This window comes from Lacerta agilis, chromosome 1 (genome assembly GCF_009819535.1).
Source record: "Lacerta agilis isolate rLacAgi1 chromosome 1, rLacAgi1.pri, whole genome shotgun sequence".
Lineage (NCBI taxonomy): Eukaryota > Metazoa > Chordata > Lepidosauria > Squamata > Lacertidae > Lacerta > Lacerta agilis.
In genome coordinates this window covers 116,147,675-116,273,401 of record NC_046312.1, presented here as the reverse complement: position 1 = coordinate 116,273,401, position 125,727 = coordinate 116,147,675, and the positions used below count along the sequence as shown (strand labels likewise).

Genomic DNA, 125,727 nt, shown 5'->3' with positions numbered 1-125,727 from the left:
TTTAACTACACGGACCTTTGTCGGCAAGGTGATGTCTTTGCTTTTTAAGATGCTGTCCAGGTTTCTCATTGCTTTCCTCGCAAGAAGCAGGCGTCTTTTAATTTCGTGGCTGCTGTCACCATCTGCAGTGATCATGGAGCCCAAGAAAGTAAAATCCTTCACTGCCTCCATTTCTTCCCCTTCTATTTGCCAGGAGGTGATGGGACCAGTGGCCATGATCTTAGTTTTTTGATGTTGGGGCATAGTTTGCTCTAATGTATGCACTTTGTATACATTACTTGGCTGGAGAACTATGTTGCAAAATTCAGAGAACAGGGGAATTTTGAAGGACGGGTGTATTTTGGTTCACATGTTTCAGAAAGTGTGAACAAGGCATGTTTGCCTTTAAATGAAAACTGAACTGAATCTCTCCCCCATTGATACCTGGGGGGCAAGTCCCACTGAACTCAATAGTCTATGATGATGATGATGATGATGATGATGATGATGTCACTCCATCTTGCTCCCGGGGCAACTCAAAGTGGCTTTCAACCAAACAACATGACTTCTGAGAAGACATTTATAAGATAGCACTGTGAATTATTTTTTAGAAACCAATCTGGACATCTTAATTGGGACGTGAAAATGTGGATTGTGTGGATCTATGCAAGGTTTGGCCAAATGCTTCAGCATTTGCGTGGCTGCATCAGTGGCGTTGCATGAGCAGAAGATTGCAGAACATCTGGAGAACCACAGGTTTCTCACCCCTCTTCTAATGTCTCTTGACCCTGGACAGCTCTTAAGGAAGTGCCGACTGCTGTGTATGTTAAAGTTCAGATTTGTTTGATTCCACAGGGAAAGGTTAGGCAGAAACTGTTGGACTCCAGCATCTGGAAGCCACGAACCACGTTGGCTACCCTTGTATTAGACTAACATGTCCTTATAATTTATCCTCAGCAACTGGGGGGAAAGCAACATGAAAACGCCAGCCTGCATCTTGAACAGGAATCGACACAACCTCTCAGCGGATTATCCCTGGTCAGTATCCCACAGAAATCTCATCGGCTCATTTTCCACAGATGTTGCACCTGTTTGACAGTCTTCCTGTGGAGACCTGACCTTCTGGTCCTTGGTTTCCATGATGCTAATGCCAGTCGCTCTGCTGAGCTCAGCTGTTATGCATTATCACCCACAGTGTGGGATGTTTGCTAGTTTTATAATATCAGAGATGTGAATATTGCCTCTCCAGAGCAGGAGATGGACAAGTAACCCTATGGACTGTAACCTCATTTGCTCAAAGCCACCATGACTTCAGGCTGCCCAGGTTCAATTCCCGACATTGCCAGGTAAGGCTAAGAGAGAACCTTTTATCAAACCCTGAAGAGCAGCTGCGAGGCAATGTAGAAAATAGATAGAATTGGCACAAGGCAACTTTCTATGTTCCATGTGAGTTGCCGGGAGTTGGACTAGATGACCCTTGGGGTTTCTTCAGACTCTACAATTGTGTGTAGGATCTACACACAAACATATAAAAAACGCTTTTAAAAAAAGTTTTGAAAAATACATTGAATTTGGCATAGCTCACTATCGCCATCTAGTGTCACATTTGTATATTGAGCTTTGCAACACATTGAAAACGTTCTGTATAGCTGACTCCTAAGTCAGGCCAGAGAGTTTCAGATGCTGATCTTAATGCTCAGGTAAGCTCCTCAGGGCACCGCTGGGAAAACATGGGCTAATATCAGCCATTAACCCCTCATTCAAGAAGCTGCGTGAAAGATACAGAAGCTGTGAAACAGCCTGCTGGATATGAAAGGCAGATGAACTGCTGCAAATGTAGGAGGTGATATATGGAAAATAACACATTTTGTTTAAATGGTATAGTGCAACTGGGGTTCCACCGTTAATTATATGTCAATCACTGCTTTCTCTCCCTCTTTCTTTTTTTAAAGAAAGGCTGTGAACACCATTTATTTCCTTTCAGTTCCATCAGCCAATTTGCTGGAAATAGATGATGACAGAACATTCCTTGGCCTGGTGAATAATTGCACTCCGGCTGTAAAATAGGGTTTACTTTCAAAGCTTTTTTTTGCTAAGAATCGACTGTCTCAAGCTCGCACTTGGTGACATGAGCGATGATGACACATTCTTCTAAAGCTGTTGGGTGACGGAAACGCTCTATTTCTGTAACATGCAATACAAAAGCATGGTGGGCTGTAAAAAAAGAAAAGAAAAAGTCCCATTCCCGCCCGCCCCCTGCCGCCCCCCATTACTGGCGGTGTCTTAAGAACGTTCTTCTGCCTAGCTTTTTGCTTGACGTACCGGTATATGAAAACATATGGGGCTTCCTTTGGTTTAGGGTGCCTTTGGGGACCAAGTAAATAAAAGGAGCTCAGGCGGGTAAAAAGTGCTTGCTTCCTAGCAATTAGCTCATGGGATTTGAAAAGAAAAGTCTGCAGCAAATCTCTAGCCAGGCACAATCCACCATGAGCGCATTTTGGGCCTGCAACTCGTCTTGGTCAGTGTCGTCGTCCAATTATTCCCCATCATTCTTGGTCTCATTGCTGTCAAATTCTGCTCTGCCTATTTTCCTGCCCAGCTGAAAGTTGGGGGCTGCAAGTTGTTAGGAGATCCTTAGTCCTGCCACAGAACTACAATGCCCAGGGTTCCCTGTGAAGAGCAATTGATTGTTAAACCACTCTGGGAATGGTAGTTCCACAAGGAGAATAGAGGTCTCCGAGCAACTTTCAGCACCCTTAACAAACTACACTTCCCAGAATTCTTTGAGAAGAGCCAAGTCTGCTTGTATTGTGATTATTAGCATGGTTTTAATAGATTTTTAGATATGTATATAGTTCTAATTGGGACGCGGGTGGCGCTGTGGTCTAAACCACAGAGCCTAGGGCTTGCTGAACAGAAGGTCAACAGTTCAAATCCCCGCAACGGAGTGAGCTCCCATTGCTCTATCCCAGCTCCTGCCAACCTAGCATTTCGAAAGCACGTCAAAGTGCAAGTAGATAAATAGGTACCACTCCAGTGGGAAGGTAAACAGGGTTTCCAAGTGCCATCTGGTTCCCATCACGGTGTTCTGTTGCGCCAGAAGCGGCTTAGTCATGCTGACCACATGACCTGGAAAAACTGTCTGCGGACAAACGCCGGCTCCCTCGGCCTGTAAAGCGAGATGACCGCCCAGGGGCATACCCAGGATCAAAACTGGGGGGGGGGGCAAGCCATGGTCGTTCAGGTTCAAAAACAAAAACAGCTTCAAAAAACAGAAAAACTTTTTCCCCCCAAACAGAAAGCCCCAAATGGCTGAAAAACTCAGTTTCCCAGGATCCTCAGTCCTCGCAAAGGAACTACTCGCCATGCAAGGGAACTCAGTTTGCCAAGCTCCCTTGCAACGATGAATCCCGGCAACGATGAATTCGCCCCCTGACACTGCCCAAGTCTCAGCCTGCATCCCCATTTGACCCTGCAGGGTGCAGGCTAGGATCCGGTCTCTGATAGGCACACTAGCTCTTTGTCGGCATGAGGGAGGGGGAAACAGCCGGTGCAGCACACACACACACACACACACACACACACACGGTGGCCAACTGCCTCGGCAAGAGCAGAAGAGCTCAATTGTTACTGAGATTTTGGGAGGGGGAGAAAGACCAGTCTTGAGCTTTTTCCCCCCCTTTTAGGCTACCGATAACCATTTAATTTTTTTTTGCTGGGGGGGCAGCTGCCCCCCTGCCCCCCCCCAGGTACGCCCATGTGAGCAACGCAACCCCAGAGTGTTTCAACTGGACTTATGGTAACTGTCAGGGGTCCTTTACCTTTTTAAAAAATATTACAGCAGCAAGTCCACTTCCCCCACCCTCCAAATTGTTGAGCTTCAGGACAAAGTGCCGCCTTTTGGGAATTCCCCTCGGACGTCAATTATGCCTTGGAAATCCTGGTACAGTAATGTCTGGGGAAATCGGATAGATAGCAGTGCTAACTGTGTATCGAAAGGTGACTGTTTGGGTGCTTAAACACTAGAGGTCAGCATTGTACAGCAGACCAATTCTTTTTCTGCGTTGCTTTAACCTTGACCGAAACCAAACCATACTTTCAAGCCCCTTCTCTGATCGCTTTATTCCTGGTTTCATGATATGAAAAATCCAAGTCTTATAAGGTGCATATTATTATTATTTTACCTTATTTTCGTTTTTTCATCTGAATTTGGTCGCATCCAGTTTTTGTTTTTTTTAAAAAAAAAAAAAACCTCTGATTTGTAGCTGGTTTTAACTATTGGATTTGAGATGCTGTCGTCTGATCGTTTTCTTCTATATTATTATGAGCGTCTTCCTTTTTTAAAAAAAGAAAGAAATGTGGCATAAAATAACTGTTCAGATTCCCCATTCCATTGTTTTGCAGAGCTGGTAGTTCTGTGGAGAAAAGCAGGGCTTGACCATCAGAGAACCTGTCAACAGTCTTAAGAGCACTGGGTCTCTTTCATTAGTGAGTGAGTGTCTGGATGCAGTTGGAGGATGGATGGCGGCTAATGGATTGATGTTGAATCTTGACAAGACAGGAGTACTGCTTTTGGGGGACAGGGGGAGGTCTGGTGTGGGGGACTCCCTGGTCTTGAATGGGGGTAACTGTGCCCCTGAAGAACCAGTTGTGCAGCCTGGGAGTCATTTTAGACTCACAGTTGTCCATGGAGATGCATGTCAATTCTGTGTCCAGCGCAGCTGTCTACCAGCTCCATCTGGTACGCAGGCTGAGACCCTACCTGCCTGCGGACTGTCTCGCCAGAGTGGTGCATGCTCTGGTTATCTCCCGCTTGGACTACTGTAATGCGCCCTGCGTGGGGCTACCTTTGAAGGAGGATCGGAAACTGCAATTAATCCAGAATGCGGCAGCTAGACTGGTGACTGGGAGTGGCCACTGAGACCACATAATACCGGTCCTGAGAGATCTGCATTGGCTCACAGCACAATTCAAAGTGTTGGTGCTGACCTTTAAAGCCCTAAACGGCCTCAGCCCTGTATACCTGAAGGAGCGTCTCCACCCCCATTGTTCAGTATGGACACTGAGATCCAGTGCCGAGGGCCTTCTGGTGGTTCCCTCACTGCGAGAAGTGAGGTTACAAGGAACCAGGCAGAGGGCCTTCTCGGTGGTGGCGCCCGCCCTGTGGAATGCCTTCCCATCAGATGTCAAGGCAATAAGCAGGTAACTTACAAAAGACATCTGAAGGCAGTCCTGTTTAGGGAAGTTTTTAATATTTAATGCTGTATTATGTTTTTAATATTTGGTTTGGAGCCGCCCAGAGTGGCTTGGGAAACCCAGCCAGATGGATGGGGTATAAATAATAAATTATAATAATAATAATAATATCATTATTATATCTTGGAATCTGCCGGTTTTTGCTGGCCTCTGTGTAGCATTAAGCACCTCTGAGTTCCAGAACGTTGGGATCACCACCACTAGGTTTCTAGAACCGAAGGACAATGAAATGACAGGGAGGGGAACAGGGGAGCAGTCAGGCAGAATGAAAGCAGCACTGAAGCTGTGCCCCTGCGGCAACTAGTTGCAGAAAGCTGGAGGTTGCCAAGAGATTTGCACGGATTGGATCACTCCGGCGTTCTCAAATGCCTCCTTGGCCAAGAATTCTGCACATTTCCAAAGAGGTGCTTCAGGGCTGCAACTGAACCATGGGGGATGCTCCCATGGAAAGGTCTTTTTCGTGCGTGCTAAAAATAGGTGCAATATGGTATGGGGATTCCCTGCACGGCTGAGACATCTTCTGCGTGAGGTAAATCTGCAGGCAGGCTGAGAACCACCCTGGGCTTGCCAAGGGCTTATGTGCATTTGTTACACTAGCAGACCGATCCTATGCGTGTTTACGGGGGGGGGGATCCCAAATAGGTATACTAGGAAATAAATCCCGCTAGTTTCCATGACGGTGACTTATACAGCCTAAAAGACCAAGGCATATCTGAGGATGGTCACATCTTTCTCTGCTGCTGAGTTCCTTGTAAATTTTCAACCACTTCGGCAAAGCAATGTGTCTTGAGTTTTTAGGGATTTGAGGGATTAAATTTTCTCTTTAGGAAGAGAGAGGTCAGTTAGGCTAAGAATACTCAATCAATTTTATTGTATATAGCCAAGGGCCTTTACAATAGACAGCAGAAACTTTAAAACCCTACAACGTAACCTGTAGCAGATAACATAAAAAGAATTTTACAACAAATTGGAATGCATTCACATACTGTAGCTGGAATGGAGCTTCTTGGCTGCCACGCAAATTTGTCTACCTCGTGTATAGTATATAGATGTTTATCTGCTAGGAGCTGAACTCTCACTTCCACTGCAGATCGACCTGGAAGCCAATGAAGAATTGTCAATATAGATTTTCCTCTGGGCAATGCATACCGGGGGGGAATCAGCAGATAGTTTGTGATGTCCTCCACCTGATTGCATCCATATATACATTTGCGATCCATATGGGCAGCACCGGATTTACGTATAAGCTGCACAAGCTATAGCTTAGGGCCCCACTCTCTTGGGAGCCCCCCCAAAAAATTAAAGGGGGAAAAAAACCTGGATGTACATTTCCAAAATATAAGATAAAAAACAAATAAAATAAAACCTGCATACAGTTTGTTGTTGTTCAGTCGTTCAGTTGTGTCCGACTCTTCATGACCCCATGGACCAGAGCACGCCAGGCACGCCTATCCTCCACTGCCTCCCACAGTTTGGCCAAACTCATGCTAGTCGCTTTGAGAACACTGTCCAACCATCTCATCCTCTGTCGTCCCCTTCTCCTTGTGCCCTCCGTCTTTCCCAACATCAGGGTCTTTTCTAGGGAGTCTTCTCTTCTCATGAGGTGGCCAAAGTACTGGAGCCTCAACTTCAGGACCTGTCCTTCCAGCATACAGCTAGAGCTTAATAATTATTTCACTATTAACATACTTCTTCTTAATTGTATTTCACTATTAATATACTTCTTCTTAATTGTATTTCAGTTCAACAATTACAATTACTTTGATAAAATACATATTTTGTTATGTGCAAATGGCTTTAGATACCTATTATGTCCATAATTTACCATGTAACAGGGCTGTCCAATAGGTCAATCGTGATCTACCGGTCGATCGCGGGATGCCCCGTTCAATCCTGGTCAATCGTGGGATCCTCCCCTCCAAAAAAAGCTTTTCAACACAAAAAACAGCGACAATTTGTTGTTGACAAAGGACAGCTGGACATATAAAGGGTCCCATTACCTTCAGTAGCTTAGGGCAGGCATAGGCAAACTCGGCCCTCCAGATATTTTGAGACTACAATTCCCATCATCCCTGACCACTGGTCCTGTTAGCTAGGGATCATGGGAGCTGTAGTCCCAAAACATCTGGAGGGCCGAGTTTGCCTATGCCTGGCTTAGGGCCTCGTCAAACTTAAATCCGGCCCTGCATAGGGGGCATTCTCCAGTATCTCCCCTCTAAATATGCTGAGGGCATCTGTTGAAGTCTTAGTTCTAGAAAGGCTCTGCATTTTTGTGGGAAGGTCAGAGTCTCAAGGTCGCAGGGCTTTGAGTGACTGGTCTCAATAACTCAAGAGTACTAAGAGTGGCCACCTCATGAGAAGAGAAGACTCCCTAGAAAAGACCCTGATGTTGGGGAAGATGGAGGGCACAAGGAGAAGGGGACGTCAGAGGATGAGATGGTTGGACAGTGTTCTCGAAGCGACTGGCATAAGTTTGGCCAAACTGTTGGAGGCAGTGGAGGATAGGCGTGCCTGGCGTGCTCTGGTCCATGGGGTCACGAAGAGTCGGACACGACTGAACGACTGAACAACAACTAAGAGTAGCTTTATCCAGCAATTGGATAAAAGCAAGTGCTGCTTAATGATGATGATGATGATGATGATACGTTTATTCCATCACAGCACGCACAAACATAATCATTCAAGCACATGCCCAATCTAGACCCTCATGATGACTTTGTCTTCACATCACGCCTGTGAGAGAGGTTAGGCTGAGTGCCTCAAAATCACTCCGTGATTTCATGGCATGTATACGCAGCACCGTAGGGCAAATGGTAGCTTAAAGACTTCCTGGCAACCATAGTTTGTTAAGGGAGCTGGGAATTGTAGTTCTGACTGTGAGAGGCAAATTGCAGCTCCTGTGATTCTTGGTGGAGGGGATCCATGTGCTGTAAATGTGTGATGTGGCTGGGGAAACAGTGTAAAGGAATGAGTAACCTGCCCAGCCCAGTACAGACTTCCAGCACCTGCTTTTACTTTTGAGGCAGGGTGGGGAATCACAGGTATAATTCAACCAGAGGCCTCTCCACATCGTATTCTGAACCCCAGCAGTAATCCAACACTCTAACCGCTACACCACACTGCCTCTCCTCTGTTGCACCTCCATGCCCCACTTGAACCAGAGTAATGTAGTGGTTTAGACTGAGCATCAGGCAAGAGCCAGGGAGTCTCCAGGTTCCAATTCTCCCGTGAAGTTTGCTGGATGACCTTGGGTTATGCACAATCGCTGTGCCTAAGTAGCCTACCTCGTGGGGTTGTTGTGAGGATTGGCCTGTTGCCTTGAGCTCCTCCGAAGAAAGGCAGGATGCAATGGAGAAAGGTAGGCTGTAAGGGGATTTGTGACAGCTTTCCACTTTCGTTGCGCTCAAGCTGGCTTTGAGAGCCTGTGTGATCTAACAGTTAAGAGTGTCGGGAGGTGTCCTGAAGGTCATCTAGCCCAACCCCGTTTCCACACAAGGTTTCCCATTCAATCTGAAACCACACCGGACCCTGCTTAGCTTTGCAAACGTTCCAGCAGCTTTATTGCTGCACCACTCCCGTTTTCTATGCCTCTTAGGTGGAGAGATCTCGCTGTCCCGCCCCTCACTTCAGTTCCTGGGTGCGCTCGGGCAAGTTTCAGGACGATCGGCTAAAAAGGTGGAAGAAGAAGCAGCAGCAGCCCTGCGCTTGTACCGAGAGTGCGTCTCCGGGAAGAGAAAACGAGCGGCGCTTGGCTTGCCAAGAAAGTAACCCAATCCTCCCGGCGGGCGGGGTCTGGGACTGATGTAACAGGAAACGGGGATGTTTCCTTTGCGCTGCGGATCGCTTACAACCGGACCACGCTCGCCAGTCCCTCCTCAGACCCAGCCGCCTCCTCCGGAGGGCAGAGCGCAGCAGAGCCGCCTCCTTTCGCCCCATCTCCCAACTTGGATTGTACCTGCCTCAACTGATCGACTCCTTTGTTGTGCGCTTCGACTCCGCTTCGCATTTGCCTTTTTTTGGGTGTCTGTGTGTGTCTGTGTGGAAGGGGGCAGCTGCCTCCGAAACGAAGAAACCCCCGAGAGTTGGACGCCCATCCGATCGCCTTGCCTACGGTGCCGCTGGGAGGAAGAGCTTTGGGTGAGCATCGATCCGAATACAGATCTCTCTTTACCCACAGGCGCGCGAGGCAATCGCTCTCTCTGGCGAAGTTGGGGGCTCCCCGCGCGCGTTTGGTTTGCACAAGCCGTGGAGAGGAACTTTATTTGGAGGGAGGGAGGGAGGGGAAGAACCCCTTTGTTCGAAAGCGCGCATCCGTGTAGGGATGAGAGAGGTGGGACCACACGCAACTCGGGCTTCGCTGGCTGCGCGTAAAGAGACAGACCCCAAGTTGGCTGCAGCAGGCGACACCCGGTTTCGCCTTGGGGAAATGCAGGAAATCCTCCGGGCGCCTTCGGAGTTTTCAGAATCCCTCTGGAGCAAAGCCCGGCGTGGAAAGCAGGCGGCTTTGGGCAAAGCAGGGGCGAACGGAAGAAGAGGACGAGGGCGATGCCGGCGATGCAGCCGCGCTTGCCTCGGTGCCGTTTCGGTGGCTGAATCGGCGCGACGGTTTGCGCGCATTGCGAGCTCCTCCGCTTGTCGGAAAGGGTGGCGTGGAGAGAGAGGAGCGTGCGAAAAGGCATCCCCGGTAGCCCTTTGCTGTTCGTGTCAGATCAGGCTCTGGGCTGTAAACCTGCGCGTCCTTACTTGGGACTAAGCCTCGTTGCTCTCAATGGGACTTCCTTCAAGTAAACGGGGGAAAGCTTGTTCTGGAAGTCCCACAGAGATGAGTGGGGCTCTTTCCTACATAAGGAGACACATTTCAGGCCATGCGCTATGGCACTTCTTCCCGAGTAAGCTTAGCATCATTATTAGCATTCAGGGAAGTTTTTAGTATGTGATGTTGTATTGCGCTTTTATTGCTTTTTGTTGGGAGCTGCCCAGAGTGGCTGGGGCAGCACAGTCAGGTGGGCCTCATATTTATAAATTGTTGTTGTTTGTACACCACCCTTCACCTGCAGATAAAGTTCAATACCTGGTAGTAATCACATTTGCATCCAGATGTTGCCATTTCTGATTCTATGTACCTGTATGAATAGCCTAGGTCCCAAATTCAGCGGGCGTTGCTATTTCCAGGAAATATGCTTTAAGATCCATAGCCTTGGTTGCTGCTACCAGTCCTTTAGGTGCCAATGTGCCTAGAATTTCTGCCCAGGGCTGCAATTCTGTGCACACTTACCTGGGAGCAAACCGGATTCAATTCGGTCACTCTTCTAAGTAGGCATACATTGTTTGGATCGGACTGCATGATTGCAATCCCAAGCATTTGGCAACCCCACACAGAGTGAGAGGACTTCTGACTAAGCCTGGTTAGGACTGGGGTATTAGCGGGTCATGTGTTTACCACAAACGCTGTCGCTTTTTCTCCTTCAGCTTAAAAACCATTGGAGCCTTGAAAATGTGGAAGTGTGTGGACTTGTAGGGTTACATTTTCTCCACATCCTCCTGTGGTTTGACTTCTCTTGATTTGGATGTAGCAGAAGAGGCAGCAGCCCATGAATATAGGGAAGTTTTTCATGTTTTGGTGTTTTATTGTGTTTTTACTATTCTGCTGGGAACTGCCCAGAGTGGGGGGCAACCCAGTCAGATAGTCAGCCTATTAATTATTATTATTATTATTATTATTATTATTATTATTATTTCTGTGAGGTCCAGCTTTGGTGCTTGATTTTCTGTGTGTAAGGAAGAGAGAGTTTAAGGAGGACTGGTTCCTGTCAGAGAGTCAGTGTGGTGTAGTGGTTAAGAGCAGTGGATTCGTAATCTGGTGAACCGGGTTCGATTCCCCGCTCCTCCACATGCAGCTGCTGGGTGACCCTAGGCTAGTCACACTTCTCTGAAGTCTCTCAGCCCCACTCACCTCACAGAGTGTTTGTTGTGGGGGAGGAAGGGAAAGGAGAATGTTAGCCGCTTTGAGACTCCTTCGGGTAGTGATAAAGCGGGATATCAAATCCAAACTCTTCTTCTTCTTCTTCTTCTTCTTCTTCTTCTTCTTCTTCTGGATGTGTTGTAGATAGCAAAAATCCTACTGAGGTGTATAGAGGGAAAGAAATGCCTACGGGTTGCCCAGAGAGGTTGGCAGCCCTGCATTTAAACTCTATGGAGAATCTGTGAGTGCAGAATGGATGTGCCGTCCAAGCCTCCACTGTCATTTTGGCCTTTTGAAATGAACCCTTCCTAGCACTGGAGAGCAGGACTCCACATACCTGGAAGGTCAAGTGGTTGTTGAGGAAACCCCCGACAGAAATATCTGGGGCACAGAGAGTGCTGAAACACTTCAGATAGACTTGTTTGGGTTTTTTCTTTTGCCGGAGATTGGAAAGTGCGAGTAAACCCCCTTCGTACAAGAGTGGCTGCTAAAGGATTGGAGTTGTTTTTTCCCTTCTGGAGTTAAGCGTTACACCTGGTTTTATCATCTTTTTAAGTACTGCTGTTGTTCGTTCAGAACTCAAATGGCACGGGGTTAACTTTCATCCATGAACCCTATGAGGTAATTCAGGCTGGTACCTTGTCTCCGTTTCCCCAGGAGGAGAAATCCCTATAGCTCAGAAGTGCATGAATTGCTTCACATGTCTCTCGTTTCTTGACTGCGCCTACAAAGGTCTGTCCATTGCAATGGTTAGAAATTGTGTCATTTGTTGTGTCCCTTGCTGCTTGTAACCCATCATGGAAACATTTCCTTTTGTCTGCTGGATACCAGTTGTCTGCTTGTATTACTACTTTTGACCTTTTTAAAAAAAAGAAAGAAAAGGAACGAGATGCTTTGCAAATGGTCAAATAAAATCCTACTCTTTGTTGCCATGATCCAGATAAGTGCTGACCGGTGTATTTCTGCCACTTCATTCAGAGGGTGGACTAGGGGATTTGGGACCTGTCCTCAAAAACCTTCACAGATCTAAAACATCAGACCAGAATATCTTTCTTTGGATTATAAAGAAACTGGCCATTTAGTAGTGCTTAGCCGTGATGCAACACTAGAGTTCAGGACAAGGGTGGCGCTGTGGTCTAAACCACTGAGCCTCTTGGGCTTGCCGATCAGAAGGTTGTTGGTTCGAATCCCCGTGACGGAGTGAGCTGCCGTTGCTCTGTCCCAGCTCCTGGCAACCTAGCAGTTCAAAAGCACGCCAGTGCAAGTAGATAAACAAGTACTGCTGTGGTGGGAAGGTAAATGTGTGCTCTGTCTTCCATCACGCTGTCCTGTTGCGCCAGAAGTGGTTTAGCCATGCTGGCCACATGACCCGGAAAGCTGTCCGTGGACAAATGCCAGCTCCCTTGGCGTGAAAGCAGGATGAGCGCCGTAACCCCATAGCCTCCTTTGACTGGACTTAACTGTCTAGGGATCCTTTGCCTTTACCTTTTACCTTTGCTAGAGTTCACATTGCCATCTTAGAGGATGGTGAAGTTGTGTGTGTGTTTTCTTTTCGGTGTGTTCCTCAGCTCTTCCTCCAACCCCTTCCCTCAGGTGTTCAAATCAACATGGCTTCATTAGTGTCATATCTGTGTCTGTTTGAGTACAGGGGGTATTGATGGGCAGGGATGCTCACACCTTTGCTAGGAACGGCCAAACGACTCTCGTCGGTGTGAATAGTTTCTTATCACAGTAGTATAGGATGCAACTGTATTTTGGATGATGCTGAGCTGTGTGAACACAGGTTCAAAACCCAGCACTGGAAACGCAGTGAGTGCACTGTAAAGGGGAGTGTGAATTTATTTAATTTTTATTTAATTTATATCCCACCCGTCTGGCTGGGTTTCCCCAGCCATTCTGGGCATCTTACAACATACAGGTGAAACGCGAAAAATTAGAATATTGTGGAAAAGTCCATTTATGTAAGCAATTGTTTTCATTGGCTACTGGAGTTTAATATATGAGATAGACTCATGAAATGCAAAGCGAGATATGTCAAGCCTTTGTTTGTTATAATTGTGATGATTATGGTGTACAGCTGATGAAAACCCCAAAGTTGAAATTGTTAATTTGGGGTTCTCATCAGCTATACGCTATAATCATCACAATTATTACAAATAAAGGCTTGACATATCTCGCTTTGCGTGTCACGAGTCTATCTCATATATTAGTTTCACCTTTTAAGTTGAATTACTGAAAGAAATGAACCTTTCCACAATATTCTAATTATTCGAGTTTCACCTGTATATAAAAGCACAACAAAACATCAAACATTAAAAAAACAAGATATCCTATACAAGCAACAAACAAACCAATAAATCAATAGAAACCAACAACGGTAACGAACATGTTTACAGTTTGTTCAAATTAAAATAACCGCCAACCCCAACTAAACATTTAGCTAACACCAACCCGACAAAAATGAAACAGAGGAACCAAAATTGGAACCGGTCAAAACATTTTGAAACAGCTTAGCCTGTTGCCCCAACCCAAGAGTTGTTCCAGCAATGTCTCAGTGGCTTCCCAGGAGCCTCTTTTAGCTGCTCTAGGTGAGTCTGGGCCCCGTCCCCTAGGACAGGTGAAAATGGGCCTTGAAGCAGGGAGCAGTCTTCCTTCCAGCACTCATGGCGACAGCCGTGAACACAGCAGCGGTTAACCTCTCCCCCACCCCGCTCCACTCCAAGGCCACAATCCCGTGGAAACGTGGTGGTGAGGGCTACATAACGGTGGGGCTAGAAGCAAAGATGGTCATGGCCCGTGTTTTCCCTCTCTCTTTCTGCCACCTGCTTCCCCACTACTCTCCCTCCCTCCCTCCCTCCCTCCCTCCCTCCCTCTTTCTCTTCCTCCCTGCCCAGAGAACTGCCAGGAAAGGACAGATTGCTGTTGCCAGAGGTCTCAACTGATTGCTCCCAGAGGGATTTCCATCCATCCTCCTCCTTGCTACACCCATTTTGGTTTTGTGTGTGTGTGTTTTGCTTCCCTGTGCTCCTTCTCTTCCTTCCAGCTCTTCCCCAACTGCATGAAATCCATCGGAGTCCCACAGGATCCTCACCACTGATCAGGCCAATATGATTCTCCCCGTGTCGCAAAAGGTTGCATTTAAAGCACCACTTGGGGAGTGGGGGGGGGGAGAGAACCATGGGAGCTGTAGTTTGTTAAGGGTGCTGGGAACTGTAGCTGTGTGCAGTTTCCAGGGGCCACAACCTCGCTGTTTTCTCACCTCCTGTCACTCTCTGTAGCATTTTGAGGCAGGGAAATTCCAACCACGGCACCACAATGCAACAGATTTTGCACCGTGGAAGAGCAGGAGAGAGAATAAGACACAGGGCTCCTATTTTCAGTGGCCACCCGGCATCTGCAGCATCATTTGATTTTGGCCCAAGGTGCTTAGAGAAAGCAACTCCATCCGCAAAACCAAATCCTATCACAAACAGTGAATAAACTATCCAGATTAGAGCTAAATCAAACACGTTTTGTTACTCCCTGTGTGCGCTTTGAATGTATGGCGTTTAGGCAGCCTGTAAAATCCAAATCTAACACCATAAATTTGTCAAACAAGTTTGTTTGCGGACTGAAATTCACAGTAGTTTCCGTGTCTAAGGCTTAAATCACCCTTTGCTTTGAACATCCTCTTAAATGTGAATAGGAAACTGCATTAAGAAAAAATCTACATTCAATTCCCCCCCCCCACACACACACATTTGGTCTGGGATTAACCACTTTAGGAATGTAAGAAGACCTCTTCTGGATCAAACCAAAGATCCATCTATAGGACAGCATCCTTTTTCCCCATAGTGGCCAATCAGATGCCTATGGAAAGCCCACAGGCAGGGCATGAAAGTAATTCACACATGGCACAGAAAAGGCTGAAAGGGGCTTCTGAGCCTATATATATATATATATATATATATATATATATATATATATTTGCAGTTGAATCCCCGAAGGAAAGAAAGTATAAACTGAAAGCAACGGCTGGTTCAAATGCAAGTGTTTTTGCTTGCTGAGATATAAACGTTTTACTTTAGTTTGCTTAAAATGGTATATATAAGAAGCTGGGTTCTGCCGTTGTTTACGGATATGTTGCTTGTTACACTCTCAGTACTTACGTGGTATAGGCAGTTGTAATCCTGCAGCTAGGAAAATGAAAGAGAGTACCACCGGCATTCGATTCAAGCGGTTGGCTCACCCACTTCGAGGAGGATGTGCAAGAGGACATTTTGTAGCTCTTCAGTGGTTAGTTATTAGTCCCACAATATACTTATGTTTCAATGGTGGCGATGCTGGCTAATTTTGGTTGCTTTAGAAGTCAGTAAAACAATTGTTTGAAACCTCGGCCTGATCTTTCATAAATCAAAATTTAGAGCGAATCTTCTGGCGTGTTTGGTTTTATGTTTAATAGAATCTGAGGATGCGGGCAAGTGGAAAGTTACGGGGATAACTTCAACAGCGCCACACCCGAGTTGCCAAATCTACTGGGACCAATAATCCAGAAATTAGATGGTACCCCAGCAGAATCACACCTTGCCCAAATTTTGCAAGATAAGGATACTCATATGGCCTTGCAAGTGGCAAGGCACCTGGTTGCTGTTCTCTCCCAAAAGCGACGCAAAGGATTACTGCATAACTAGTAAAGGTGTATTATGTTATCCCATTTTATTGTAAATACACATTTATTCTTATCTATTTTATTTTTAATATCATTTGGGATGACTGTGGTATGCAGTATGTTATATCGGCTGATGTACCTACCTTGCATAAGTTTGTTACCTATGTGTTTTATTTGTATGGGCCTATGGCTGTAAATAAACATCTATCTACCCGAGTTGCCAAAGCTGAGGTGGTTTTTTTAAATGGTGCGTGCACAGTTCAGCAAAGCCACTTTTTTTTTTTTTTTAACAAACAAGATTCATTAGGTGAAGCAGTTTTCACTTTTTCGTAATCTTCGACAGGCCATTGATCTCTCTGCATCTCCCTCTAAGTGGCAGGTCTGTACTTAAACTCTTTTTGAAGATCTGCAGATGTGTTGAACAGAAGCTCACCGAAATATTTCAGTCATTTTCAGTGAAGCCAGCTGAACCATCACCATTCACTCCTCCACAGGTTTGTGGAGGTGTGGTGAGTGATAGAGGCTGGCCAGCTCATCCTGGGATGGCAAAATTGGCCATATGCTAGGGTTAAAAAAAAAAAATTAAGCATCCTTTAACCTCTAGCTGTATTGTTCAAATATTCCATGTTGCTCAGGAAAGGGGAGCAGGAATGTCGACTTCTTTCCCACATCCAGACCCCACCAACAAGCCATTGCATCACAAGCGCTTTTATTCTCACTGAGTGGAAGTCTTTTTGGGGGCAGGGGGGGCAGTCCTAGAAGCCAACACACCCTAGAATTCCCAATGCAGTTTTATTAAACGGTGTTTTAAAAAGTTTCGCCGCCGCTTCAGGTCAGGATTATAGTTTCAAGGCGACGTATACTTGTACCTTGGAGTCACAATTTTGCAAACATAAGCTCCTTCCTTCTATTCACCTCCTGCCCATGTTTGTTGTTTCTGATTGAATCGTGCAGAAATAAGTTCACGTTTACAGGCCTCGGGAAGATTAGCTTGAATGGATGCGGATACTGTTGCTTGTACGAAGGGGGATTCTTAGGGGATATTTGTGCCAGGCTGCAAATCTGTTGGCCCTTTCCTTAACTTAATTTTTTAAATTAAAAAAATTAAGGGTGACTAGGTGTGCTACATGTTGGCGTACCCAAAAGGAGACCCCAGACACTTGCTGTTTTAATTTACTCAGAGGACCTTTTCAAATGTACAAGTACATATGCACAATTTCTGCACACAGAGACGAAATTCTTTGAAATATTTCATACAGTAGCACAGTGAGTGCTGATGTACAAATTGCAACTTGAGCAGGGTATAGGACCCAGGACACACATAAAAAAAGTTAAAAGGTAAAGGACCCCTGGACGGTTAAATCCAGTCAAAGGCGACTATGGGGTTGCAGCGCTCATCTCGCTTTCAGGCCAAGGGAGCCGGCGTTTGTCCACAGACAGCTTTCCGGGTCATGTGGCCAGCATGACTAAACCGCTTCTGGCGCAACGGGACACCGTGACGGAAGTCAGAGTGCACGGAAACGCCGTTTACCTTCCCACCGCAGTGGTACCTATTTATCTTCTTGCACTGGTGTGCTTTCGAACTGCTAGGTAGGCAGGAGCTGGGACAGAGCAACAGGCCCTCACCCTGTAGTGCAGATTTGAACTGCCAAACTTCTGATCGGCAAGCCCAAAAGGTTCAGTGGTTTAGTCCACAGCGCCACCCGCATCCCTTTACCAGTACACACATACAATGTTGTGGATCTGGGAAATTCTTTAAGCACTTCATAGCTCAGCTCAAGTCCTGACATGCAGAGGTTGTTTCCCCATTTGACACCCAGAGCTCCCCCCCCCCCGACAACCAGAGTTACCCCCCTAAAAGTCAGCCTCAGTGTGCATCTAGATATAAATTAGCAGGAGCAGGTGCAAGCTTGTGTCGTGAGCCTGTGACCCAAGTCTTTCAAGTACCTATCCTCTTTCCTTTTGCTTCTATGGCTTTTGCACAGATTTACCAAAAGGACCCTGGCGTTCGAAAGCTTCTGCCTGGTTTCTTGCACTTCTATAGAGCAAACCTGCAATGTGACTTAAGTCAATTTATGTTTTTAATTACGGCTTTGAAACTGCGTCCGTGCCAATGGAGGAGGAGAAGACGAGGCTTGCCGTTTGGCACGCCTTGTGTTTCGAAAAGTTTGAAGAAACCCAGGCAGCGCTTCTGTCCCGAGAGTTTGAAAGCAGCTTGTTCAAAGCTCCTCACTGAGTTCACAGCAGATGTGGCATTTAAAAGTAAGGACTTCCTGCTTTGCAGCTCGGCCTCTTTACATAAGGTGCAATTCCCTTATATATACATATATATATATTTAATTTTTAACCTGGTAACCACAACATTCGCCGAGCTTTATTATTTTGCAGTCAGCCACATATGTGTACATTACATAAACTTTCTGGAAGGAAGCCCAGATCCAGCCCACTCTGTATCTTATCTCTGTGTAGGCAACAACACAGCGTTGTGGCATGGCAAACAGAAGTGGCTTTCCTCTGTTGTTGTGGGTGGGTGGGGGGAACCGGACCTCAGACCTGGAAGCCAAATACTCCAGCACTCTCAGTCTGGTCCTCGGGAACTCTCTTTGCACTCCTGACTGGACCTGCTTCACCTTCTCCTTGAGTGATTTACCCGGACAGAACTCCTTCAACCAGGGGTCAGCAAACTTTTTCAGCAGGGGGCCAGTCCACTGTCCCTCAGACCTTGTGGGGGGCCGGACTATATTTTGGAGGGGGAAAAATGACTGAATTCCTATGCCTCACAAACAACCCAGAGATGCATTCTAAATAAAAGGACGCATTCTACTCATGTAAAAACACGCTGATTCCCAGACCGTCCGTGGCCGGATTGGGAAGGCGATTGGGCCGGATCCGGCCGCCGGGCCTTAGTTTGTCCACCCATGCCTTTAACTCTGCTAATGACACTTTTTGGGGGGTGTGAGGGGTGTGAAAAGCAGTGTAAAAACAAAGGATGCATCCATTGTGGGTGGCTCTTGTGAGCCAAGTAAAAACTCTTCCCGGGAAAACACACAGAAGTAGCAATCAGGAACAGCTCCGGCTTCTATCTCTGAGGGTTTTCCAAAGAAAACTGGCAATTTTACCATTTCAATTGCATGGGGAGTTAATTTTGTTTCCTGGTGTTCATACCAAGTGCAAAATGTCTTCATGAGATGTTGTCCCTCACCTCAACAGCAATTCCTTACCACCCTCACTTAAATATACCGAGCAATATAGGCGTTTTGGATCAAGGGGAAGCAACTTTTCCCCAGGGTATTAATTTATTATGTGCGTGATAAAGACTACAAACCTTGAAGCCCAGATTCAGATTATTAAAGTTTCAGGGCAAAGAAAGAGGCCCAAATCGTTGTGCTGCGTAATCCACTCGGAAAACATAATTTTGATTACTTTAAATTCAAGTGGCAGGGCTTGCTGAATGTTAAATCCAAGGGTTTTGAGCAAAGGAAAGTACAATCACATAGCTGTTAAAAACACTTAATAATAATTCCACCATTGAGCACAGTTTTAAAAATTCAAACCATCAGTTTCTGCCTACATATGTAGGCACTGGATTTGTGACCATTATGCTCATTTGCCTTCAGTAGCAGTAAAGCTCTGCTGGATGTGATATTAATTGCCTCTGGTCTATTTTTTGGGAATCCTGCAATGAGTTTTAAGTTTTTACTCTGTTAACTATACTTTGGAGTTCTGTTTTGTATCAATATTGTGTAGAATTTCATGACAGTGTCTACATATGTAGTGTGTCTGTTGACTGCAGCAAATATGGTCCTGAAACATTTTCTTTGACGCCATTCAGCTGGAGTTAGGGTTGCCATACGTCCGGAATTTCCTGGACATATTCGGAATATTGAAGCCGCAAGCAGTGTCCGGATAGAACTCAGCGGAATATCTGGGAAAATTCGGACATACGAAAGCCTATGTCGGTAGTGTTGTTTCCCTCAGAAACAGCTCAAAAATGTCCAATCTCCTTGCGACTTTGCCAGAAAGAAAGCTCAACAACTTTTCTGTCTGGGTTTTCATTTTTTGACATATGGCAACCCTAGCGGGAGTACTTCTTTGAAGTAAATACCATATATACTTGAGTATAAGCCTAGTTTTTCAGCACACTTTTTGTGCTTTAAAAGCTGCCCTCGGCTTATACTCAAGTCAACCATTCCTTAAGAAGTGTACAAGAACAGCGGTTCTTTACTCTCCCCAGGCAGCTTGTTCCATTCCTGAACTGCTCACATAAATGCAAACTTTACACCCCAGAAGGCAGAAAGCCTATCAGTTAAGGAAGTATTAAAACCCCACAGGTGCTCACTTTCCCTGGCTCCTGCTTAAACAGGACAGGATCCCAGCCTTCTCTGTATAACACAAGGGAACATTGCACTGTGAATTAAACCCACAGAGCCCTAGAAGAATGGCGGTTCGAAACCCTGCGACGGGGTGAGCTCCACAGCAGCAAAGGAGGAAGAGGAAGGAGCAGCCCAAAGGGCTGCTTTGGGCTGCTCGTTCCTCCTCTACCACAGTGGCAAAGGTGAACCGGCTTATACTTGAGTCAATAAGCTTTCCCACATTTTTGTAGGGAAATTAGGTGCCTCGGCTTATATTTGGGTCGACTTATACTCGAGTATATACGGTAGGTTGTTTATTGGCAGCGTGGGAAAAGAAGTTAAGTAGTTATGCAAATAGTAAATAGAGCAGCTTGTTACATAATTAGTAACACCAGAAAAAAGAACGTTCATTTCCTCTCTGTCTAAAACAAAGTCTTTGGTTTAAACCAGCTGTGTTTCTTGTCTGCCTGAAGGTTAGTGACAGTATGACAGTTTCTTGTTTACTAAACACAGAGTGTTGAATAGGTTTTAATAATAGCACTAAGTAAAGTGGTCCAGTTCCAAATTACTGTGCTTTTTTTATCTTGTCAAAAAAAGCCCAGCAACTTGTCATATGGCAACTCTACATTTAAAGCAGGGATGCGGGTGGCTCTGTGGTCTAAACCACAGAGCCTAGGCTTGCCGATCAGAAGGTTGGCGGTTCGAATCCCCGTGACGGGGTGAGCTCCATTGTTCAGTCCCAGCTCCTGCCCACCTAGCAGTTCGAAAGCACGTCAAGTGCAAGTAGATAAATGAGTACTGCTCTGGCAGGAAGGTAAACAGTGTTTCCGTGCGCTGCTCTGGTTTGCCAGAAGCGGCTTAGTCATGCTGGCCACATGACCCGGAAGCTGTCTGCGGACAAAAGCCAGCTCCCTCGGCCTATAGAGTGAGATGAGCGCCACAACCCCAGAGTCGTCTGCGACTGGACCTAATGGTCAGGGGTACCTTTACCTTTACCTTTACATTTAAAGCACTATTGTAGGGATTAAAACTGCCATGGTTCCCCAACTGTCATTTGTTAAGGGTGCTGGGAGTTGTTAGGAGACCCCTGTTGCCCTCACAGAACTACAATTCCCAGAGTTCCCTGGGAAGAGGGGTTGATTGTTAAGCCATTGTTGGGAATGAAGCAGGCCCAACAAGGGCTAGGATGCAAATGGATGTGCTAGGTTCTTTGAGGATAAAATTGCTCACCGCCACAACAGCTCAGATGCCATGGCTATAAAAGGTCCAATGTGCCAGGATGTAATGCGATTTTATGGGATCAACGACAGCTTTCCAGGTCTGAGGAAACAGGCAAAGTGCTTGGAGTGGCTCAGTCAGCCACACGTATTGTTCCTTGTGTACCGCTTTGAGGTGGGTTGGGCGGAGGGGGGGGGGATACAGTCAAGTGGACACCATAATGATCAACTGACTTCTCATGCTTGTTTTGAGTACAGGATTACGAGTAATATAGAAAACATGCTTTGTTTCAATTAATTTGCACAAGGCTGTAAGTCCCGTTGAGTTCCGCGGGAATGAAGTGCAACTAAGTTAGCTTGGATCCAGCAAACGAACAATAACTTTTTAAAAAGAAGGCATTCTCCCGAGTGCAGTAGATCAGTTCTTGATATGCAGGGGAAATAGCCCTGAGCAAACAGCCTTTATCATGGACACCGAGTTCCTCCAAATGGAAATGTACTTATGACCAGCGTTCAAAACTCCCGTTGTTCTAGGCGCATTTTGCGACAGGGAATTTCATTGCATATCGAGGTCCCAAGACACCCCCCAGATAAATTCACACTTCACACAGCAATTTAAGTTTAAGGTTTTTGGCATAATTTTGGCCACAACTTTATTTAAATACAACCAATGTGAGTGGTTGCTTAGGCATTGGTTCCGAATATCTGTCCCCCTCCTGGGGACAGACTGACATCCGCCCGGTTAGCGGAAGTCAGTAAAGGGAAAACACTTTGGGGAGAGAATGGGGGTCAGGGGTCCTGGGCCCTCGCCTCTCCCCAAATGCTCCCAGGGGCTCTTGTGTAGCCCTAGGCCCTTGCCAGGGGTACGGACAAAAGCATGGCGAGCCCCTGGATTCCTTTAACGGAATACCCTTGCTGCAACAGCATTCTGAGGGGCAGACACAGCCGATTCCTTACCCCTCCACCAACCAATTTTAACCAATGCCTAACCACAACCTTACAAGTTGTGACAATTTGCTATGCAGTAGGCAAAAACCAAATGGCACCAGCCAATCAGCAAATGGACAAAATTCCTATCAGGCCCCTGCTCCAAAGCAGGCGACCCCATGACAGGCATAGCAAGGTCAAACGCAAAAGGCCCTGAAAACAGGGAGGATGGGCGGGTGGGAGATCTGATGCGCACAGGCAATTTAAATCCTATGGCTGTCAATCAACAATTCGCAACATCAACATCTCCCCAACAACAAGAGGAGCCCAATTTAATATTGGTCCTTGTGAGTTGTGTTATCTTATTTGCGGCTTGTACGGTGCCGTTGTTTTATTTGATTCTCGTTTGTTTGTTCTGTTTTGTATTGTAAGATGGGCGCAAATGCCGAATAAACATCTATCTATAAAAAAAAGAGGAGCCTAATCACATCCATGGCCATCCAAGCTAACCTACCCAGCAACAGGGAGTTGTCTTGTTAACCCTTCTGCAACATGTGCTCTCCATGAAGGAGAACCCAACTTTATTGCAAGCAGCTTCTGAGCTCTGGGCGCAGCACTGCACCTAAGATTTCAGATTAAAACTTCAGAGTGGAAGGAAAGGAGGACCTTTTCCTGCCTCCCCACTTCCGGCTACTCTCTGAAGACTGCAGAAGAGACCCTCTTAAGAATACCAGGGGGTGGGCATGGGGAAGGACTAGACCATGTGAAAAAGGAACCTACTATTTGTTCTTCAGTTCATTCATTTTCAGCTTTCTATTCTTGTTATAAAAAAGCACGCCCTAGACATTCCGTTGTGGCACCCATAACTTCGGTTTAAGGTGCCATATAGCTCCTAGCTTTCATATCTCAGCTTCTAACACTGATTATGGCTACCCTATGGTCTGTCTCACTAGGCAAAATGATATTGCCGCAGAATATTCCCACGGTAAGAGGAGTGCATGTGTTCTGAGATGCTAAATCCACAAAGAAGTGTACAGAGTCAAGAAGGAAGCCAGAACATTTTCCATGTCTGACAGCAATAACATAGGGAACTTTATTGGTTTGTCAACAAAAAGGTCATGCGTTTATGAAAAAAGGTTGCGGCGGGTGTGTGTTTTTATGAAAGGGCGTGGGTCTTTCTTTGTAGAAATATGTCTTGAAATTATCTTTGGGGCTTAGCGGGGAACTGATTTGCTGTATTGCTCCTGTTGGGAAGCTGGATGTTTTGTTGAGACAAATTATTTGTTTGTACGTACTGTGAATTGTTGGTCTTGGCTAGTTGATTCATTCATTCCAAATATTAATAAGTCAATATTATTTATAAGTACATTTCCCTCACAAAACAATCTACCAAAAAAAGGAGAGCTATGAAATAGAAGATACAGTAGAAACAACAACAGACAGTCACAGTATCTGTACCTCAGATAAAATACAAAACCGTGTATATCTCTGGATAGAAATGTATTAATTATGGAACTAAACTGACAATATCATTATACAAAAAGTATACATAGTTATTTCCTCAGAGGCAAAGCCTATATATGCTTTAAAACATCAAAGTGCTGATTCAAAGTGCAATATACAAAGTACAATATACAAAGTGCGATATAATGTTAAGGATGGTTATGCAAAAGTCTATAAGACGTATGGGTCTATCTTCCCAATGTTGGAGAAGGTTATACAAAATCATTCACCAGCAGTTTCGTCAAGGTCTGGACTTTATCATCAAATCAGAACTAGGATATTTAACATAGCTAAGCTATTCAAAGTGACTCAGACTCCCATCATTCCCTGTTTCTTGAGGACACTCATCTGAAGTTATCTAAAATCACAAAGCCTGTTAGCATAGGTTATTCTTGGAAAACTACTGTGCGAACCACTATCAAAACTTGGCTTAATACTGTAATGGGAAAGCCTTAGTCATTCATGCAGCCCCTAGAATTGGCTGCATATTCCATTGAACTGCAGTGAAATGCATTTCCAAGGATACATGCAGGGCCAGATTTAGGTTTGATGAGGCCCTAAGCTACTGAAGGTAATGGGGCCCTTTTTATGTCCAGCTGTCCTTTGTCAACAACAAATTGTCATTGTTTTTTGTGTTGAATATATGCTATATGGAAATTTATGGACCTAATAGGTATCTAAACTACTGTATTTGCATATGTCACCATGCAACCAGTCCATGCAGAATCTTGAAATGAACAAACCAGTGATATTTTAGGGAGCAGGCTAGCAGGCGGGGCCCATTACTTACATCATAGGAGCCCACACAACACAAAACACTGTTGCTGTATGTAGGTTTTATTTTATTTGTTTTTTTATCTTATATTTTGGAAATGTACATCCAGTTTTTCCCCCCTTTAATTTTTTGGGGGGGAGCAAGAGAGTGTGGCCCTAAGCTATAGCTTGTTTAGCTTATATGTAAATCCGGCACTGGATACATGCATACTATCTGGCTTTAAGAGCAGTTCGTGCTCATTCTCTTCCATGGAATGAAATGTGCCAAGAACTAACAAAAAACTTCTACAATGTACCATTACAATCAAAACAAAATAAAAAATAAAAATAAAATCCTTCCAGTAGCACCTTAGAGACCAACTAAGTTTGTTCTTGGTATGAGCTTTCGTGTGCACGCACACTTATCTGAAGAACCCAGAAGAAATGTGCATGCACACGAAAGCTCATACCAAGAACAAACTTAGTTGGTCTCTAAGGTGCTACTGGAAGGATTTTTTTATTTTTTATTTTGTTTTGACTATGGTAGACCAACATGGCTACCTACCTGTAACATTACAATCAAGTTGTTACATTGCATACAACCATTGCTAGAACCACGGCTAAGCTATCCCTCAACCTCTTCCTATGAATCTAAGGTATTATTAGAATTTCTAACCACTTTGTCACTGAGCTAGAGAGAAACAATAAATATAATTAATCACATGCGTGTGCAACTTCAGACTACATAAAGCATCTCTGTTTCCTTTCTTTCCTCTCTAGATCCATCCTGTTCCTTTCTTATTTTGTTCTACAGTATTTCCTCTCCAGCGATGGTGTTGAGTGAGATGTTTTGGCAAGCCAAAAAAACTGGCCATGTTTTTCCAAAATCTGTATCACTACTGGTTTCGGGTATATGGCATTAAGCACTGCTTCAAACTTATTTTAATGTGTGCCTGTAATATTAGACTTTTCAGGCACACTTTTCCACATTCATAATACCCCCAAGACTACTAAATACCAGTAGATGCTGGATAAATATCCTCCCTGGAAGGTTGCTCTTTGTGTAATGACAAAGAAGGAGCTCTGTGTATATATTACAAAAAAGCCTAGTTCATACATATAGATCAAACCAAGATATACACAAACTTCTGTCTTCTCTTCTCTTCTCCCATGTCACAATGACCTTAGGAATTATTTGGTTAACCATAGTTTCTCATTAGAACCAAACCATGAAACCATACCCTCCAACATTTCTCCAATGAAAATAGGGACACCCCATTCCATAATAATAATTTTACTATTTATACCCCACACATCTTACTGGGGTTCCCCAGTCACTCTGGGCAGCTTCCAACATATATAAAAACACAATAAAACATTACACATTTAAAAAAAAACCTCCCTATACAGGATTGCCTTCAGGCGGCTCGGGGGGTCAGATAACTCCATACCCTCCAACATTTCTCCAATGAAAATAAGGACATCCTAAGGAAAAGTGGGACATTCCAGGATCAAATCAGGGATGTCCTTGGAAAATAGGGACAGTTGAAGGGTCTGTGAATCTGTGGTATTATCTGGTTATGAGTCAGGATCTTCAACCATGGCTTCAAATTTATTTGATATCTTTGTGCGATCCAAACTTGGTAATGATAATTTCCCATTTTGGAAGCAACAGAAAGCAATGGTTAGCTGAAATGGGTTGATTTCATTGTGCTGAGAAGGGACGAGGGAAATGGCTGCGTCCAGAAGACACAAAGCTCATTCAGGTCTTGGTTCCTTAAGCCAAGATTTGTACACCCGAACTGGACTGATACTGAGTACAATCCTATCAAAATTACTCAGTAAAGATTAAAGGTGGTTGGATGAACAGACCGTATAATCTACTTTCCATTTGTTGCAACTTCTTCGGGTTTGCGAAATCCCATGGTACGTTTTAGGAATCACACGTTTTTCAAATGTTCAGATTATCCGCAAACCTGTAATGGTTGATTAATTACCACATTGATGTCTTTCTTAAGCTATACCTCCTGCAAACAACTATAAGAAAGAATACAAAGGTGATATGAACAGGGTTTTTTTTAATGGTACCTGAATTACAGAAGGGGGTAGCCTCTCTACCTTTCATGACATCACCCTAAGCTAGTATTTTGTGTGTTGTGAGTTTGCTAAGATTGAGAGGAGCTGGGGTGGTGCCCCTATATTTGATTCCTTAATTCAAGCACTGTTGTTTTTTTAAAGATTTGTAAGATTAGGGTGGACATAAGCCCTATTTTACGGAGGGCCGTCTTCTATTTAAAGGGCTGTCCGGTTTAAACTGGCCAACCTATTCAGTCTTCTCCCATACAGAGAGACATGTTGAACTTCCATTTCAGTTATAGTTATTGTATCCAAGTGATCTCTTTGTCTTCTTTTTCAGAGATGTGCTTCCTTTTTCCCTTTCCCTTTTGGGAAATGTGTTAAGTGGCCGTGTTACATAGGGCAATTTATCATTTCTCACAATTATATCCTTCTCTTCCCCCCCCCCCCCGAGGAGCTCCGGGTAGCACACATGGGGATTGCCCCATATTTTCTCACAAACCTTGAAAAGTGGTTTAAGACTGAGAGAGAGAGAACAATTGACCAAAGATCACCCGGTGAACTTCACACCTGAGTTGACATTCAAACCCAGATTCCCCTGGTCCAATCACTGTTATTAGCTCTTTAATTAGCTCTTTAATTAAACCGTTTCTGAAATAGGTTGTAGATGTGTGACCTTTTTTTCTTCTTCTTTTAACAGCAGGAAGAATAATGATAGGTAGGTTGCAGAAATTAAAACATTATGAAAGTCATCCTATTGGATCAAGGAAGGAACTGAGTAAAGAATATAAAGGATTTCTCTGAATAAAGATAGCTGTAATTTAAAAGAGGACCTGCAGTGAGGTTTTCAGTCTGGTTTCCCGTGACTGTGCAGTGTGCATGTTAGACACACAAGCAAACAAACTAAACATTGGTTCAGGTCATCAGTCTTGCACCCCTGTATTTTTTAAGTGAATTGTCTGCCATATATAATCATATATCCATCTGTTAAAGTTTTTTAAGTTGCAAAACTACTCCAGGTATTTGAGGCCAGAGACAAGTGGATTTATGATGCCATGGGCACCTGTCAAGCAGTGTTAATCGTGCAAAGTACTGCATGATAGTTGTGGGGTTGTTTGTCTTACATCTCAAGCGAGGAGAGAAAAAGGCACATTTTGAACATGCCAGAGATGTTTTGAAACTGACTCCAACCCTCTACAAACGAAACATCCCTGTCTTTTAAGATCCTGTCTTCTTTCTCTCCCTCTGAGGCCTGGACACAACTGGAGAAGCAATATTGAATGTGGTTTGCTGCTCGTTCCCTGTGGACCGTTTGACAGATTGGATTGGCTTTGATGCTCAAGTACAAGGTTGAGTTTTAGCATGGCATGTATCATCGGGTAAAATCTCCCTGTCATTCTCCCATGGATGCTTGTTATAAATGCTTGCCCTTTCCCAAGAAGATAAATGATTAATTTCCAGCTGTCGCCTCTCCTTTAGTCATATACAAACTCTGTTGATCTATGGAGGGGGGTGCGCAAGATACATCTCTATACTGATGCGTTCTTTCAGTCATTGCGTAAAGGTGAAACTCGCCCTGCACCTGCAGAGCTGCACTTGGCCTGTTTTACTTAGAGGCGGAAAGATAAGGCCAGGAATCTGCTGACACACTGAGCTTCTCCCGGAGTCACATTACAGCACGTTGACAGAAACGGATGTAGCGAGATGGACTCAGTTATATGAGGAGTAAAATACCTGTATAGCACATTCTCTACCTTTGGCAGGCAACTGGTGTGCATGCCTGTGGCAGGGGACCTAGCTCTGGGAATAGCTGGTGCTTCTAAACCGATTCTGGAATTTCAGAAGCTGTAAGAAGACCCTGGTTTTAGGCCCCGTTAGCAGTTACGTCCTTGGCTGAAGAAACAAGTTATTACCAACCACCACAAGCAAAGGATGCTGCACAGCAAGATGGGAAAATGTGAAAAAACCACCTTCTTGGTGGATTGGCTTTTCTTTCATAATTTTGCTTCCTCAGGACATATTATCCAAATTAACAGAATCAGTTCTGGCCACTGAAAGACCAAACTGATGCAGATATGGCTATTCTCTTCATTTGCTTAAAAAAGCTCTGTAGGGGAATACACACATCTGTGGGTGTGAGCCTGCCTGCCTGAGAATAGCAGCTAAGTTGGGGCGCCGTGGGTGAACCCCATAGTGGCTCATTGCTGCAGTCATATAGTCCAGTGTGGGGCAAGCAGTCTGCAGCCGATGTCAAAGAGCAGACCAAGGAATAAAATAAAAGATATCTGAGGTTGCCTGAGGATGGGCTGTTTCTTGTGAGTACATCCTGATTAATTTGCAGGGAGATTGGGTAAATAACAATCATTTATTCTTTGTGGGGGGGACACATTTGATGTTAAACCAAAGCTAGTGTCACAGTACATGCTCCAGTACATTTCCCGATCACTTTCCTTCCTGCAAGAAGTCCAGTCCTTCGAAGTAATGGGTTTGCTGAGTTCCTCATCAGCTATAATTGTGCGGCCTGAATTTGCTGGTATGCAGTTGGATCACTCCAAGAAATAGTGGTGCTTTTGAATTATGGTGCTGGAGGAGACTCTTGAGAGTCCCATGGACTGCAAGAAAATCAAACCTATCCATTTTTAAGGAAATCAGCCCTGAGTGCTCACTGGAAGGACAGATCCTGAAGCCGAGGCTCCAGTACTTGGATCACCTCATGAGAAGAGAAGACTCCCTGGAAAAGACCCTGAAGTTGGGAAAGATGGAGGGCACAAGGAGAAGGAGACGACAGAGGACGAGATGGTTGGACAGTGTTCTCAAAGCTACCAACATGAGTCTGACCAAACTGCGGGAGGCAGTGGAAGACAGGAGTGCCTGGCGTGCTCTGGTCCATGGGGTCACGAAGAGTCGGACACGACTAAACGACTAAACAACAACAACAAGAAGAAATAGTGACAGTCTGGATATGGCCTGAGGGACAAGAGCCTAACTCTTGACAGTTGCAGTTACAGGTGGGTAGCCGTGTTGGTCTGCCATAGTCGAAACAAAATAGAAAATTCTTTCCAGTAGCACCTTAGAGACCAACTGAGAGAACAAACTCAGTTGGTCTCTAAGGTGCTACTGGAAAGAATTTTCTATTTTGTCTTGGCAGTTGACTCCTGACGGGATGCCAAGGAACAGGCCAATGTGACCTAGGGAATGTTTGTAGTACTCTTCACCCAACCAGATGAATGGGCTGGAAGCTTGCTAGGACTTAAGAAATCCTTGAGGTAACAAGGGCGACCAGAATGGTCCTACCGCTATCCAGGCTACAAACAACCTTGTTTTCCTTTTCCTCTATTCCTGTTTGTTCAGGAACTAGCATTCAGGGGGCAGTTTGCCGGAGGCGAAGGTGGACAGGAGCAAGCGAATCTTTAAATTCAGTCACGGGAATCAATCTTTGAAAAGCCCGTCTCCTGCTGGGCTCCTCCTGAGTCAGCTGCACTTAGCAGCACATGCAAGTACTCTGAAAGCTTCCTTTCTAAAAGGAAAAGGAGCCTAATGACTTCTAAGGACGTGATGGGCAAATGCAGTTATAGAAATCGAACACCTGGAGCTCCTGTGCTTAGTAAATTTCTCTTGGACAGCTTGTCAGGTATTAATTTATATAGTACAGCTGACAGCTCACTCAGACTGTCAAGGACTCCCACATGCTAACATTCAAATATTAAAAGTCAATCTTTTCTTCTTCTTCTTTTAAAAAAATGCACAGATCGGCTTAAGTTTGGTATTATATATATATATAATTTTTTATTAAATATTTATTTTCCATCCTTAAGATATCAGTGACTTGCCTTCTTCTCTTTCCGTGGTTCATTTTACATATCATAAATCCCTGCCTATTTTACAAAAACTATACCAATCCGTATTCCATTATTGCATCCATCAAAACTTACTTACTGTCGAATTTATCTTAATGCTTCCAGCATTTTTCAGATGTGCACAGTTATTTCCCATATATTCAATAAAAGTTTTCCAATCTTCTTTAAACACATGTCCCTCCTGTTCTCTTATTCTGTATGTTAAGTCTGCAAGTTGTGCATATTGTGTCAACTTAAGTTGCCATTCTTCTTTGGTTGGGACCTCTCTCGTTTTCCATTTTTGGGCTAACAAAACAAGGGCCGCAGTAGTACCATACATAAATAAATAAACATTTTTGACACCTGGGAATTTCAGTCTGAATTATCCCCAACCGAAAGGATTCTGGGGTTTTTTGGGAAAGTACTTTTTAAACTCCCCCCCCCAATTCATTATGGATAATTTCCTAATATTCTTTTTACCCTTTTACAAGTCCACCACATATAAAAGAACATTCCCTACGCCAGTGTGGTGTAGTGGTTAAGAGCGGTAGTCTCGTTATCTGGTGAACCGGGTTCGCGTCTCCGCTCCTCCACATGCAGCTGCTGGGTGACCTTGGGCTGGTCACACTTCTTTGAAGTCTCTCAGCCCCACTCACCTCACAGAGTGTTTGTTGTGAGGGAGGAAGGGAAAGGAGAATGTTAGCCGCTTTGAGACTCCTTCGGGTAGTGATAAAGCGGGATATCAAATCCAAACTCTTCTTCTTCTTCCACTGTACTGGGCCAGGAAAGCCCATCATGGGAGATGTGGGTAGAAAGGGAGGTGATAAACCACAATCCTAAAATTGCTTTGTTTTACAGGGAGCGTTTTCAGATACAGGCAGGATTTTCTGGGATAATGTTGCATTATCAGTCCTGGAATCAGAGCCAACGCTGAGGGTACATGAAACAGCAGGACCTCATGTCTGCAAAGGCACTAGCAAAACTTCGCAGGTAAAGGGATCACAACAAGGAAGGGAAGCCCTGGTCTTGCGAGTCCAAGGGTTGCACAGCTGACTAGGTCATGGTATCATAGAATTGTAGAGTTGGAAGGGACGGCAAGGGTCATCTAGCCCAAGAATCTTTCTCCTAATGTGGGGCTCGAACCCATGGACCTGAGATTAAGAGTCTCATGCTCTAGCGATTGAGGTGACATTGGGCTTCAGTTCCCAGTGGTGCTGCTGAATTATGTGGCCCAGGTGACATTGGCCGCAGTTTGAGTCTTATTTGGGGAGAAGGAGAAGCAAGACACAGAGACACACACACACACACACACACACACACAGAGACAGACACACACAAACTTACACACACACACACACACAGAGAGAGAGGGGGGGGGCTATCCTTGTCCTGACAGTGGTTGCTGCAATGCGCAGGCCTTCTTTCCTGCTTGTCATTTTTGAGCATTTTTGCCAGTATCTTAAAAAATAAATAATTCTGAACTCCCTGAACCTGTGAGGATTTAGCTGTTCCGTTCCCTTTCTTGGGTCAATGTCTGCAAAGGCACGGCTCCCTGACTAGGCGACCATTTGGAAGGTTCCTGATGTCTGCTAGTTTTGTGTGGGTGTGTTCGGAGCAGGACTCATGTCATGGTTTTCTATTGGGTGGAGATGAAACTGGAATTAAAGCTGCCCGCATCCCCCGTCTGCTGATAACCAGAGAACTGGGGGGGGATGCAAGTTTCGAGTTGCTTATATATATCAAATGTTCCCTTTCCTGTGTACTTCCTACTCTCGGGCCGCAAATGGAAACGGAAGTACTAAAATGCCTTGGGTGGGGAAGGCAAATGCCCCCTCTGTGCTGAGCTATTTATAGCTTGATGATGATTATAACATATAAAGTATCTACGGTCTTACCAGAAAACCCGTTTTAATGAGATTCCCATCCTGGATTTCTGGCCAAAGAAATCTGGACTAGCTTCTTAAACAACATGGCCTCTACTTATATCTGAATGGGATCAGACCATTGAATTACTCTGAATTGCTACCTGCTCCCTTCCCTCCACTCCCAACCTTCGTCTTCATTTTCTGCACATTTGAGAGGAAACATCTTTGCACTTCCTTAGCTCTCGAGCTTTTGCACCATCAACAAAACAGCTGTGTACATCAGTTTCCTTTTCCGTTCCCAGACCCCGGTGTCATTAGGTGACTAATATTTTCCGTAAAGTTAAAGAAAAAAAATGAAGCAAGGACAAATAGGTTGTAGGGTTTACATCTGTTTGGTAGGGGCCAACTTCTAATTGTGAAGGGAGCATAAAGAGTTGCCTTCTTCCAAACGCTGTTCTCCAGCCTGCAAATGGACACTATCTTACAGTAAAGGTAAAGGTCCAGTCGCGGACGACTCTGGGGTCGCGGCACTCATCTCGCTTTACTGGCCGAGGGAGCCGGCGTACAGCTTCCGGGTCATGTGGCCAGCACGACTAAGCCGCTTCTAGCGAAACCAGAGCAGCACACGGAAACGCTGCTTACCTTCCCGCCGGAATGGTACTACCTATTTATCTACTTGCACTTCATGCTTTCGAACTGCTAGGTTGGCAGGAGCAGGGACCGAGCAACGGGAGTGCATGCTCTGGTTATCTCCCGCTCGGACTACTGCAATGCGCACTACATGGGGCTACCTTTGAAGGTGACCTGGAAACTACAACTAATGCAGAATGCGGCAGCTAGACTGGTGACTGGGAGTGGCCGCCGGGACCATATAACACCGGTCCTGAAAGACCTCCCAGTATGTTTCCGAGCACAATTCAAAGTGTTGGTGTTGACCTTTAAAGCCCTAAATGGCCTCAGCCCAGTATACCTGAAGGAGTGTCTCCACCCCCAGATGGGTGGGGTATAAATAAATAAATAATGTTGTTATTATTGTGGTTTTACACAATTTGGCTTATACGCATGATGGCCAGGAATGTAACTCCCACCTAAGTTGAGATCTACCTATGGTCAGAACCGAAGGAAGTTCTGGAGCATTTCCATCTCCCCATGTTACTTTGAGGGTTTTCCCTGGCTATAATTGGCTTCTTGCCCAGCCCCATCCAATACAAGCTGTCCATCAGACCCAGTCCTGAACGTTCTGCTGGCAACCTGGTGCAAATAAGGAGCAGTTTGTACAGCCAACAGAATCAGGTGGCAAAGCCCAGACAAGACCACTTTCCTGGACGTGGCCTCTCCAGACTGTAGGTTGGGAACTGTATATTTTGAGTGCTTCCCCATAAAATAATAATGATAATATTGTACATAGAATAATAGCAAGGCAGGGAGAAAGCCAGGACAAATGTCTAAATTAGTATAAGCACACTCCGATGTAGGCATACTCATTCCACTGATTCATGCTACCGAGTTCTCTTACATTTTTAAGAAAGAGAGAGAGAGGAGGGAACTTGACATTTCCAAGTACTTTCGCTTCCCAAAAGTCTTATATTTGGTTGCCCTTATTATGACCTGCATAGCTACAAATGTCATTAATAGCAACGATGTTAATCAGCGCTGCTTCTGTGCCTGTTGCAGCGAGCTACAGAGAACAGCTCCGTTCAGATGCAGAATTCTAGTCTTCCTCATTATGGATTTTGTGCTCTCATCCTTCCTCCTCTTCTTCTTTGGGCTCCTGGCCCCCCAACTTTTCTCAGATTGCGATAACCAGACATTCAAATTGCAGCATCCGAATTAGCACTAACTTGCATGCTATGTATGGCTGGACAGGAGCTTGCAAGCTTGGGTTTTAGTCTCAGCATTAGTTCTTCAGTGTGGATATTGCATAGCAGACTACAGGACTGGGATTTTTTAGAGTCAGGGCCCACTTTTAAGGTTAGGTTATGGCAAAAATGTTGTACCTCTGGAGACAGTTCAGGAACATCAGCTGGTGCAGAATTCGGCAGCCAGGTTGCTCACCGGTGGGGATGATGGTTGGAGCATATTACACCAATCCTGGCCTCAACTGCACTGGCTGCCAGTTAGATTCCGGGCCCAATTCAAAGTGCTGGTTTTGACCTATAAAGCCTTAAATGGCTCAGCGCCATAATACCCCAAGGGGTTCGTTTTGCCCCATATTATGAACCGAACTGGACCCTGCAATCTTCATCTGAGGCCCCTTTTCACAGGAGGGAACGCTCTCCCCAGGGAGGTTCACCTGGTGCCTTCATTACATCTCTTTAAGCGCCAGGCAAAAACCTTCCTCTTTTTTCCAGGCCTTTGGCTAATTAAACCATCTACAGCCTTCTAAACCTTTTGGAGGGGTTGTTTTGTTTGTTAAAGTGTTGTGTATTTTTGTGTTTTTACACCGTAAACCACCCTGTGATCCTTGGGTGAAAGCTGGTGTATAAATTTAATTCATAAATAACCCAAACACGCATTTGAGGATCCATTTCTGAATCTTTTGCCATATTATTTGTATGGTGGTTTTGCTCCTGTTACAACCAAGGTTAGATGAGTATCTAGCCGGTCAAAGTCCAGTAGGCTATAGCAAGAGCAAACTGGAAATGGAGAAGGAAAGAGTAGGAGGAGCCCACAAACCCATATTCCTGATCGTCTGCGTTGACGCATTGATTGTATGTTACCCAAAGGTAGTACATTTAAATTCACCAGACATAAATTCCTATGTGTTTCTCCTTGTTCTCAAGCCTTAACGCAGAAGAAGGATGTGCTGAGATTTTGTTATATCATGAGCTACCTTTGAAAAGCTGTTTTGGTTTTGTTCCATCAAGCTTTTGATTTGCGTGTCGATGTCCCCAACCACCCTCCAGGAAATAACTCACACCTCAGACATTAATTTTGGTTTGGTTTTTGGCATAAATTTTGACCACAACTTTATTAAAATACATGATATGTGAGTGGTTGCATTGGTTTAGACTATCTGTCCCCACTGCGGACAGAACTGAAGACCGTCAGTAAAGGGAAAACACTTTGGGGAGGGAATAGGAGCCGGGGGACAGACCCAATGACTCTCCCCAAATGTGTGGCAAAGCTTTTAAACCCTCAGTCTGTCCATCAACATATTGCAACATGAGTTTCTCCCCAACAACACCAAGGGCCCAATCGTAGCTGCGACCATCTATGACCCACCCAACTCTGGAGGGGTGGTTTGCCGGCCCCCACCGCAACCCGTGCTCTCCATGAAGGAGAACACGCTTTCCCTGCTGCTTAGATTTTCTTTTGGATCCTCTTCAGGTTTTTAATTCAACCAGGCTCTGTGCCGCTTATTAGTTGTGACGTTGCATCGATCCCCACCACACACGGATTGTTGTTTTGCTGTTTGCTGAATGTTTTAACCAACGCTCTCCTTCTAGGATATATGTTAGCAAAGAGAGGCAGCGAGCAAATATTATTATAGATAACGAAATATATCCAACGCATCACCTCCAGCATATCCCTCTAAAACAATCCCGTGTCTTTAGCTTCCAAATCCTGTTTGAAAAAAGGATGCAGACCACGTGATTTGCGGCAGGATGGTACAAGTGGCAAGCAGACCCAAATTGAGTTTTCTGCCACAGTAGGTGACTTTGACAACGCTGGCCATTCGGGTTGGTGTCTTCAACAATGCTGCTTTGGTCCTATCTTGGTTCGTTGCTAAATTGGCCAGGTATAAAAGAAAGAAAGAAAGAGGGCTGTTGATTGGGAGAAAGGAATGTTTTCATCCTGCTACAGTTAAATAGACAGACCACTTGGCAGGTGGTCGCCTTATATCAGGGATGGAGCAACTGTGGACCTGTAGATGTTGTTTGACTCCAATCAGTGTGGCCAGTGGTGTGGGATAACAGACGTTGTAGTCAGGCAGCAAGGGGTTCAGATTCGCCCTGCCTGCTGTATTTGTGTCTTATTTGGTGGTGATGGGATCTGGCATACCACGTTCATGGGGTAACATCACCAAATAAGGTGTCTGTCTCCATTGGTCTGATATGAAGTAAAGCAACTTACCCTGAACGTAGAATTCTGTGAAATGTGGATAGCACTGATGATGATGATGATGATGATGATGATGATGATGATGATTTTATTTATACCCCACCTATCTGGCTGGGTTTCCCCAGACACTCTGGGCAGCTCCCAACAGAATATTAAAAGCACGATAAAACATCAAACATTAAAAACTCCCCTAAACAGGGCTGCCTTCAGATGTCTTCTAAAAGTCCGTTGTTTATTTCCTTGACATCTGATGGGAGGGCGTTCCACAGGGAGGGCGCCACCACCGAGAAGGCCCTCTGCCTGGTTCCCTGTAACCTCACTTCTCGCAGTGAGGGAACCGCCAGAAGGCCCTCGGAGCTGGACCTCAGTGTCCGGGCTGAACGATGCGGGTGGAAACGCTCCTTCAGGTATACTGGGCCAAGGTCGTTTACGAATATATGAAAAAGAAAAGAAAAACACCACAGCTATTACATTGCCTGCCCCCCACCCTTCTATTTATGATGCAAATGCAGAGGTTTGGGAGGGTCTACCACTCAGTCCTGGTGGCTCCAGAACACTCTCCAGATTCATACATTTTGAAATGGAATCCCTCCTGCCCATTCAGGCAAGTTAAAGAGCAACCATGTTAAAAAGCTGTGGACGGTGGTGATTGAAATTCTGCTTTCCTGTCTCCTCTTCCCTTCTCCCTCTATGTCTGTCTAGCATCTCTGTCTGTCTGTTTTTTCTTTTTGCCAGCGTGGTGTAGCGGTTAAGAGTGGTAGACTCGTAATCTGGTGAACTGGGTTCACTTCCCCGCTCTTCCACATGCAGCTGCTGGGTGACCTTGGGCTAGTCACACTTCTCTGAAGTCTCTCAGCCGCACTCACCTCACAGAGTGTTTGTTGTGGGGGAGGAAGGGAAAGGAGAATATTAGCCACTTTGAGACTCCTTCTGGTAGTATCAAATCCAAACTCTTTTTCTTCTTCTCTCTCTCATAAGTCAGTTGGCAACAGTAGCAAGGAGAAGCAGCAGTCGATGCCAGCGGGGTGGAGGCCTGCTGAAGAAAGAGACCCCCGCTGAGACCGACTTTCCCCAGGGCATCTCAAATCCTGGATGCAGCACAGCTGACAGAGGAATATCCTCAGTTTCCTTCTTTTGGCTGCAAACTGGCTTTGTTGATGTGTTGCTACAAAGAGACACTATCTAGATGGGACGAAACTGAGCGCACTTGGCAGTACTCCTCTGCCCTAACAATTGTTTTAATAGCTTAGGTTAGATTGCCAATTCGTCTCCAGATGTCTTCTGAGTTCTGACATCCCTCCCAGTCATGTAACTCCAGCCGAAAACTTTCATAATACTATTTCTGTCTATTCTCGTCTGCTTTGCTTACATTTTGCAATTCTTTGTGTACATTGACCCCTTTTAGGGATTTATTATTATTATTATTATTTATTTTGTCCTCCTCCCCACCTCACCCCCGTCCATGTTTACACTTCAGCGTAGATGGACACAGATGGACGCTTCTGTACTTTTCATATTTTAATGCGCATAGCATGCAGAGTGCTTCCATTGAGCAAACCTCACAGAAAAAGAAGCACGGGATCTTTCATATGCAAGAGTTTGCCTCTACTTGTGGCATCGTGCCTGCACTTTGAGATCTGCAGAGGAGCGTCTTCTGGTGTGTCCATCATCTAAGTTACCTAAGGCCATGGGGGAGAATCTCTTCTCTTAAATCAGTAAAAAGGTAAAGGACCCCTGGATGGTTAAGTCCAGTCAAAGGCGACTATGGGGTTGCGGTGCTCATCTCGCTTTCAGGCCGAGGGTGTTTGTCCACAGACAGCTTTCCGGGTCATGTGGCCAGCAGGACTAAACCACTTCTGGTGCAATGGGGCACCGTGAAGGAAGCCAGAGCGCACGGAAACGCCGTTTACCTTCCCGCTGCAGTGGTACCTATTTATCTACTTGCACTGGTGTGCTTTCAAATTGCTAGGTGGGCAGGAGCTGGGACAGAGCAACGGGAGCTCGCCCCGTCACGCGGATTCGAACCGCCAACCTTCTGATCGTCAGGCCCAAGAGGCTCAGGGGTTTAGGCCACAGCACCACCCGCTCTTCTCTATGGTAGCCTCACAGCTATGGCATTCCCTTCCTTTAGACCTACCCCATATTTTTTACATCGCAGCAGTCCCTGATAAGGATGAGCCTCTCAAATTCAGTCAGTTGCAGTTTGCGTTTCGTTAACGTTCTGCGCTCTGGTGCTTTGCAAAAAGAACATTATTCTTATCGATTCTCCTGACAATATCGCGAGCGCTGCTTACGTAATGGCTATCGCTGTTCACACTATACTTCTGCTGTTATTCGGTGCCTGTCATCCAGTAGCCCCCATCTGCATGCCCCATGGGGTGTTGTAATTCGTCTGTCTTGTGGTACTACTTTCGTTTTGACATGTTCCTTTCTTTTTTAAGCAGAGGCTTGACAGCCATCTGTCAGGAATGCTTTGATGGTGTTTCCTGCTTGGCAGGGGGTTGGACTGGATGGCCCTTGTGGTCTGTTCCAACTCTATGATTCTATTATTCTTTCTGCACTTTTAAGGAATTTAATGAGGCTTGCACATGCAGCGGGACAAAGTGCTTTCTTTTACTGTTTCGCTGTTTTGACTCAGTTGTCTATCCTCAACTGTGTTGTGGACCCTAACTTGTTGCGGATCCTCCTCAAGAGGTCTGGAGGGTGGCAGCACGAGAACAGGGCCTTCTCTTCAGTGGCTCCCCGTCTGTAGAATGCTCTCCCCAGCGAAGTTTGCCTGGCACCTTCATTATATACCATTAGGCGCAAGGCAAAAACGTTCCTTTTCAACCAGGGCGTTGGTTAATCTGATTGAAATCCTATACCCTTTTAAAATGTAGCTCTTTTCTGAGAGGGTGTTATTGAGTTTTTTAAAATTTTGTTTATATATTTATTGTAGTTTTTATGTTTATCTTTTCTGTGAACCACCCTGAGATCTCCAGGTATAGGGCAGTATAATAATAATAATAATAATAATAATAATAATAATAATAATAATAAACTTTAAAATAATCTTTACCATGAAGGTCCACTTGTTAGGGTTTGAGTCTTGTTTTGAATGATTTCTGCCTTTGTGTTTTCAATTGTTTTTCAATTGTTTTATGCGTAAGTCACCTTGAGATGGTGGTTGAGAATGTGATCAATAAATTGATTGTAGTAATAATTAAGAGCCCACTCCATCACATGCATGGAGTGTAACCTTCAGTTGCAGGGTTGTGTCCTTGTATGTGCACAAACACACACAGGAAGCATATATAGAATTGTGGGGAGTGGACTATAAGCAATGAGGTCAGATGGGAATGAAATACAAAAAGGGCAGATAGTGACTATTTGATTACAACTGGAATGTAGGAACTGAACAAGTTACTTAGGGTGTAGACGAACATAAGTTTGTGAAAACAAAATAAAATAAAAAATTCTTTCCAGTAGCACCAACTAAGTTTGTTCTTGGTATGAGCTTTCGTGTGCATGCACATCTGAAGAAGTTTGTGAGCAATATTGACATTATTTATTGTGTCTCCAGTCGGCTTGTCTTAGAATTCCAACACAATTCTCTCAATCAGCCCTTGATTGGCCTTTGCACTCCATATAACATGCCAAGAAGTAGCACATCTACATGGAAGTAAATCTCACTAAGTCCACTTATTAGTATGTGCGTTTCAGATTGCAGCCTTAGTCAGCTTTGACTCCGCTGTGCTTAAATATGTAACACTGAATTTGGGTTGCAGACTGTTCTTCTGAATTTTCCGAATTATTGCTCTGAAACTTTTGACAGCCTTTCGGAGATTCAATGTGTGTGTTTTGTTTTTTGTTTTGTTTTGTTTTGTTTTGTTTTGTCTGTCAAGTGTGCCACTTTTTTATTGGCCCGTAAAAGAGAAAGAGTTTGTCATTTCTTAAAAAACACCAGGGTATGGGAGATAACCTTTACGTATAGGTTCGCCATATTTCAAAAAGTAAAAACCAGGACACCCCAAAAGTTGTTGAGCTTCTTTTGGACAAAAACGTAATTTTCCGATTGACTTGCCTAAGATCTGCTACCTTTCGGAAATTCCCCCCGGACACCAATTCTGCCTTTGAAATCCTGGTAATTTCCAGGAAAATCTGAATCTATGGCAGCCCTGTTTATGTAACAAATTGCCTCATGATCTGGATCATTTTTTAAACACGGAAGTATTCTGCGCTGCAGTATGTGAGCATAGTCAAATATGCACCGTATTCAGTACAAATTGGCAGCTTTACATTCTTAAAATGCTATGGCCCCGATCCACATCCAGTTACAAGCAAATACTAGTCAACTTTGGATGGGGATATGCATTCCCATCCATATCAAGAGACACATCCAGGTTCTTCATAACCAGTGGGGGCCATATGAGTATGGCAATGGAAACACAGATGTTTAACTGCATCTGGCACTGGTTGTTCAGCATCCATTGGCTCCCACTGTCCACATCTGGCTCTTCCTTTGCTCGATCAGGACATCATATTGCTAACATGCAGTCACAACTCAGTGGACCTGCCAGATCCCAGTGTGCTTTTGGGAACCGCAGAGATCTTTTTCTTAGTTCTAGATCAGGGGTGGGGAAGCTATTGCCCTCCAGATGTTGTTTGACTCCTCCAGATGTTGTTTGACTCCAAGTCCCATCAGCCCTAGTCCTTTGTCGTTGTCCAGCAACAAGTCCCCCACCCTGGTCTAGTCTGTAAAGAGAACATGGACGTACTCTATGGAAGGATGTTGTAATGTGAAGACTGTTCTGCACAATACAAGTTTCTGTTCAGGGCTGCCATACGTCTGGATTTTCCCAGCCATTAGCAGGATTTCCAAGGTGGAATTAACGTTCCGAGGGGAATTTCTGAAAGTTGGCGCTTTGTCAATCAAAAAACAATCAAGGTCAATCAAAAATTTGTATTTTTTGAAAGCTCTTTTTTTGGGGAAGGGGAAGAGTACAGTACAGTCATACTTTGGTTCTCAGACGGAATCCATTCAGGAAGTCCGTTCGACTTCCGAAAATGTTCAAAAACCAAAGTGCAGCTTCCGATGCTGCACATGTGCTGTACATAGCGGATTGCCGCCGGCGGTGCTTCAGCCGTGAATGGAGGCTCCTCTACATGCAGCTGCAGCCGCGAGCAGGGGATCCCGGCACTGTCCGTACGGCACTGGAGTGGTGCCGCCAGCAAACCACATGCCTTGTCACCCCCGGAGATGTGGCACAGGGAGCGCACCGCCCCCACTGCGCCCCGTTGCTACGCCACTGTAGGGAAGTGGTTCATAGAGCGATTTGGCAAACCGCTCCGTGAAGCTCCCCACACTCTGAACTATGCCCCTCTGCAAACCACTGTTCCAAATCTATGCTGCACTCCTGCTCCTGGGAAGATTCAGGATCAGGATCTGGGGGAGGGGATGGCTCCCACCATTCTTCCTCAGTGCAGCCCTCCTCAGGCACAGTCCCTGAAATCTGGAGACCAAGCCCTCCTACAGTTTCACGTGTGCCATGCAGCATCGCAGGGATGGTAGTAGCCGCAGGTAAATCGGTCTTCCATTCTTGGAAAGATACCATCTCTGAGTGAGTTTTAGAATAGCTCTTTCATCAAATGGCAGCTTGATGCAGAATACTGTCTCATTTTCTGTGCTGATGGATCTAGTAGCACTCGGACTGCCGGCTGCATCTGTGAATATCCTACTCCATCAGCACTGAGAGGAAGCTGAGGATAAATGATAGGCCGTTACCTTTAAATAATAATAAAAAAAAATTGGCTCACAGTATCCCGGAGGAAGTCAATGTAGGAGAGCTTTTAGTGTTACCGTCACATGGGAAGAACGTTGGGCGATATTTCTTTTTCAAGGCCATCGAGGCCGTTGATGATGAAAGCTTTGTTGGAAAATTTTCTCAATTTCAGAAGGCTGCCAAGTTAGCAGCTGCGAGCAAATGTGTTGGCAAGTGGAATTTTATGTCGCTGTTGGATAACAGGAAGCACAAATGCAGCTCTTAGCAGAAGTGAGGCTGAGGTGGGCCAATTCAGAGCTTGTAAGGTTGCCGTATTTCAAAAAGTAAAAACCAGGACACACCTGAAGCTTCTTTTTAGGAAGACCCCAAAATTGTTGAGTTTTGGGTGTGTGTGTGTTTTTTTAACAAAAACGCCCCCCAAAAAACCACAATTTTTCTATTGACTTGCCTAAGATCCAGGACTAAGCGCTGCCTTTCGGAAATTCCCACTGGACGTCAATTCTGCCTTTGAAACTGGGGCACATAGTTTAGTACATCATAGTTTCAGCTGATCATCTAAAACCCAGCCCAGTGACTTAACTATGATTTATTAACCACAAACAAACCACACTCATAAGCCAAGACTGGTTTGTTGTTGGTTTATAACATTACTTAACCTTCACCATAGCTCAGTATTACACACAAACGAGGCCAGAATCTGGGTTTTCTTTCCCAGTTTTGTTTACCACCAGCTAGTCTAACCCAAAGGTAAAATTTCCTTATTCCTCATGGCATAGTCATGAAATGTAGGAAAATGATGCTAATTCTGTTGTAAAGGTGAACACAGACCGATCCAACCTTTAACAGTCAATTCATTTTTCTCCTGCTGAGGGTGTGCTCTGTTTTACATCCACTTGGCTACTATTTTTAGATGACTATCGGAGGGTATGGGTTTTAAAAAAATAAATGAGGGATGTCATGAGTTTGTGGTAGTGCATTTAATGAAGTCCTCTCCATAATTCAAACCCTGGCTTTCCTCACCTTTGCTCCACTAGTCACAAGCGTATCTTTCTCTGAATCCGGTGCTGACCTATACAAGCTTTCAGCTTTTAAAATAATTAATCAAACATCCAGAATGCTTAGCCATTCAAATGTTTATTCAGCACCTCTTTTTGCAAGCCAATCAGCCCCATCTCCCCTGCCTGCCCAGCAAGCATACTGGAAATGCTGCTTCAGGGTGGAGGAATAACTACGTGATTGTTTGCATACCTTACTGGAAAAGAGAGGTGTTGCAGGAAATCCAACTTGGGCCCCAGGTTATGGGTGCCCAGCATGCGTGATGTCATGACGTCATGCCATAACATGATGTCATGACATCGCGCCCCCTGCCAAGACCTCGGAACCCGACTTTCAGTGGCACCGGAAGTCAGGTTCCAAGGTCTAGGAAGGCTTCAGAAAGCATCTCTAAGGCCTCAGAGATGCTATCCAAGGCCTTTCAAGACCTTGGAAGTTGGGTGTGGGGATAGCCAGCAGATGGACGACCAGTAATTCTGGAGTTCCCGCTCCCACTGCACCGTGAAAAGGTCCGCTGGCTATGATCTGAAGGTTTCTGTTGTGAGTTCTGAAGGTTGCTAGAGCCTCTGAAGGTTTTCTGCAGGCGTCTGTAGGTTCCGAAGATTCCGGAGGTCTTCGGAGTAGAAGTTAAACTAAACTAGGTAGCGGCCAAAACTTAGACGGCCAAATGAAAGTTTTAAATAAAATGAAAAAAATACAAAGGAGACTGCAATCTGGTGAAGAAGCTCTCAACTGCTCTGTGCGGCTGGTTTCGGTTTCGGTTTCTCTCTTGGCTTGCCACGCACTGATGTTCTCTCTGGCTTGTCTTGCGCGTTCTCCACACTCGCTACGGAGAGCGGAGGCTATTTATTGAATACTTAAACATCGTCATAACCATTACAATAACCAATCACAACCTTGTTACTGTGCTAGCTTTTCGGCGGGAAACTAACTACTGACCGTTGCATTGGCCAAATTGGCGCGCTTCATCCAAACACGGAGGGATCCAAGCAGTGAAACTCCCTGCTAGATCCTTTGTCCTCCCTTCCTAAGGCGGAAGGACACCTAAAGTAAACCCAAACAAACAGGTGCAAAAGCACCTTGAAAAACATATTCCCACAGTTGGGGGGGCTGCGGTGTGGGTGCTGAGCACTCACAATGATTTTTTTGTGGGTGCTCAGGCACCCAGAACACCCCATACTTCGTGCCCCTGCATTGTGGCTGGCTGACCCATGTGGCATTCGGCACTCTGCAGTTACCTTTAGCTGGAGAGAGGAGGAACTTACTTCCGCTGAGCTCAGTTCTCTGAGGAAGATTGTGTATTCAGCCAAAATAAAAAAAGGTGCCTGAGGGCTCACCGCTCAAAATATGTATACACCCACTGAATATAACACATGCAATGTGGAGCCTCCTAGATTGCGATATCTTGAGCCCAGCCTCCAGTCAGTTGATCCCACCCTTATTGTTGCTGCACCAACGTCCCATCCGATGTCTCATTTGCTCCACTTTGACTTTCCCACAGATGGAGTGCTCCGCCTAAATCTCAGGAGAGATTGGCAACTTGCATAGATTTCTTGGATGAACTATGTGTCCGTTGTTGATTTCTGGCACCATGCGCTTCGATATTCAGGGGAAATATTGTTGCTTTGCGTTGTCAGGTAGAGCGACAGGGTGGAGTAACACTAAAGGATGTGTGTGTGTGTGTGGAAATCTGCTTGTACTTAAGAAGAATGCTAATTGGACTTCAGGGGCCCAGTCTAAGAAGCAGCAGACTTTCTCACGACCACGCCTTAAGCATCTGAGCTCAGCTCAAATCCATCCCAGCGTCGTGCCTGCTTTTCAGAGACTGACGTTGGCATTCTTCGTCAAACATCGTGTAGTGAAGAAAATATCCTATGTGCCGTGCACACATGCCTGTATTCATTGGTCAATTTGCTATTCCGCCCCTCCCCCTCCCCGGACTGTACCAATTTAGGCTGCAGGGTGAAGGAAGTAAGTTTGAATTCACTCTTCCACCGGGGACTCATTGCCTGTGGAACAGCAGCCCGTTGTGGGGTGTGTTTTGACTGAGTCTTCCTTGTTGCGTTTGTAGTCTGGAAGCATTCAAATATGCAACCTTCCGCTTTGGCTGCTCGCACTCTGGTGAATTATGGAAGGCACTGTTTGCACTGTCTTTCTGCATTGGGTTCCATTTCTGCAACATGCAGGATCGAGCAGTCCCCAGACTGTACTAACTGCAGGTGAAAGGTTCGATCCCTGGCATGTTCAGGTAAGGCTGGTGCAACGAACCTCCCTTTCACACTCCCCTCCCCTGTTACTAAGTTTATTTATTTTTATTTTTTTATTGCTCAGGTGTTCCGGGTCAGACTAATTAGCCACCCCACCTGTCCCTCGGAGGTCCGTCAATGAAGTTAACTCCCTGGTAGTTACAAAACGGGAGTATCTTAGTAACCAGAGTGGTTTTGTCCAGCTGCCGCGGCCGTTTATAATCCTTGCTCTGGGCTCCAGGGGTTAAACACCTTGTTGCCTACAGCCCCAGGGTCTCTCTCTCTCTAGATCCCTCACTGTAGCAGTCTGCTAAACCCTTTTAGCAACTCAGTGGCATACACAATGTTTCAGCCCGCCAGCCCCACCTGAGTGAAACCCCTAAGACACAAACTAACACCCCGCAGGACAGTTTGGACTCTTCCCTGGGTTCACCTCTTCACGAGCAGTTTATAACCCGCTGGACCCAAGAATCAACGACGACTGACTTATAGCAACAAAACTAGTCTTTATTTTCTTTTTAGAGCATAACGGTTTCAGGGAATCAGAAGTTGAAACGTAGTTTCATAACAGCATAAAAGGTTTTCTATTCATTATAACATACTAAACCATCGACCTAACCTAACCTACCCACCACTATCCTGGTCTCTAACCCTCTTTTCCCTCAGTCACCACTCACTCCCTCTTTCTCCCTCCTGACCAACTGCCGCTCCCTCCTTTTTAAAGGGCGAAAAGTCCCGCCTCCTGCGAGCGAACTGCCACTCAAACAGGCGGAACCTTAACTCTTCACACGCTGGGGTTTCTGACCATACCCTGCCTAAGGGCAGATCCGTTACAGCTGGGATATGCCTTGAAACTTTAGAGAATGCTTTCTGAGCTAGATGGGCCAACAGTCTCACTCAGTCATTGTGGACAAGTACAGAAATCATAATAATAAATACAAATGTTGCATTGCATGAACTGGAAACTGGAATGTTGGAAGGAATGAGAGGAGTGTCCTCTCCCCCCCCCCTCCCCAGTAACTGCCTCTGGTTTCACTAAGAGCTAGTTTACTAGAGTATCAAGTGATAAATAAATGAGTTGTTAGAGATCAAATGTCTCCAATAGACTGTAGCATTCATACACTGTTTTGCAGTGGATTCATAAACTCTCACAACGTAGTGCAAGCCATCAGGTCACTTGTGTTATTTCACTGGGCATTAATCCCTCGATTGAACCTTGAAACATTCTTGTCTACATGGGCCATTTGGTGAAAGTCTGGAAAAACCAGTGCATTTGCTGCCTTTTTTCACTTGCGGTGTGTTTGTTTGCAGAGTGCCGGCTCTAATCTATGGTTTATGAGGGCACCGCATTAATTTCATTGCACCGCGCATTACGCTTGAGTACTTTTAGGGCAAACCAAACAACACAATGATGCTTTTATCCTTGCTTAGGTTTATTTGAGAGCAGGGCAGTTCAATCATGATCAGGAGATATGGCAGTATGTATCCATAATTCAGGCTGAGCTCTACTGCTCCCTTAGTCACATTCAACCGTTTGCTATCTGATTGGATTAGTATCATTGGCAAAGAACACTATTTTGATATGACTGGTGCAGCATTTTCCTTGCAGAAAAACAACATACAGTGGTACCTCGGGTTAAGAACTTCATTCGTTCTAGAGGTCCGTTCTTAACCTGAAACTGTTCTTAACCTGAAGCACCACTTTAGCTAATGGGGCCTCCTGCTGCCACTGCGCCGCCAGAGCACGATTTCCGTTCTTAACCTGAAGCATTATTTTTGGGTTAGCGGAGTCTGTAACCTGAAGCGTATGTAACCTGAGGTACCACTGTACATATAAAAGCCATCAATTTCAGTGAATTCGGAATTTATGTTACAGGTAGGTAGCCGTGTTGGTCTGCCATAGTCAAAACAAAATAAAATAAAAAATTCCTTCCAGTACACGAAAGCTCACACCAAGAACAAACTTAGTTGGTCTCTAAGGTGCTACTGGAAGGAATTTTTTATTTTTATTTTGTTCAGAATTTATGATATTTCACTGTTTCTCAAAAACACAGTGCTATTTTTCCAGAAAAAGAGGTGTCGAAGCTCACCATGAATGCTCCCATCATTCTCTTATGGTACCTGTGATTTCTTTATCTTAAGAACAAGAAAATATTCTTTCCTGCACTTTCAAGGACCCTGAGAGTGTTCCTAATAATCATGTAGTCAGTACCACTCAGTTTCATTTTGGCTCTGAAATCCTAAAGACAGCAGATCAGCTCTTTTGTCAAATTACTGAGGCAGCACATTGCAAATAGAAATGAGTGTAGGCATGAATTGCCCTTTCCCTTTCTAATTACAGAGTTAGTTACAACAGGCAGGCAAGCAGATGTACCGTTTGTCAGACTCTGTACAGTGGTACCTTGGTTTAAGAATAGCTTAGTTTATGAACAACTTGGATTAAGAATGCTGCAAACCCAGAAGTAGGTGTTTTGGTGTGTGAACTTTGCCTTGGAAGCAGAACATGTTCCGCTTCCTGTTGAGTGTGTTCCATTTGTAAATTGAGTCCCCCCCCCGCCCTGCTGCTATGGGAAAGCACGCCTTGGTTTAAGAACGCTTTGGTTTAAGAACGGACATTCGGAACGGATTAAGTTCGTAAACCAAAACTCCGAGACCAGAGGGAGGAGAAGGTGCAAGAAGATTGGAAGAAATTTAAAGAATATTTGAAACGACGTGAAAAATTAGATATTTGAAATTGGAATCAGAGGACATTTTAGGCGATAGTAATAATAAGTTAGGTTAAAATAGGATATAAGAAGGTAGAGTTGTGTTATGTATTATTTTTTGTTAGGAATAATATTTTAGATATATGATGTTAGGTAAAGTTTAAGAATAGTTGATAAAGAAGATTTTTAAAATGTTATAAAGCTACTATAGTATATTTGAAATGAACGCAGACGAGAGGATGCAAGGAAGTCCCAAAACAAGATTCTAAATAAGATAAGTATAGATGAATAAGTGTTTTGCTTGTTAGGTGTGTTTTTGTTTTGTTTTTCTTGATTGTATTGTAGTTTTGTGATAGTTTTTGTATTTTGTATGTTTTGTATTTTTTATGTCCATTCTTTTTTTAAAAAAACCCAATAAATTCTTATTAAAAAAAAAAGTTCGTAAACCAAGGTACCACTGTACAGTCATACCTCGTGTTGTGTCTGCTTCATGTTGCGTCTTTTCACGTTGCATCCCGCGGCAACCCGGAAGTACCGGAATGGGTTACTTCTGGGTTTCGCCGCTCGTGCATGCGCAGAAGCGCCAAATCGTGCCGCGCGCCTGCGCAGACTCAGTGCTTTGAGTTGTTGGCATTTCACGTTATGGGCGGGCCTCCGGAACGGATCCTGTTCGGGGCACGAGGTACCACTGTATTAGGCAGATTGCTATGTTCCTAAACTAATTACATATGAAGAGGGACGCAGGTGGCGCTGTGGTCTAAACCACTGAGCCTCTTGGGCTTGCCAATCGGAAGGTCGGTGGTTCGAATCCCCGCAACAGGGTGAGCTCCCATTGCTCTGTCCCAGCTCCTGCCGAGCTAGCAGTTCGAAAGCATGCCACTGCGAGTAGATAAATAGGTACCGCTGTGGCGGGAAGGTAAACTTGTTTCCATGTGCTCTGGTTTCCGTCACGGTGTCCCATTGCGCCAGAAGTGGTTTAGTCCTGCTGGCCACATGACCTGGAAAGCTGTCTGTGGACAAACGCTGGCTCCCTTGGCCTGAAAAGCAAGATGAGTGCCACAACCCCATAGTCACCTTTGACTGGACTTAACCGTCCAGGGGTCCTTTACCTTTACCTTTTTTTTTTTACAGGTAGGTAGCCGTGTTGGTCTGCCATAGTCGAAACAAAATACTGTAAAACAAAAAATAAATAAATAAAAAATCCTTCCAGTAGCACCTTAGTTGGTCTCTAAGGTGCTACTGGAAGGACTTTTTAATTTTTTAATTTTTTGACTTTTTTTAACATATGAAGATATACCCATAGGGACATCTATTCCTTATAAAAATGCATTTAATTGAGGGAGGAAAGAAAGAAAAAGCACTGTATTGAATAAGGGTCCTTTCCAGTCAATCTGGAACGACATTTGCTCACTTTTGACCCCAGCCCTTGCAAAGAGCATCCCTTGACTTTATACAGACATCTGATTCCCCTTTGATATTTGCAGGTGCGTGTCTTAATCGAAAAACGCATCCCATTTCTTTTTGTACAGCTGTTTGCTTATTCCTCTTTCCTTGGTCCTGCTTTTAACTGTGCTTGTGTTGTGATCAGTTTCAACTTTAGAGAAGTTCTCTCATTTCTTATTAAGGCTGCCCAGGTTTTGAGCTGGTGGCATCAATGCAAAGCATTTTAATACAGAGCGAGCGCATTTCTGCTTTGCTAAGTGCACTTTGCGAGGCACATTTCCTTTGATGCAGCAAGCTTGATTATCGGGCATAAAGCAAGCTTTGCAAAATCTAGGCTAGTGCTGTGTACTCCGTTTTCTACAAAGTATTCTTCTCCTAGGAAAGAGGCTTAAGTTTTTCTGCCTCCTCATGACACTTTTTTTTAAAAATAGGATTTTGGTGGTTCCAGAGTGATCATTTATTGATTTATTGATGTACAAGTGAAACTTAAAAATTTAGAATATCGTGGAAAGGTTCATTTCTTTGAGTAATTCAACTTAAAAGGTGAAACTAATATATGAGATAGACTCAAGACATGCAAAGCAAGATATGTCAAGCCTTTATTTGTTATAATTGTGATGATTATGGCGTACAACTGATGAGAACCCCAAATTAACAATTTCAACTTTGGGGTTTTCATCAGCTGCACGCCATAATCATCACAATTATAATAAGCAAAGGCTTGACATATCTCGCTTTGTATGTCATGAGTCTATCTCATATATTAAACTCCAGTAGCTAATGAAAACAATTGCTTACATTAATGGACATTTCCACGATATTCTAATTTTTCGAGTTTCACCTGTATGTAACACAGGCAGCCCTGTTTAGGGAAGTTTTTAATCTGTGACATTTTAATGTATTTTAATATTTGTTGGAAGCTGGCCAGAGTGGCTTGGGGGACCTAGCCAGATGGGCGGGGTAATAATAATAATAATAATCATAATAATAATAATAATAATACAGACCCTCCAAGTGTGCCTGTTTTCCAGGGACAGTCCTAGATTTACAGGAACCATCCCGGTTTCTGATTTGATCATGGAATGTCCCACTTTTCCTTAGGACGTCCCTATTTTCATCGGAGAAATATTAAAGGATGGAATTATCGGACCCCTGATCCAATGAGATACTTAACTACACAACCTTTAGAAGACATCTGAAGGCAGCCCTGAAGGAAGCTTTTTTAATGTTTAATGTTTTGTTATGTTTTTATATATGTTGGAAGCCATCCTTAATTTCATCGGTGAAATGTTGGAGGTTATGCACTTGCGTGGTAAAATGGCTTCCAAGCAGTTTACAAGTATGAAATGCTACGTAACTAAAATGCACAAGTAAATGCATAAGTGCATAATTAAAATACAACAAAATAATTCCATCAAAGGAATGAAAACATCTGCAATTGAAAAATGCAATATAGCAAATCAATTTAATAATGATGACGATGACGACGACGACAACAACAACAACAATATTTACAGCACATAAAAAATTGTAAAACATTAGACATTCTTCTTCTTCTTCTTCTTTGGCGATCACTCGTAGCCAAGTAAGATTGTCTTCCATAAACACAGTTTTAACAATGAGTCCGTAAGTGACTGTGGAGGTCAATTCTCGCTCCACACGTCCTTCCACAGTGGGGACATTGGTATCCGGGTGAGGGACATTGATCAAGGTGTGGATTTGCCAAGTGTGCCTTCCTCTTAGCACATTTCTCCCTTGTGTCCTTAGTTCGAGTGTCTTCAAAGCCCATGACACCTTTGGTTCTCCAACTAGACCGCTCACAGGCAAGTGTTTCCCAATTGTCGGTGTTTATGCAGTACTACATTTTGAAAGATTTGCCTTGAGGCAGTCTTTAAACCTCTTTTGTTGACCACCAGCATTACGCTTCCCATTTTTAAGTTCAGAATAGAGTAGTTGCTTTGGAAGACGATAAATTTCCCAATACAGGGTTGCCTAACAATTAATTCAAACAAGTAGAGCCCAAGTTCAGGGGAATGCTTGCTTCTAAACAGGTGGCTCTACAAGAGCTGGAGTGTTAATAACGATAGGAAGTGCTAAAATTCCGCAATGCTGATTCACCAGCAAGAAAGTCTTGCAGTCTTCAGTTGTTTTCGGGCATTCCGCTTCCATGCAGAAGCCAACATGGGTGCAGGGAAAGTGTGATGAGCTCCACCCCCTTGCTCTCCCCCCATTGACCCCCAACTCATGGAGGGAGGCCGAGATGGGTGTTTGTGTTTGGACTCATGTCCAAAGAGAGCCAGTGTGGTGTAGTGGTTAAGAGTGGCAGACTCGTAATCTGGGGAACCGGGTTCGCGTCTCCACTCCTCCACATGCAGCTGCTGGGTGACCTTGGGCTAGTCACACTTCTCTGAAGTCTCTCAGCCCCACTCACCTCACAGAGTGTTTGTTGTGGGGGAGGAAGGGAAAGGAGAAGGTTAGCCGCTTTGAGACTCCTTTGGGTAGTGAAAAGCGGGATATCAAATCCAAACTCTTCTTCTTCTTCTTCTTCTTCTTCTTCTTCTTCTTCTTCTTCTTCTTCTTCTTCTTCTTCTCTTCTCTCCCCCCCCCACCCCCGGCTTGCATCTTGACTTTGCACCCAAGTAAAATGCCCAAAGAGAACTTTTCGGTCAGGTGATGTGATGATGAAATGCTATCTCTTCAGAAACAAGCTTCTTTGGTTTCCTAGATTGTTTTGCCCGGTAAGGAATGCGTGTTGCCTTTAGGAAGAGCGAGCGTTTGGAAAATGTGTCCTTTCAAGCATGACAATGCATTTCTTTTCCAGCAGGGCTTTGTTTTAAATAGGGTGTTGCTTTCTCGCTTCTTCTTTTTTGGCACCAGGTTGCGCAGGAAAGAAAGTTATTTTAAATGTCCATTGAGGACATGTTTTTAAAACAGGAAAAAACACGGCGCTGAGTTGATAATAGTTTGCCGCAAAAGGTTAACCCAGTTTAAATGGGTTTGCCATCTCTAGGAGGTGGAACATGATGTTCTAAGCTAGTTCTCGGTTAAGAGCCTCACAGCGCAGGAAAGGAGAGGGCTTCTTTGCGGAATCCTGGACCTGTTTTGAAGCATATCTTTGTTCATTTTCCACCTGCGTGAAATAAATCTAAAAGTAATGGGATTTGTCAACCGGAAGGACATCAAGAGCATCTTTAGGTAAAGGCGGGGGAGGGGGGAGTTTCCTCACAAAATTGGGGGAAAGGCACCATTTAGTGAGAACAGCTGGTACTCTGATCACTCTAGAAAGTTTTTTGATGTCTTTCAGACTTAATGTTAAACCATAGCTTAACATTACAGGAATAAGCCCAAGTCATCATTCACATGGAAGAAGAAGAAGAAGAAGAAGAGTTTGGATTTGATATCCCGCTTTATCACTACCCAAAGGAGTCTCAAAGCGGCTAACATTCTCCTTTCCCTTCCTCCCCCACAACAAACACTCTGTGAGGTGAGTGGGGCTGAGAGACTTCAAAGAAGTGTGACTAGCCCAAGGTCACCCAGCAGCTGCATGTGGAGGAGCAGGGACGCGAACCCGGTTCCCCAGATTACGAGTCTGCCGCTCTTAACAACTACACCACACTGGCTCTCTGTGGAAGAGGGAACAAGCTTGTTTTCTCCTGCTTTGGGGGTTAGGACTGGAACAAATGGCTTCAAGTTACAAGAAAGGAGATTACGACCAAGCATATGGAAAAACTTCCTGACAGTAAAGCTGTTCAACAGTCCCTCTCAGAAGGTTATGGACTCCCCTATGTTGGAGGTTTTCAATCAGAGCTCGGATGACCATCTGTCACAGATGCTTTAGCTGAGATTCCTGCAATACAGGGGGTTGGACTTGACGATCCTTGGGATCCCCTCAAACTCTACAATTCTTTGGAGTCTGTGATCTTGAGGCTTTCCCCCTCACCTCTGAACAAATATCAGAATGGAGGATAGGGTTGTTTGTGGCTAATAATCATGGTGGCAACATGCCTTGGGATACCAGTTTGCTAGGAATCCAGCAGTGGGAGAATGTTGTTGGGCTCATGTCCTGCTTGTGGGCTTCCCAGAGGCGTTTTGCTCACCAAAATGATTCTCCCCACCCTCCCTGCATGCTGTTCCAGAGATATTCCCAACCTTCTGAAGCAGATAAGGTGGGGGCACACAAGGAGAGGAGTGGGCAGGGGAGGCCCCATGGTGTGTCAGGATGCTGTCAGCAGCTCCCAGCTGGTTTCCCAGGGAAGTATAAAGACAAGGATACATATAAAAATGAAGTCATGTTGTCTGCCTAACCCTGGGGTCAGCAAACATTTTCAGCAGGGGGCAGGTCCACTGTCCCTCAGACCTTGTGGGGGGCTGGACTATATTTTGGAAAAAAATATGAACGAATTCCTATGCCCCACAAATAACCCACAGATGCATTTTAAATAAAAGCACACATTCTACTCATGTAAAAACACCAGGCAGACCCCACAAATAACCCAGAGATGCGTTTTAAATAAAAGGACACATTCTACTCATGTATGGTAAAAACACGCTGATTCCCGGACTGTCTGTGGGCCAGATTTAGAAGGTGATTGGGCCGCATCCGGCCCCTGGGCCTTAGTTTGGGGACCCCTGGCCTAGCTTTCGCAATAGTAATGAAGCAACAGAAGCTGGTTCTCAGAGTCTTCCTTGCTGCAGTGAAATCATATGTCAAAAATGCATTTATCATACATCAAATCTATCCTAGAAGCATGGTTTTATTCCCTAATACTCAATATTTTTGTTAAACCGTCACTCCCTTCTTACCTCTTGCCATTAGTGTCAATTTGCAGTGAAGAAATTGAATGAGGGTAATTGAGCTTTTGCAGTGTTTGGTCGTTTATTTTTTTCCCCATTTTATTAGTACATTTATATCCAGGTGGCATGGTTAGACTGAGAGTCCACACATTTTACATGGTCATTTTTTTCAGTAAGTGTTAAGCATTTGGCAGATTTTCTACATTTGCCTACATTTGACAGTTCTCTTTCATCTTCATTAACCACTATATACTTGTTGTTTTTTTGGTAGAGGATGCCACCACAATTAAGGTAAATCAGGATTTAAAAAATAAATAACTATTTTGACCTACATTATATGTAAGTTTTTGTGAAAGACACCACATCAGGTTGTGAAATCATGCTATGCACTTACTTAGAAGTAGTACCCATTCAGATTAATGCCACATACGTCTAAGTAAACTTGCCTGGAACTGGGTAAATATGCTTCATATCCCAGTCCCAGCTTGAGGAGAATTTTATCTGTATTTGTCCAAAATAGTATCCATGGAGTCAACTGTTTGTTTACTGTCATAAATCTATCTTGTAGGTCATGACTGTTGGAGAAAAATAAGTCTGAAGATTAGAGAGAGAGAGGAACGTATGGGAAAATGCTGCTTGAGTCTAGACATGTAGGAATTTCAATTTCCATAGTACAAAACAGAGTTGCTTAAACAACGCAAATCTGTGGGGCGATACTGTATCTAGCTATTGGCGTAAAACCCACTCAAGGCCATTTATTTCTGTGGGTTTTCTCTTAAGACAGTGGTACCTTGGTTCTCAAACAACTTGGAACCCAAACACTGCAAACCCGGAAGTGCTCCGGTTTGTGAACTTTTTTCAGAAGCTGAACGCGCTCCGTTTTGAGTGCTGCTCTTCCGATTTTAGTGCCTCGCTTCTGTTTGGAGTGCCACACTTCTGTTTGGAGTGTTACGCTGAGGTCTGTCTGTCTTTGCTACTTATTTTGCATTTTTTTGTGTGTGTGTGTGACTGTGTGGAACCCAGTTCAGCTACTGATTGATCGTGTCACTGCAGTACATTGTTCATTGCTTTCAATGATTGTAAAATTCATGTTAAATTGCTGTTTTGGGGATTGTTATTAAAAGTCTGAGATGGATTAATCCATTTTCTATGGGAAAGCACGCCTTGGTTTTGGAACGCTTTGGTTTTGGAACGGACTTCCAGAATGGTTTAAGTTTGAGAACCAAGGTACCACTGTATGGCTATTTGAAATCACCCATTGGCCACAAAAGCAATGAAGGATGGATGAGCAGTGCTCAGTGTTGTTGAGGGTATTTCTTCTTCCTTCCTTTTGAAGATCAAGTTAAGAACGTACGAAAGAGGCTTCTGAATCAAAGGTCCATCTTTCCCAGAAAATCTATTTCTAGCAGTGGTGACCCAGGTGTTTCTGGGATGCAGACAAGCTGGGCGTGGGGACAAAATGCCTCTCCTGTTTCTCCTTCAGTCTAACAGCTGACAGTCAGTAGGGATATGCATTTATTTCAAAAACAAAGGCAAAGGGCAAATGAATGCTCCCCCGTTCATTTTCATTTTCACTTGTATTTGTATGCATGCAAACTGCCTGAAAATTGACAGGCACGATGCACAGAGGTAGCAGTTCAACGTGTGAATATTTCGTGCCGTTTGTCTGGAAAACGCCAAAGGTACAATCTGGAGAAGAGGATCGGTCTCCTCTAAAAGGAAGCTTATCGGGTGCCCTGTCCTTTTTCATCACCTCTAAAACAAGAAGAGAAGAAGAGGAGTTTGGATTTGATATCCTGCTTTATCACTACCGGAAGGAGTCTCAAAGCGGCTAACAATCTCCTTTCCCTTCCTCCCCTGCAACAAACACTCTGTGAGTTGAGTGGGGCTGAGAGACTTCAGAGAAGTGTGAGTAGCCCAAGGTCACCCAGCAGCTGCATGTGGAGGAGCAGAGACGCGGACCTGGTTCACCACATTACAAGTTTACCACTCTTAACCACTGCACCACACTGGCTCTCAAAAACAAGGACCTTTTGCCCAGTCTGGCTGAAATTTTCAAGTTTGATGCCCTGAGAGAGTCGTAGAATTCTACTGTAGATTTAGAGTAAGGTTAAGTGTTTAAGATAATTGAATAGGACTTAAGAAAAATGGTTAAGATTAAATATTTAGGTAAGTTTTATAGTAAATAAGTTTTGGTAAGATGTTTAGAAATTATTAAAGATGATAGACAAGGAAAGCGGGAAGAGGAGATGGGAGGAAGTCAATTTACAATGTGAGGAATAAATATTAGGTATAAGATATATCTGTATGTTTTTGTTTTTGTCTTTGTTGTTGGTATATGTGTATTTTTTTCTTTGTGTTAATTTTTTTAAAAATAAATATATTATAGAGAGTCGTAGAATTCTGCACGCTTGGTGCCGTTGGAACAGAAAACACCAAAGTTATGGGCATCGGAATGCAGCAGAGGGTCTCTACTGAAACCAGCGAGCGAGCAATTAAAGTAAAATGAAGCTGATTAAAACAAAGACATTTTTGTTTTTTGTTTTTTAAAGTTTTGTTTTGATTTCCTGTACCTTTACATAACACACTTAGTATTCAGTGACATCCTGGAGATTGCATGAACAGTGGTACCTCGCAAGACGAATGCCTCGCACAACGAAAAACTCACTAGACGAAAGGGTTTTGCAATTTTTTAGGTGACTCGCAAGACGGATTTTTCTATGGCCGTGCTTCGCAAGACGAAAATTTCAATGCATTCCTATGGGAATTAAATTTCAATGCATTCCTATGGGACCGGTGACAGTTGATGTGGAAGGGGAAGCAACCTTATTCAGCACAATTTCGCCCCCCCCCCCTTTTTAAAGAAGTTTATTTATGACCTTCATTTATAACAAATAAACATTTCAACAAAGAAATTAAAACAATTCTCACATATCAAACTTCGAGTTCCCTCCCCCTCTTTCAGCGGTTCCATGAATTTGCCCTCCTCTTTCCACTTTTCTGCATATCCCAATAGACACTGTCAATTCTTTTCCTCATCCATTTCATATATGCAAGTTTTTACAGTAATCCTGCTAATGTTTTAATTTGTTTACGATTTCCATACCTTGATTAAAAAAGAAAGAAAGTCTGTTGTCTTGATTTCTTATCCTTCCGGCAAGTTTCGCCATTTCTGCATTGTCCATGAATTTCTGCAGCCATTCATCTATCGTCGGGACTTCTTCTTCTTCCCATTTTGGGGCAAATATCATTCTTGCGGTACTGATTGCATACATAAATGAATTTCTGTATTGCTTAGGTCTGATCCCATCATTCCCAAGAGGAAAGCTTCTGGGTTTGGGTTGTGGGTTTTGTTTGTTTGTTTGTTTGTTTTTTACAAATTCCACAATTTCAGTCCTGGCTTGTGTACTATTCCTTCTTTCGACTTGCAGGGTATTCCCTTGCCCCCTGATTGGCACTATAGTCCATGGCAGGGGCAGATAGGAAGGTGGAGGGGAAGAAGGGTAATGTCCACTTGTGGAAACAATGGTCTGTTGTGCATGGGGGTTCCATAACTGAATAGCACCCTAAATATTTAGTACACAGTTTGTCACTTTTAAGTTGACTAAAATGGGAGCAATTAACCATACAGGTGAAACTCGGAAAATTAGAATATTATGGAAAAGTCCATTTATGTATGCAATTGTTTTCATTAGCTACTGGAGTTTAATATATGAGATATATTGTGCAAAGCAAGATATGTCAAGCCTTTGCTTGTTATAATTGTGATGATTATGGTGTACAGCTGATGAAAACCCCAAAGTTGAAATTGTTAATTTGGGCTTCTTATCAGCTGTACGCCATAATCATCACAATTATAACAAATAAAGGCTTGACATATCTCGCTTTGCATGTCATGAGTCTATCTCATATATTAGTTTCACCTTTTAAGTTGAATTACTGAAAGAAATAAACCTTTCCACGATATTCTAATTTTTCGAGTTTCACCTGTATATTTTAATTTCTCCCTTTCGGCAAAAAATTTTTGGAAATGAAAGTGCTTAACTTTGGCTGGTTATTGTTCTTCCAGTGAAAGATTATGAGTGTCTATTTGGTTTAATGTTGATTTTTTAATTTAATTTTTTTTAAATGTGTTTGTCTTAATTTCAGCTACACTTCTTTTCTGAACTACAGTTCAACGACTACACTAGCTATATTGAGTGATGGAGACAAACTGGATCATGCAGATCGTGTTCCTCTTAGCTCTGACCTTGGTGAGTTGCTTTCTTTCCCTGAAGTTACTCATACAGTATAATAAAGGTGTTTTTCTTCTTCTTTTTCAATATGCATATGCAAAGCACGCATATTATGTTACCAACACCATCAAAATCAGGTCAAGCCTCAGATTTTCATGCTTTACACTCCATCCCTCAAAAATAATAATAATAATAATAATCTGAAAACTGACATTTCTCCTGTGGATCAAGTCAATGAATTTATAAATTTCTGCGAGCTTTAAACCAGGGGTCAGCAAACTTTTTCAGCAGGGGGGCGGTCCACTGTCCCTCAGACCTTGTGGGGGGCTGGACTATATTTTTTTTGGGGGGGGGGGTAATGAACGAATTCCTATGCCCCACAAATAACCCAGAGATGCATTTTAAATAAAAGCACACATTCTACTCATGTAAAAACACACTGATTCCCGGGCCGTCCGCGGCCAGATTGAGAAGGCGATTGATCTGCATCCGGCCCCCGGGCCTTAGTTTGGGGAACCCTGCTTTAAACATTTCAGCAATGAAACAATGTGTTGTGTCTAATGCTCCACACGCCTGGTTCCACTGCTGCAATGGGATTTTTATTTCCTCCCCCTGTGTGCCCTCAACCCTCTGGAGCTGATTTTGAGGGTGCATGAAGGGGCTGGAGGCAACAGGAGTCAGGGAGAGGAAGATCTGTGGTGGCAATGGAAACTGCCACATTTCACAGAGCCCACTATTATTTCTGTTCCTTAAAAAGTGAATTTCCAGTTGCAAACTGCAGTGGAAAGTCATTATCTCACAAGGAAATCAGTCTTGTTAAGTCTTAGTTAATTGTGGGAATTTAATCAGTGAATAGATTGCATTTGCATAAATTTGCATACGGACAAAAAGTGTTTCCAACCACCTGCTTATTTTAAACTGGCACAGGCATATGAACTACATTTAAAGAGTCATGCCTGCTGTGCAGGAGAAATAGTGTAAGGGTAGAGTCTTGTAAGTTATGACCAATGGTTTTTACAAGTACACTTATTTTAACCTCTTTTAAAAAATCTCCCACCAAGTTTGTCGGAAGATGCCTCTTGAATCGCTTGAAATATTTCGCCCCGCTTATTCTAACAAATTAATCGATGAAATGCTGCGTCCCTCCCGAGAACGATGGCAATTTCTTTCTCCCTTTCTATTCAGATTTTTGTCACGGCGGTTCCGGACGAGAACGCAACCAAGGAAGGCTATATAAAAGGGGATACGAACGCAACCGAAGATATCTATGCACTGAGCGTAACTGTGAACAAAATCATGACAGCACAGTTTGAATGTTACCAGAAAATTATGCAAACGTCTTCTCAAAAGAATGAAGGTAAAAAAAAGAAAAGAAATCTGAAATGTTATTTAAAAGAAATACAAAAAAACCGAACAAACCCATATATTCTGAATGAAAGCATTGTATCTGTTGTTACTTAAAATTACATTCTGAAAAACTACGGCAATCCCCATGCAAGCATAATATCTCATTCAGACCACTGTAATTATAGGATTCTAGAGTTGTAGCCCATGCCAATGCAGGAAACCGACTCGTACAGTCTTCCTGGTAGGATGCCACCCAGCCTCCACTTAAAAAGCACTCTTGATGCCTTATGTGCCGTACTTTTCCGTGTATAAGACAAGGTTGTGTTTTTTTTTACTGTAAAACAATGTTCAAAATCGGGGCTCATCTTATACACAGTGCGGAGGGGGGGACTGGCGATTGGTTGCAGTCACGAGCAGCAGGTTGTCAGCGGCGATTGGGCAGGTGACTGGTGCCTGCGGCGAGGGCTGCTTTGGATTGGCTGCTGCTGCGTCCATTGGGTTGGCGATTGGTGGCTGCGGCAAGGGCTGCTGTGGATTGGCTTCCACTGCGGCAATTGCGTGTGCGCTTGCCGGCTGCTGGTGGCGAGCGGGCAGGCGCATTGTGGCTTTCGTGACCCGTGCGATTGGCAGTGTTTGTCAGTCTGGTGAGTGGTGATTTTCTGCATTCCTCCCCCCCAAAAAAAAGCTCAACAACTATGGGCAACCCTCCCCAAAATTGGAGTCCCCAAAAATAGGGGGCGTCTTATACGTGGGGGAGTATATAATATACACGGGAAAATATGGTATTAAGGATCCCTTCCAAACAGTTCAGAGGAGGGAAAGAACATGAAGCAAACAAACTCAGGGAGTCGAAAGCTGAAACACACTGTTCATGCAATTACATATTTTGTAGAAATTATCCTAATTAAATCAGGGTTTTGAAAGTGTGGAATGCAGGTCTCAGCAAACCAACGAGACCTAAAAGAAATGGGACCATGCAGACCCTTCCACCCCTAATTTTGCAGAGAAACCAGTTTGTAATGTAGCTTCACTCTAGCATTCTGCTTCATATATATATTTAAATTTTCCGTTTTACAATTTAAAATACTCATTTTACATCCTTAAGACTTCCATTCTTCTCTTTCCGTGGTTCATTTTACATTTCATAAATCCCTGCATATTTTACAAAAACTATACCAACTCAGTATTCCATTATTGTACCCATCAAAACTTGTTTACACCGTTGAATTTATCTTAATGCTGCCAGCGTTTCCAGCCGTATGCAATTATTTCCCATATATTCAATCAACGTTTTCCAATCTTCTTTAAATGCATGTTCTTCTCGTTCTCTTATTCTATATGTTAAGTCTGCGAATTGTGTATATTTTGTCAACTTAAGCTGCCATTCTTCTTTAGTTGGGACCTTGCTCGTATTCCATTTTGGGGCCAGTGCTTTTTTTCTAAAAATAAATAAATGTTTAGAGGTACTCTCATTATCCTACTCATATTGAAATACTGCCCCTCAGTGAGGCCAAACTTAGATTCACAAAATGTTTAGGGGTATGCGTACCCCCAGAAAAAGCACTATTCGGGGCTAATAGCATTCTGCTTCTTGGTCATGCTAGCATTCAGCACTAGGGTGACAGAGCTTCAAGAATTCCCAGTAATCTATAGATACTCAAGAGGGTATGGTAGTGATGGTTGAAAGCCCAGATAAGATAAATCTTTATTTCATCTATAAGCCCACACAAATAGAAATAGCTCATAACATAAAAACTTAAACAAAATAAAATTTAAAAAAAAATTCCTTCCAGTAGCACCTTAGAGACCAACTAAGTTTGTTCTTGCTATGCATGCACACGAAAGCTCATACCAAGAACAAACTTAGTTGGTCTCTAAGGTGCTACTGGAAGGATTTTTTTTATTTTGTTTTGTTTTGACTATGGCAGACCAACACGGCTACCTACCTGTAAATAAAAACATAAAAACACAGATACACATTTCTGGTACATAAAAAATATATAGCTATAAATCACCACCACTATTTGGGGACACAAGAAAGCCCAGATGAAACAGGTGTAGTGGTCATTGGGGAAGGTTTTTTGTTTACCTCGAAAACAGATATGTGGCCATTACAAATCCATTGGACTCGATCCAAAGATCAGCTTCCTGCAACGGAAGGAGTCCTTCCGTCAAAGGACGTCTCCTTCCGCAGGAGGACATTCCTCATGTCCAAGGAAGAGCTCCTTTCCACCAACCCATGGTGACTTGGGATCAAACACTTCCTAAATTCTTCTCTCGTCATTTGCTTAGGTCCTCATTGCAATAGGACATGGGACGGCTGGTTGTGCTGGGATGATGCTGCTTTGGGGAAAACAGTCATCCAGAACTGCCCTGATTACTATCAGGACTTTGACCCCTCAGGTAAATCTCTGCCAATGAGGAAATGTATTAAAATGTGAACAAGTCTCACAGTTACCATGCTCTTGTGCCTTTCTAAAATCCACTCTTTTGCCCATTAAAGACCAACATTGGTTCCTTCACATTGTACCAGGCAGAGGGCCTTCTTGGTAGTGCCACCCGCCCCGGGGAACGCCCTCCCATCAGATGTCAAGGAAATAAACAACTGCCTGACTTTTAGGAAACGTCTGAAGGCAGCCCTGTTTAGGGAAGTTTTTAAAAGTTTGATGTTTTATCGTGTTTTTAATATTCTATTTGGAGCCGCCCAGAGTGGCTGGGGAAACCCAGCCAGATGGGTGGGGTATTGTCAGGGTTTTCCCAAGTGTTGCTCATGAGTAACGACAGAGCCTTCAGTTGCTAAGGCTATTTATTGTGCATTGCTATTTTACAGTGTAGAGCTAGTTCAAAACATGACCGCTCAGTCACTTGCAGAATCCGGAAGTGCCCCTCTCTGGTTTCCTGCCCAACACCAAAGTCTCGGCACCCACTTTAATGCATGTTTCTCTATTTCAATGTGAGTGGACAGAACCTTTGTGCTACATTATTGCGTTTTTGTAACCACAAGTGATATATTCACATTTACTTCCCAAGTCAAATAATGAGATAGATCAGGTTTTTTTCCAATTTCTCTGAAATTTTGACATCTTCTTTTATTTTCCGACATCTACTTGTTCAATACAGAGAAGAAACAAGAGTAATGACTATGTGTGTGTCCCCCCCCTTAATTTTCCTTAACAAGAGAAAGTTTTTAAGACCTGTGAAGAAAATGGGCAATGGTTTGTACATCCCGAAAGCAACAGAACATGGACAAACTACACGCGCTGTAGTTTAGGAGTAAACGATAAACTGCAGGTAGGCTGAAAAATGAATATTATCGGGGGATGGGATCCATTTCAAAAGCACATGGAACTGATGTTATTACGGCATAGCGCGCCTTCTTTTTCACTGCCTTTGTATTTCAGGGAAGTTTGAAATGCATGTAGTACTTTACCAAATGGTTACTATTGGTTTTACTCATGGGTAGGCAAGCTAAGGCCCGGGAGCCGGATCCAGCCCAATCGCCTTCTAAATCTGGCCTTCGGACGGTCCGGGAAATAGCGTGTTTTTACATGAGTAGAATGTGCCCTTTTATTTAAAATGCATCTCTGGGTTATTTGTGGGGCATAGGAATTCGTCCATTCCCCCCCCCAAAAAAAAATATATATATAGTCTGCCCCCCCCCACAAGGTCTGAGGGACGATGGACCAGCCCAACGCTGAAGAAGTTTGCTGATCCCTGGCTCTTTTATTGCCCCTTCCAATTGGGCAGGTAGTAGTGCATACTATAGAGAGAGGGGCTCACAAATTAGTCAGGGAAGGAGGGGAGACATTAGCAGTTTTCATGAGTTTCTATTTGATAAAGGTACATTAGAAACGTGACAGAAACTTACCAATCCTTGAAGCAGTCTCTTTTTTGTTATATCTTTACTGTGGGTGAGGGTTCACCCCAGCAGCACTGAATTATTTACCAAAATATTGGGAAGAATCCAACCTCCACTCAGCCCTTCAGGTGAAAATAATATTCCTCTGGCTATTATGCCTTATTCCTCTGGCTGCCACGAAGCACACATTTGCCGTCTTAAGAGATCATAGAGAGGAGAGGCCAGTTAATCTAGTACATTAGACTTCCCAGTCTACAAGCTAAACCAGTGTTTTTCAACCACTGTTCCGTGGCACACTAGTGTGCCACGAGATGTTGCCTGGTGTGCCGTGGGAAAAATTGAAAAATTACTTTATATATAGTCAATATAGGCACAGAGTTAATTTTTTTAACATTTTCTAATGGTGGTGTGCCTCGTGATTTTTTTCATGAAACAAGTGTGCCTTTGCCCAAAAAGGTTGAAAAACACTGAGCTAAACTATGCCACTTTATGCCCTTCTTGATCCTTAAACCCACTTTCTCCATGGTGGATGAAGGCTTGGGAAGACTCATTGCTCCGTTTTAGGTTCTTACAGGCCCAAGCAGACTTGTGAGAATGATGTCTAAAGGACTGTCAAGTCCTTTATGCTGGCATCAAGAAGCATGTGGGTGGAATAATCCACTTCTAGTCCCGGCCAAAAAAGAATGGCAGATTAATTTGATGGATTAATGCTGAAATGGCAAAAATGACCGGAAGAATCAGAAATCAGAAAGACTAAAATTTCAATAAAGAATGGGGGGAAATTATAATTTATCTTAAAAACCATTGTAAACATTTAAAATTGTTAGTGGGATTGTAGTTTAATGGTGAATTTTGGATATAACGGAGATAAAGAAGATTTGGATTATCATAAAAGATGCAGGAGGGAATGATTAACAATAGGACCCACAAAGGGGAGGAGGGAAGTCCAGGAGATTCTTAGGAATCTTGTTTTTATGTTGTATGTTTGATATGTGATTGTAAAACTGTAATTTGAAAAACCAAATAAATATTTTTCTTAAAAATGAATCCACTTCAAAGACATTTCTGCATTGTGATCTCCTAAGCAGTGAAAACTGGTGCCCATTGGAAGGTGGCTAGCTGACGGTTTACTGAGCTAGGGACATGAGTGGCGCTGTGGTCTAAACCAATGAGCCTCTTGGGCTTGCTGATCAGAAGGCTGGCGGTTCGAATCCCCGTGATGGAGTGAGCTCCCATTACTCTGTCCACCTAGCTCCTGCCAACCTAGCAGTTCAAAAGCACACCAGTGCAAGTAGATAAATAGGTACCGCTGTGGTGGGAAGGTAGGCGGTGTTTCCATGCACTCTGGTTTCCCTCACAGGGTTCCGTTACGCCAGAAGCGGTTTAGTCCTGCTGGTCACATGACCCAGAAAGCTGTCTGTGTACAAACGCCGGCTCCCTCAGCCTGAAAAGCGAGATGAGCGCCGCAACCTCATAGTCACCTTAACTGTCCAGGGGTCCTTTACCTTTACCTTTTACCTACTGAGCATGGTAGATCAGTGCCTCATTCACTATAATGGACCAACAGCCTAGTGGCAGTGATTATGAAAGAGTGCTGAGCCATTCTGCCCAGTGGTTCCTTGGAACAGGCGAGAGGACAAATCCTACCAATGAGCATTAAGAGTGAAGCTCTCCGCACCCTGCCCCGGCATCCTAATATTCAAGCTGTTCTGTTGAATGGAGCATAGCCAACTAAAAGGTGTTTGATGTTTGGGAAGCGCGTTTCGTTTAATGACAGCTTGAGACCCATGAAGTTCCTATTGGGTTACAGGGCAGTTGGTCTCATGGATTTTGCAAGGTCTATAAATATAGGCCTTGATCATCGCTGTGGCTTCCTTGCAAGCCGGTGTGTGTGTGTGTGTGTGTGTGTGTGTGTGATTTAACCTGCTAAGTGCTCATGATCTCCAAGTTACATGAGGGCCTCTTGTAAAATAAAGGATGGAGAAGCAGGCATGCAGCAATCTCTGTTTAGAACCAACCTGCACCTTTCGTGGTCCTCAGAATTGAGCATAGCCTCACATACCCTAACCCAGGGGTCAGCAAGCTCTTTCAGCAGGGGGCCGGTCCACTGTCCCTCGGACCTTGTGGGGGGCCGGACTATATTGGAGGGGGGATGAACAAATTCCTATGCCCCACAAATAACCCAGAGATGCATTTTAAATAAAAGGACACATTCTACTCATGTAAAAACATGCTGATTCCTGGACCGTCCGCAGGCCGGATTTAGAAGGTGATTGGGCCGGATCCAGCCCCCGAGCCTTAGTTTGCCTATCCATGCCCTATTCCCATGTTTGTGCAACCTGCAAAGTCTTTGATGACGATTCCCTCTGTGCTTAGAAGTCCCAGCAAACAGCAATAGCCGGAGGCAGGCTCTGGTTCATCAGAATGGCTCATAAGTTACCCAGGCCAGATTTTAAAGTGAATACATTTTTTGGACTTGTGTTGATCATGGAGGCCAGCTCTGCTTTCCGGCACGAGGGGCAGAAGCAGCCGTCAGCAGAACTGGACTAGTCCTAGAATGCCTCACCAACACAGAACCTGGGAATCTCCCAAAGAGAGTTTTAGGGATCAAGCAGAGTTATGGGATCTCCCAGTCAATGTCCTAATGTTCCCTGTTTAGGGAAGTTTTTAATGTGTGGCATTTTAATGTATTTTTAATCTTTGTTGGAAGCCACCCAGAGTGGCTGGGGAAACCCAGGCAGATGGGCAGGGTACAAATAAATTATTATTATTATTATTATTATTATTATTATTATTATTATTATTACTACTACTACTACTACTACTACTAAGTGGTTTATGCTGAGAACCACAGCATAGTCCCTTAACCACTATTTGCCAATCGTTGAATTTCGCAAACAGATGCACTCCAAGCTTGATACAGATGTGATTAATTCAGAAATATATATTCCACCATTTACCAGGAGTATCAGATTATCTCATCTGCATTTGCACCAGCTTCCATTTATTTCTCCTTCTCTCTCTCTTTTTTTTTTTTTAAAAAAAAAACACTGATGGAAAAGTATCAGTTCAGTATGTCAATCACAGTTTATTTAGGTGTCTTTCATTTGCCGTTTTAAGATCCTCCTGCGGTACACATGGATTTCATCGAAGCACTTTAGAAGCACACTCATTTGCAGAACATTCATAATGGGCTCAATATGAGATGGATCAAGTTTAATGCATAGCTGTACTCAATAAAGTAAACTCATGTTATGCAAGAGCAGACGAGTATTTTTAAAAAAGAAGAAGATTGCAGTATGAAATAATGGCTGCTGTTCTCAAAATGCAGTCCCACCCCCCACCCCACCCCACCCCAGGCTTCAAAGAAGCCTTTCTGCAAATAAGCAAAGTTGAACAAGGCTAAACATGATTCCTGTTACAGCTATTTTTGGTGTGGAGGTGGGGGGCAGGGGCCTCGGGGGTCTTTGGATCTGAAGGAGCTTATTTAGCCCTATAGCTCGGTGTCCAATGTGCCTGACAGCAAAAAATTTAACAATATAGAAAAACCACATAATAAACTACTGAAAGCGGTAGCGAAAGAAAACAGAATAATAATAATAATAAAACACCTGGCAAATCAACAAGAAGCTCAGCGAAACGGAAACTATCTATCGCTGGCTTGAGCTAGGGCGTAGCTTGGGTTGCTGGCACCCGGGGTGGGGCAGGGTGGACTGGGCCACAGTCAGTCCCTTCGCTGGCCAGTGTCTAATCCAGGGAGTCTTTTCTCTAAAACTAGCCACAACCTGTCAGCAGAGATAAGGCAGAGAAACACGAAGCTAGGAGTACCGCTATGTCGCCTCACCTTCCTGTGCTTGCAGTGAGGCGCTCTAAGCAATGCACATAGCTCTGGCAGTGATTTCGTGTCTTGCTCTTCCTTCCTCCCTCCTTCCTCGGTGGGTGGCATTGGCGCCCTCCCCCTCCCTCCCTCTCTGCCCAGGGGTGGGGCCAGAGCCGTCTTAAGGGGATCTGCTGCCCTGGCGCGGCTATCCCTCCGGCGCCCCCGCCATGCCGCCTCTCCGCCGCCTCCCTCCCGCGCTTGCCGCCCCTTGGGAGGGGGGTGGGCGAGCGGGAGATGAGGGGCGTGGCGCTGGAGCGGCGCGGGGCTCTGCGCACCCTTCCAGCGCTTCCGGGATGGGAGGCGAGGGTGGACGGCGCGACGCGGCTGGGCAGCTCGCGCTGCATCGGGCGGGCGGGCGGCTGCGCGCGGAGCGCGAGCCGGCTGCCCTTGCCTCCTGTCCCGGAAGCGCTGGAAGGGCTCGCAGAGCTCCTGTGCTCTGCTGGGCAGCCAGAGGGCGTGGCGTGGCCGGCCAGCTCCCTTGCCGGGAGTCAGAGGGTGCTGCCGGCAGGCGCTGCCAGCAGGGCTGGAGGGCGGAGGCGCCCTCCAGGCCATTGCGCCCTGGTGCGCCGCGCCACCAGCCCCAATGGATGAGACGGCTCTGGGTGGGGCACATGCAGGCATCCCTTCACCAGCTATGAAGTCCTGGCCCATGGCTCCGGTCTTGATGAGGAAGCCTGTCGTGAGGGCACCAGGTTGCGCCCCCTCAGACATTTGCGCCCCGGGTCACTGCCCACCACGGTACACCACTGGGTTTAAGGCTACCATTATTATTTGTGAGTAAGCAGCACTGAATTCAATGGACCTTTTTCTGAATAGGCATGTGTAGGATTGCTCCCTGAAATGGGGGAGGCAAATGAGGTGCTTGGAGGGGGATATCTAAAGACGCGACGCCACCACTCAACCTGCCCTGCCTTCATGCCCACCAGCCTGATGGTTCTTAATGGTGACTCAGATAGCTCAACCTTGGAAGCTGGTTTAAGGACTCTAAACGCGTAGGCCAGGAATGGGAAAACTGTGGCCTCTGGATATTGCTGGAAACCAGCCAGTCTGGTCGGGGATGATGGGAAATGTAATCCTACAACTCCCGAAGGACCACAGATTCCCTGTCCCTGGTGTTGACAGTCACAGTAGTGAGGTGAACTATTAATAATAGCCTATTTTGTACTAGTTGTGTTACCTTGGAATGCTTTGTACCTATTTAGTTCATGGGATTTGGGGTTTCATCTTCTGTTTAGGGAAGCTTTTAATGTTTAATATATTATTGCATTTAATATTCTGTTGGAAGCTGCCCAGAGTGGCTGGGGAAACCCAGGCAGATGGGTGGGGTATAAATTATTATTATTATTATTATTATTATTATTATTATTATTATTCTCTGTGTTTTATTGCAGACAGCTCTGAATTTGTATTATCTCACTATCATTGGTCATAGCCTTTCAATAGTTTCACTTTTGATTTCCCTTGGCATATTCTCCTATTTTAAGTAAGTATAATTCTGTTTATATTTTGCTCTTCCCCTGACTTTGTATAGTTTTTTTATTATGGAAAAAAATAAATCACCAAGACATATAAATCATTCCATTTCTCACATCTAAAATTATTTTGAACTATTGGCAATGACGACTGGAATTTCAAAAAAAATTTTGCTGATGCATTCACATTTAACAGCAATTTACATTGGCCATGTTTGAACATTCATTTCTCAGCTCAGTAAGCCAAAATATGACTGAATCTCTTCCCTGCCCATACGGCTTCATTGCTCCTCCCTTCATAGCCTAAGCAATAAAACCAGGAAGCCATAGTTTCGTGTTTTATCCTAGCCAGGAAACTATGGTTATCAGTATCAGAACAAACCAGGAACTTAAACCATGGTCTGAAGTTGTTTTAATGCCATGGCTTGTGCTGAAGTGCAGTAGCCATAGTTTCCTGACTTGGATGAAACAGGAAACAATGGTTGATTGGAAGCTTCCTAGTTTGATTGCTTGTACTATAAAGGAATGTGCACAGGCAAAATGCTTGCTCCTTTCTTGGTTTACTGTATTCCAGCATATAACTGCATTGCTACTGTTGCAAATCTCTTGACCATCCACATTAATTTCCTCTTGTGTATGTTTACTTTCAGGAGCCTGAGTTGCCAGAGGATCACTTTGCATAAAAATCTCTTTTTCTCTTTTGTTTTCAACTCCATCGTTACAGTCATTTCTCTCACAGGAGTTGCCAACAACCAACAGCTGGTTCATTCTAATCCAGTAAGTAGCCAGGCCTTTAGTTGTTTTACTGTTTCATAAGTAGCAGCGTTCCAGTCTCAGAAGTCTGATAGGCAGTGCAAGTGTGTGTGTTTTTCCAGCAGAGGTAATTAGATGGCGAATTTGATACCTACAAATTAGATGTAGGGCAAGGTGGGGCTATTCTGCTTTAACTGACCTCCCTCCAGCTGGGTCACTGCTGCATACCAGGATGGAGACTGGAAATAGCCAGGTTGGTGCAGTGCTAAAGCACCAGCAGAATCAATCTGGTGCTCATGCCAGTGCATTCGCACCATGCCAACCTCATTGCCACCTCGTCCTTGCCCCAATCCATCCTGGGGCCTTCTGACCTTCAGATCGTTGGAGAGCATAGATGGCTGCATGGCAAGATGACACAATAGGAAACTTTCCTTCGTCAAGTTTATTTTAGCTATTTTATTACCCAAGCCTATAGCATTAACACGGCACTTGGCAGTTACAAATGTATATATTTCAAAACATGGCAGTTTGGAGAATTAAAATCTTTTCCTTCACATTAAAATTATTGCCCCAAAACAAGTCTTATTTAGTTGTTTCTACTTATTACACTTTTCAAATGATTTGACACCGTTCCGGTGGTATTTTTTTCCCCCCGTAGGTCGCATGCAAAGTGGCTCAGTTCTTCCATCTTTATTTAATGATCTGCAATTACTTCTGGATGCTCTGCGAAGGCATTTACCTGCACACGCTCATTGTGGTGGCTGTATTTGCGGAAAAGCAGCACTTGCTGTGGTATTACCTTCTCGGATGGGGTATGCTATTTTCCTCCCTTCTTTTTCTCCTTCCTAAATCCCAAAGATGTGCCAATATCCATTGGAGAGCGCAAGCATAATGGTGCCTTTCATTTAAGAGATTTGCGGTGCCATGGTTGAAGCAAGGCTGGCCCGAAGCACATGGTTCAGGCAGTGGGTTGAGACGGGTGACAGATTGTGTGCCCATCACTCTCCCATCCACCAAACACAAGACCACCTCCAGATGGGTGGCTGGCTGGCCTGCTGCTGCTTCTCCTCCTATCTGGTTGGCCCATCTAATGCCATTTTTTGCTGCTCCTCCCAACCCCCTAACTGTCAGGGACTGGGCAGTATGCCGCCTTTCCATAGTTGAAACTATGCTCAAGGCGGCTTACAACAACAACAACAACAACAACAACAACAACAAAATAATAATAATAATAATAATAATAATAATAATAATAATAATAATAATAAATTTTATTTATACCCTGCCCTTCCCCGCCAAACTGGGCTCAGGGTGGCTAACACCAATAAAATCACAACAAAAACATAAAACAGTTCATTAAAATACAATTTAAAACTAAATCTAAACTTCAGCCTCATTTTTAAGGTTTACACAATTACAAGGTTTACACAATTAAGGGTTACACAATTACAAGGTTTACACAATTACAAACATAACAGGAGTCATAAACAATAAAGGAAACACATCAAAAAGTACACAACCTAATGGAAACAAATTCCAAATAAATCGCAAGTTCTAAAACTAAAGATACAACAATAATATCAATAACAGCAACAAGCTCTCTCAACCTCCCGTAAACAAGACTCCAGCCCAAGAAATCTGTTCAACAGCCTCAGCTTTTGTAGCTGGAGTCAGTCAGCACTCCACTCTCCCAGGCCAGATGGGAAAGGGCCAGTAAGGCAGGGTGCAGGTCTTCCAGGGCTCACAGCCGAGATGGTCTCATTTAAAACAACACAGATAAAAATTAAAAACAATTTAAAAGAGGGGCCATCAGTGCTCAGCAACAGCCGCAGTCCTTGTGAAGCCTGTCAAGTCCCGCCCCAAGCCAGGTGGAAAGAGGCAAGGGCAGGCCCCTTTAGACCCTCAACAGGCAGTCTTCCTGGTGACGTCAGGGGCTGGGCAGAGGAGGAGGAGCAGTGACGGAGGCCGCCTCCCCATCCTGACCCTTCCAGGGAGGAGGAAAAGGAAGACAGTATTGATTTACAGCAGGGGGTTGCGGAAGTCACAGCTCAGAGGCAGATGAGGGGGAAAGTTGGGAAATAATGGGAGAGGAGAAGCAGGCAGAGCCAGAACAGCTGGCTGACGTGTTGCCACTAGAAAACATTCCAGACCCTCCATCTCCCAGAACCTGGATAGCCTTGAAAGTAGGAGAGCAAAGAGCTCAAAGGCAAAGGGCACCCGTAGAGGAGGTGATGATGATGACAGGGGCGTAGCAAGGGGGCGGGGGGCAGTCCGCCCTGGGTTCCAGGGGAGGGGAGTGACACTTTGGCCGCTCCCCCACCCCGCCCCGTCGGACGGGCCCCAAATGGGGGCATGCCGCCTTCCCCCCCCTTCCAGCGGCTATTTTTCGGCGCGAGGGGCGGGCCAGCGAGGAGGGGGCATCACGCTTGTCCCTGGCAATGATGCCACCTCCTCGCTGGCCCGCCCCCGCCGAAAAAAACCGCTGGGAGGGGGGAAGGGAAGCAGAGCAGGCGCGTTCAAGCTTTGCCTCCCCCTTTCCCCCTTCCAGCGGCTTTTTTTCTGTGCGAGGGGCGGGCCAGTGAGGAGGGGGCGTCATGCCAGGGACAAGCGTGACGCCCCCTCCTTGCTGGTCCGCCCCTCGGGCCGAATAAAAGCCGCAGAAAGGGGGAATTTCCCCCTTTCAGCAGCATCCACGTGCGTCGTGACGCCACGATGACATCATGACGCACGCGTCGTGCCCCTCCCCCAAGGGGGTGCCTCTGCAGCGCAGAGGCTTGCTACGCCCCTGGATGATGACAAATGAGGAAGTGGGAGAGGCGGGGGGTGGAGATTCACTCGGGACAATGTCATTATCCAAGAGGCTGGGTTCTTTAGCCCCTCTCTGCAAAGTTTGAAATAAAAAAAAAGCGCTGTAAGAAACTTTTCCTGGTCTTTATACTTTCCTGGACAACCAGCCAGGAGCTACTGACAGCACCCTGACAGAAACTGCTGCTCCCTCCCATCCCGGCCTGCTCACTCACTTGCTCCTTTTGTGGCTGATAACAGTCAAGGGCACCCCACGCATCCCTCTAAGTCAGAGCTTTCCAAACTTGTGTGTCACGACACATTAGTGTGTTGGCTGCAGTGTGTAGGTGTGTCGCGCAAATGCTCCCCATACTCCTCCCGGCGCTGGAAAGGGGTTAGTTTAACCTCCGGTTTGGTAGCAAAACTGAATCGCTGCGTCGCGAAATTATGCCTGTCTAAAAAAGTGTGTCACCAGCATGAAAAGTTTGGAAAGCTCTGCTCTAAGTGACCCGGCACCGCAACCGCTCTGCTGCTGCAAATTATAGTTTAATTTCGACATCTTTTTTCCTCATATATTCCTCATTTTAAAATGGCTAGTCACAATAAAAAATAAATGTGTGGTCCATTGCAGGCCGCAATAAATCAATAAGGAACGAATCCTAAAAGCAATGCAAAAAAACAAAAAAGCAGGGGGAATCCCCCAGGGGAGGGATTTACTAAATGCCAGTTATATATCCACATAAGGGACTCAGTCCCAATGCCGATGCCACTCACCTTTGAACAGTTTTGTCACTTTACATTGTAATTTGCAGACTTCGCAGCAAAGCAGTGGAGGTGCCCTAAGGGTGAATTTGTCCGTAATTCCTCACTCTGAGGAGGGATCTCTAATTCAGAGGGTTTGCATGGAGTGCACAGTGGGTGGTGGAGAATGGGAGCAGGGAGTTGGGAGAGGGAAGTATATGGGAGAAATATCAGTAATGGATTGGGCTGAAGGAGGGGCAGTGTTGGCTGAGGAAGGGACAGTGGCAGCGACTCTCTCATCCAGGACATGCCTGGGATTTCAAAGGTGGAAATGAAGTCCAAGGGGAATTTCCGAAAGGTGGCGCTTTGTCCCGGATCTTAGGCAAGTCAAACTTTCGGGGTGTCCTGGTTTTTACTTTCTGAAATAAGGCAATCCGCGCGCCAGCTCTGAGTTCAAGAGAGAAAGTCGGAAGTTGGTACCCTTTCTGCTTTGCTAAGAAATAAAACCAGAGCCAACTTACAATGTCAATCTTCTTTGCCCCTTTGTTTTAGTCTGGCGAATAAACCTTTGCCAGCGGGCATTTAGGCAGCCATCTTTATCTTGGCTAAAAAAGACGGTGCACATTTAGCCTAATCAGGAAACGGCTCCTCTTTTGTGGAGAGAAAATAGTCTTCTATTGTGAAAAGGCATTCAGGGGTAATTATTCATTGTTTCTGATCTCCGAGGTGTTTATACAGGAATGAGTGTTTGTTTTCAAAGAAGTCTCGCCATTCCTATGGTAGGAGGTCGAACCAACTTCTATTTTTCCAGCAGTTCCTCTTGACCTGCTTTGTTCTCAGAGGAAAGCAAAAAAAAAAAAAAATTTCATTGAGATGAAAAACCTGCTGCGGAGAAAAGTATTGAAGACTGTAGGCTGAAATTGCTGAAGTTAATCCAGTTAGCTTTTGGGACTTTTCTGTTTAAAGAAAAATTAGACCCATGTGAACTGCCTTATCCCTGTGAGCATAAACACTGGGGAACTTGATCCACAAAAAAGAGCCAAATTCAACTTGGATTTAAGATGGCTCCTGGTCCTATCCCATGAGCCCTTTCGGGGACTCAGTGGCCCGTAGTTTACTATTTGCTTATGCCCCTGCCTCTTTGAATTTTAGTTTATTTTTATTCGTCTTACGGACCAAAACAGCTTCCATTGCTTTTTACTCTCCCAGGGTGTTCCACCTTTTGTCTGCCGTACACACAGACAAACTAAGCAAACACCTCCTGCTCAAAACTGCATCATTGGAGCAGAGAGTTGGCAGAAAAGTATATCAGAAGCTCAGCCTTTAAGGGACTTAGCGGGTTTGGTTATTCTTCACTTGGGATCCGGTTTTTAGTGTGTCAGGCTCTGACCTGTGGAACTCCCTGACTCTGGAGAGATTCAACAGGAACTACCCCCCCACACACCTTTCCTCTTGGGGTGGGGTGGGGATGTTTAGACAAGCCTTTTACAACAGAGCTTTCCAAACTTTTCATGCTGGCGACACACTTTTTAGACATGCATCATTTTGCGACGCAGCAGTTCAGTTTTACTAGCAAAGCGGAGGTTAAACTAACCGCTTTCCAGCCTCGGGAGGAGCACGGGGAGTGTTCGTGCGACGCACCTACACAGTGCAGCCGACACACGAATGTGTCGCGACACACGGTTTGGAAAGCTCTGCTTTACGACATGCTCCCCCCCCCTTTTAACTATTCGGTATTTATTGATCTTTATTTATGTTTCTATGGATCGTTTGTTGATTTTATCCTTACATGCTGTAAGGATAAAATCAACCTTGCTATATATATATATTTTACTTTAAGTTTGTAAGTTAATAAACACACGGCTCCTTCGGAAGCCGTTTCCAGATCAGGAGATTTAATAGCAGTGACTGCTGGGTCATCTGAGGGTTGAGCAGAGCCATCTGACACCCTCGCTCCAGCCCCAGAGCGAGAACCTGGCTTGCTCAAAGCTGGATCTTTTGGTCTTCATTCTTAAGTGACTTGCTACACCTTTAAGGCCCGAGGCTGTGGATTTAAGCCAGGATCTATCCACGTCTTGTGCCCCGACTGGGCCAGGCTAGAAGACTGGAACACCTTCAGCTCAATCCGGATAACTGGACTCACGACGGTGTGTTATGAGCACCTGCACTAACTCCAGAGGTTCAATAAACGCTGTGGCTACATTAACTTGAAACAGTTCTTCTTTATTTCTACAAGCTACAATATATATACAGATTATACAGCCTGTGTGGCTAAGTTCCTTCCACATCTTATCTACAGCAGAGATAGAATGGAATAGACTAGACTAGACAAGAGAAGTTAAATAGGGAGAGCCAGTGTGGTGTAGTGGTTAAGAGTGGTAGACTCGTAATCTGGGGAACCGGATTCGTGTCTCCACTCCTCCACATGCAGCTGCTGGGTGACCTTGGGCTAGTCACACTTCTTTGAAGTCTCTCAGCCCCACTCACCTCACAGAGTGTTTGTTGTGGGGAAGGAAGGGGAAAGAGAATGTTAGCCGCTTTGAGACTCCTTCGGGTAGTGAAAAGCGGGATATCAAATCCAAACTCTTCTTCTTCTTCTTCTTCTTCAAAGACTCAGTTCCCTCCCCCTTCTCTCTGACCACAAGTCATACGATTCTCACAAAGGGAGGGGTGAAATGCTAACAGAGGCTGTGAGGAAACAGATGAGGGTTCCATTATGTACCATCACAGCCCTTCAGAAAGAGTATCAGAGCATGCTTAGTCATAGCTGTCAACCTTTCCCTTTTTTTGGGGGGGGGGATTCCCTTATTATAGCATTGGGAAACAGCAGGGAGGGTTGACAGCTATGTTTAGTCACCCTCTGAGTTGATAATACAAATCTCCTGTCACCTTGGTCAAAGGAACAAACTCAAGGACCTACCCCAGGCCAAATGCTAAAGATAACCGGAATATGATAAATAATGGTTTGGAGCATCTGTTTTAAGGTACATGGCACGGCGTGGGAGATACCTTCCGAAACTCTATTTTTGTGCTTTTCGGAACCATGTGCTTTATTTTAATTTTAAAGCTTTTAATAGCTATTTAACATAGACATCCCTGGCAGCTTTGATTGACGCAGGCTCAGATACACAGACATTATAATGAGTCACTTTTAATTAGACTCAACAGGGCTCAATCGGAGTTTGATTTATCGTCTAGAAGGTGTCAGTGTTAACATAACGGTTTAATTTTAAGTCATTCTTTATAAACACGTCTCTAACTTTGCATTGGCATTATAGATTCATTTTACTGATTAGAAGGAAACTGCAATCTAAACCACTCAAAGTTTGATAGCTAAGTCTTAGCTAGTTCAAAATCTGGGAGCAGCAGCAAATAAAACGTTTTAATTGTGTTGTAAAGTGCAGTATACAAATGTGACACTAGGTGGCGAAAGTGAGCTATGGCAAATTCAATGTATTTTTAAAAACTTTTTTTAAAAGCATTTTCACAGGAGGGTTTTTATATCTGTGTAAGGATGCTTCATTGATGCATCACTTACAATTCACCCTGTCTATCATTGCAGGGGTAGCAAAACTTGGTGCCGACCCATTTGTAATTTGTTTTGTTTTGTTTTGGGTAAACAAAATAAAAAATCCAGAATCACCGAGGAAGAAAGTTTGTCCGTGCTTTTCTTTCATGGGCTCCACTCCAGCAAAGCACTTAAAAGTTTGCCTAACTGCATGTGAAATCTGGGAAAATTCATGGGCTTAGCAATTGAATTTCCAATCTATCCTTCTGGCCATATTCAGGCTAAGATCACATTTGAGTTACCGAGTAACTTAAACAGGCTTATTCAATCAAGTGAGGTTTATTAAATAAAAGAATCCGTTGTGCCAAAACTGGAGCTTGAACAAACAACATCTTTTCATTTCCCAAACAGAAATTGCTTTGCGGTTCTCTTGAAGAATTCCAGACGGGCAACTGCGGAGCAAAAACAACAAAGAGTCCAGTGACACCTTAAAGATTAACAGATTTATTGGGGGGGGAGTGTTTTCATGGGATAGAGCCTGCTTTTGCCAGATGGTCACATATCTAGACTTCTTCCTGCATCTGATCAAGTGGGCACTAATCTACGGAATCTTGTCTCGCAATAAATTTGTTTTTAGGGTGTTTCGGGACATTTTGTTCAAGTTTGTACATGATTCCCGCCACCCTTTTTTAATGTTGACTCCGCTGGCACTGAATAACATCAAGGTGAATTACGGTGTGGCATCGCTTGACTTGGGCGTGTGCTCCTATCTGCCAAACAGACTTCCATCTTGTTTTAGGGAATAACACACTATTAGGTGGTGCTGTGGGTTAAACCACAGAGTCTAGGGCTTGCTGATCAGAAGACCGGCGGTTCAAATCCCTGCCACGGGGTGAACTCCCGTTGCTCGGTCCCTGCTCCTGCCCACCTAGCAGTTTGAAAGCATGTCAAAGTGCAAGTAGATAAATAGGGACCGCTCCGGCGGGAAGGTAAACGGTATTTCCGTGCGCTGCTCTGGTTTGCCAGAAGCGGCTTTGTCATGCTGGCCACATGACCCGGAAGCTGTCTGCGGACAAACGCCAGCTCCCTCGGCCTATAGAGCGAGATGAGCGCTGCAACCCCAGAGTCGGACACGACTGGACCTGATGGTCAGGGGTCCCTTTACCTTATCCTCACGGTAAAGATCTGGGAACGGAAGATCAGGTGGACTTCAGATTATAGCCAGAGCCCCTGGTTGAGCTGGAATTTGAAATAGGGCCAGGTAGTTTCCCTGCACACAGTTTGGTACTCTCTCCAATGTTTCTGTTTGTGTATGGCTTCGGAGAGTGCAAATTTGGTAGGCTCACCTTTAAATGTGAACGGAACCCTCGCTCTCTGGTTGTTAACATGTCATTCATTTTCATGCAGAGCTAGAGTGATCCAGGGCTTTTTTTTCAGCCGGATCTCGGTTCCGGCACCTCTCAGGTAGACGCCATTATCATTCTAAGAGGACGAGGGAGGTGTTCATGGCGAGATCTGGCGCCTCTTTTTATCGGCAAATAGCACTGGGATGATCTTCCCTTTTTAGTGCACTTGCTTTGGATGCAAGTTCTGGACTAACCCAGCAGCTCTTGTTCCTGTTGTCTTTCCTCTGGCCAACGTGTGCTTCCTCTCAGTTTTGCTGTCTGGCAGTTAAAGCTGAGGTCTTTTTGACAAGAAGGGAAATGAGGATGATCTCATTCTCTGGCCAATGGCTTGGGCCAGAGTGGACTTCCGTTGACCACAACCTTCTTCAGGGGAGATGGTGACCTCTCAGTGGCCCTTATTCCTGCGGCAGCAGAGGCCACAATATCCTCTCCTTGCTGCTTCTTTTTCTTAGTAACGAAGATCCCATTTTCTCTTCGCAGGATTCCCGCTCATTCCTGCCTGCATACATGCTGTAGCAAGGACCCTATATTACAACGACAAGTAAGTCAAAACGCAATTCGGCCTGCTATCTCTGAAACAAATCTCGAGAGCGCCTCTTATGAGAGAGAAGACAGATTCTTCTTCTTCCCTAATCCTGATTTCTTCTCTGCTCCCTTGCAGCTGCTGGATCAGTTCAGAGACTAATCTATTGTACATCGTCCATGGTCCTATTTGCGCTGCTCTATTGGTAAGAATTTTTGAAATATTGTATTTTAAAAAAAATACTGTTTTTATGTCTTGTGTTTCATGAGGACCAGCATGATTTCCTACTTAAAAGGGAATAGGCCTTAAAGCAGGAGTTGGCAGCCTCAGTCCCAGGTGCTGAATTTGTCCTTCATCATCTGTCCCTTGGGACACATAAATCTGGCAAGATGAACCTGTTTAGATAGATGGATACAATATTCCTTCTTCCCATGGGTTTACAGTCCAACTTCTTGTCTGAATTTGGGGGTTTTGGTTTTTGGTAGTGTTGATCCACACCCACAGTGTGTGTGTGTGTGTGTGTGTGTGTGTGTGTGTGTGTGTTGTTAGTTATTATATTTCTGCTAACTAGCTTCTCTGTAAGAAGAATACTTGCTGAAAAGTTTCAGTGTTCTGGACAGTGGGTGCAAAATGGCCTGCTTTTATATTTCATCAAATAATTGTTTTGATATACGCTGCAATTTTAATTGCCAAATAGTTTTTTTTAAAAAAAAAATACTTATTAGACTGCAATCCTGCAGCTGCTTTGAGGGTGGCTGTCAGCACAAGTGCAAGAGGGGAAGATCGACAGTGGAACAGAGGCTCCCTTGGGAGGTGGTGGACTCTCCTTCCTTGGAGGTTCTTAAGCAGAGGTTGGATGGCCATCTGTCATAGATGCTTTCACTGAGATTCCTGCATTTCAGGGGGTTGGACTAGATGACCCTTGGGGTCCCTTCCAACTCTACAGGCCTATGATTCTATGACTGTGTCATCCTCAGGCAGAAATATACTTACGCCACCAGAGGCCCATGTGTGCCCAGAAATCTCCTTCAACCTAGATGTTCTGCTAGCTGTGTTCCACCAACAACCAAAATGAGGTTGTGTGTGTGTGTCTACTAGAGTAGCCAACAATCTTCCATTTCCCCTGAAATGCCAAAAAAAAAAATTGGCCCACAGTTATGGAAAATCCCCTACCACTACTGCCAGCATCCTGCCCTGGCTTCCATAAACTGGCAGAGCTGGGCATGCTGTGATTGTTCTGCCATGGAATTGCCCGCAATCCAATAGGATTTTCACAATGAGTTATGGAGCCTCACCCCCCCCAAAAAAACAAGTGCAGTCTGGCCCCTCTTGCACACAATCCACACAGATCCACAATGCTAACCTTAGCGCCGATACCATATGACAAAATTATCCACGTTAACGCCGTCCTTCTCCTTCTCTTGTAGGTGAATCTTTTTTTCCTCTTGAACATTGTGCGTGTGCTGATCACCAAGCTAAAGGTCACCCACCAAGCAGAATCCAATCTCTACATGAAGGCGGTCAGAGCCACCCTCATTTTAGTGCCACTTCTGGGCATCGAATTTGTACTGTTTCCCTGGCGGCCCGTGGGCCGTATCGCCGAAGAGATTTATGACTATGTGATGCATATCCTTATACACTATCAGGTATCAAATCTGCATGTGGAGTTTGCACTTGAGGGTACAGGAATGTCAAAAAAGAAAAGAATAAAGGAGTGATGTGCTCGCAATGATCAATAACTGATCCAAATGCCCCTTGCGAGCCTTGTCAGATGCATTCCATTTTTTTTTGTTTTTGTTTAAGCACTGTTGATAGGGACGCGGGTGATGCTGTGGTCTAAACCACTGAGCCTTGGGCTTGCCAAGCGGAAGGTCGGCGGTTCGAATCCCCGTGACGGGGTGAGCTCCCATTGCTCAGTCCCAGCTCCTGCCCACCTAGCAGTTTGAAAGCACATCAAAATGCAAGTAGATAAATAGGTACCGCTGTGGCGGGAAGGTAAACGGCGTTTCCATGCGCTGCTCTGGTTTCGCCAGAAGCAGCTTAGTCATGCTGGCCACATGACCTGGGAAAACTGTCTGCGGACAAAGACCGGCTGCCTCGGCCAGTAAAGCAAGTTGAGTGCCGCAACCCCAGAGTCGTTCGCGACTGGACTTAACTGTCAGGGTTGCTTTACCTTTAAGCGCTGTTGATATATGCAGTATATAACGTGGGTGGCGCTGTAATCTAAACCACTGAGCCTCTTGGGCTTGCTGATCAGAAGTTCGGCAGTTCGAATCCCCGTGACGGGGTGAGCTCCCATTGCTCTGTCTCAGCTCCTGCCAACCTAGCAGTTTGAAAGCAAACCAGTGCAAGTAGATAAATTGGTACCGCTATGGCGGGAAGGTAAATGGCGTTTCCATGCGTTCTGGTTTCCGTCACGGTGTCCCGTTGTACCAGAAGCAGTTTGGTCATGCTGGCCACATGACCCGGAAAGCTGTCTGTGGACAAACGCCCTCGGCTTGAAAGCGAGATGAGCGTCGCAACCCCATAGTTGCCTTTGACTGGACTTAACCGTCCAGGGGTCCTTCACATTTTTTACCTTTACTTTATACAAAACTGATTCACGAGGATTGGGGAGGGGAGCAGACAGTTGGTCCAACATTTTCTTCCTCTAAGAAATAGGCAACCCACTTCCCACAATTTTGCAAGGCATAAGAAATAGAGCGGATGTGTCTGTATAGCTGGACCATAACCTCGAAACAAACTTCCCTCTACCTTGCATTTAGACTCTGACTTTCCTGAAAATTAGCTCTTTTCAGCTCCTTACCACTTGCTGCTTTGGCACCTCTTTCTTTTTTTAAAGGACCTTCTTCCTAATAACCAGATTTCTCTGTTTGATGGGGTTTCCAGCATTTGCCAACCGGGTGAGCTCCAGGTGTTTAGGACTACAATTCCACTCAGCCCAAGTCAAAATGAAGTTAGCAAAGGCTGGTGATGGCAAAAGAAAAATATTCAGAGTGAGGGCCTCACTAGAAAAAAGGAAGGGAAATTCACCCCCCTTAAAAAAAAATTAATACACATTTATTCAAAAGTTACAATCCATCTTTGTCCATTGCCATAATATCACAGAATGGTCACTCCAATCCTCGATCCCTTGTCACTGTCATGTCAGCTCACCGAACACCCTCAATAGGAACCCAACTACCGATCTGGTTTGCTCGATGTTTCCACTTAATATATTCCCTGCGCAGACACCTCTGGTGACATTGAAATATCCTGTTCTTCTTCAATAAGAGAGAATGGCACCAACGTTGCAGAAAATCAGAGCTCAAAGCAGCCAAGAACCAGGGCAAGAAAATGTGTCCCTCTGAGTTTCTGAATCACCCTTCCTTGCATCTGAATGTTATTAAGTGCATTTTACTCATCAGATTTACAACTTCTTGTTTCGTTCCACAGGGCTTGTTGGTGGCAACCATTTTCTGCTTCTTTAATGGCGAGGTACAGTAACTGATTTCTTTACTTTTACGAATGAAGGTTCTTTCATATCATAAGACATTTGTGTGAAATGCTCGTTGGTCCTTGCTTCCATTTTCCACCACAAAGCTGAGGAGAAACAAAATAAAAAATAAAAAAAATCCTTCCAGTAGCACCTTAGAGACCAACTAAGTTTGTTCTTCGTATGAGCTTTCATGTGTATGCACACTTCTTCAGATACCTTCTTCTCCTTCTTCTGAGGAGAAACATTTGTTTTAACCCTGTGAACTCTGTGTACATGGTGAGCTGCTATGCACAAAAGACTCAAAATGTGGAACAGCTTCCACATAGCTGGGTTTTGATCAGCTCACACAGTGGCCATTTCTTCATGTACCTCACAAACAACTTGGTCCTCCTGTGCAAGCTAGGATCATTGGCCTCCTTTAGTCATTCGCTACAGAAACTGGATGTTGGTATGAGATGGGAAATCCCTCTTGAAGAAGGAAATACACTTCCGTACCATTCAGTACTGGATTCACAGAGGAGTGGTAATACCACTGAGAGTCTGTTACCAATAAATGGATTCCTGGAATTATGTGGCTCGAATCCTAAGTTAATTTAAGGACGTTTGTGGAAGGAAAGTTTCCCTTCCTCTGAGACCAGCAGCTACTTACACACACCCCAAAAAACCTTTCTAGTGGGGGGAGTGTCAGGGGCCCATTTGGGATGGGATGCAGGGAACGGAAGGGGTGGGAAAGTGATGGGAAACTTTCCTCCCATGGACTTCCTTAAATTATATTGAGCTTATATAAGCAGCTGTGGAAACACACGGATATTTCTGTTTCCTCCAGTATGATGGATGTGCAGCAATGCACCACTTCTGCATCACCAAGAACAAGGGGGGGATAGCAGCTCAAGCATCTCCCCACAAGAAAGAGAAGCCAAAAGAGGACATGGTTGTGCGTATACAATTTGCACATGCAAGTTGTGCAAATTGATCACAACAATCATTTAAACAGAATTCCAGTACATCCCACCATAGTAGGGAAGACCATGAGTAAGTTGACTGGTGTGACAATCGAGTCTGCTGCTCACAGCAGTTTCAGGCTCTCTCCTGCTCCTCCTTACTATGGTTGTTGTTGTTGTTCAGTCGTTCAGTCGTGTCCGACTCTTCATGACCCCATGGACCAGAGCACGCCAGGCACCCCTATCCTCCACTGCCTCCCGCAGTTTTGCCAAACTCATGCCAGTCGCTTCGAGAACACTGTCCAACCATCTCATCCTCTGTCATCCCCTTCTCCTTGTGCCCTCCATCTTTCCCAACACCAGGGTCTTTTCCAGGGAGTCTTCTCTTCTCGTGAGGTGGCCAAAGTACTGGAGCCTCAGCTTCAGGATCTGCCCTTCCAGTGAGCACTCGGGGCTGATTTCTTTAAGAATGGATATGTTTGATCTTTTTGCAGTCCAAGGGACTCTCAAGAGTCTCCTCCAGCACCATAATTCAAAAGCATCAATTCTTCGGCAATCAGCCTTCTTTATGGTCCAGCTCTCACTTCCATACATTACTACTGGGAAAACCATAGCTTTAACTATACAAAATAGAAAATTCTTTCCAGTAGCACCTTAGAGACCAACTGAGTTTGTTCTTGGTATGAGCTTTCGTGTGCTTTAAGGTGCTACTGGAAAGAATTTTCTATTTTGTTTCGACTATGGCAGACCAACACGGCTACCCACCTGTAACTTTAACTATACAGAACTTTGTCTGCAAGGTGATGTCTCTGCTTTTTAAGATGCTGTCTAGGTTTGTCATTGCTTTCCTCCCAAGAAGCAGGCGTCTTTTAATTTCGTGACTGCTGTCACCTTTAAACCCAACTCAGACAGGAGAACCCTTCAAACAGAGGGCCCCTCTAAACAGAAGACTGACAGCCTTTCGAACAGATAGTGGCCCTCTATGAAGTGGGGTACAAGGCCACTCTCAATGGGGATGGTATTATAATACTAGGGTAGGGTTGCCATATTTCAAAAAGTAAAAACCAGGACACCCTAAAAGTTGTTGGGTTTTTTTCTTTTTTATATAAAATACCAGTAATGTCTGGGCAAATCCAGACATATGGCATTGTTCAGGAGCTGTTTACTTTTTAGAATGATTCTGCACACATAGCACAACATGATCACATTCAATCTTTCTCTTTTTTTAAGTGGGTATTTATTAATGGTTAATGGTTTTCCCAAAAAATTCACATGGAATTCCAATACATAATATAATAAATTTATTGTATTATTTTCAACTACCCAACCCATTTTCCGTGGTGTTATTCTTATCCCTTCTTTGCTGCACTTCCTCTTCCCTCTTTTTTATTATCATCCTGACAAAATAATCTCACATCCTTTCTGTTGCTCGCAGTTCGAAGCCTGGTTGTGGGTTCTTCATATTGTAATATTTCTTCAAATAATACGGAAAGGGATTCCATTCCGTCCACCCCATCCCCAAAAAAACCCCAGCCATCATTAAATTCTCTTATTTTAGCTGTTAGCTTTGCTGATTCAACATAGCCCATTCCTTTCCTTATCCATTCTTATTTAGAGGGAACTTCTTCGTCTTTCCATTTCCGAGCATAAAGTATCCTAGCTGTTATCGTGTCCAATACTTGACAAAGCAGATTCAGTAACCTTCCAGTCCCGATGTCAACGGTTCTTAGAGGGGATGGGTTCTGCATACCTTTTGCCAAGGCTGCTGGTAAATTCCGCTTCCTGTTGCACAGGTGGCCTCCCATATTGTATAAACGGAAACTATTGTAAAACAGAACATCCTTCCAAAGCCCTTCTACAAACAAAACTCAGGCCTCGTGTGCCTTCATCTGTTTTATCCCATGTATTTTTAAACAAGTTAGGAAAGCAGGCTGAGCTCTATTCAGGAAGCGGCGTTTCCATCAGCGCCGCGAAAATGTGAATCACGTTTGCCGATTGAAAGCTCTTGCCAGATTATGTGGATGCATAACGTTTAGGACGCTATGCTGCTTTAACATCTCACGTTGGTCAACGTGTTTTGGACTGCAAAAAGATCAAACTTATCCATCCTTAAAGAAATCAGTCCTGAGTGCTCACTGGAAGGGCAGGTCCTGAAGTTGAGACTCCAGTACTTTGGCCACCTCATGAGAAGAGAAGACTCCCTGGAAAAGACACTGATGTTGGGAAAGATGGAGGGCACAAGGAGAAGGGGACGACAGAGGATGAGATGGTTGGACAGTGTTCTCGAAGCGACTGGCATGAGTTTGGCCAAACTGCATGAGGCAGTGGAGGATAGGGGTGCCTGGCGTGCTCTGGTCCATGGGGTCACGAAGAGTCGGACACGACTGAATGACTGAACAACAACAACAACATTGTTTCCATTTGTACAGAGGTCACCAGGCAATCTCCCACCCAAGGATCACCCGGTCCAGGCCTACTTGATTTCAGAAACTAAACCAGAGGCTTTCAACCTTTTCGAGTCCACGGCTCCCTTGACCAACCACGTTCTTTGTGTGGCTCCCCTTGAGTCAGTTCATAAGGAGGGATTCCACCATTGTGTCTGTTGCTGTTCACATTGAGGAGGAGGAATAAATTTTTAAAAAATTGTCCAGTAACACCTTAGAGACCAACTTAAGGTCCTACTGGACAATTTTTTATTTATTTCGTCTGACCAACACGGCTATCTACCTAAATTGAGGAGGAGGGAGAGACAGTCAATAGAATCAGTGTCTCTGGTCCTTGAGCCCCTGCTTAATTCAAATATATAACCTATTCAAAATTAGGAGCATAAGGTGAAGACAGTGCCAGATTATCAAATAAGCAGAGTAGGCACCAGCCTTTTGGTCCTATGACAGCAGATCAAAATAATATTGATTTGATCTTGAAATTGGTTTATTAAAATTATTTTTTTGGCATTAAAAAACAACACCCACCCACCAACATATTAGGAGATAATTTGCTGGGGGATGGGGCTCCACAGGGTTTAATCCGGCACTGGGCGATGAAAGCAAATGTGTGCCATTTTCTATGTTTTCCTTCTTTCCGATACGGCACCCGAGGCAGCCATCTTTGTCAACCTGTTCTCTGTCCTCTTCTTCCCTGAAATAGGTCCAGTCTGTTCTGAGGAGACACTGGAAGCAATACAGGATCCAGTTTGAGCACAGCTTTTCTCACTCGGACGCCCTTCGCTCGGCTTCCTACACAGCCTCCTCGATCGTCGACGGTCAAAGCTTCAGCTACAATCGCGAGTGCAATGGGGAACATATGAACGGGAAAAGCATTTACGACACGGAAAATGTTGTTTTTAAAGCCGAAAAGCTGTACGGCTGATTAGCAAGGACTCTTTATTCCCACCCTCGCGATATTTGAGTGGATGACTCCAGGAGCCAACAAGACAGTCCCCCCTACCCCCGCCCACCCACACTTTTTTGGTCAGTCTTTGAACTCGGTTACTCTTGAAGGATGTGACGGATTTCAATTTCTTTCTCACATGTGCTCATGCCTTAGCATATCTCAGCATGTGACTGCTTGCTCTTTGTTTGTACACTGGAGCTGGTCTTTCCCACCAACTGAAGTTTCATGCTCTGACCTCTGGATGCCCAACCTTCGGAGAAATACTGGCTGAAGTTTTCATGGGGATCAATCAAGCTCTAGATCTACATACGTGTTTTGTACATGTAGATATGTGTCGGGATAGATAGACGTTGCCTCTTCGGCTTCTACCGTGTAGACAAAGTGGGCAATTCTTTTGTTTGACGGGAATCAAGGGAAGTTTCGGCTTATTTTCAGCGGTTTTGTATCATGACTGTGGGTTGTCCAAGAGGTCGTTTTGTTTGCTCAGAAGAACTTGTAAATGCTGTATTTATCATGTCGTTTCGTCTTAAGTGCAGCCAACAGAGCAGCCTAAATAAGTATTGGAAGGGATGCAATGATTGTAAAGTATTCTAGGTGTTGACTGCGCAACATTTAACTCTGACAAAGATAGATATAAATCTGCTGTATAGACAATGGCTCTGATTTGATTGACGTTGGTCAGTGACTAACCTGCTCCACTGGCTTCAATGGGACATGCTAGAATACAATGTACCCTTACTTGAGATTGAGGCCCATAGAATTTGATGTGTGCACAGCTCCTGGGTATATATGAACAGGAATGGGCCATTAGTCACAACTTGTTTTCTCTGACCCAATGATTTAGCTTGTATTAACCACTATTTTAAATGGAGGGTGTCGCAAAGCCATGGGGAATCTTCGGGCCTGAGTGCTATGCTATGCTTCTTCATCTTTTCATTCAGCTCCTCTAAGGAATCTCTCCATGGAGTTTCCCTTTCCTTTTACAGAAGGATCTGTTTTTTGAATGTGCACAAATTGAAGCGAATGCTTGGACCGCAGTTCCGTGTGCTCCTTGGTGCACGCTGTCAAATAGCATACATGAAGTTTGCACTAGAGACAGTAGCAGGTTTGTATTTGGTAAGAAGAAGAAAATCAGGCACTTAAAACTCACATTCTGTGATGCACAATGCAATGCAAAGCAATGCAACACAATACAATTAATCGCTTCCAGCTGGTTTGCCTCCTAGGTCCCAGATGTTTCAGCCAGAGCACAGATTTGGATGTACTGCAGCTGCTCACTCTTCTTGTGGTACAGAAACCTGGCTGACTATATACTGATGGGAAAGGCACTGATGGGAGAATGAGTTGGCCATAGCTAAATTGGCTTTCAGAACGCGATAGTGGAGATGGGTACAGGAGTCCTGACCCTTTCATGAGTTGACTCAGGTATCGTCTTTTCTAAGAAGAAGAAGAAGAAGAAGAAGAAGAAGAGGAGGAGGAGGAGGAGGAGGAGGAGGAGGAGTTTGGATTTGATATCCTGCTTTATCACTACCCTAAGGAGTCTCAAAGCGGCTCACATTCTCCTTTCCCTTCCTCCCCCACAACAAACACTCTGTGAGGTGAGTGGGGCTGAGAGACTTCAGAGAAGTATGACTAGCCCAAGGTCACCCAGCAGCTGCATGTGGAGGAGCGGAGACACGAACCCGGTTCCCCAGATTACGAGTCTAAGGCTTATGGACTGCATTGGCAATAGCGCTTACAGTAATTTGGTACAGAAGGCATAGGGCAGGGATTAGGGCTGGGCTATATCTGTTTTTCAACATCATGGTATATCGCCAGCCAAACTTCGTGATATACCAATCTATCACAATGTTTGAAATAAGGATGGAACTATGTAGAGGGAAACTGTAGAGCTAGGCAGTATTTGGTTTTAGCTTCGTGACACATCACCCGCTAAACATTGTGATAAACTGATCTATCACAATGTCTGAAATAAAGATGGAGCTGTTTTTAAACCTGGCGATATATCCCCAGCGAAACATCGCGATGTACTGATATATCACGATGTCAAGGTATGCAGACGCCTTGATCGGCCTCACGGTTCTCCCCACATTGTGATTTTTTCATAGCATGTATGCATCATGATTTGCAATGTATTGCCAGGTCAAAAACTATGAAGACGATATTGTGATATGGACATCGAACTGGACTTCAAATCGCTATATTGCCCAGCCCTAACAGGGATGAGCAGGGATAGCTTTCTAGAAAAAGAGGTGCTGGAACTCACCATGAGTGCCTCCCATGTTCTCTTATAATGGCAATGGCACCCACCTGAGAGGTGCCAGAATCGAGTTCCGGTGAGTTCCAGCTGGCAAAAAAGCCCTGGGGATGAGGAACCTGTGGCCCCTCAGATGTTGCTGGACTGCAACTTCTCTCATTCCACGTATACCCCCCCCCAGTACTTAAATCCAGCAGAAGTCAGTGGGTTGCCATGTAGCTTAACTGCATGCAGGAAAACCTTCTGGGAGCCTTAGACTCTTGAGGTCTGCATGTAAGTGCGTTATTCAGTTTTCTCATACCTTTCCCAAACTTTATTCTGCTGTCTCCACTTACACTGAGAAGGGCTTTACTCTGTGGATAATACCACTGATTTTTAAATGATGAGGTGTTTTGATTTTAAATCATGTATATTGACAAGTGAGAGTTGGACCATAAAGAAGACTGATCGCCGAAGAATTGATGCTTTTGAATTATGGTGCTGGAGGAGACTCTTGAGAGTCCCATGGACTGCAAAAAGATCAAACTTATCCATCCATAAAGAAATCAGCCCTGAGTGCTCACTGGAAGGACAGATCCTGAAGCTGAGGCTCCAGTACTTTGGCCACCTCGTGAGAAGAGAAGACTCCCTAGAAAAGACCCTGATGTTGGGAAAGATGGAGGGCACAAGGAGAAGGGGGCGACAGAGGATGAGATGGTTGGACAGTGTTCTTGAAGCGACTAGCATGAGTTTGGCCAAACTGCGGGAGGCAGTGAAAGATAGGCGTGCCTGGCATGCTCTGGTCCATGGGGTCACAAAGAGTCGGACACGACTGAACGACTGAACAACAATAATGACTAGCAGGAAAAAGCTATGAGAGCACATGGACCTAGGTGAAATAAATTGCCCAAAATACTTAGGAACAAAGAAAATGGACGTGCGGGGTGGGGTTCTTTGAAATAAATAATTGGTGGCTTATTTAATGTGGGGGGGGGGATGAGAACTGTCTAGTCACTTCTACTGGTGATGGAACAGTCTCATACCAATGTGGTTCTGACTTCTTATGAAAGGACTGGCAAGGAACGAAAAGAAGCCCCTTCGTCTTTCTCAGAACAACATCTGCCTATAAATGCCACGGCGCAACGTGAAGTGTTCAATTTCCTCTTTTTTTTTCAAGGTTGTACATTAATTGTCATTTAGCAGACTTCAGTAGGCAGCTAGGTTTGTGAGCCGTTGCAATGCTTTTGAGGTTTGAAAAAGCTTTGAATGGTTGTCGTCACGACCGCATAATCATATTCAGATGCTTTAGGGAAAGCTCGGTGAATTCTTGTTATTTAGGGTGGCATTTGACGGAGTAATGAAATGTATTGAAACGGCCGTGTGGTGTTACAAAATTAAAGTCGTTGGGTTCTTGGAGCCATTCCTGTCATTTGAAAAAAGCATGGATTTATTCAGGGTTGTGTGTTGCCTGTGATTCCATGGCAGTGCGTAAAGTCTACAGGATTCATGTTCCTAAGAATATCTTCTTCTTTTTAGAGTTATATATAAAAAAAATGGTTGAAAATGTGTGGTCCGATCTCAGAATCCATGGGTCGGAGGGAAATCTTCCACTGAAAGATCCTTCCAGTGCCTTTGGGTAGCTCCTCCTCTCCGTGGCTAAATTATGCAAATATAGTCCATTTTATGTAGGTCACAGCATTCAGACTTTGGGTGTAAAGGAGTTTTTAAATCTAATTTTCATTAGCTTACAGTGCTGTGCTTACAGTGTGTCATCTGGAAACACATCTGGGCCTGAAGTTGCACAATAAACATGTTTTAATTCTATTAGACGCATCTTTCTTGGAGAGATGACACACAGATTTGCCCTACCCACGGTGTCACTGAAGGACAGATGCTTTTTTTTTACAACTTTCTTTTCTGTGGAGCTTGCTCATGGGTGTGGTACCTTAGGGTTCACCCCTTCCTTTTCCAAAGCCATGCAAGGAGAGCTCTGAAATGTAGATTAGCAGGATGCTGCGTTGGCCCAAATCTGAGGAAAAGTCTGAATCATATCATTGCATCCACGGCCAAGCTGTGGGTCTTGGGACATGCTGTGACTTCCTTTTACAAGCAGGGCCAGAAGGCTCTGCATATGCATTGTGGAATCAGGAATATTTCTACCAAAGAAGACGATGGAAAGCACTGGAAACACAGAACTTTGGGTTGTGGCCATGCATGCCATGATGCACCTCAGCAACAGCCATTCGTTTCTTTATTTCTAAGTAACTCCACCTCTGCTCCCCTCCCACCGAAAAAAGAATTCTAACTTTCTTTGAGACCCACATATCATTTCTGTACACTGGCCTGGATGTTAGGTCATTGTAACTTGAGTGCTACAGCGCTATCAGCTTAGGCCTTTTTCAAACCTGAATGGACATTACGTGACCCACCCATCACTTGTGGATTCTCAGGTGACTACAGTCGTACCTTGGAAGTCGAATGGAATCCGTACTGGAAGTCCGTTTGACTTCAGAAACCAAAGCACGGCTTCTGATTGGCTGCAGGAAGCTCATGCAGCCAATCAGAAGCTGCGGAAGCCCCATCGGATGTTCGAGTTCCAAAAGAACGTTCGCAAACCGGAACAATCACTTCCGGGTCTTTCGGCGTTCGGGAGCCAAAATGTCTGAGTTCCAAGGCGTTCAGGATCCAAGGTACGACTGTATATGAGCTCTCTGTATGGAAATACATTGCAACTGAGTAGATATTGGGTGATAAGAAAGTTCTCTCTGTGACGATTAATTGGTGATTGTTCATTGAGACATGCAAGTTGTCGTTTGATGTTCCAGCCAAGAGACAACCATGTCTGTATGAGCCAGCCCTTAGTGGCTTGAACCCAGGGTCATTCCTCACCTGCAGGGCAATCAACACATTCTTGTATGGATGGTTTATCCTCTTATAAATGTGGTTAGCATCTTAGAATAATGGCACTTTTTGAAAGTGGTTCAACATTCTTTGACAGTCATCATTTTAGTAACCTAAGAAGTCAAGAAGGGGATTTTTTTTAATTTTATTTTAAAGTGTCTCGCCTTACATCTGGTATCTAATAACAATGAATGTCTAAATTTTAGTGTTACTAGATATTTCTTCAAATGAACGAATATCTGTTGGTTTTTTTCCTCCTGCTGCTGACGCGTTCAGTTAATAAAATGTCAAAAACTACTATTTGTGTGTGATCCTTAAAAGACTCTTAGTTGCTCCCCTTCTCCACCAAGGTTAACACACGCTTCAGTCTCTCCCTGCCTTCCAGGGACTTTCATTGCATTTCTGGACTCTTGGAGTTTGCCCATTTTTTGCCAAATGCCATGCTTTGCGGCATGGTCAATCAGGCAACATCCAAGACTGAATCATGTTAATGGGTGATTTACAAAGGCAGGGACAGCCCCAGATTTAGGATGGAGGACCCCACATCAGTGCCTCTGAAGCAGGGAGAAACCATGGCCCCGAGACTCAAAATGTTTGCTTTTTGTCGCCTTTCGCACTGTGCCAGTGACTTCCTCCACAGCCATTGGGGTTGGGTGTGCTCTGCTCCTTTCCTCCTCTGTCGGTCCATCTGCCTGCTTGCCTGCCTTCCTCCCTCCACTCGCGGCTTTCCCTTCTGTCTCCTTCCTCCTTCCCTTCCTTTTTCCTCCTCCTGCAACTCTTGCCCAATCTCTCCATCTTCCTTCCCTTTCCATAGCTGTCAACTTTTCCCCTTTCTTGTGAGGAATCCTATTCAGAATAAGGGAATTTCCCTTTTAAAAGGGGAAAAGTTGACAGCTATGTCTAAGCCAGGGGTCCCCAAACTAAGGCCCGGGGGCCAGATGCGGCCCAATCACCTTCTAAATGCGGCCCACAGACAGTCTGGGAATCAGCGTGTTTTTACATGAGTAGAATGTGTCCTTTTCTTTAAAATGCAGCTCTGGGTTATTAGTGGGGCCTGCCTGGTGTTTTTACATGAGTGGAATGTGTGCTTTTATTTCAAATGCATCTCTGGGTTATTTGTGGGGCATAGGAATTCGTTCATATATTTTTTCAAAATATACTCCGGCCCCCCACAAGGTCTGAGGGACAGTGGGCAAGCCCCCTGCTGAAAAAGTTTGCTAACCCCTGCTCTAATCCCCACTGGGTGCTTCGCTCACACGTCTAATAGTGCTACCGTCCAACTGGGGATGGGAGCTGGCAGGGTTACTGCAACATCCCACACAAAGGACCAGATTCCTCCACCAAAATGCCCAGAGAATCTTGCATGCCTCACCCAGCTGTCCACAGCAACCCACTTTCTTGCGCTGTTCCACCCTATCTTCCAATTCCTTCTGCCGCCTCATCTCTCCCTCCATCCCATCCCATCTCTGTGGCATGAAATGAGCAAGGAGCCCGAAAGCTGCAGAAAGTCCCCAGAGTTATACCCTTGTGCCCCTTCATCTAGACGCCCGATTATTTTCTGCCTGGCCATTTCTTTAAGCAGAAATTAAACAGCGCTGCTTCATCGTTCCATATCTTGGATGCTTCATGGCCCATCCTGAAGAGTCCTCCTGCCTTCTCCTTCTTTGGCAAAGTGCGCCAACATTATCCAGGGATGCAAGAACATCACAGGATAGGACCACTCATAGGTGCCAACTCCCTGGGGCCCTGGGTGCCCGAGCACCCACTAAATTCCCCATGAAGGGGCCAGGCACCCACAAATTTTGGTGCCAGGGCCATGCACACTGCATGGCACCCACAACCCCGGGCACCCACAGTTGTGGGGCCAAGCTGGCACTCCTGGCATCAGTACAGCCAGTGTGGTGTAGTGGTTAAGAGTGGTAGACTCGTAATCTGGGGAACCGGGTTTGCGTCCCCGCTCCTCCACATGCAGCTGCTGGGTGACCTTGGGCTAGTCACACTTCTTTGAAGTCTCTCAGCCCCACTCACCTCACAGAGTGTTTGTTGTGGGGGAGGAAGGGAAAGGAGAATGTGAGCCGCTTTGAGACTCCTTCGGGTAGTGATAAAGCGGGATATCAAATCTTCTTCTTCTTCTACAGTTAGCAGCGTGTGAGGAGGTATGAGCAGAGAGAGTAGAGTTTGTTTGATGGTGGCAATTCATTAACTGCCTGCAAATTACTTTGGGGTGTTCTAATAAATGTAGGTGTGATTGTTCAATTTTTAGCCCTTAAGCGGAAAATAGAAAATAAGGAAAGCCTGCAATGCTGAGAGATTTAAAATGTGTGCACAGGGACTGTGAGGATCACAAAAGAGATAAACGACAATAATAGAGCTGGCACTTAACTTAAATCACTTGTGCCCTCCTGGTGTTTGCACACCTGAATGAGCATCTGTGCAAGAACCGTCCTTTCGGACTGATGGAAAGTGTTGCTGAAACCCAAGCAGAGCCCATTCCCTTTGTAGGAGAGATGGCTGGGGGGAGTTTGTTGTGTCTTCATAAAAGCCTGGTTTATTTACAGATGCTCCAGATAAGAGATTTATAGGGTTGCATCCTACAAGAACAGGCAGTGTCCGTTCCAAAATAACATCACTCCCAGATGTGGAAGTTAACAGGCTCTGAGCATATAAAGCCAAAAAAATCTGCTTCTCGTGAGTTCCCCCCCTCCCCCAGCTGTTAAAGCTGCCACAATAAAACAAGATTCTACAACCCCTAGAGATGCCATACTTCAAAAAGGGAAATCCAGGACACCCTGAAAGTTGTTCAGTTTGGAGGTTGTTTTTTTTTTGGGGGGGGGATCCAAAAGTTGTTGAGCATTTTTTAGACCCCCCCCCCCCAAAAAAAATGTGATTGACTTGGCTAATATCCAGGACAAAGTGCCGCCTTTCGGAATTTCCCCCCAGACATCAGTTCTGCCTTTGAAATCCCTGTAATGTCCGGGGAAAATCCAGACACATGGCAGCCCGGACCACCCCCTACTCCTCCCTGGTTACCAGAAAAACCGCATGAGTTCGATATGGCAGCCAGCCTCAAACGGAGCAATATAGATTCCTTTTGCCTGCTAGATACTATTTATACATTTGCATTGTCGAACCTTACCTTTTCTGGTGACCTGGGCTCAAGCTTTTCTTGAAAGTTAAAATAAGGAAAATCTGATGGAGGCTTGTTCCATTCCTTTACTGAAGTCACTTTCTGATAAACAGCCAAACAACAATAATGATGCAAAAAATAAAAATAAAAATAAAAATACATAAGAGAGCTTGGATAACCCAGTCTTTTTGGCAGGTCACAAGGATGTGCTGTTTTGGCATGAGGGAATTATTTGTTGTTTCCTTCGAAACAACAGTCCAGATAAAAACTGATGAACGTACAGCTCTGTTTTACAATTTCTACAAAGAGAAAATGTTTGTCGATTCAATGCCTTGTCTCTCATACAACAAATGAATGTTGAGCAAGAAAGCTGAACAAGCTAACATCCTCAAATATTCCGTTCTTTTTATTGGAAATGGAAACAAATTCGTTTTTCTCCTTTCTTTAATCATTTTTTGTTATGTGTAGTAATACAGAAAGTTTGACCCCCAAAAAATTCCAGCAGCAGGGGGGGAAATGCAATATATCATGGAAGGGATAATAAATAAGAACACACAGGAAAAAAATACATTGCAAATGTGGTAATAACTATTACATATATTTATTAATAAATATGAATAAAAAAGACTCGGAAATCTCTCACACAACAATTAATACCTTCAAGTGGACATTGAGACATTGTTCAATTCCAGTAATTGTATGAAAGGCGTCTCCTCCCTTCCATTAAGGGCTAACTGTTTATTTCCATAGAAGTGATTTTAAAACGTGAAACTTTATACACTCAGGGAATTTCCATTTTGTTCACTGAGGTTGAAAAATGCTGGAAGGGTGTGTGTGTGTGTGTGTGTGCATGTGTTTTGCTAAGAGTTGTGAAACTGCACATGCTCAGAATATATTTTTTTCTGGTCCACGAAAGCTTACTCCATAATAAATTTGTTAGTCTTTAACATACAAAAAAAACTTTTTTATTTTATTTTATTTTATTTTATTTTATTTCCCTTGTGGGAAAGTGGGGTCCTATTTGGAGAACTCCACCAGAACCCTCACCCATCTTAATTTGGCCTCAGCCACACTGCAGGGTAAGAAGGGAATTAAACTTTTCCCCTGCCATAGTGCCCCATCAGTTACACACACTCGGAGCAGTCTCCAACTAATCCAGGGGTCAGCAAACTTATTCAGCAGGGGGGCCGGTCCACTGTCCCTCAGACCTTGTGGGGGGCCGGACTATTTTTTTTTTGGGGGGGGGGGGGGAATGAATGAATTCCTATGCCCCACAAATAACCCAGAGATGCATTTTAAATAAAAGGACACATTCTACTCATGTAAAAACACACTGATTCCCGGACCATCCATGGGCCGGATTGAGAAGGCGATTGGGCAATAATTTCCACTTGTGTATTGGGACTTTCCTCCCCCTGCATGTGCTCTGAGCCCACCCCAAATCTCCAGGGAACATGTTTAGGGGCAGGAGAAGTCCCTGGTGTGCAAGAGGGACATGTTACTCAATGATACTTTGGATGCAACTCACAGTTGATCTTTTCCCTGTGAAAAGAAATGGACATCTTTTCTTCTGAGGCAAATGCAGGCTCGTTGGGGGAAGGATCCAGAACAGGACCACAGAATGGACACACACACAAAATCCCCTCACCCAGAAACAATCTTTTAAATCCACTTATCTTTTTACCGGTGGGCAGCGTTTTGGCCAGGCAGCCAGGCATCAATAGTTTTCCGCCTGGGTAGGCAAACTGAGGCCCGGGGGCCAGATCCGGCCCAATCGCCTTCTCAATCCGGCCCGCAGACGGTCCGGGAATCAGCGTGTTTTTACATGAGTAGAATACGTCCTTTTATTTAAAATGCATCTCTGGGTTATTTGTGGGGAATTCATTCATTTCTTTTTTCAAAAAATAGTCTGGCCCCCAACAAGGTCTGCTGAAAAAGTTTGCTGACCCCAGCTTAGCGGGGAGGTATGCCATTTTCCCCCTACACCATAGCCGGCCGCATCATCTGTGTTGGGGAACAGCTCCAGCCAATCAGCTAGCGGGGTGGGAGTGGCCATGAGTAATTTAATCATGGCGCAGCCAGTTGGCTCCCTCTTCCTTGCCCTGCCCACCCACCCTCTTTTCATGCTTTGCTCTGATATGCTATAGCAATTGCTGGTCGCCATGTTGTTGGGACCAGGTAGGATTTTTTTCCCTCTTGGCAAATTGGCACCGGCCATTTGGTTTTCGCCTACCTAGTAACAATCATTCCAACTTTTGTGAGGTTAGGCATTGGGTAAGCCTTTGTTTGGTTGGAGGGGAGGTTGTTGCCTTTGTCTGCCCCTCCTCAGTAAGGGCATCCTGTTAAAGGGATCCGGGGTGTGAATACTGTACAAAGCCGGGGTGTGGCCTAGGGCCATGTCACAGCCCCTATGGGGACCCCCACGGGGTGCCACTATCTGTTGTAAGTTATAAGGCACCCCCTATTGGTCATTTACCTTTAGTTGGAATCCCTGCAGACGGTCAGGAGTCAAGATATAGCCTGGATTCACCCCAATGCCTAAGCCAAACTACTCACATCTGTAACCAATAAAGTTGTGGCCTATTTGAACCCATAAACCAAAATACTCCGTGTCAGTGTGTTTTATTGTTTTCCCGGGGAACTTTGTGGCTCAGGTGGCTTGGCATGCAGGGTGGGTTGTAAACACAGAATCACAAATGCTGTGCAGGACAGAAATGGTATAATATATCTGAACCATAATCTAAAGAAGCACAGAACAGTTCCTGCTTCATTTTTATTATTTATTCCTTTAGGCACTTGGCTTTGTGCACAGAAACAACTTTGCGGCAGTCAAGAACAGAGCAGGATGGCACTCTCACAAGGTTTGAACTGGGCCGAATACAGGATTTGTAAAGAAGGCTAAATCCCACATGAATCATTAATACTTCTGCATGCACCCACTGTCGAAGCCTGACAGAGACCTTGAAAAATAACAAAGTAGTTATTTTGTGCCTTTTCTAACTTGAGTTGCATCGCCCTTAGGCGGGGCTGCCTTCGCCTCTTTGTTGTTTTTGGTGAGGATGTGCTTTTCCTGTCAGCATGCAGAATGTTACCATCTGCAGCTGGAGGTGGTGAGAATATGTCCCTAGGCAGATGAACGTGCCTTAAGCCAGCCTTCCCTAACCTGGTGCCCTTCGGATAATAATGATTTAATAATAATTTTATTATTTATACCCCGCCCATCTGGCCAGGTCAGCCCAGCCATTCTGGGCAGCTTCCAGCACATACAAAAACATATGAAAACATCAAACATTAAAAACTTCCTGATACAGGGCTGCCTCCAGGTGTCTTCTAAAAGTTGTGTAGTTCTTTATCTCTCTGGCATCTGATGGGAGGGTGTTCCACTGCCGAGAAGGCCCTCTACCTGATTCCCTGTAACTTCGCTTCTCAGAGTGAGGTAACCTTTTGAAGACCCTCGGAGGTGGACCTCAGTCTGAACGATAGAGGTGGAGACATTCCTTCAGTCAGGGCCGGCACATCCATTAAGGCGAACTAGGCAATTGCCTAGGGCGCCAAAATGGAGGGGGCGCTGGCCAGGCTTGAGCGCGGGGGGGGGGGCTAGCAGCAGCTAAAGCAGGCTTTGGCGGGGGACGGGATGGGCGGGACGGGCGAGCAGCAGCTTCTCCGCTACAGCGGAGAAACTGTTGCTTGCCTCTCCACCACCCCCACCTCCCGCTAAAGCAGGCTTTGGCAGGGGGCGGGCAGTGGGGGGCACCAGAAGGTGGTCTGCCTAGGGCGCAAGAAACCCTAGCACCGGTCCTGCCTTCAGTTATACTGAAGATACTTTGGACGACAACTTCCTAGCTGCGGCTGATGGAAATTGTCATTAAACCAGCTTCAGCCTGCAGCATAGGCTTTGCGTTTCCCATGGATTGTTATGTTTGGAAGATGCCCTGGTTTGTTTCTTTCTCCTGATCCCCACAGGAAGTTAAATATGCAGCATCTTCCAATATTTCAGCTATTGTTCCATGTGTCTGTTGGAAACGAATGGGTGATTCCGTTCCAGGAACTGGCAATAGCTCTAGTGACATATGTACGACAAAGTCCTGACACAGCAGAAACGTTGGTGCTTTCAGTATCAGAACTGTTAACTGAGACAGAAACCGTTCATGTAGTGCCATAAAGCAGGGGCTCACTCTCACAATTCTTTATTCCTCAGTCTTGCTCGCTCGGCAAACTTCAGTGATTATGTTTTGATGTCTACCGACACCAATGGTCCTACACACAACAGAAGTTGTCCAAGGCAACCCTGCTGCTATCACCAATTTCTGGATATTCTCAGGGAGTTTCATTTGTCATACCCCATGGGCCACATTCGTGCAACACCTGGAAGAATTAAAACAGCGGGAGTTCAGTGGAGAGCTTTTGGTCCCCTTAAAAAAAAAAAAAAAACGAGCGAGCGCTGCTGTTACTAGTTTTGGCACTTCCAGATTGTCTGAGTAATGAATCTTTGCTAATGTTGAGTAACAGTGTTATGAAAAACTGTGCAAGATATTAAGACAATATGTTTCGAACAATCGCTTTTGGGAAGCATTTCAGTTTTTTAATAATAAATGGGATGACAAGGCGAAGCGTACTATTTGTTTATTTATTTACTGTGTTTATTTATTTACTGTATTTATTTGTTTGTTTGTTTTAAGTGAGTGAGGCCGCTTCCTTCTTACAAACTAGAAAAAATTGTGGCAAAATGGTAACAGAATAATTCTGCCAGCACTTATGTAACGCCTTAAGGTTTCCTCCTTAATTTTGAAAATAGGTTTTAGGTATTATTGAAGGCCGGAACACATAGCCACCAACATCTCGAGTTCCCAAACCAGGATACAAATCTTCCCGCCAGTGCTCCCATATGAGTCATATGACCTGTGAGAGATCCCCTAAAGACGTGCTTTTTCGAGGCTGTGCTCACATGGTGCCCCAAAATGCATGCTTTGGGGTACTGTGTGAGATCGTGGCCCCCAAGAAAGCATTTTTCGCAGGGGGGGGGGGCGTATTTTCGGCATGAGATCTCAATGTGAAATCACGCAAGATCGCAGTACTCAAAATGGCCGCCGTGCTCTTCCACGAGATGTCCCATTTTTCGAGGACACTTGTGGGGTATGAGAGTACCTGTGTTAGAAGCAAAAGGTCCCATGTTCAGTCCCTGGCATCTCCCAGTAGGGTTGGGGGAGACTCCTTTTTGAAACCCTAAAGAGCTGCCATGGACACCATATGTGTGATTTGTATTGCTGGGGGAGCAAAAGCCCCCCCCCATATGTTGCTGTCTAAACTGTCTCAATGGGCAGAAGAATCCAACCTGATTGGCCATGAACAAGCGGGCTTTAGACCCAATCGTTCCACCATAGATCATGCCATAATCCTTTATCACCTTGCAAGGAAATACTCCTTCCCCAGTCGAGGACATTTATGCGCTGCCTTCATAGACCTGAAGGCAGCCTTCGACAGCATCCCCAGAACCATCCTATGGGAGAAATTGGCGAGGTGGGGCATTGATAAAAGGCTCCTTTGGCTCATGATCCAAGTGCATGGTGGATCCTCTGCCAGAATTAGACTTACCCCTGCTGGTGACCTTACAAATGCGGTCCCGATAAATAAAGGAGTCCGACAAGGTTGTATATTAGCACCTTACCTTTTCAACCTGTTTGTCAGTGATATGAGAGAGCCTCTAAACGAGTCGCACGCTTACATTCACGCCCCCCGCATCGCAAACTACCGTTGTCCGCTGCTTTTATACGCAGATGATGCGGTGATCCTTTCTTACTCAAGGGTTGGGCTATGTAGGGCGTTAAAGATCTTTACTGCTTACTGTCAATCTAACCAATTGTCCATCAACCACTCAAAATCAAAAGTTGTAGTCTTCTCTAGAAGTCGAAAACTTTTTCAGTGGAAGCTTGATGGAGTAAAAATAGATCAAGTTTTTAAGTTCCAATATCTAGGGATTGTTTTTCAATATAACCTGAGCTGGAAATCCCAAGTTCAACATCTACTTAACAAGGGCAAAACTCTATCTCATGCACTTCTCCAGTTCTTTTTCTCAGACGGAGCCCTACACGTGCCCTCGGCTTTAAAGGTGTACAATGCAAAAGTTATTACCACTCTTACTTATGCAGCTCCGCTTTGGGCAGCTCTGGTAAATCCGGCCCCACTGGAGGTGCTGCAAAATCAGTTTCTTCGCCGGCTCTTAAAACTCCCTACGTGTGTTAGTAATGCAGCTATACGACTAGAATTGAAGATTCCTTCACTAGAGACTCTCTTATGGAAACGAATATTCACCTACTGGTTAACTCTTTGGCATAGATTACCCAGCCATTATCTCGTCCAATGTCTTTGGCGTGACGAATTTGCAAACCCTTGGACTGGGAAAATCCACGCCAAACTTCTGTCTTTTGGAATCTCTCCTTCAGATTCACTTAATTTAGACCCTGCTTCGGCAAAAAGATTAATCAAACAAAGACTGGACGATATGGAGCTGCAGCGTAATCATATGCTGGGTGGGGGTGTCTGCTCGCCTCAGAATTTTGGAGTTACTCCAATACATCATGTCCCTCTATACCTATCCTCCCTCTCCACTGCTGGGCACCGATTCGCTTTCACCAAAGCGAGGTTTAATGTTTTTCCTTCTAATGTCCTGAGACATAGATTTTCCAAGGGCCTAGTTTCCGCCTTTTGTGATTGTGATAAAAAGTCGACAGAATCTCTCCATCATATAATCTTTATCTGTTCCCTGCATAGTGAGGCTCGGGCAAAATTACTAAGACCAATAACTCAGAAACTTACAGGTGCACCAGCTGAGTCACACCTTGCCTTACTCCTGCAAGACAATGACTCCTATACAACCCTGCAGGTGGCAAGGTTTCTAAACTCTGTCATATCTCAAAAAAGGCGCTGTGGCCAACTACACGACCACTAATACTTTTGTTTTCTGCTCCCTGGTTGCAATTTTAAAACTTGTATTTGTGCTGTGGTTTGTTTCCCTATGACTCCAGGGTCTATGGTTTGCTGTAACTTTATGTCATATATTTTATGTTTTTATGGGCTTATAGCCGCAATAAATTTGAATTTGAATTTGAATTTGATTGTGGGTTGTGAGGTTCTGCAGATACCTTTTGCAATTCCTTTCATGCTCACTGGATGCTTTTCCTTATGATCCCTTTGTGATTGGCACTGAACACAAATTTATTTCTAATAATAATAATAATAATATTTATTATTTGTACCCCACCCATCTGGCTGGATTTTCCCAGCCACTCTGGGCGGCTTCCAACAAAAATCAAATACATTATAATAGCACACATTAAAAGCTTCCCTAAACAGGGCTGCCTAATCATATCCTCAGGATTTGCAAATACATAACTTCTAGCTTCCTCCCCCCCCCCTTAGTGCTGTTACATAAGGGTCTGTCTGCTAATCGTCTTAACAGCTGAGTTCAGAACACATAGCACTGCAAATACAAAACTTCTCACCCTCTTTCTCTCATTGCGCCAAGTTTTGAGATGGTACACACTTCTCGGGTAGAAGCTATGGGTGTGCATCATATTCAGGTGAATGATAAATCGCAAGCCCTTGTGGGCTGCTTTGGACAAAATTGGTGCTTGTCCAAAATGAAGCAGGATCTATCAAAGTAGGCAGCCACTTCAGGACGCTTCAGAGATTTGAACATTGAAAAAATACTGCAGTCGGTGTGTCTGCCAAAAAACAAAACAAAAATCCCCCATAGTTGCAATATGAGGAAAATGCCAGGGCAGGGGAGGGAGGAGAGAGAGTTATTGGGGATAGATAGGGCACAAAATGATTTTACCAGAGTAATCACATTGGGTTTTTTTTGGGGGGGGGATGTTAAAGTATGTATCACTTTGTTGTTCTCTGTTGACTGCTCTAATTTTGTTAATGGTACTTGTTTTGAAAATTAACATTAACATCATTCTGCCTCTGCCACTTGCTCACACACCCACTCTTTTGAAATCAGCTTTCTACATTGTTTCCCTGGTTTTTTATGTCAGCTGAGCAAAACACAAACCTGGAGCTGCCCCCCATCGTCATAACTCCCTAGCCTCTGGACCTACCCTTCGGATATTTTGCAAATTGTTCCTACTTTCCTCTAGGATGTAAGTCATCTTTATAGTAAAGCTGTTGCTCGCAATACTACAGGGAAGAAAGCAAATCCCTTTTAGTTCTCTCCCCCATAAAGGTGCCTAACACACCAGCAACAACCCTAACAGATATCATGAAATGATCGTGGACATGCAGTCGTACCTCAGAAGTCGAACGGAATCCATTCTGGAATTCCGTTTGACTTCCAAAACGTTTGGAAACCAAGGTGCAGCTTCTGATTGGCTGCAGGAAAAAAACGTTTGCAAACCAGAACACTCACTTCCAGGTTTGTGGCGTTCGGGAGCCAAAATGTTCGACTCGCAAGGTGTTCGGAATCCAAGGTACGTCTGTATAAAGTTAAATGGTCCAACATTTTGTTGTACTGGAGTTTGTTTAAGATAGCGAGGCTTGCCATACGTCAGGATATTTCCTTTTTTTAGTGTAAAATTTGCGTGGGGGGGAGATTTTGCTGAACGTTAGGGCAGCGCAATGTAAAAAGCAGTGGAAATAGCTCAAAAAGCTTAAAATCACTATTTTGGGGATAGGTTCCCCCCACCAAAAAGCTCAACAATTGGGGTTTGTTCCAAAAAAACAACTTTGGCGATTGCCTTAAAGAAACACAACAATTTTGGGGTGTTTCTAAAATAAGCTCAACAACTCTGCGGGTGTCGGGAATTTTACTTTTTCAAATATGGCAACCCTTACTGCTGCGAGTATTATTTATGCAGTATCACAGGAGACAGTATCAAAATCTAAAGACTTATAAAGCTTGTTAAGAAACCAGCCATTCAGAAAACACACAAGTTATTTACAAAGGTTGCAAAATGTAGCTTTCAAAATAATTCGTTCTCTTTTAGTTTGTTGTAAATATTGTAAAAACATTGTAACACACTGCATCATGTTTTATATAATTTATGTATTTGAGGGGAGGAAATTGTACGTTTAGTCATGGCGTGATCAATATGTGGCATGCAATTTGTATTTTTCTATTTGTTCAGATTTGTTTAAGGTTTGCAGCACAACATATCTGAAGTTGAGCAACATCTGAATTTATTGTTTTTATTCTGTTCTCGTAGCCAGTTATAACGTGCTATAATCCATTATTTTACTGTGTTGTACAGTACTGGCCCAGTTGGTGCTGTGGGTTAAACCACAGAGTCTAGGGCTTGCTGATCAGAAGGTCGGAGGTTCGAATCCCTGCGACGGGGTGAGCTCCTGTTGCTCGGTCCCTCTCCTGCCCAGCTAGCAGTTCAAAAGCACATCAAAGTGCAAGTAGATAAATAGGGACCACTCCGGTGGGAAGGTAAACGGCGATTCCGTGCGCTGCTCTGGTTCGCCAGAAGCGGCTTTGTCATGCTGGCCACATGACCCGGAAGCTGTCTGCGGACAAACGCCAGCTCCCTCGGCCAGTAAAGCAAGATGAGCACCACAACCCCAGAGTCGGACACGACTGGACCTGATGGTCAGGGGTCCCTTTACCTTTACCTTTTTACAGTACTGATGCATAGGTGATACTGTGTTGCTACTAGACACCCTGTGTTTTCCTTAGAAAGGAGGGAGGAATATAAGTATGGGGAAATAAATTAATAAGTAAGTACTGTATGGTAAATGAAATATTTTATTTCTGTCTAACAGAGCACGAAAAGATCTGACCAACGTGCTTGTGTTTTCTTGAATTACTGTTCCTAATTCAACGCATGCATGCTGAAAATATTCTTAGAACTATTTAGGGTGATCTCTCTCCTTAACTATCTCATTTTCTAAGAGAAAAAGTTCACAAAAAAGCAGGACTATTCCGTCTGCTCGCAACTTGCCTGTAAAACCAGTCTCCTTTTAGTTTACATAGTTTTCGCTGCAAATAAATTCCTGGGAGAAAGCAGGAACAGGACTTGACAGATAACCGAATATTTGCAAACCCAGACTAAACCTGACATGGCACTTGCATCCGTGTGGTAGAGATTAGCATGGCTTAAATGGCATTAACAACCGAGGTACTTATGTTAGTACGCTAAGTCACAAAGACAGGTGGTCTAGGGCCTGGCTGTGCCATGCAGTACCAAGGTGCTGGGTGACTCCACAAGTAGTAATTGTTAAATAACGGTGCTCTTAGCATCCCTCACCTTGAAATGAAGCACAGCAGGAGACTATTATACATGGTCAATATGAGAGGGGATTTGATCCATTTGAGTGTCTCTGCAATTGTTCTACATTCATTAAGCCTCTATGTGCAGGGACTATGCAGGCGGGCTCTCAGGAACCACCGACCCATGCACGGTTTCGGATGCAGGCAGATGACAGAGCCAAGCTCCTCCTGCTGCCTCACAACAGAATATTAAAAACACAATAAAACATCAAACATTAAAAAGGTAGCATAGGTACAGTGGGCCGGCCTAGGCAGTTTACATGAGTTGAAACCCAGAGGAATTGCTGTGTTTGGTATTGCCTTGTGTTTCCTTTACATCGTAACAAATCCTATTTGTTCTGAAATGAATGGCAAGAAATAATGCAATGACAGTGTACCGTTAATTCATTTAGTAAAATTCTTCCACAGCAGACAACGAGGCCGATAATGTAGTTTTGTCAGAAGCTGAACTGCAGTAGAATGGAAACAGCGCAGCATGCGTTAAACAGGGGTCGGAGGAGAAATCGATGCCTTCTTGCATTTCTAGCTGAGAAGGATCACTTCTACCTCCACCAGCCCTGGCCTCTTTAGGAAACGCCCATTTTGCAATGTGTAAAACAACCAAGGCGTAGGTTCTAGCACATTAAACAATGGCTCTGAGTTCTTGAATTTCTCTTCGTGGATTATTGTGCTGCACAAAACTGTTCTGTATGAAATGTGTGTATCTCATGGCACCAGTGAATTGAAGATGAACATGAATGCAAAAAAAAGGTAGCATCAAATTCATTTTCTGATAAGGGTAGTGCTTGCAGTGTTTTTGAAGTAGAAAAATATATGCGTCTTTGAAGTCAAAAGGCTTACCTCTGGGGCTCACTATTTTTCACTTTGTAAGCTCTCCCTCTTCTCATTGGGTAAAAAAAATAAAAATAACCCCTTTTCAGCATTATATATTCACTTCAAAAAGATAAGGAAAGAAAGAGAAAGAGAGGATATGAGAAGAGGACGGATTTTGTGATGGAACAGCATGATTTCTTTAATACGATTAATCAGCATGCAGGAGACTTGCTGTTGGTACTCTTACTACATTTTTGAACACAACAAGAGTTACATAAATGCAATTAATGGCATTACGATAATGTCATAGTGAATGTTTAATTGCTCCCTTGTCGATTCCGGGACTATTTGAACTGGAAAAACATTCAAGGCAGACATTCTGTAAGCCTTATTTTGAAAACAGACCAAGGGAATTCTGTGTTTAGAAGACTATATGAAATCACAAGTATGTAATATTGCTGCTGTTGGCTCCTCGGTGATGAGAGCGTTCTGAAAATAAGGAAGACAGAATTGTTGTTTGAAATGCTGTACTAGAAGAAAATGTTTTGCATTTGGCCTAGCTTTGGAAGCTGGAAGTAGATGTTATGACACATGCATGGTTAACTGTTCTCTGTTTTTATTAGCTTCTTACATTTTTATCTTAACTGTTTTCTGTCATGGCGATATGCATGTGGTTTCCTGACAGTCTCTCATCCCGGTCCTGACAGTATGTGGAGGGCCACAGATTCCCCATCTCTGCTCTTGCATAAGCAACCCTGTGGACATCCTGTTCTGTTCTTTGGTGGAATCTACACACACACATATATAAAAAAAAACCGCTATGAAAATGCTTTAAAAAACGTTTTGGAAAATACATTGAATTTTGCATAGCTCCCTGTGGCCATCTAGTGTCACATTTCTATACTGCACTTTACAACACACTTAAAACATTTTATTTGCAGCCATGTAGATGAGTCCTTGGTCTCAAAAGAAACGAACGAATCAAAATCCCCGGTAAAAATGAAATTGTTACCAACAAAAGCTGGCATCTTAAGATCAATATCAGCTTCCTATTTAGAGACAGCGAGGAAGTCTGCCTCTTATTTCAATAATAATATTTGTGTAAGGAAACAGGAATAGGGAGATGCCTAGTGAGTGGTATGAATTGACAAAGGAATCCACTAAGAGAAGGAGGAAACCTGATATGAAGGATGTTGTGGATGTTTCTGATATTCACCAAGGCACGGTTTCATTGTCCTTTGCTGAAGCTTATGAACACATGAATATCAAAGGGCTGGAAGACGGGGCAAGTGGATATGGAAGTGCACATAAGAGAGCAAAATCAGGTTTCATGACACCGTGGAAACATATATAAGCAGATGCCGTTCCTCGCACGGAGCGAGGTGAAGTTCTTCAGAGTGGCTGGGACCCTCAAGCCGGTGAAACAAGTAGGCATCAGCAGAAATCCTAGAGAACAGGCGACATAATAAAACAGGAAGGTGATATTTCTGAATCTTTGGTCTAGCTTACATCTCCATGCCATGTACACAGCTCAATTTGCAGGTAGCAAACTAAGTTCAGGAGGTGTTTAAAAATACATGGAGCTGTCTCAGATTATAAAGGGCATTTACAAGGCTGGATTTAGGTTTGATGAGGCCCTAAGCTACTGAAGGTAATGGGGCCCTTTATATGTCCAGTTGTCCTTTGTCAACAACAAATTGTCACTTTTTGTGTGTTTTGAATATATGCTTTATGGTAATTTATGGACCTAATAGGTATTTAAAGCCATTTGCACATGTTGCCATGCAACCAGTCCATGTAGAATGTAGGCACCCTATATATAGAAAGGAGCAAACTGGTGATATTTTAGGGAGCAGGCTAGCTGGCGAGGCCCATTACTTACATCATAGGAGCCAACACAACACAAACACTGTTGCTGTACAGTGGAACCCCGGGTTGCGGACATTCAAGTTAAGAACTCCTGCAACCCGGAAGCGTTTCCAGAGCGTCCACGACCCGCGCACGACCCCCAGATGCGCAGAACGCTTCTGCGCACTTCATGCATACGCAAAAGCGCTCAAATCACACTACTTCTGGGTTTTCAGGGTTTTTTGGGCGTACGCATTACGCACGCCCGTGTTACGTAGGAACACGGAGGGGAAAGAACAAGGAGGGGAAAGAAAGGTTGACAATTGGGATCTGCTGCCCAGGGGCCTCCGATTCCTTTGTTAGGTATGTGTGCTTTAAATGTACCTTAAACCCACTTTGTATGTTAGGAGCCCATAATCAAAACACCTGCAAGAATCAGCCCTATTCTGCATCCCTAAGTTCTGCACCTTGTTTCAGCTTCCATAACGTAGCAAGTGAAAACATCGGAAATGCTTATTGGTTGTACATTGTTTCCCCGAAGAACATTATTCTTGTTCATATTTTAATGGGTTTTTTTTAAAAAAAATATTCTTATTATTATACAGGCCAGAAACTGTTTTGAAGTTGGGTGGGCCCCAATTGTTCTAGCAATTTCCTTAATCAAAGTGACTGCATTATTCCAACCAATGTGACTTTCTTTTATATATATATAACAATAATGCCTTGGTGTTGGGGACAGGATATATGTTTCTATGCTGTGCTTTCCCCTTATTAACCTTTCCTACTGAATCACGTGGCCTAAGGCCGGAAAAGAAAGAAAGAGAGAGGTTCTGCCCCTCGTAAAATGTGTGTTAATAGGTTCGGTTTCTTCTTAATACTTACTCTGTCTCGTCTGAATTACACAGGCTATGAATCAACATTCAACCCTAAAGTGGATGCACACACACTCTCATCTCCCAATGAAACCAATGGATGTACAAAGTGCTGTGCACCATGTTATACCGAAGCATAATAAAAGTATTCTTATGAGTTTGGTGGGGGTAGGCTGGATGCCTGAGCCTCCTTCTAATTCCTTGATCCGGCACGGATAGCCAGGCTAGCTTCCTGGTGAGGTAATGACCCTCTTTGTATGGGCCATTAAGGCATACATAAGCCCAGAGTGCCTTCCATCAGCTTCGGCTGGTGGCCCAGCTACGCCCCTATCTGGACAGGGATAGCCTAGCTACTGTTCTCTATGCTCTGGTAACCTCAAGGTTAAAGGTAAAGGTACCCCTGACCAGTGTTTTTTTTGGGGGGGGCTATTGGGTTGTTGTTTTTATTATTTATTGTGTATTTTGTGGTTTTATATCTTGCTTTTATTTTGTGAACCGCCCCGAGACCCCCAGGTATAGAGTGGTATATAAATTCAATAAATAAATAAATAAGGCATACCCTCCAAAATCCTAGGGACCAAAATTGGGACACTCCTTTTTTTGGTCCCGAGTCTTGTGAGATTTAAAAAAAAAAGTGAGCGGCTTTCATTCTAGTGCTCTGGCACGACCCACCTAACTCCAGACCCCCCCCCCAAAAAATAGAAGTACCTTCCGGACTTTCAGGAGAGGGAGCATCATGGCAGATTAATTTATCTCTCGTCAGCAGCAGGCCGATGAGAGATAACTGTGTGAAGTAGCCGCCAGGCACATTTCTGGCTACAAACTCACTTCAGTTAAGAAGATGAGTCAATGGATCCGCCTCTTGTGCTTCACTTAAAGCTCTCCCCCCCCCCCCCGGAACAGACAGGGGAGACTATCGGAGAACTCGGGAGGATTGAAGGATCAGAAGGCGAGGATTTGAACCATGCCAGTACCCTTAAGCACTTGACCCAGTTGACTCATGCCAGACCCCCCAAAAACTGGACATTCCAGGATCTATTCGGAAGTAATTCTGGGATGTCCCGCTTAAAATGGGGCAGTGGAGTGGTATGTTAAGGTAGCAAAGGAATCAAACCCTCCCTCAACTCGCTGGTGGTTAGAAAGACAGAGACGAGGGAGAAGAAGAAGAAGAAGAAGACGAAGAAGAAGAGGAGGAGGAGGAGGAGGAGGAGGAGGAGGAGGAGGAGGAGGAGGAGGAGTAGTTTGGATTTGATATCCCGCTTTATCACTACCCGAAGGAGTCTCAAAGCGGCTTTCAATCTCCTTTCCCTTCCTCCCCCACAACAAACACTCTGTGAGGTGAGTGGGGCTGAGAGACTTCAAAGAAGTGTGACTAGCCCAAGGTCACCCAGCAGCTGCATGTGGAGAAGCGGAGACGCGAACCCGGTTTCCCAGATTACGAGTCTACCGCTCTTAACCACTACACCACACTGAAAGAGATGCAAGTTAGAAGCAAGGCCGCAGGCTGGGCAGCTGGCAGAAACAACCATGCCTGATTTCTGTTGGAATCCAAGGCTGTGGCTTTTGGAGAAGCAGGGCCCTTCTGAATTGAAGATACTTCTGCTTGAGAGCTTCTCAGAGGCACCTGCTTGGCTACTGCGATAAAAGTATTTTGGACTAGGTGGGCCACTGGCCTGATCCGTTAGGACTCTCCTAATGACTTACATTTTAATGAATGTTAAACATTGCGGGGGGTCGGTGGGCATGTTGGATTATCTCAAAGGTGGCAAGCTCTAATGATCATGCGCCTGTAGTTGCACCATCTAATTTCCTAGCGCGGTTAGTGGCAGCGTGGCAAAAGCAGCAGGGTGAATGCGCGGCTATTTAACATGAAGACATATTTGGCAGGAGAGAGATCAGCTCAGCCTTCTCAATACACTTTTCGAATTCTTTCTTTTGAAATCATCTCTTCGACTGTCTGCAGTGATTTAAAAAAAAAAAGTCAAAGTCACAGCAAACCGCTTCCTTTGTTGATGTTAAAGGATTTAAAGCGTTCTCCAAGGACCAAAGAAAGTTTTATTTTAAGTACCGTTTAGAAGAAGATGACAAGGCAGACTGGGCTGAAAGGATCCGCATGACAGCAAAATTGGATTCAATAAAAGAATGCATTAGCCGAGAGAGAAATGATCAGCTCCCAGTGCCAGTCAGATTGGGGGGGAAAGAGAATTATCTAAATTACCTTTGCATTTTAGAATTAAGAATTATTTAATTCACATTAGATAGTCTAAAGGTAAAGTAAAGGCAAAGGACCCCTGGACAGTTATGTCCAGTGAAAGGCGACTATGGGGTTGCGGCACTCATCTCGCTTTCAGGCCAAGGGAGCCATCATTTGTTCACACACAGCTTTCCAGGTCATATGGCCAGCATGACGAAACAGCTTCTGGCGCAAAGGGACACTGTGACGGAAACCAGAGCGCATGAAAACACCGTTTACCTTCCCGTCACAGCGGTACCTATTTATCTACTCGCACTGTCAAGCTTTTGAACTGCTAGGTTGGCAGGAGCTGGGACACAGCAATGGGAGCTCACCCCGTCGCGGGGATTTGAGCCACCCACCTTCTGATTGACAAGCCCAAGGTTTAGACCACAGTGCCACCCGCGTCCCTTTATTAGATAATGTAATGACCTAGGAAAAGGAGAATTATCTAAATCACATTCACATTTTTAAAAGTGAATGGAAATTGTTTGTCTCTGAACAAAATACTGCGGGGAATCCCAGTTGGTGGCCTTGAGCTGCCCTAAGGTTTTTGATCCAGTGGCAACATCTGCAAATGAGCAGTCCTTAACATATGCAATGAATAATCGTCCCTATTTACCCCAAAGTAAAGGTAGTGTCAACATCAAAAGTAAAGGTAGTGTAAAGTAAAGGTAGTGTCAACATCAAAAAAAACTAAGATCATGGCCACTGGTCCCATCACCTCCTGGCAAATAGAAGGGGAAGAAATGGAGGCAGTGAGAGATTTCACTTTCTTGGGTTCCATGATCACTGCAGATGGTGACAGCAGTCACGAAATTAGAAGACGCCTGCTTCTTGGGAGAAAAGCAATGACAAACCTAGACAGCATCTTAAAAAGCAGAGACATCACCTTGCTGACAAAGGTCCGTGTTGTTAAAGCTATGGTTTTCCCAGTAGTAATGTATGGAAGTGAGAGCTGGACCATAAAGAAGGCTGATAGGCGAAGAATTGATGCTTTTGAATTATGGTGCTGCAGGAGACTCTTGAGAATCCCATGGACTGCAAGAAGATCAAACTTATCCATCCTTAAAGAAATCAGCCCTGAGTGCTCAGTGGAAGGACAGATCCTGAAGTTGAGGCTCCAGTACTTTGGCCACCTCATGAGAAGAGAAGACTCCCTAGAAAAGACCCTGATGTTGGGAAAGATGGAGGGCACAAGGAGAAGGGGACGACAGAGGATGAGATGGTTGGACAGTGTTCTCGAAGCGACTGGCATGAGTTTGGCCAAACTGCGAGAGGCAGTGAAGGATAGGCGTGCCTGGCGTGCTCTGGTCCATGGGGTCACGAAGAGTCGGACACGACTGAACGACTGAACAACAACAACAAAGGTAGTGTAATGTTCCAGCTAATCTCCACCTGTTCTGCTCTGTATTCTGTCCTCATGCTAAGTGCAAAACGGCAGCATTGACATGCCATTATCCATCCTTGTATGAGGCAGCAGCTCTCACATGTACGAGCTTCACAACATGTCACAACAGCTGAACTATAATTCCCAGAGGGCACTGCAATCACATGCTTGTGCAAGACACCTGCAGCAGCTATGCCAACCATGAGAGATCCTTTGGGAAATGATCAGGCTTTCACAGGATGACCAAACCAGTTACAGGCTGGCGTGGAGGGAGGGATCTTGCCGCCATTAACTTAGATTAACCTTTAGCGTGGAAAAGTAACATAATTGAAGTTGAAGAACCTTCCCAGCTGCCTCCAAAACCCCAGCAGTTTCAGCCCTTTGATGTTTTTGATGCGCCCACCAAAAATGTTCTGTGCACTGCTGTGTGTTGCTCACATACCGTTAAACTTAAGCCACAAGATCCTTAAAGCCAAGAGGTGGGGCTTGATGGACAGTTGATGCCACCCATGACATTTTGCCACCTGAAGCAGAGACCTAATGGCGTGCCCCCTGCTAGGAGGAGCTCTTTAGGGAAGCGTTCCTGCGCCAGGGAATGGCGCCAACCTGAAGCAAACCTCTTCGCCCGACGGCAGGACCAGATGGCCCCGCCAAGAGCTGACTGGCAGCTCACCCAGAAAAGGATGTGGAGCATTCAAAAATGGTTTATATAAGAATGCCAGTCACCAAATACCTGATATCCTGCTCAGTTAAGAAAGTGGGCGTACAGCTGGAGTTATTCAACAAAGGAACAGGGTTGTTTATCTGATCTTTTACCCCAGCCCACTGTGCATTGTTTCATATCGGCCTGCTTTTGTTTCTCATGGAAATGATGTTTGAATTAAATGTGCCCAGCTCTAAAGGGGTGACCTCACGCTCCTATCGCGGTGTGGTAACCAAAAGAAGAATTACTCGAGACGTGGGCTCAGGTCCAAGTGCGTGTGGGCAGAGCAGTAGACTTGCCTTAAAAATGATTAGCAATCCCACTAACTGGCTGCTTTAGGGCCAGTGTCACAAGGTCAGACTTCTTTCTGTTCCCTGCTGCCAGGAAACAGCCAAGTAGGCTGGTATGGGGAAACAGAGCAGCGGCTAGAGGAACGCAGGGGTGGGGAGGAGAGCAGAGGAAGCCCTCTATGGTCAAAACCCTCTCGGGTGGTGGCATTGAGCAGTTTTTCCAAGGAGCCACCATGATGCATCTATCCCTTGAAATCCGCACCTCTCCAAATTTCACCATGCAGTTCTTCGACCCCAAAAATGCTCCCAAGAATGTGCAGAACGAAAAGCGTGCCTAGAAATGCATATAATCATGAAAACGGCATGCAGATATGCACTATTTTGGGAGAAATTGCTTGCAAAACCATGTCAATAAGGGGAAATACCATACAAAATACCACACCACGCTGAAGAAGTGTACATGCACATGAAAGCTCATACCAAGAACAAACTTAGTTGGTTTCTAAGGTGCTATTGGAATGAGTGGAGTTCATACAACAGTGCTAAGCGCAGGTGTAGATTTGTCACTGGTTGGGTGTAACTGTCTCCTTGTAACATCCTCCTGGGTGTTACAACGGCCCTGTCTCCCAAGAAATGCTGGTTGGGCATGACGCAAGCTGTTGGATGCGAGACACAAAGAGGAGAGCCCTGCCAGCATTTGTTGGATTTGTTCTTCAGCAGGCCTAAGTCAGTTTGCAGGGAGCGTTTTGCAATGTGTCCGAACTGCAGTCCAAGACCACATTTGATTTGTTATCATACACACTGAAATTTCAAGTCAGTCGCTTGGCTTCACGCCACTGTAGTAAAGTTTAATTTATGGCTGTCTGTAGAACAACAAAAGAAGACTCAGTTGTAATAACACGTCTACTCGAAAGAGACGAAACAATCCTCGAGTACTTGTGCACGGACAGAAAGAAGAAGCGGGGACATTTCTGCGAACGCACAAAAGTTCACATACCACTTCAAATGCAATTTTGTTGTTGTTGTTGAAGGTATGTTACTGCTTACAGCCTATGTAAACTTAATGTACCAAGTTGGGCTCAGTGCCCTTTTCTCTCCCCTGTTTAAAAATTAGTAATTTGTAATACTTTTTTGTAATCTTGTTACACACATACAGCAGTGGCGGGAACAGTAGGGGAACAGTTAGGGCCAGAGGTGCCATCTTGTGAACATGCTGGAGCCCTCCTGCCTGCTACCCAAAGCCAGACAAGCTTTGGGAAGGTTGCAGAAGGGCTATTGGACCCTTTGGGAGCATCATGCCTCCCTCCCTAAGCTGGGCAGAATCTTCCTGGGCTTTGGGAAGGAGGCACCAGGGAACGTTCAGGAGACTAACCTAGCACACCACTGACATACAGCCAGATTTAATTTGAGATTGTATGTTGCTTGAGCAGCTTTCTTTGCACTGATCCCTATCTAGATGAGGAACAGGGAAGAGCCACAGAAAATAACAGATCATTTGCTTTGCATGCAAATGCAATCCCTGGCATCTCCAGGTAGGGTTAGGAATGTCTCTGAAACCCTGCAGAGCTGCTGCCAGTCAATGTAGATTCTACTGAATTAGATAGACCAATGGCCTGTTTTTTAGTCTAAGGCAGCTTCCTATGTTCCTGCACATGAAGGTGGTCACTTCAATGCAATTCTCCAGGTCCATGCAGGAGTCAGGACTATGGGCCTGTAGCCCTTAACAAAACAAACTGCAGCTCCATTCACCAGTATATGGTATGCAGAAGGGAGTGGATGAACGGTGTCTCCAAAAAATTTTACACATCACCTGGGAAGACAGGCAAACTACGGTAATGCCAGTGTACTGGAAGAAGCAAAGATCACCAGTGTGGAAGCAATGATTTTTCAACATCAAGTTCGCTGGACTGGTCACATTTTATGGATGCCTGATTATCGTCTTCCAAAGCAACTACTCTATTCCAAACTTAAAAATGGAAAGTGTAATGCTGGTGGTCAACAAAAGAGGTTCAAAGACTCTCTTAAAGCAAATCTTTAAAAATGTAGTATAAACACCAACATCTGGGAATCACTGGCCTGCGAGCATTCCAATTGGAGAACAGCCTTTACCAAAGGTGTCATGGACTTTGAAGACACTCAAACTCAGGACGAAAGAGAGAAACGTGCTAAGAGGAAGGCACACTTGGCAAACCTTCATCGTGATCAACTCCCACCTGGAAACCGATGTCCCCATTGTGGAAGGACATGTGGATCCAGAATTGGCCTCCACAGTCACTTACGGACTCACTGTTAAAACCGTATTTATAGAAGACAATCTTACTAGGCTACAAGTGATTGCCAAAGAAGAAAAAGGTATGCAAAGGGGAGTTAGTTAATTTAAAACAGAGGTGGGAGACCTGTGTGGTCTTCAAGATGTTCCTGGACTATGACTCCATCATCGTGGTGACATCAGGTGGCTCACAGTTGGGTGGATCCTGTTTTCTTCCTTGGTTTAGAGAGTCAGACACTAGGTAGTGTCAGGCCAAAACTTCAGGACCTTGGCTGGCTCCAATCATTTTCCCCACCATTTTTGGTGTGGTGGGTGTCATTTCTCCACCTCCCCTCCAACGCTCCACAATGATGCTACTGTTTTAGGAAGGAAGGGAGAAGACATGCTGTTGCCACGGCAAATGGTAAACCCTACCTGGAAGCTGTGGGAGAATTTCTGCTCCCCTCAGTGAAATCCTCCCCACTCGCAATTTTTTCTGTGCACAAATGGGATGGAGACCTTCAAGAATCCGTCTTGAGCCAAGAAAACTGTGGATTCAGTACAGTAATTCAGTTCCTTTTTGCCCCTTTTTGCCAGAGGCAGTAGTCAGCATTTCATTATCCTGCGTAGGACTCCCAACTTCCCTCTTTCTGCTTTCCCGGCCTCTTTCTCGAAATAGGATTGTCTCATTGCCGTGAAGTCAAGAGCAGCTCACCTGGCAGAGAGGAGTCTCCTCAATAGCCTCCTGGGAGTAGCCTTGTTGCCACTTGCCGAGAGGAGGAGGGAAAGAGGTGAGGAAGTGGCATTGAGGTCAGGTTTGTGTAGGCACACCAGGGAAGACTATGGGTGCTCCAACGCAGATCCAGATCGCCACCACTTGGCCCCTTCCCCTTCCCCTTCCCCTTCCCCTGGTAAACTGTTGCTGAGAGACTATTGCTGCAATTTTGGCCTGCCAGGTGAGCCACTCCTACAGGATTCATGCTACCTCTACCATACACCCTCTCTCCTGTTCCGCCTTCATGAGCATCACTACAACATCATCATCCCTCTTGGCATCTGCTTTCTTGCTGTCCTTCCAAGGGCAACTTCCTGAAGCGATTGTATCCTGAAGGCAGTAACTACACCAACCAGATATGCCTGAAGATGATGACTATGCCAAACACATTTCGACTTACAATGTCTCCTTCATTAGCACATAAGTAAGAGAGGAATCTCCTTGTGTTTGGGACCAGAGGGCATAATCATATTTGGGACATGCTACAGCGAGATTTTATTTATTTATTTTTTAGGGTCTAAAGTGACAGACTAAAATTCCCAGGTGTCAAAAATGGAAAACGAGCGAGGTCCCAACCAAAGAAGAATGGCAACTTAAGTTGACAGAATATGCCCAACTTGCAGACTTAACATATAGAATAAGAGAACATGAAGAACATGTGTTTAAATAAGATTGGAAGACGTTATGAATATATAGGAAATAACTATGCACAGCTGAAAAATGCTGGAAGCATTAAGATAAATTCAACAGTAAATAAGTTTTGATGGATGCAATAATGGAATACGGATTGGTATAGTTTTTGTAAAATAGGCAGGGATTTATGATATGTAAAATGAACCGTGGAAAGAGAAGAAGGGAAATCACTGATATCTTAAGAATGTAAAAATGAGTATTTTAAATTGTAAAACAGAACATTTAGTAAAAAATTATATATATAAAAATAAAGTGTAGCAATATCCAGACCCCAACAGCAATATTGTCCTCAGACAATACTTATCATTATAAAAACATCTTGCTCCTCTCAGTTTGTTGTTGCAATGATAAGGATTTGTCTTCAAAGAATGCTTATCATTATAACAACATGTTGTTCCCCTCATGGAGTCAGAACAATTTGTATTGTGGTTATGGAGTGAGCTGATTTCATTTTTTGTGTTTCCTAATAACTAGCCAGGGATAAACATAGTTTAAAAAATATTGCACCTTCAATTAATCTTCTGATATTTTCTCCCAGATCTAATCACCATTGTTGTTGTTGTTGTTGTTGTTGTTGTTGTTGTTGTTGTTGTTGTTGTTGTTGTTGTTGTTATCACTACATATATTTGTTTTTACCCAACCTTTCCCCCCCCCCACAGGACTCAAGGCAGCTTACAGATTAAAACAATAACAGTTAAAACTGGGGAGGGGGGGAATCTATCATTAGAAAATCAATCAAACGTTGATAGAATTGAACTGTATACATATCAAAGATCTGTTTAAAAAATACAAATAATTGCAATAAAAATAGCCATTAAAAGCAGTCAATTCCTCAAAGCTGTCGGAACAAGGAAGTCTACATCTGCCAGTAGAAGGACAGCAAAGAGGAAGCCAATTTAGCTTCTCTAGGTAGGGAGTTCCAAAGTCTGGAAAGAGCCACCAAGGAATCCCTTTCTTGCATCCCCACTAAGCAGGACTGTGAGGGTGGTGGAACTGACAGAAGGCCCTCACTGAAGATCTCAAAACCTGGGCAGGTTTGTGTGAGGGAATGTGGTCCTTCAGATAGCTTGGATCCAAGGCTAAGCCAGCCAGGAAGCCACACCAGGAGGCTCCTGGACTTATGCTGTCACGTTTATAACTTTATTCTATCAAGACTCCTATCCTGGGCCTCAGACTAGCTCTGCTTGGACCAAAGCCGTCAACTCAGGACTGGATTATCCATTAAGCAAAAGGAGCCGATGCTTAGGGCATCAAGGGAAGTATGGCACCACAGAAATTTCCCATTGCTGGATTTACCATGGACTATGAATGAATTTGTTATTTCGATCACAGACCAGTTCCAGCTCACATACAAAATCAGGGGAGTCATCCATGGACTATAAAGGTAAAGGTAAAGGGACCCCTGACCATTAGGTCCAGTCGTGTCCGACTCTGGGGTTGCGGCGCTCATCTCGCTCTATAGGCCGAGGGAGCCGGCGTTTGTCCGCAGACAGCTTCCGGGTCATGTGGCCAGCATGACAAAGCCGCTTCTGGCGAACCAGAGCAGCGCACGGAAACGCCGTTTACCTTCCCGCCACAGCGGTCCCTATTTATCTACTTGCACTTTGACGTGCTTTCGAACTGCTAGGTGGGCAGGAGCTGGGACCGAGCAACGGGAGCTCACCCCGTGGCAGGGATTCGAACCGCCGACCTTCTGATCAGCAAGTCCTAGACTCTGTGGTTTAACCCACAGCGCCACCTGGGTCCCTTCCATGGACTATATGGTGCAGCTAAACCAAGTTCCACAAAAAAGGATGCTACAACATGTGGGTCATAAGTTCAGTGCAACAAAAAAAATGTAAAAACAAGATTCAGGCTGAACTTTACTGAATAATTGTAGAAGACAGTATTTTATGGTTTAATCATCATCATCATCATTTATTCCCCACCCATCTGGCTGGGTTTCCCCAGCCACTCTGGGCAGCTCCCAACAGAATATTAAAAACACGATTAAAAAAAAAAACCAGGCAGAGGGCCTTCTCTGTAGTGGTGCCCGCCCTGTGGAACGCCCTCCCATCAGATATCAAAGAAATAAACAACTATCTGACTTTTAGAAGACATCTGAAGGCAGCCCTGTTTAGGGAAGTTTTTAATGTTTGATGCTTTATCGTGTTCTTAATATTCTGTTGGGAGCCATTCAGAGTGGCTGGGGAAACCCAGCCAGATGGGTGGAGTATAAATAATAAATCATAATAATAATGAATTTGTCTAATCCTTTTTTTAAAAACCATCCAAGTTGGTGCCCATCACTACAAATCCTGAAGTTGAGGCTCCAGTACTTTGGCCACCTCATGAGAAGAGAAGACTCCCTAGAAAAGACCTTGATGTTGGGAAAGATTGAGGGCACAAGGAGAAGGGGACGACAGAGGATGAGATGGTTGGACAGTGTTCTCGAAGCTACTAACATGAGTTTGGCCAAACTGCGAGAGGCAGTGAAGGATAGGCGTGCCTGGCGTGCTCTGGTCCATGGGGTCACGAAGAGTCGGACACAACTGAACGACTGAACAACAACAACACTACAGCTTGTGGTAGCCAATTCCATATGCACTGCCTGTCCTGAATCTCCCAATACTTAAGTTCATGTGCCCTTACAATGGATGGAGCCATGTGTTAGTATGAAGCAATATCACTGAAAACTGATGGGACTGCTAAGATGATATGGGTCCAGCTGGACCTTCATTGATGATGGGGGTTTCTCTCCATGTTGGAGGCTTTCCCAACCCAGAATCATAAGTTTTGTGGAAGCCACTCTCCTTGAACTTTAGCTGCGCTGTTCGGTAAATATATTTGTCCACGTTTTGTTAGTACAGCTCTGTTTCTATCAAAGCTTAGTTAGTGTAAGGGTATTTGATCATCCTCGGTGAGTCAGAAAACATAGTATGATCCATACATCTGACATTTCCCTCTCTCCTCCACGGCAACGAGATTCTGAGAATTGTTGACAATAAAAAGGGTTGCTTTTCTTTATTTTGCAGTGTCACGGCGAGCCAAAACAAGCAGAGGGAAGACACCGCTTCCAGGAATGAGAGAATATTTCTTTCTTTCTTCTCTTTGTGCAATACCTCTGAGGATACTGGCTGATGCTAATAGGCCTCCCAGGTAACAGCACTTTATTGCCTAGCTGCGTTGTGGACACTTGGAAACTCCATTGCAGCTGATCAAAAATCATTTAAGTGGTTTTCATAATGTCTGCGATGAAATATGAGGGGAAATGCCAATTCTCAAAATAGCCTGCTTTTTAATTATTTGTTAAGTAAGGGTTCTGAGGCACCGCTCGTCTGATTAAATTGTGTGCGAGTCTTCATGAAACAGAATTTAACAAGAAAAAGAGAGCTGCTTTCCTTTTGGGAATTATAGGGACAGAACTACCCAAACCCTATAGAAATTTATTCATGTACTGTATGTGACTACAGCGGCAAGAATGTTATTTGCCCCAAAACGGACAGAAGAAGAATGGATACAAAAACTTAGGAAATACGCAGAAAAGGCGAAACTTACCGGAAAAATAAGAAATCAACATAGCAAACTTTTTATAAAAGAATGGAAATGGTTTATTGAATACTTACAGACAAAGTGTAAACAGATAAGAACATTGGCAAGATTATTGCAATAACCTGCAGTTTGTTTGTTTTTGTTTGTTTGTTTGTTTTGTTTTTTATTAAAGATTTTCTTTGTTTACAGAAGTGTGTGTAATGTCTCTCGTATTTTTCCATATAACATTTTTACAGATCAATTTTGGTTGTTGAAACATTAGGGAGAGAAGAGGAAAGGAGGTGGGTGAAAAATCTACCGACAGCATACAAATCAATATGGCTAACCTGATCCAAAACACCCACCCACCCCACTCACACAGGAAACCAAAGATCACCACAGCCAACCACAAATGAACGATCTACACCAATCCCGACCTCTCACCGCCAAAGAAACACAAGCAAGCAACAGAGAACCAACACAAACGACGCTAACACCAAATCCTACATTTATTAAGGGAAATAACCTGCAGTTTTATAAGAGTATACATTTAAAGTAGATGAATAAATGATTAAGTTTAGTTAATTTGAAATATGCAGAAAAATAAATTGAAGGAACAGTAGAAAGAGGGGTAACGAAGTCGAGTTTCGAAATGTTAAAATGATTGTAAAGTTATTGAAATGTATAAAAGTGTAATGGAAAGAAAGAAAGAAAGAAAGAAAGAAAGAAAGAAAGAAAGAAAGAAAGAAAGAAAGAAAGAAAGAAAGAAAGAAAGCTGCATAAGGTGTCCCACACTGTCGTGTCGAAAGTTTCCTTGTTTCCCCATTTTGGTAACCTTTAGTAACCAAAAGAAATAGCAGTTTGAAAAGGGTGTTGTGCGACGAAGGAGAATACAGCAGGAATGAGAACGTGACCTTTCGACTGGGCAGCGTTAAAAACATTAAAATATTAAAAAACATACAGGATGGGAAGGCGCCAAGCTGCAGGTTTACCTATCTAATCAGCTGCGTCTGTGATAAAGGAGGAAGTGAGCTGAAGGGAGGAACCTTTGGATACTTGTAATAGTCCCCAAGACTCCAACTTTATGACAGCTTCGTTGTGTCTTTAGGATTCAGGCCAAGCTCAAGCTTAAGGAGGAAGTTTAAGTAATCATTACTTAGAAGCTTACTTATTCATTACTGGACAGTATATATAGGTTCTAAGACAAATACACACGTGGGTTTTTCGTGTATGTTTCCAAAACGTATGTGGTGACATTTCACTGGGTACCATAGGAGCCGACTCCTAGGGGGCCGAGGTCGCTTTTGCCCCCCCCCATAAAATATTGGAGGAGCCCGGCCGCCGCCCCCCCAAAAAAGTTGATGAGCACTGCCATTCAAATGGTATGTGTGTGTTGCATCATGTGATCGATTCTGTGGGGTGGGGCTTTCCGGCCTCCCCCCCGCCCCTCACAATATTTTATTCAAGTTGGCACCCCTGCTGGATGCTGTCTGTAATCGACACCCGCTAATTCCGCCCAAAGAAAAGGATACAACCTCATCGGTCGTTCATTTGTTTGTTTGAAGGAGTGTCTCCACCCCCATCGTTCAGCCCGGACACTGAGGTCCAGCTCTGAGGGCCTTCTAGGGTTGCCAGGTGTCCACTATTTGAGTGGACAGTCCACTTTTTTCACATTACGTTCACTATTTTTTTTTCACAAAATAGTGGACTTTTTTTATTCAAAAGCTTTATGATGAAATGGTATTTTAATACGTGTTAAAATGTTTGTAAGAAAATATGTAATTTAATTTAATTTAACACACACACCCCCGGCTTGTCCACTATTTTTTGGAAGCAGAACCTGGCGACCCTAGGGCCTTCTGGCAGTTCCCTCAGTGCAAGAAGTGAGGTTACAGGGAACCAGGCAGAGGGCCTTCTCGGTAGTGGCACTTACCCTGTGGAACGCCCTCCCATCAGATGTCAAGGAAATAAACAACTGTCTGACGTTTAGAAGGCATCTGAAGGCACTCCTGTTTAGGGAAGTTTTTAATGACTGGTGTTTTAATGTATTTTTAATCTTTTTTGGAAGCTGCCCAAAGTGGCTGGGAAAACCCAGTCAGATGGACGGGGTATAAATAATAAATTGCTGTTGTCGTTGTTGTTGTCTGAAAAACAGCTAAGAGCTGCTCTAGTGCAAAGCAGCTGTATTAAAAGGTACAGGAGGAAGGGAAGGGAAGGAAAAGACAGAAGTGGAAGCTTTCCTGAGACAAAGCAGCCCCCCCCCCATTTTCTCTCTCGCTTTGGAAGCGGGAATGGCAGCCTTTTGTGTGAGTGGCATGTGTCCTTTGCTCCCATTTATTTTACCTGGAGGTTTTTCCTTTAGTGGCCGTTGCAAGGTGCCCCTCAGTGGATTGTTGGTGGGACCAGGCACAAAACACACATTTGTGTTGTTTAACTTGCTTTTTGGCACACATTTGGTAGTTCAAAACACTGTTGTTGGTTGCTGCTGCTGCTGCTGCTGCTGCTGCTGTTGTTAAATGACTGTTTTACCCACAGGAAGCCATTCATGAAACCTTGACTTCGGTAGAAGCTTGTTGTGCAAATCCACAGACAACCTTTTTTAAAAAACTAAAAATTTAAAAAAAAACAAAGGTAAAGTAATGCCTGTGCAGCTGCCCACAATGGACCTCAGGCTTCTGGGGTTCATAGGGGAGAGAAAGTATTAATTGAGGGGATGGGGCAACAAGACCTAGTGCAAAAACATCCCACCAAGCACTTGGGTAGCCAGGAAACATCAAGTTAGATTCCAGAGGTATAAAATTGAAAGCATCTATATGGGGATGACAAATGAGCTCATTAAAAAATGACCCACATACACATTCATACCCTAGTGTGGACACAGCTTTGGAGAAAAAGGAGCTGTATGAGCAGGAGAAGTTCCAGAGAGGAGAGTGGGATCTACACACATTTTAAAAAACCTTCTGAAAATGCTTTTTTTTTAAAAGTGATTTTAAAAATACATTGAATTTTCTGTTACAGGTAGGTAACCGTGTTGGTCTGCCATAGTCAAAACAAAATAAAATAAAAAATTCCTTCCAGTAGCACCTTAGAGACCAACTAAGTTTGTTCTTGGTATGAGCTATCTGAAGAAGTGTGCATGCAGACGAAAGCTCATACCAAGAACAAACTTAGTTGGTCTCTAAGGTGCTACTGGAAGGAATTTTTTATTTTATTTTGTATTGAATTTTCTGTAAGACTCGCCATCACCATCTAGTGTCACACTGTATATTGCACTTAAAACACACTTAAAATGTTTTACTTGCAGCCATGTAGCTGAATCTGAGGTCATAAATTAGAATGGACTAATAAGAACAAATCTTCCCGTGAAATTTCACGGGCTTCTACTTATACAAATATATTCCTATCATTAACATTAACTGCCCACTGCTGTCAATATGGGGCACTCATAATAGGTACGTGTGAAAACCGCTCACATTTGCTTTGACTGAATAATTGTTTTTCTCATTAAAGCGTGTCTGGTATTTATATAGGCTTGCTTAAACAAGCAAGCTGATCCACCATGAAAGGAAATCATTACTCATAATTAGAGCAGCAGCTCAATAAATCTGAGGTGTCTGTTTAGCAGAGCCTTTGCCATTTTAACAGGTCTAAATGGAAGTGCCCTCATTTATGTACAAGCAAAGGACACTTGATTCGCAAGGGGGAAGTGACTGATTAGGGTTGATGGAGATTATGTTTCTTGCACAAAAGCACTTTTGCCTGCCTCCCAGTAATCATAGCAAAGGAAGGCAACAATTAAGAAGAAATTGTAGATGGCAATGATGAGAGAATGAAGTCGACTGAATCTCAAGCATACATACAAAACATACTTCAGGAAAGGTCGGCGCGAGGAGAAGGTGGGAGGGAGGGAGGAAGGAAGGGTGGCGGAGGCAGAAGCCACTTCCCCTTCTCCTCCCCACCCACCTCCCCCGTGGCGGAGGGAGAGCGCGGTCAGTCTGCGCGCTGGGCTGCAGGGGTGGGAAGGGGCCGGGGCCGGTGGGGCGAGTGGCCTTCTGTTGATAGGGCCGCGGAGTTGGGTAGCAACGGCGAGGAGAGGCTGGAGGGCGTGCGCCCTGCGTAGCAAGTGCGGGGTGTGCCGGGAGCCTACCGGGGCCTCCTCCGCTCCGCACCTCTCCTGGCCTGGGCTGGGCTGCGGGGGCAGCGGCCATGCAGGGCTCCATGGTGCGCCGCACACAGGAGCTGCTGGGGCGATTGATCCGGAAGCCGCCCCTCACGGAGCGCCTTCTCAGCAAGCCCCCCTTCCGATACCTGCACAACGTGATCGGGGAGGTCAGCCTGGGCTCTAAAAGGGGGGCACAGAACGGGGGGAGACCCGCGGAAGTAACACATAGCGCGGCTTGCGCTCCCCAGTTGCCAGGCAACAAGCGGGGAAGGAATGGATGTGGATTCTAGCGCCCGTTAATTTAACAGGCTTGATACCCACTAGTCATCTTAGATTATCATTCTGTGCACCTGACTTAAGTCATTCTACTGTTTGGCTTCGAGAATTGGTTGCTATGTGCATAACTTTTATATATATATAAAAATATTTATACACATGATATTGGGAGGGGAATAGCAATGGGGCCAGATGAGCTATTTACAAACAAAAATGTCATTTCCATGAAAATAGGAAAACTAGAAGCCAATGGAAAATGGGTGCCAGATTTGGCTGACACTTCTGTGATGTCACTCACTGGTTTTCTTTTCAGCTTGGCAGAACTGAAAGCTCAAATTAACTCAGAAAACCTTTTGCCATTTTGTCCAAAACAGATTTTTCAAGCCGCCCCTGCCAGGCTTCTCTGGATTTAAATCGCCAACAGTGCAATTCTATGCATATCTACGCAGAAGTAAGCTCCGTTGAATTCAATTGGACTAGGTACAATCCTAACTACATCTACTCAGAAGTGAGTCCTGTTCAGTTCAGTGGCAGCTGGGGTTAGGATTACAGCCATACTCCCTGTAAGTGTGCATTGTTGAATTTTCAGCCAGAAATAGAAAGACAGCTATTCTGTAA

General features: G+C 44.5%; 1 protein-coding gene across 1 annotated transcript; it reads left to right on the top strand.

The window, feature by feature from the left end:
• Positions 1 to 8,990: 8,990 nt before the first annotated feature.
• CALCRL (calcitonin receptor like receptor) lies at positions 8,991 to 87,418 on the top strand. The gene is made up of 13 exons (XM_033168493.1): positions 8,991 to 9,372; positions 58,592 to 58,695; positions 59,863 to 60,034; positions 62,317 to 62,427; positions 63,203 to 63,315; positions 69,155 to 69,246; positions 69,886 to 70,012; positions 70,647 to 70,800; positions 78,908 to 78,968; positions 79,089 to 79,155; positions 80,378 to 80,596; positions 82,386 to 82,427; positions 86,517 to 87,418. The coding sequence occupies exons 2-13, from the start codon at positions 58,645 to 58,647 to the stop codon at positions 86,736 to 86,738; spliced, it is 1,431 nt and encodes a 476-aa protein (XP_033024384.1). The 5' UTR covers positions 8,991 to 9,372; positions 58,592 to 58,644; the 3' UTR covers positions 86,739 to 87,418.
• Positions 87,419 to 125,727: the final 38,309 nt, after the last annotated feature.

Bases quoted from the DNA above. Each gene is read 5' to 3' on its own strand.
- CALCRL (XM_033168493.1), top strand. From the start codon at position 58,645: ATGGAGACAAACTGGATCATGCAGATCGTGTTCCTCTTAGCTCTGACC. The intron at 60,035-62,316 runs GTAAAAAAAAGA...TCATTTGCTTAG, and splicing joins GTCTTCTCAAAAGAATGAAG to GTCCTCATTGCAATAGGACA. The intron at 69,247-69,885 runs GTAAGTATAATT...GTTTACTTTCAG, and splicing joins GGCATATTCTCCTATTTTAA to GAGCCTGAGTTGCCAGAGGA.